The sequence below is a fragment of the Tachypleus tridentatus genome, chromosome 9 (assembly GCF_004210375.1).
Source record: "Tachypleus tridentatus isolate NWPU-2018 chromosome 9, ASM421037v1, whole genome shotgun sequence".
Lineage (NCBI taxonomy): Eukaryota > Metazoa > Arthropoda > Merostomata > Xiphosura > Limulidae > Tachypleus > Tachypleus tridentatus.
Genome location: NC_134833.1, coordinates 54416854 through 54561032, shown reverse-complemented (window position 1 = coordinate 54561032; position 144179 = coordinate 54416854). Strand labels below are relative to the sequence as shown.

The following is a 144179-nucleotide window of genomic DNA, read 5'->3' as shown; positions in this document are numbered from 1 at the left end:
TTAATTCAATTAGGTGCCCTTGCTGTAATTGATATTTTCGACTGTAAACCCAATAATATCTTTATAGGTTTGGCTAAATTAGAAAATTTAGGTTAATCATAAACCTGCAACCTTTCACTTCTGAGCGACATCTTACTTATTAAGACTCTGTTATAAATCCTTTCGTTTGTGGAAAAAAAAAAAAATTCTTCTTAACATCGTATAATACAACTAATTTCTAAGACATTACTTATTAGCACCCGCAGTGGCTCATTGATAATATTAGAGGCTGATAACGCTAAAAACTGGGAATCGATTCCCGTGTTGGGCAAAGTAGAGATAGCCTATTATGTGACTTTGAAATAAACAACAAAACAAAGAAGTCTGCTCAAATTTTTTACTAATAAAAATCAACATTTTTTAAAATAAAAACAAGAAAAATTAATACTTTCATCCTTAAATGCCAATAATAATAATAAAACTTTTAGACCTGAAACTTTTTTATGCTAGTCCTAACAAACGAAGCTTACGAATAAATTGAATATTTTTTGTGATGTGAAGGAGACTGATTTTGTTTTTTATTTTTCATTTGAAAAGCTAAACCATAAAAACGGCATTGATGTATGTCAACATTACTCTGACGAACACGGAGCTATTTTGCAGTATGAAGTTTCTTGAAGAAACGAACAATGAATTTGCAAATTATTATCTCAGTTTTTCAGCATAGCTACTTAAAGCACTACGCTCGAATTCCTTTAGTATTGACTGTAGAACACATTCATTCATAACGTGTTTTTTTTCTCAAAAAGACAAAAAACTTATAGTTCATGTTTTTTTGTAAATCAACCACCGTCAAATGACATGTCGAACAAGACCCATACATTTTGTAATAAATTGTAGTTCTAGTTACTCCATAAAAAAACTTCTAAGTTTTCAAGAAATAAAGACAATCAGCTTGTCTCACAATAATGTGACTTCTCACTTTTCACATACTCCAAACACAAAACTACTACAAATTCTGAAGCGCGTTTCTCAAAACTAACATCATAACATTTGTTTGAAGCTTTCATCCGATAAATCACAATAATTATGTTATTTTTCAAAGAGGGTTTAAACCTTCCAACCAATATTTTTTGCTCTCACTTTCTAAATACAATTATAATAACAGTCAATCATGATTAATAGTTAGACACACAACTAACAAGTAGTAATGTATCATCTACAGAAACGTTTCTTCAATGTCTTCTTACAATTACGTATTGTTTTAAAAGATTTTTATATAATATATATAATTGATGCATATATATATATATATGTATTAACTTGAACTTCATAGGTCATTAATCACACAACAGCTTTATTTTAAGGAAAGTCAGAGAATATGTATAATATGTATGTTTATATATCTAAATGTAATGCTGTTCCATTTCTTCACCTGATTGTAACATAATCGTGTTTTCAAGGAGGAATATTTTACCTGGGAACAAAATGTTTTCAAACGAAACAAAACTATTACTTACATCAAATTGGACTGGACTTGTTGGCCTGTTAGGTTATGGATACGAAACCGATTTGTTCGTTTGTTGTTAGAGTACAAAACAATAACATAAATTATCACTTCTGTAACCGCCACAAGTATCGCTGTATACGTTTAGCTATATAGGCGAAATATCCATGATAGTTAGTCCTGTTATTCAGCTACAAATATCATGCACCATGTTTCTTTGTTTGTCTTCTAAATTTTGCTCAAAACTACACGAGGGATATGTGCGTAAGCCATCCCTAATTTAGCAGTGTAAGACTAAAGAGAAGGCAGCTAGTCATCATTACCCATCGCCATCTCATGAGCGATTCCTTTAGTAACGAATAGTGGGATTAATCGTAACGTTATAATGCACCCATGGCTAAAAAGACAGACATGTTTGGTGTGATGGGAATTCGAACCCGCGACCCTCAGATTACAAGTCGAGCGTCTTAACCCACCTGGCCATATCGGGCCATCCCTCTTTCTGATGAGCAGTTTGAATTGTTCATTAAAAACCCCAAACCATCATAAAATGTTTGATTTATTTGTACTACCAAAGGACATTTTTTTTAATCTAAAGATCTTCAACTCACTATATTTAAATTTTACCATTTGGATTATATATGTTGGCAACAGTGACAGCAAAAATTGTAAAGAACAGCATAACAGAAATATATTGGAAATTAGTTAATAGTAGAAGGTTCTATTCAAACGGTGTGTTAAAATTATAAATGACTTATTGCGTGGAAACAGCGACTTTTATTTGCTGTTCAGCTTTTGTTAAGATTGATCAATAGCGTCCAAGAAAAAACATATAAGTTACGAAGGTTTGCGAGAAACATAAACAGAAATTTTCTTTTCGTAAGTGAAAAATATAAGACAAGGAAAGGAAAATAATAAGCTTCAGTACCATATGCCAATTGATAAAGGAACAGAAAACGGCTTTTTTCGAGACAGATTTAAACTAGAAATGCATTAACGTTCCTTCAGAAGAGACGAAATCATTTATAACTGCCTCCTAGTTTTGATAGTTTCGTTTTGTTTTTTGTCAAACTAGTATTATTTTCGTATTATATCTTCATCATAAAAAAGAAGAGCGCTTTTTTAATTGAAGAGAAGAAGAAACGTTTTCTGTGGATATCAGATGTACTTCCAAAAACTGTATCAAAATAATGATGACATATCAGTCATTGTTTGTTACATTGGTTTGACATTAACATGTGCTTAACAATGTAAAGTCCACTCTAGTCCTACTGTTAGAGAAGAGGACTACTTTTTTTAAAATTAAATATCTCAACAAGCATATATCAAGTAAATAACACATATTGCTTAACAACAAATATATGTGTGTGTGGTGGTCAAGTAAACAGAAACTTCATGTCATTTGACACCACTGAAAACAACATGTTTGTCTTACAAATTTACTTGAAATGGTAACTACGATTTTTTTTTTCTGAGGGGATCAAGGTAAATACTATTTTAAAGAAATTAAACATTGTTTGGTTCAGTTCTGTGGTGTACGAGCTTTAAATAGCTATGTGCAAGTTTCTATTTCAATTTTTACGGTATAATACGGTATCAATTTCTTTTTCAGACATGTAACGTTGCTGTATTAAAAGTAGAAAAAGAAAAACAATAGCCTTAATGGTGGTAACTGTATTATCGAAGTTTGTCAGCTGTATCTAATAATAAATATTTTGCTTTTTAATTTGCCAAAATTGTCCATTTACATGGTGTTTTTTTTACTTTTAATGTAACACCGTGCTCTCCAAAGAAAACCAAAGCAAAACGTACATCAGCATTCAAACAATTGCGTATTATATCAAACATAGATGTTTACTTAGATTTTCTTAATAAAAAATAATATATATATATATATATTATTTTAACTCTAAAACAAGCCGTAAAAATAAATTTAAAAACTCGCTGCATCAACTGAAAATATCCCAGGGTACAAGCTATACTGTGGGATTATAAAATGTACCCTAGGTTTTGGAGGCGACAGTGGAAATAGGACCCACATTATGGTGGGATACATCGTCTATTAGTCTTAACCTCCATTGCCAATTTCACATAAGAAATAAGAGTAGCAATAACTATAGAAATAGAAATTAGGAGAGCGAGAACTGGGTGCTCAAGCTCATAATATCCCACATTTATATCGCCCTTCACTGCTTGCAGACGGTTGTGACTATTCTCCCAAGTAAAGAATTAATTGAAATAAAAAATAAAGAAATAAAGTAATACCATTTGAAGGTAAGTATGAAAAATTATCACTCGATGCAAGCACTCCAGCCCCCAAAAATGTAATTATTTTCGCTAAAATATATTTATTCTATTGATTCTAAAAGAAAATGATAGCTTTCTTTACCGAATCATGTGTGTATGACATACATACATATATAGATTACTTCATATACATACGTGTGTATGTAAACGAACGTAATCGAGTTTAAGCAAATCAATCTTCATATTCATCAGGATTTGATCCATATTTTGGAACAAGGAGGGTCAAGCTCAGCGCAGAGATTATTAAACAAACGTTCTGAGTTTGGAAATAATTTCAGTTTTACCTCCTTAATGGGCCTGGCATGGCCAAGCGCGTAAGGCGTGCGACTCGTAATCCGAGGGTCGCGGGTTCGCGCCCGAGTCGCGCTAAACATGCTCGCCCTCCCAGCCGTGGGGGCGTATAATGTGACGGTCAATCCCACTATTCGTTGGTAAAAGAGTAGCCCAAGAGTTGGCGGTGGGTGGTGATGACTAGCTGCCTTCCCTCTAGTCTTACACTGCTAAATTAGGGATGGCTAGCACAGATAGCCCTCGAGTAGCTTTGTGCGAAATTCCAAAAAAAAAAAAAACCTCCTTAATGTCACGAATGACGTCACAAATGAAGATGGTTGTAGAGATATAAGAACTCGACACCAAAGAAAAGTAATAAGCTACAGCTAAAAATGATGGTGGTGCAGATTCCCATTACAACATTCCTCTCATCAGATAATTCTGTAAGTTGATAACCATATAACAAAGTAATTCCTCATGTTAAAAAAAAAACTACTGTTCTTATAAAAAGCCCTCGGCCCGGCATGGCCAAGCGTGTTAAGGCGTGTGACTCGTAATCTGAGGGTCATGGGTTCGCATCCCCGTCGCGCCAAACATGCTCGCCCTTTGAGCCGTGAGGGCGTTATAATGTGACGGTCAATCCCATTATTCGTTGGTATAAGAGTAGCCCAAGAGTTGGCGATGGGTGGTGATGACTAACTGCCTTCCCTCTAGTTTTACACTGCTAAATTAGGGACGGCTAGCAAAGATAGCCCTCGAGTAGCTTTGTGAGAAATTAAAAAAACAAACAAACAAGCCGCCACATGTATCAAAATCCAGTTTTTAGTATTACTATACTTCAGGCCTACCGATGGGTCAATGAGGCATCTACTATAAAAAAAAAAAAAAGTAAAAGGAGACGTCAAAAATTCTTTGTAATTTATGACAGTGTCAAATCCACAGTTTGTAGGAGAAAGATGGCGTCTTCATTCGGTACTTCATGATATCTCTCATAAGTATTTAAACAACACAAATTGAAGATAAGCAGATATAGAGGTAATAAAGGTGAAAAAAGCCGTGTTGTCTTTTTGTTGTTTCTCTTTGTTCGGTACTAGATAATATGAGACAAATCTACTCACCGACGTTGTTAATGACAAAGATATAAAAAAAGAACACTTATACTTTCTTATTTATTTAAAACAAAACTAGTTCCAAACTAGTTTCAGTAGTAATAAATAGAAATTCATTTATGTGTATTAGTAGTGGTGATATAATACGCAACATGATGAACCAAAAATATTAAAATTGATGTTACAGATGGTATATGAAATCAAAACCCTCACCAACACGGTTTTGTGTAATAAGTGTATCTGATTACTTTTAGCGTCGATTAGTTTTAGTGCAAATATACACTAAACTTGTGTTCTATGTTAACTTTCTCTAACAAATTAATTAAAATGCGGAGTTTATGCAGATAGAGAACGAATTAGCTTCGCTGCTATTCTGTTAAGTAGTATTGTACACCATATACAACACTTTGAAACAACCTGTACGAGATATTGCTCATATTCAACCTATTATTAAAGTATCAGATCAGCTGGAGTAGATACTAGTACTTGAATGGCTTAAAAATGATCATCAGTGACGTCGAGAAAACCCACTTGTAGAGAAATATATATGTAAAATGGCTCGTTTGGGTTGAGAACATATTTTACGCAGATGAGCGAACAACGTTTCGACCTTCTTCGGTCATCGTCAGGTTCACAAAAAAAGAGTCGAAGAAGGTCGAAACGTTGTTCGCTCCTCTACGTAAAAAAATATGTTTTTCAACCCAAACGAGCCGATTTTACATATATATTAAAAATGATCACTTACTTACAATCAGGGCAAGAATTTTCAGAATAGCAAGTAACGCATTATAAAAATGAGGCTTTGATATAAACTAGGCAATTTATATACATCATGTTTTCATTTTCGTTTTCGTTTTTCTGCCAAGCTTAGCTTATATAAGTATATTCCTGAATTTTAAAACTGGTACAAGATTTTCATTGTGGCGAAATATTTCAGCAAAAAAATGATTTGTGTGTGTATTAGTGTGTATAAGAAAAACGAATGAAACTAACATTGAGCATAAGTAAATTTATCAAAATAAAAAAAAAAACATGGGTATTTTCACATAACACGTTTAAAAATTTGTGCATACATATATAACAAAATACCGTTTTTGAAGAGAACCAAAATAATAATAATACAAACTTCCAAAACATTAAGCCTTGTTTAGATCTAATGTTATATACGATTAAGTTCTGTTCCCCGCTTGAACAGCTGTAGGCCCGGCATGGCCAGGTGGTTAAGGCACTCGACTCGTAATTCGAGGGTCACGGATTTGAATCCCCGTCACACCAAACATTCTCGCCCTTTCAGCCTTGGGGGCGTTATAATGTTATGGTCTATCCCACTATTCGTTGGTAAAAGAGTAGCCCAAGAGCCCCAGTGGATGGTGATGACTAGCTTCCTTCATACTAGTCTTACACCGCTAAATTAGGGACAGATAGTGCAGATAACCCTCGAGTAGCTTTGTGCGAAATTCAAAACAAACAAACAAAACTGCGGTAAGTCTTCTGATTCACAGTGCTGAAATCAGGAGTTCGATTGACCTAGGTGAACACAGCATATAGCCTAATTAGCTTTACTGTAAGAAAACCCGCACATGCTCAATAAGTATTGTTTAGATCTAAAACCCTACATGAATAAGTGATCAAAAGTCCTAAACAAATAAGTATTGTTTAGATCTAAAGCCCTGTAGTAATATGTATTGTTTAAATGGAAACTCCTATACCAATAAGTGTTCATCAGATTCAAAGTCTTGTACCATTAAGTGTTTTACTTGTTTGTTTCGGTACTCAGGAACATATACAAAAAAGGGATATTTGTTCTCACCATTTTTATTTGATATACAAGCTGACTGATTGTTTGGAATTAATCACAAAGCTACACAATGGGCCGTCTGTTCTCTGCCCACTATAGATATCGATACCCGGTTTCTATTAGTGTGAATCCGCTGTGCCACTATGGACAAATTATAACTTAATACAGTTTGTTTGTTTTTGAATTTCTTGAAAAGTTATACGAGGACTATCTGCGCTAGCCGTTCCTAATTTATCAATATAAGACTAGAGGGAAGGCAAATAGTCACTACCATCCACCGCTAACTTAATGGCTATTCTTTTACCAACGAGTAGATAGTAGGATTGGCCATAATATAATAACGCTTCCGCGGCTGAAAGGGCTAACATGTTTGGTGTGAGGGATAATCGAACCCGCGAACCTCAGATTACAAGTCAAACGTCCCTACCATCTGCCCAAGATACAGAAGAGAGAAGAGATTTACCTAACAGCATCCACCAGTCACTATTAGTTTACTCTAATTGTATAGTAAGATTTTACTGTCATCTTTACAATGTATCCAGGACTTCAAATTGTGTAACACGATTTTACAACAACTGAACGCAAAGCAGGAACTCTCGTATTCACATTCAGGCAAACTGGCCAGATACAACGCTCGAACATCAGTAAAACAAATGTTTCAATGCGCATTTAAAAGAAAAGTTCTATAAGCCTTTGACCATTTTTGTATGAATTTCCATTCTAGACTTATTAAAATAAAGAAACTAAATTAACGTATATTACACTTCACGATTTACTTCACGATTCAAAACTGAATTTGACGAGAATAAATTTTATACAGAAGGTTACTATAAACTGTAAATCAAGGTTAAAATCAAATGTTACTGCAAATGAATGAATTATTTTTTTAATTTTTATGATATCTAAGTAGTCGGTTTTGATTATTTTCTTTTGTATTAATAAATGAACGGATGTCATTATTATTTTATTTTTAAGCTTATTTTTGATGTAATTGCTAACATAATTTTACTTTCTTATATCTGTTGCTAAATTTATTTATTTATATTTTTGTTTTTGTTTTTTTTTATTTTAATATCCATTTTGTAGTTTTAAACATAAGATTAGTTATTACAAAACTAACGGACACGGTGGATAAGGTACTCGACTCCTAATCTGAGGGTCGAGGGTTCCAATTCCCCTCACACCAAACAAGCTCGCCCTTTTAGCCGTGGGGTTGTTATAATATGACGGTAAATCCCGCTATTCATTGGTAAAAGAGTAGTCCAAGTGGCATTCGGTGGTGATAATTAGTTGCCTTCCATCTAATCTTACAATTACAAATTCGGGACGGCTAGCGCAGATAGCCCTCATGTAGCATTGCATGAAATTCAAAAACAAACCAAACTAAACGAACTTGCGAGTATAAATATTTATACATTTTTTCCTACACTGTGTTATTTGTTTGTTTATATATATATATATAAACATAATCAAGAGAGAGAGAGGCAATCCGTTATTAAGGAAGTTGTTGGGTTTGGCAGTCATATCAAGTGGTTCAAGAACATAACCTCACATAACTGAACGTACTACATAATAGACATTTATATATCGATTACCTTCAACCACTCCACCACATTTTTGCTAAGAAGAATCATAAAACGGATTTTAACGTGAAATTCTAGAAGTTTTAATGGGACATTAGCTGTAAGCTAATTCAAGAAATTTTAATGCAACTTGATAATAAAAATCTAAAAATAGCTTGTATTTGTACATAAAACGATAATAGCAATACTTCCTGAGACGTGCCTCTTTATCTCTTCGGAATATTAAAGTCTGTTAAGAATTTTTAACTATAAAACTGATTTCGAGACTTAGTGTTTTAACTGCTAAGCATAATTTCGCCAAATTACCATTTCACTAAATGCGCCTTACTAACAATTCGATAAACATAAAAGAACTTGTTACTTTTTCCATATAATTTGAGTTATCTAAGTTTTCCTTGTTTTGCACCTTTTATTAAATAGAAAATTGGACTTGGAAAACCCAAAGGTTATTTTTTTCATCAGTTAAAATTTATCACTAAAAGTGATTCAATTCCAGTGAAGGACTTTTAGGAATTCTGCATAATGGGAAAATGAAACAAATGAGTTGAAAAATTTCGTTATCCATTGTAACTTCCGTTACTAGATTCCTTCTGTATATTCACTTTTGAAAGAAAGAGAGCCGATTCAAATAAATGCTGGCGGTTCCCACAACGTTGTAACAAAGGTTAATGCTCTAATATGTATAACACAGCCTACCAGCTTGAAGAAGAATGCCGGTCTGCTATAAGAACCAATATTCTCATGGTTACCTTCTAATGAGAGGGAGGTGCTCGAAAGACGGCAATTTCTAAGTTTGAAGGCTTTGTCAGAACCAATGAAACGAGAACTGAAATGATTGAAATGGAGAATCCTATTGCTGTGTTTGGTATCGTCGAGTTCGATAAAAGAAATCCCATTGTCACAAGCTTAGAAAAAAAAAAAAAAAACTTTCAATTTGCTTGGCGGAAGTGTCTCCAGCCATTGATCTAAACTACCTGAAGAAGTAATCACAGTGCAGTGTATTCAAACTTGTATCAGTACTTCATTTAAGGACATGTAAAACAACATATTTTTAATGTAACGTAAAACTTTGAGTCGAAACACTTTAACACCAAATATGGTACTGGCAATAAAAAGTAAAAAATAATAATTAATTATCTCGAAATCAATCCCTGAGTATGTTACACGATAATGTAATTTGGGAAGACGGATGTTTATCCTTTCAAGTTGCAATTATCTGAGCCATTTCTTTTTTTCTTGGTCAGCATTACGACTATTTAATCGGTCAGAAAATTATGTCCTCGAAGATGCAACTGTTGGGTATACTTACAAATGTTCCTTGTATTGATCGATTATTTGAAATTAAGCACAAAGCTACACAATGAGCTGTCTGTGCTCTGTTAACCACAGGTATCGAAGCTCGGTTTCTACCGCTGTGATACTGGGGAGGGACGATATTCCTTGTAAACAGCTTTTCAAAAATTAATTCAATATATTTCTAAATTTCAAACAGCGGATTAAGATAGAACAAACGTATATATATATATGTATGTGTGTGTGTGTGCTTGTGCTTATTGTTGTTTTTTTCTCAAATATCGACATCTTCCGCCAGCAGAATAACATATTTTAAGAAAACTAATGTTGTTCCGTCCTCTACATATAAATAAAAAAGAAGAAAATAAAAAAGAAATACGTGAAAAACGATGATATATATGTAGGTGTAAGGCTTACTAATGGCGACTCTTATAAATGCATGTTAATTTCTGTGGGTATTCGTTGTTAAAAAGTAATAAAAACCCTTCGCTTACTGCACCATTTTAAAGTAATAATTTTCACTAGGTCAATTTTTAAAAGCCAGATTCAGAGTATTGTATATGTAGTTTTATACTACGCTTATATCGTAAAGAAAACTTTAGCGCAATAAGCATGTTTAAACATGTTCTGTTTTCATTTGAGTTTCGAACAGGTTTGCTGTGTAATTTTTTGATTTTTTCAATTCAATTGTTTTGATATGTTCTGAGAATTTTTCTTAAGAAGTACAGAAACATAGATAACTAAATCAAACTTTTGAAAGAGACATGAGCATCACATTAGTAACAGAGAACTTTTGGAAAAAATCATATATTAATGGTCAAGTATACGATTTTGTGTGGTCAAACAAAAGCGATAATTCAATAAGGTACCACAACTCTATAAATGTATTAAATTTTGACAGCTTATATTAGTATTCGGAAAATTCATTGTGTTTGTGACCACGTGCCTGGTATTGCATTTGGCAGTATCAACCCCAATGGTACCTTATGCAATGTATGGACTAAACAGCCAGATTTAAATACCCCTAATGTTCACACAAATCTATCCGCAATTTGGATCTCAAACAACCAGACGGAGAGCAGCTAATCATTAATACCCAAACTTTTAATCTTACAAGAAATTGACTGAAAACGTTGTAACGTTCTACTACATGAAACACGTTGGGAATCTTACTGTAGCTCGAGTTTTGCCAGGTGATTAGGGCTCTTGACTCCCAGTCTGAGTGACAGTCGCGGATTTGAATCCCCGTCATACCAAACATGCTTGGCCTTTCAGTCGTGGAAGCGTTATAATGTGACGGTTAGTCTCACTTTTCGTTTGTAAAAGAGTAGCCCAAGAGTTAGAGGCGCATGATGATGACCAGCTGCCTTCTTTCTAGTCTTACACTGCTGAATTAGGGACGGCTAGCGCAGATAGCCGTCATGTAGCTTCACGCGATATTCAAAACTAACCAATAATACTACAGCTGGAGCCTTGAATATTTTTATCTACAGCACGGCATGCTAACACCTAAACCATGTCAGGCTGTCACATTTCTGAAATTCAAAGGCAAATTAATCAAAAAACACTTCTAACATAGTAAATGTACTAAACTATGTTTGTGCTCTTCTGTATAATAGTAGACTTTACGATTCAGAAGAACACAGTTTGTAAGAGCCATTATGTAGTAAATGAAAACGATTATACAAGAATATTTGTATTTTAAATATACCTTATCCTTTTATCTCTTCTACTTATCATGTTCTACCCACTCTTTCTTGATTAAGAGTATATCTATTTTTCAAGCGTCTTCCTTACGTAACATGGGGGATAAGGATTGAAATTCCCACTATTCCTGTTGAAATCAACACCAAATTCAATTAGAGGAGTAATATAACAAAATTAATAAAAGCTACTTGCTTATGATGCTTTTGTAGTCTCCTAAACTACTATTATATAAATGACCAATGGCATTACGATCACTTGCTGAATCTTACAAACGTGTGGCAATACTACGCTCCCTATCAGCTTAATGTACTCAATTGCATGTATAACAAATCACGGGTCGCTTGTACAGATATTATGATCATTAAAAGGGCTAGTAAAATTGCATTACGTATATTATATGTGTTAAACAAGTAACTACAATCTGGCCGCCACCATCTTTTTGTGATTTAATCTGATTTAATATTCTTGTTTTCTCTCTTTCTTGCTTGGTTTGGTTTGTTTTGAATTTCGTTCAAAGCTACACCAGAGGTATCTACGCTAGCCGTCCCTAATTTATCAGTGTAAGATTAGAAGGAAGGCAGCTAGTCATCACCACTCACCGCTAACTTTTAGGTACCTCTTTTACCAACAAATAGTGGGATTGACCGAAACATTATAACTCCCCCACGGTTGAAAGGGCGAGCATGTTTGGTGCAACGGGGATTCCAACCCGCGACCCTCAGATTAAGAGTCCAGTTCCTTAACCACCTGGCCATGCCGAGCCTTCTTGCTTGGATGTTCTAAAACTAGGTTTCATTTCCAATTTATTTATTATTATTATTTTTTAATTTCGCACAAAACTACATGAGGGCTATCTGTGCTAGCCGTTCCTAATTTAGCAGTGTAAGACTAGAGGGAAGGCAGCTAGTCATCACCACCCACCGCCAACTCTTGGGCTACTCTTTTACCAACGAATAGTGGGATTGACCAGCACATTATAATGCCCCCACGGCTGAAAGAGCGAGCATGTTTGGCGCGACCGGGATGCGAACCCGCGACCCTCAGATTACGAGTCGCACGCCTTAACGCGCTTGGCCATGCCGGACCTTCATTCCCGAAACAAAACCACGCTTGTACACGAAATCTTTGTGCTTTACTAAAAAATTAAAAAACAAAAACAAACAGTTACAATTAATGAATATAGTTGCACATAAAAAGGATAATCTTATATGTAACAATATCTAATGTGTTTCATTAGTACTTATATTATATTTTCTTTCGATTATAATTTATGTTTTGAAACATAAAATTTCACACACACAAATTCACAAATTTTGCTGTTGTTTTTACACAAAAAGTTGTACAATATTTTCGATGGTCATTGATAACTGAAACTGATGAGATATTTTCAGAGCGTACTTTTGTTATTTAGCAAAAATTTGGCAAAAACTGCGCATCATAATTCAGTCCAATTTTAGTTTGCTTAATGTTTTTACAGCGAAACCACACTGGGGTACCTGCTGTGTCCACAGCGGGGAATCGAGCGCTGAATTTTACGTTATGAGTCCGTAGACTTACGACTGTCCCATCATGAAAACGCAATATTGAGGTAAAACTCGAAACTATATATTTATTTCGATTTAAAAACCACAAAAATGGCAAAAGAAAAATGGTTTAACAATCATTTTTTAACCTCGAAAGACCATCACTTACTATTATTTATCTTTAGTTGTGTAACAGATGAGAAACACTGCATTTACCTATTACCATGAGTGCCCGCTGTTACGTCAAGTTGAGGCCCAACATTTCTGATTTCAACAAGGGCTTTTGGTTTGTTTTTCCTTAACGTGAGCTAAAACTACAAAATTCTCAAGTCTTGTTTCACTAAACATAATAAAAATAACTTGTTTATTTGTTTCTGAAAAGTGATTAGTTTAAATGTATACTTCTCCTAAGGAATAAAAAGGATATATCCTTAAAGCTATTGAACTAACCACACTACAGATCATCTACCATGGACTCCTACCTTTTTCCTGATCTTCAAATTTGGCATGTTTTTTTTGTTTTCTTTTTACACATCTGCAATTGGAAAAGCATTGTATATTCTTATAAGCAAGTCTGGCATGACCAACTGATTAGGGCGTAATTTGAGGGTCACGGGTTCAAATCCCCGTCGCACTAAACATGCTTGCTCTTTCAGCCGTGGAGACGTTATAATAAGACAATCAATCCAATTATTCGTTGGTAAAAGAATAGCCCAAGAGTTTGTGATGGGTGGTGATGACTAGCTGCCTTCCCTCTAATCTTACACTTGCTAAATTAGGGACAGCTAACGCAGATAGCCTTCATGTAGCTTTGCACGAAATTAAAAAAAACAAAGAATCAAACAAACATGGTTAAATTAGGGACAGCTAGTACAAATAACCCTGGTGTAGCTTTGCACGAAATTCATAAAACAGAAAAATATATATATTATAACCATATAATGTAATTTGTTCTATTGTCCGTGGATTAGGTGACTGTTTGACAATATTACGGTTTTCTTATTTCGGATATACTTAAAAACGTGAAGTTAAGGATCAAAATGGTTGTATTATGAACATTTTTATAAGATGTTCTATGAAGATTTACCCTACCTTAATCAACAGTCTCATGATTTGCATTCGTGACAAGCTAAGTAATGTGACTGCTAAATTTTTGGAATCAACTTTGACGAACAAGAAGTAAATTCCAAGTTCAATTACATTGAATTCACAATCATTTAGTTTAAGTGACCCCTTGATAACTGTATCGGACCATTCTGTAAACGTTTTTTTCTTTCTTATTTGTCCTTAAAACTAACCTTTAATATTTTTCCTGGATGAGAAAGCATTCGATCTGTTTCTTTTTTGTTCCTTTGTCTCTAGTATCAGCGAGATAAACATTTCCCTCAAATCGTCTCTATTCAGTAAACAACCTTAAACACAATTATATACAAACAAATGGCCTAAGCATGGGCAACCCAGTATCAACAGTTCTAGCCAATATTTTTATGACACAAGGTGAAACATAAACAATTAACACAGCATTACATCCACCACTATACTGGTACAGATATGTGAACAACACGATTGCGGATTTTACATATACAGAACATACACTTAATTTTTTTTCAATCACATTAACGCTATACTTCCCAATATTAACTTCACATGTAACAGGAAGTAAGCAATTAAATATCATTTCTTAACCTCAAAATTACAAGAACTAATATAAAATTTAAGACAGAAATCCACCGAAAACTCACCCATACTGGACTATACATTCCTTGAGACTCAGCACATGAAACAAAACAAAAACTCAACATACTAAGAAACACAGCTTTAAAACTATGCTCCCCAGATAAACGTAATGGCAAATTAGATAAAATAAAACAATACTTTATCAACATCAATAAGTTTTCTCCACAAACCGTAGAAAACATTATACGCACACACCTAGACATAAAGCAAAATCAACTAACAAAAGTAAATATATCCCACGAATTAAATAATCACGAAACCATATACTACTGCATACCATATATTCCCGACATCAACAGAAAAATAACTAACATTTGGCAAAAACTAGTAACAAAATATGACATTCCAGTTAATACTAAATTTATTCAAAAACAGGCACAATACTAAGGCCTATACTATGTAAAAAATACACTGGCAAACACCACACCAACATTATTTATAAAATACAATGTGATAACTGCCACGAATTTTATGTTGGAGAAACAAGTAGAAAAATGTAAACCAGATTCAAAGAACACAAAAAGTCACCTTCACACGTTTTCGAACACTGCAACTCAAATAAACACAACATAACCATAGAAAACACCCAAATACTAAATAAAGAAACAAACATAAACAAACGCAAAATTAAACAAGCCTTGCTTATACAACAACTCAAGCCCAAAATAACCCAATACAAAGGAACACCTTTATACCTATATTAATAAATATAATCAAACATCTAAGAACGTCTTCTACACTCCTACACTCAGTTACACAACCCCCTTCAAACATGTGGTCAGCTATCGGTCAGTTACCTTTTTCTTTCTTTGTGAACCTAACGATGACCGAAGAAGGTTGAAACGTTGTTCTCTCCTCTACAAAAAAAAAAAATTTCATAACCCAAACCAGCCGCTTTTACATATATAAGTAATACATTTTGTATTAAAGATTGTATATTATACAGTGGCAGAGAGGAAGTAATATCCTTTGTGTTAAGGACTGTATGTTAGACAATGACAGAAAGGGACTAATACCTTCTCTGTTGAGGACTGTATGTTAGACAGTGGATAAGAAAAAGTAATATCCTTTGTGTTAAGAACTGTATATTAGACAATGGTAGATACCAAGTAATAACTTCTCTGTTAAGGACTGTATATTAGACAATGATAGATAGCAAGTAATAACTTCTCTGTTAAGGACTGTATATTAGACAATGATAGATAGCAAGTAATAACTTCTCTGTTAAGTACTGTATATTAGACAATGATAGATAGCAAGTAATAACTTCTCTGTTAAGTACTGTATATTAGACAATGGTAGATACCAAGTAATAACTTCTCTGTTAAGTACTGTATATTAGACAATGGTAGATAGCAAGTAATAACTTCTCTGTTAAGGACTGTATATTAGACAATGATAGATAGCAAGTAATAACTTCTCTGTTAAGGACTGTATGTTAGATAATGACAGATTCCTTAATTGTCAAATTTTGAAGTTTTTAGTCACCTTAACACAATATGCATTCAGAAAAATATACATCTATTTTTTACTCTTTTCTACCAGTTTTATACAATAAACTCAGAAGAATAAATCAATTCCTCAATATTCAAACATATTCGCAAATACTGTATAATATGTGAGATGAAGAGAAGCCAAGAGCACCCTTGTGCTGAAGCAAACATTAAAGCAGATTCATTTGTAGTAATTCCTGTACCGCTAACCAGCTCAGACTTTACTAAACAATTCAGTATGTAACTTAATCTAGTTGATTATGGCAAACAGTAGCAAAGAGTGTCCTAGTGAAAAATACAACACTGTAGTAGGCCGTCACAAGGGATACCCCTAAGCCACTGGCCTGCATTGACATATCATTTATAATTATATAGTGTACGCCTCCAACAAATCCAACAGCTTTCACTGAATCCTTGTAAAATATTTAAGTAATATTGGCAATAATTTATAAATGCGCTTTAAACCTTGAAAACTGCAAAAGGTTTGTTCAAACTGCCTTGATTTATTCATAAACAAATGTTTTGCAAAGCAAATGTTCTAATATGTTTGGGACATTTGACGGACATATGCTACTGATATTTTGTCGTAGACCTGTCACTTAATTCTCTGTGTTTTACATAAAAACTCATATTAACACCTTCTCTGGTAATGATATGGTAACGCGTCAATCATTTATACTGGCCAGGTGCTGGTACCGTCGTGTTAACATGTCAATTTGCAAAAAGACTATAACAACGTGTGAACGTACAGATAAACAGTGTTGTGAACGTACAGATAAACAGTGCTTTAGCGATGCACAATAATTATCTGTGTACGACAATTTTTGTTTTCGCTGAAGTCACTTGACCTAAGATTTTTGCATGGTTTGTTTCGTTACCCCTAAAGCTACAAGGCGGCTGAATGAAACTGCGAGTGTATTACAAGGTTCTGATAAGGAGTCATTTGAGAATGACGATGTAGATAGTGGTGGTAATTATGAGTTCAGTGATTTTGCACCCTGTTGATGAAATAGGCCTGTATTCTACTGACTAAGTAAACATTCAAGTTGATTTGTCCATAGCTAACACTGATATACTGTAATACCAGCATCAGTTGATGGATGGCAGTCTATCGAGGCTTTATATGTCAATCCATTTAATATTTATTTTTACTGCAAAACCTCAATTGTTGCAGCTTTGCTTCAGAAAGTCATTCCAGTTGACATTTACAAACTGTTTTTAACAGATGGTGATGTGAATATGATAGCCGCTGAAACGAATCGGGCTTAGACTGAACCACCTAAAGCCTGAAAGCAGAATGTGTCGGTACTCTGCAAGTGATTTATCTGAAATGAGAAATTTTCTTTTCATCACAAGCATTATAAGAAAAAAATTGATAGAAAAATTAATGGCCAACTAATCCAGTTCTGCCTACTCCACTTGTCAATACCGTTATGCCAGGTGATCGTTTCAAACTGTCGCTGAAGGTTTGGCACTTTAGCAATAATAAATGAGCACCAGATGCCTTTCTGATACAAGTAAACATCATTAGCTTAACGCATTAATTAGAATTGGTGCAGCAACGAATGTGTTATAATTGTAATACTTTTGTTAACTATTAGGTCCACAATCATAGCTCTTACAAATTGTTGACAAAACTGCGGAAATGTATTTTTCCCGCTCTAAACTCTGCTTCAGAGAAATGAAAAGTTAGGCTTCTACATCTTCCCTCAGGTTATTTACGTACTCTGTCATTAAGATACTATCAATATATATGTAATCTGTTAGAAGATTTTTCTGAGCTTTCTCAGAGACAGTAAAATAAAATTAATGCAGTATTATTAACTGTGTACATGATTAAAATTAAAAACTTAGTTTATCTGAAGTAAAAAATATGTGTTGTGTGGGTGTCAAGTGCACAACTACAGATAATCCTGTAAGAGTTTTCTTTAATTCCTGAACTGGAATATTTAAGTGAAAGATTATTTCTGGAAACCTCTGAAACGTAAAATTGGGATACAAGTGATAGTTGTGGTATTAAAAAATCGTTACGTTGAGGCGAAACCTTTAATTAAACATACAGTGATAGTGAAACACGTGAGGGGGAGGGAGGTAAGACATTGTAAAAAGTCATCGGTAAAAGAAACTGATAATATAAAGAAAATGTGATGGTTGTTTTCTATCAGAAAGTGTTTCCTTCCCTTAAGCGTTTCTTTCCGAATAAACTCAGAAACTTTTTCAAGACGTTCTTGTTAATGAATTCACTCAATTTTGCTTTTCGTTCTTTTGTGAGAGTGCATAAGAGATAATTACTAAGAACTCACTAACATATAGATTCATGTTGGTCAAGAAAACAAGTGATTTTGGTTTTGGAGAAGTTTAATCGGTTTTTTGAACACTCACAATAGATTCATAACAAAATCTCAATAACTTGTTTCAGGTGTTTTTAGTTAAGTAAAAGATAAAAAGATATTATTTTGTATTTAATTGCTACATGAAGTGTTTCTTTTAAATTCTAATCATTATTATTGTTTGTTTGTTTCTGAATTTCGCACAAAGCTACTCGAGGGCTATCTGTGCAAGCCAACCCTAATTTAGCAGTGTAAGACTAGAGGGAAGACAGCTAGTCATCACCACCCACCGCCAACTCTTGGGCTACTCTTTTACCAACGAATAGTGGAATTGACCGTGACATTATAATACCCCCACGGCTGGGAGGGCGAGCATGTTCGGCGCGACGGGGATGGAAACCCGTGACCCTCAGATTACGAGTCGCACGCCTTAACACGCTTGGCCATGCCGGGCCCATTATTATTGTAATGAATAAATCAATAATCCTGTTATATCAGAAGTTTCATGTACATTTTGCATTAAAAAATGACGATTTCGCCGAGTTTTTTAATTATCGTAACAGGCAAAATATAAAGTCACGTCCCCTGCTGGTATAGCGGTAAGTTTACGGATTTACAACGCTAAAATCAGATGTTCGATTCCACTCGGTGGACTCAGCAGATAGCCAAATATGTCTTTGCTATAAGAAAATACATACACACACGTAAAATCACTCAATATGATACCATCTGTGTACTCAACCAGTAAGTAAAAGATATGTAAACAAGTTGGTAATTTTCGGTTATTTCACATTAGTTGTCTTCCTAATACGTTTTGAGGTTATGACGTATATAACTCACTCTTTTATTTTAATTAATAGTAGATCAACTTTATTTTAAGAATATTAAGTCAGCATAGCTTCTGAAAGTTAGTCTTGAATAACGCTATAGGAATGTCAATTTTTCCGAAAATATTTCTTAGTAGTTAGGCGTAAACTACAACATATAACGCGGCAGTTATTTATGTTAAAGTCTGGCGCTTTACTTTCCCAAATTACCATGATCGAGCGATGATATTACTTTTGTTGAATAAGGATATTACAGTAAGTCGGAAAAAACTGTAAAGAATTGCGAATAATAACTTGATTAGATGGTTTCTTGACTGCAGGAAAAAGATGAACCGTCGTAGAGGGGTGAGAAAAAGTAGGCTTGTCCATCCCTGTTTTAGAATGAAAGCGTGTGTTTTTCTTATAGCAAAGCCACAAAGGGCTATCTGCTCAGCCCACCGAGGGGAATCGAACCCCTGATTTTAGCGTTGTAAATCCGGAGACATACCGCTGCACTAGCGGGGGGCTATAATGAAAGCAATCTTGTTCCAGTTGGTAAGAAAATATTTTTACCTTTGACAATTATTGCTTTTACGATTATCATTAGTACGTTAAACAAGTTAAACATAAGTTAAAACGGGTCTTTTCAGGGCTGGGATCATTGGATCCTAATTTGAACAGAAACTTTCTGTTAAGCCTATCTAACAGAAATAGTTGGTGTTGAATAGTAAATTCATGCTCATTCTCTATGTAACTTCACATATAATTTAGATTTAAAACCAACAATATTTATCAGTACTGTCTGTTCTCAGTATGTAAGGCGTCTCTTTATAAAGATTTAGTAATTTACCTTTGTTAAAAGTTTTTGTTTCAATTTGATTTTTGTAGTGATCAAATGATTCTCAGTCCCTTAATAAAACACTAGAATAATTTAGCTGATATCTTGATTTTAATAAGATTTAAAATATTTTTTTTAAAATAAACAGTACCCTTCAAGTAGGAAAGTTGTTATAAATATTCTCACAGAATTTTAACTTTCAAGTACAACTACCTTTTACCTTAACTTGTATGTTTCAACTTACAGACTTTTAAGTTTTGTACTGACATCTATCAACATAATTAGAAACTATCACAATTCAAGTTTAAAGTTTAGTTGTTTTTGGATCTTTAGAATGAAATGCCACGATGTTGTAACATTTATGGCCTCAGTATAAATTATAAAAATATTCTCACACAATTTGGAAAAATGGGTGAATGTACAAAACATAATCTACGTTCATACACCAAAGTTTATAATGGTTGTGCCAACTCCGCTGAAATGACAGTTCATAACTCTAGAAGTAACAGGTTGTTCAGAAATAAACCTCGTTTTTGAGCTGCGAAATTTGAAAACGCATAAACCAGTATTGTAAAACATGCTTTAATCAAAGTAAGTACCATTTGCTTCAACACACTTTTGCCAACGTGTAACGATGCTGTAGAAACCAGAGTTTCTATGGTCAGTGAACTCCCCGAAAGCTTCTTCTGAAGCTGCCTGGTTTGGAAATCTTTTAATGTTCAAAAAGTTGTTAAAACGCTTGAAAAATGAAAACATGTAGGGGAAAGGTCTGTGGAATAAGGTGGATGAAATAGAACCTCGATTACTAATTCGTTTAATTTTTGGAGCGTCATCCTTGACACGCGGGGACAAGCATTGTCAAGAAAAAGAATAGGGCTTCTTCGATTGACCAGAGCTGGTTGTTTCTCGCGCAACATTTGATACATTTCGGCCAATTCTTGCCAGTATTTGTCCGCTGTGATTGTTTCCCCTGGAATAAAAGAGTTGTAATAAATGATGTCAGCCGCAGTCCATCATATAGTCACCATGACCATTATTTGATGAAACTTGAGTTTTGGGAAATGGTTTGATGTTGTTTTGCAATTGAGTCATTGTGCAAATCGAATCCGATAGTCATAAAGAATCCACTTTTCATCGCATGTCACTATCCGTTCAAGAAATGGATCATTTCGGTTCCGCAATAGCAATGTAGTGCAAGTCTCATAACGCCGATTTTGTTTGTCTTCAGTCAACTCATGCGGAACCCACTTAATCAACTTTTTCGTCTTTCCAATCGCACTCAGGTGGTTGGCAATGCTAGATTTGCTAGTGCTGTTGTGCGAGAAACTGCCTCAACTGCTTTCCTTAATGTGTAGTAATCTAAAATGGCTTCCTTCCACGACCTTCGTAGTCTTCAAGAATTTCATCTCCACGTCGAAACCTTTGGAACCAACGCTAAACTGTACATTCAGTAAGAGATCCATGGTCCAATGTCTGGTTGGTGTTCCGTCTAGTTTTGGTAGCTTTTCGTCCAAGTTTGAAGTCGTAGAAGAAATCCAGACGAAAGTCATTCTTGTCCATGCTGCCTTGGGGGTTACGAAACTTTCCCCGAGTAGAGTTGAAACAACAGACAATTAAGACACCTTGTAAGCGACAATCATCCATGGACAATCTAATAGTTCTTGATGATGAGAAACCCCCTGAAGCAAAAATGCATCTCAGAACGACTACTACTGATACTAACACTTTTACTAACGAAGTAAAGTATAACTTTTCGACCTTCTAGAAGTAGTTATTGCAAGTCAACAGAAATATATTTTTTCAATAATAATGACAAATCGGGAGATTTATTAAAACATAATTATGAAAATTAGAATGCAAAAACGCTGGGTCTATTGAGTGAATTCTATTTTAGAAACCGTACACAGAAATTTAGGCATACCTACTTTTTTTTTCTCTCTTAGCCCCAGGCTTATTATTTGACTATTCTCGTTGGAAAATTGCCTGAAGTAATAGGCATTTCACACTTTTATAAATGCGTAAACTTTACATCATAAACCCATGCACTACGAATCAGTAGTTCCCCTAACTACAACTGATACAAGTAAAAAGAGGATAAATTAACCTCTAGCAATTCACAAAACGATGACGTGTATTTTTTAAATTATGTTCTACAGACACAAACATATTTTCATATACACGTTTGTTTCTCAAAATTGCATTTTATTATGTTAAAACTATTTGTTGCATGCAAAACTTTTTTTTTTTTTTTACATTTACAGAATAACAATAATAAAAACACAAAATCTCAGTTGTATTCTTAGAATTTATAACTATATAACAAAGCCAAACTCATTTCTTGCTTGTACTTTTGATCGTCATAAAGATACACATTCGTTTTGAGCTCGAATAAAATTTCATACGTGTTCGGGGAACTAGCCAGAAAGCAGAGATCGAGATCTCAAGTTTAATTTTCATACGCTTATCTCTCCTATTTATAATGCACTCTCGCTTCTCCAAATACCACAAAATACCTAGATTATTACATCATTGTGAACTTTCTAGGCACTTTTACGAAACACCGTCATCATAATTAACCGCTCCTTGTTTAGAAGATTGAAAATGTGGCTGATAACAACATAGAAACTTTACCACCGAAGGCTTAAAACCGAATTTATTTATACTCTATTTTTCATTAACTTTTTTCTTTGGGCTTCACAAACAAGCAAGAATACCATGTTTTAACATTATTATTTATTGCTTTACACTTCGTTCAATGAAAAATATTTTACGTAGTGCAACAAATTTTGGGTGGACTTATTAACAGCATTCACATTAACAAAATCTTACTTTCCACTGTCAAAATGAAAATGCATTTCTGAGTTAAAACGTGGCTTTGTAGATTTTGTAGTCCTCTTGATACGAGTTTGAATGCTAGTTATAAAGACTTCCGGATAAGAATACGGGTTTGAATATCGTTTCACAGGCCTCTGGATATGAATGTGGGTTTGAATACTAGATATATAAATCTGTAAATAGCAATGTTGCTTTAAATGAACTTGCGGATAAAAATATAAGATATACCTCTAGATTGCCCCCCGCTAGTACAGCGGTATGTCTCCGGATTTACAACGCTAAAATCAGGGGTTCGATTCCCCTCGGTGGGCTGAGCAGATAGCCCTATGTGGCTTTGATATAAGAAAAACACACACAAAAACACATATACCTCTAGATAAGAAAATAATTTTAAATAATAGTTATATAGACCTCCATACATTTGAAATGTATTTTATTTAACATTCAAGCAGCACAAATTACAGATTTAAAATACAACTCTGCCGTTTTTGTTTTAACCAGTAAAACAAATGTATACATACATTAAATCTGGATTACTATAAAGGCCGAACGCACGTAAACAGTGACAAAGCATAGTGAAATACATTACATGAATATGAATATATATGAAGCAATAACAAAATTGAGAAGATATTTCCACAGGTTGTTGCGAACATTTAATGTGATGATGAAGATCGTAGTAAAGAAAAACTAGCTGTCCTTTGATTGATACGCTAATCTTTTGTGTATTGTGTACAAAACAACGAACAGGGACACGCTGTAAAAATACAACTCGCTGATTAGGTGTATTTAAGAATAAGAAGATAAAATATTTCAAAATAAAGGCGGACATATTCATCACACAACAAAAATTACACCGTTATTAATATACAAAAAATTCTATAACGTGGCACGCAACAATAATTGCAAAGGAAATATAAAAATGATTTAACTTATGAAAATATTAAAAACTGATGAAAATAAAGTGAATACATTTTTCCACAAATTGAAAAATAATACCAAAGCTACAAATAGCCAGGAGATGACTAGATCCATTTACAATGTGACACATAGTTTCAAGAAACATTGTATTTCTATGTAGATAACTAGACATATTCAACTACCAAGGTTATTCAGAATTTAAGTCTATTTATTTTAGCAATCAAGAAGCATACGACACCTAGCGATAAGTGTGTGAGGTTTTGACACTGAACGAGGTAGAAAAAAACAAATGATCCACGTCGTCTATCTCAACTAAGCTACTATGTGTGAGACACGGAATCAGTATCAGTCTCCATTTCATCAATAACTGCAGTCTCCTTTTTCATATCGTTAAACGTTAGTGTGTATCGACTGTTTTTACAATGCAACAAAAATTATAAATAATGATAAAAGGTTAGTAATTTCTTATTCTTGCAACGTCCTAACATGATTTTGTTTAACACACAATTTTTAACAGTTTCATTTTTATCAGAAATTGCTAATAAATACAATGAAAAAACTGCCATAACCATTTCTTTTGATATCCATTATGCAGTTTATAAAAGCAGTGAGTTAAGATATCTTTCTTCAGTGACAAAACATGGATATATACTTACCGATACTCCAATTATTGTGAGTTCAGAAACTAAACAAAATTAGACGCAGATAAAAAATCTCAATAAAAACACTTATCATATGAACAACATTATGTTAACACACACATTACCTTCCACCATCACAATCTATACTCGTCTTTCTTATTAGCTTTCACTACAGTTAAAATAATTTAAGTTCAAAGTAACAGCTGCCCTATGTACAGAAACTAAGCAAATACAGTGAAAAAAAATGAACCTGTTCTTTTTTTAATATGTTTGTTAAACGCATATAAAAGATATCTTACTACAAATTTGTCTTTCATAGATACTCCAATTTATCAAAACTTCAAACCGAATCTGTACAGAGATAACCACCATAATGTCAACTTTAATCCAATAAATAGTCTCATATCTGTGCGAACGTCATTTTCCAGATCACAATTTCTTAAACTAACATACATATTTCAGCTGAAACTAACTTAAGGCCAAGGTTTAACAGCTATTTAAAATTGTTTCATACACTTAAAGAAACGGACGGAGCTTTGCAAAAGTTTTTATTACTAACTGTAAATAAAATTAAAACACCTTTTAAATTAAACACAACACAAGGTGATCACAAGGAATATTTCATATTTGAAATGATTATATTTTAAAAAATTACTTATCATAGTTAAACTTTGCTAAAGGCACATTGTGAGTCATAAATTAGATATAATTATAAATGATACAGTAACTTATATTTGCAGTATAATATGGTTTTGAAACACTATTAATATCAAGGTTTCCTAAATAAAACTAAATTTTTATGTGCTCTTTGTGAAATTTTACTCTAATAAATTAAGTACTTTTTAAGATATAATCACTTCAAATGTTTTATTTTCAGGTAATAGTCTTAGGTATATTCATTTCAAATATCTTCCTTAGATTATGATGAGTTCTTTACATCCATCACTTCAAACCTTTCACGAGGTTCAATTCCACAAAACTGAACAAATCTCAAGATAGAACCAAAGTGAAACAACAAATGTACAATAAGTTAATAAAATACATTAACAAGAACGAATTAGAAAGATCTTTGCACATAATATTTTCTCCTCTAAACCATCACCTTAAAACTGATTCTATTTTACATCATAAATTATTGTATCCTTTTACTTAGGTCTTCCTGTATATAACACTCTTCAACTAAGACTTCACATTTTATAACACTGCACAAGAAATATTTAAGAAATTAAAAGGTGTCTATTCCTTATAATAAAACTTTAGTAATAGGTTTAAACACACTCACTACAGTTATCAACTGTCAAATTGTGAGTACATTCTTTCATGCAGAAAAGCTTTCAAGTCATCAATAATGGTTCACAATATCCTTACTGTGACTAATTTCTACAGAAAAGCACAACAATATATAAATAAGTTTGCTCACACTTCACAAAAACACTCAGCTCTTGGGTAACAACATTTGACGTAATAAGTCAATTCTTAGTATTGGTTTGAAGTTACCATTTCATCAAGGATCATTTGGCCAAAATTTTGACCACATAATTATTTTTTCCTTTCAAAAGCTTTAATCATTTCTTTGTATTTCTAAATGAATAATGTCATTTTATTATACTTAAATGCATGATATATTAATGCAAGATATTCAATACATAATTTAAGCTTGGATTGATTCAATAAGTAATCCACATATTATTAGTCACAATTTCTTGATTTTCTTTTTTAAATAACAAACAAGTTCAGCTTAATAAGACTTAAAAGTGAATCTAGCATGAATAAATATTCATAAAGCTTTTATTTTTACATGAGTTAAAGACAGTATGCCTTTCCTTTAGAATTCTTGAATATATTTCCCCAAAAAAAACATTAATCTGGTCATGTTTAAACAAATCCATTCCCAATTTAACATAAATGTCATAAAAGAAATTTATGTAACTAAAAGTTGCCGAAATATCTATACCAAAGTCACTGTATGGATTTTTAAATCATTTTTTTCATGATATTTGCACATTTAGTTCACAAACCACATGGAAATAAGAGTTTGGTCCAATAAAATTAATGAATGTCTTTGTGCACAAGTAAGATCAAAATAGTCAATATTAACTCTTACATATACCATCAAATGCATCAGGTAGGTTTTGTTTTTTCTTGGCAATGTGATCATTACACAGTTGATTACATCATTGCTAACATATTTTAATTAAAAAAAATATTGTAGAAAACTACAGAAACGTAATACGAGAATCCTTTTTTTCATTTTGAAGGTATATTATTTTAAGGTTGCAAAAACACACACTTTGACTATATTTATTCTAAGTATTTATATTAAATTTTCTGAATAGCACTTGGGCTACAGGTACCATTCCAAGCACAAGCTCATTTAAAAGTCATAGTATTATCTACTTACCTAAAACACATTCATATTCAACATACTAGTTTAGTATTTAATTTTAGAGATTAACTGACTACTTCCATTTCAGTTTTTCTCCTAATACATAATATCAAGAAAAATCTAGATAAGGGATAAAACAATACAGCTCAATGCTTCTTTTAAGACAGTAATCCAGTAAGAGTAACCAATGATTTGTATGAAACTTTTAAACTTACACAAGTTATGTATTATTACTTGTAACTAGCATTACTATACAATGCTCACAGTTTAATTCAGGTTTAATCTTAATATAAATTAATTCACTTAAAGAAACAGATTAAAAAAATGGAATCAAACTTAAATACTTAACACTGAGAATAATCTGAATTAAAAACTTACAAACTTGAAAATACACTATTTATTAAAAGCTTACTCAGTACAAAATGTTTCTAGTCTGTTAAAACTAGATATCACTATTTTTAAACTATGTTTGTATTTTTTCAATAGAAAAAATTATATGTGCTTGAACAAAGCTTTCAGTTGTAAAGGCAACATCAAATATCTTTTAAACATAAACTGCAGTTTCAGGCAAGCATTACTAGTTAATATTTCAGAAATGTTTGTATCAAATTTTCTACGTTAATTTAACAAACTAAAGCAATCTAGTCATTAATTCAAAAACTAAGACACTCAAAGAAATTTGGACTTTGAATTTCCAACATAACTATTACATAAAAAGGGAGAGTATGTATTAGCACTACAACTGGTCTGTGGTTCAGTAATCAGCTACTTTTGGACTTCGCCCTACGATCTCGTACATACTCCCTGACAGAAAAAAGAAAACTGTATGAAGAATAGTTTCTTTTATGCAGCTTCTATGAATGCTAATTGTGACAAAAATAATGTATAACGATTTTCTTTTTACTTGTTTCCAGTACTTAACACAAAATTTGACAAGATTCATCTGAGTTGATGAAGGCAGTTATAGTCCCCATCACCAACTCTTGGACTATTCTATTCAAATAGCAAATTTTTTACCATAACTCTTATAATCTACTCTTTTAAAAAGTAGAAAACAATTTTGCAGAACAGTGACACAAACCATGAATCTTCAGCTTCATGGCATGCTATACCAAACCCTTTCCAATAATACAGAAAATAAATATCAACAGTTATCATCACATTTATTCTGAAGCTTTTAATAATTAATAATGTATACATAAAATATGTTATGATAAACTTGGACACAGTGCTGTTGTTTAAGTCTTCAAGTCTCATTCAGTTGAGAATTACTTATTATATTCTAAACTCCATATTTATTTATGTAAAGGTTTCATCACTAATTTGAACAAATGTACATTTAAAATACATTTTTGAATTATGGATCTTTCTGAAATCTGAACTTCATTTTGATTTTTTTTTTTTTTTTTTTTTTACTTGCAGCAGAAAGCTACATTAACTGATGGGAACTGATTTTATCAGTAGGATATTTGTTACATTAAAATAGTACATTTATCATGTACAATAAATCATTTTTCCAAATTCTTTATAAACATTTCAAAGAAAAAATAAAACATATTCATAAAAATAATACATTTTAAATAAGCATATGTAAGGGTCCTCAAATATATATATATAATATTTATGTTTACTTTTTGATAACAATGTCTAAAACCCATTTATACTTTGTATTTTTCAGTACCTTCAAGCCAACCATTAAGTCTTCATGAGTTAATGTACTTTAAATATTAAAATCATGAGAGTAAACTGCTAATGTAAAGTGACATTTCTGTAACCACTGTAATGTATTTTCTAGGAGACAGAATTTTACATGAAAGATGTACTATAAACTTTAAAGTTAATATAGTTATGTATGTATGTATTAAAAGCTTGGAACTCGCTATTTTGTGGATACCATTAATAGAAACATTATACATTTTTTTATTTATATCAACAATATAAATACTACACTTTGTTTATTTATATTTTCAGGAACAACTTATTTTAAGATAGTTGTGTCACAAGCAATTAGTTTTACATAATGAATGAACCTGCACAAAAGTAAAAACATTTAAAAGTTATACAGGAATGATTAGTCTATGAAACTAGTTTCACTCAATGAATGGATCTTCATGATACTAGTTACACAGCAATGAGTGGACCATGAAACTCCTTGCACTTAACAATTAATACAGGAATAGACAGACAATAAAACTTCTTGCATTTACCACTTAACACAGGAAGAAATAGACCATGAAATTAACTGTATTTACCAGATCAATAAATTACTTTCAATGAAAACAACCAACTTTAGATAAATTCTTATTTATTATACATGATTCCTTGGCTTATGCATTTCACAAGGATCTGTGAATATCAAAGGTTCAAAACTGATTTTAAATACCAAATAGCAATAGTACTTATAGGGGACAGGAATTCTATCTGTTAATGGAAGGGCATTTGAACTGAACCACAAGAAATTATTTAAATTTACTAAAGTTGCCACTAACTTAAATTTATGATCCAGTAGTAAGGTGTCTCGTTAATTAAGTTGTGTATATTGAAGTAATGTTTAGTGGTGGGTTTTTGTCAAAATTTACAGTGACACAATTATGTTCTTTCAATCAATCACATATTGTATGATGGAATTCACCTGTGTATTTGGTTGAACACTGTGTACATATCGTTTCTTAGGTGGTGTTCCTTATTGTGTAATGTTTTTATAAGACATTGAACTCAGCAAAGCATGATTTGGATTGACATGGATTGTTGTTAAGGCTAAATTAATTTTAGTTTTTACCAGGCATTTTGTATGATATAAATATCCAAACCAGATCTTCTAAGTACCTGCTGAAGGGCACAATCTGTGGAACAATATTTTGAGGTGATGGTTTCTTTTTTTGCAGTTGTTTGTTAAAATCTTGTATGTCAAATTGTTGAATGGACAACAGTAGATTTTGAAGTTTTGTACAGATTTACATCTTACCATCCATCTGTTAAAGTGTGAATTATGAGTTTAACATATGGTTTGGAACATTCATTAGTAATAAGTTTGCTGTTTTCAGTAATGGCCATGGCATGAAAAAGGGTATAGACTTAGACATTATTGGATCAAAATATCAACTATTAATGAAAATTTCTTGACAGTAAATTTAAAGAATATATTTTAAATCATTTTAAATACCCTTCTATTAACAGATACAATCTTTGGCCCCTGTTTAACATTTAATTTTATGATCTGTGACTAGCATGTTCAACGGTACTTTCAGTATACTTCACTATGCACCATCTCATTATATTGATGTAGTTATATATTTTTTTGATTGCTATTATTTAAAACAAGTTTTGTAACCTGTGAAGTTCATTGACCATGGAAATATATGCAAGACAAAGCATCAGGTATAATAAACAAACATTAATCTGAAGTTGTTTATTGTCTCACTTAAAATGGTTTCATCCTTTTGTCAATACTGAAAGTTTTCAAAAATTATAAAAAGCTCATGAAACATTTTACATTTACCAATTATAAACAAATGAACAGACTGTGAGATAACTTGTATTTACCAATTATAAAGAAATGAAGAGATCATGAATCTTCTTGTTTTTAACAATTTTACAGACATGTATTGACTAAAAAAATATTTATATTGCTAATTATATAACTATATAAGCTAATTATATAAAGGATTTTATAACTGCTTATTCAAATGAATTAATTATACACATACGAATAAACTGTTCATTAAAATGAATTAATCATACAGGTATGAATGAACAACTGTTCATTTAAATTAATTAATCATACAGGTATGAATGAACAACTGTTCATTTAAATTAATTAATTATACAGGTGTGGATGAACAATTGTGTATTCAAATGAATTAGTTGTTCAGGTATAAATAAACTGGTTATTTAAAAATATTTACTATAACTATGAAACTATTTGTACTTGTTCAAGAATACTGGATATTTCACTTTACTTACATATCCATGGTGTTGATGGTTGAATGAGGGCAGTAACTATCCACTCTAACATGGCAACTTTTATGACACACTAGATTGCAATCTGTAACAATAAAATATACATACATCAATCAGGAAGAAATTTTTTTAAAAAAATAGCTTGCAAATAAATACCACAAGAAAATCGAAGCTTACAAATGCATTCAATACATGGAGGTAAAAAAAAAATGTTCATCACTAAGGATGTGTCACATGAGAAATAATTTCTATAATATCTTAACACTGTAGCATAATAGTGTAGGATTTTCATCAGTGTTGTAAATATTATATATCAACTAAAAACTAGAGGAAAAAATGCCATTTTTCATTTCTAGCGATTTTGAGTAATATATAGATATATGAATATATTTTACAAATCTTAAAAAATATTTAATGACTGTGTCTATGTGGCACTTAAAAAAGAAGTTGATTTATGCTGTAATAACAAACGTGCATACTATACACTAACATGCATGCTAAACAAAGTCTTTACAAATAAATTTATTTGGTACAGTTGGAAATGACATAATTCAGCAGAAAATATGTGATAATGCAGAAGAACAGGAGAAAGAGGAGTACAGGAAGATCTAACTTTCTCTTTAAAACCTTTTCTTCTCTAGCTTGTGTGGTTATTATTTTGCTTTTTAAACTTTATATTCCAATACTTGCATATAAGAAATCATCAAAACTCCAAAAAGAAATAATGTAGCGGCTTCCAACATACTGTGGAGATACATGGTTCACCATTATGTCTAATGAGAAAGCCAAGAAATTACATTATAATGCTGTGCAACACTGAAGACCCCTGCACTATCAAAACTAATGGATAAAACAAAACACTAAAGGTTCTGTTATGTCTGGTAAATAAATTAAGACAATAGACTGTTATGTCTAATAAAAAAAGAGCTAACTAGTATGACACCAGCTGATATATGGGACTGCTGTATCTTGGTTAAAACAGGATGGCCATTAATGTTATACACTACCAGGACCACTCCATCAACTGAAATATAGAGTTGTTACACCCACCTAAATAAGAGGGCCACCAGTGCTACATTACACATTACTGGACTGACTGAAATAGAGGGTGGTTGTTTATGGTTAAAAGGTAGTGTCACTAGTGTTATACATAAAGACTACAAAAAACTTTTGTTTATTGTAATGATCAGTGAACCAAGTCAAACTCACAATAACTATGACTTTATAGTGGTAGATCTTTGACATTATAAAGACAAATAGACTTGTAGATTTTTAGAGCCCAGCATTTTAAATGAAACAATATGTTTAGTCCTGTTTCAGATTGTTTGTTTTTCAATTTCATGCCAAGCTACACAAGGGCTCTCTGCACTAGCTGTCCCTAATTTAGCAGTGTAAGACTACAGGGAGGGCACCTAGTCATGACCTCCTCCCCTGCCAGCTCTTGGTCTACTCTTTTACCAATAAATAATGGGATTGACCATTATATTATAATGCCCCCATGGCTGAAAAAGCGAGCATGTTTGTTGTGATGGGGAATTGAACTCACAATCTTCAGTCAAGCGCCCGGGCCAGATTCAGAGAGACCACTAGCCATATTACTATATTTGTCGAGCTGTTATATGGATCTAGTTACACTTTGTTCTCCATTTCCTATGTTTTGTTGATGTGAATCTTTAATTACAAGATATAATTAATAAATGTCTTCTCTTTAGTAAAGATCACTTCATTTGAAACTAGAAGCACTCAAAGTTGACAATCTAAAAACTAATTAGTATGTTGTACATGAATGATTAACTGTAGTAGTGTGGATTTATATCTTTTTTTGGAAGAATGTTTTCATAGTTGTAGCATACCTACCTCTACACTCATAACCCTGTTTACCAAGATGACGAGAAAGGTTCCTCCCACAAATTTGACAAACAGTTGATCTAATTGTAAAATAAATAAAAAGTATATTTTTCAGCACTATACAAAACTTAAATACAATCAAATACTTATACAGTCTCATAACTTGATAGGTGTCAAATTTTTAATGTTTCAGCACATGAAGCAAGCATCCTGTTTATTCTCCAGCAGTTTATAAAACTAATATAAATATATACATCTGTGTTTCATGAGAAACATAGTCATTTACAAATTAATCCTAACTTTCTTATAGTCATAGTTTATATAGCACAACAAGGTTCATAGAATACTGTGAATAATTTTAGGTATAAAGAACATTTTCTCTTATCCTAACTACATAAAACAAATTCTTCATGAACAAAAGATGGATGAAAGCACAGTACACAACAGCTTTTTTATTTTGATGTTTCAGAAAAAACAAAATCTGATATTCATTAGATATGAACCAACCTTAAATTTAAAACCACTTGTTACTTAACATAGTACATATTTTAATCTGAGTGTAAAAAGTTCAGGCAAAAACAAAGCAATAAAATACAAAGGTAAATCAACATTAATGAGCATACAGCCATTATGAACATTCTATGTTTAAACTGAGAAATGTGTTATCTTAACTACAATTTATTAGTTAAGTTGTTATTAAATCTTTACTGCTGTGTCCAAAACTATTACACAAAAGTGTTATGATAAACAAGTGAATAATTAGACACTTAGAGAAAAAATATAAAGGTAAAGCAAAAACAGTTCATATACAAGTATTTTTCTATTTAAGTAAGAACAAAAAAAATGAAAAACTAATGAAAGTGATTTAAACAAAAGTCAGGAAACATTGTAATATTCCACATGATAGGCAATTTTAATATATTCAACACTAGCATTGAAAGTTTACTGCAATATATAACCCTAAACTTCATTTTGATATTATGCTTTTAGCAAATAAAAAACATGCATTAGGATACAACAACCAATCATTTTTTCCACTGGATTACAGTGCCACTGTTACACAAAAGATTTTCCTAACTTATACTAAAAAGAATTATCAAATGCATGCTCATTGTACCCAGAAGACATAATTAAGAACTTCACCACCAAGATAATTTGTTTTATTTTGATTTTCTGACAAATCTTTTCTAATGGAGAATACGACTGAACATAGAAAATTTACTTTCCATGGCCAATTTTATGTCCATTTCCCTTACCTCTGTATACCTGATCTGGCATTTATACTCTGGTAAAAAATACATAATTGTTATGCATTTAAAAATATGTATAACCTATAGCAAAAACTATCATACACAGATACAAAGGACAACAAACTGTGCATACATAAAACACTATATTGTACAAATTTCTCATTCTTTATTTACTGTGATTCCATTTTCAGTAAAATCCTTTAAAGAAACTCAGTAAATGAAAAGTTATCTTGGACTTGGTTTTTAGATCCTTTACTGATAACTACCACTGACTAAGTAAAATGTACAGATAATTAAAAAGTACAAAATATTTTAAAGCCCTAACCCACACTTGAGGAATTAAACATATGTTAGTTTAAGTTCTAAACAGTATTGAATATAGTAGAGGCAAAGTTCTATTATAAATAGCATACCCAGGTAGATGCTTGGCAACAAAGATGTGGTCATTGTATATATGAAGCTTGACACCTATCTTTCTCCATTTGGTATGATTAGCAAGAGATGATGGAAGCAGATAGTGCCTATTAAATGTCATTCAAAAAACAATATCGTAGATAGACGTACGTATAAATTTGTCTTAAACATTTTTCTTTCAACACAAAAATTCATTAATCTCTAGATAATTGAAATGTAAGTAAATGATACATCATAATCACATTTGCAAAATAAAAATCTAATATAAATATATTCTATACATAGAATATCAAGTTTTAATCCCACTTTATAAGAGCAACAAGCTGAGGTACACATTGTTTGTCCAGGTTATGAACTTAAAAAAATATGGAGTGAATGGTATGATAAATAACACAAAAATCGTAACTTCCCACAATTTATTTGTAACATAACATTATTACGGTATTCATTATTACCTCACAAAAGTTTTGTATCAGCTTTATGAACTCACTATGTGCATAGTTAAAGCATGGTATATATGGTGCAATGGTAAGGGTGACTTTGTAGGAAGAGGAAGTGGCAGTAGAGGATACTTTCTGTTACCCACTTTCAACACCCAGCTCTTTGGCTGAAGGTAACAGATCAAAGTAAAAAGTAGGTATGACTCACAAAACAACTCTTCATATCAGCCTTATGGTGAATACTGCAATAGAAACGTCTTTTGTGTGTTGTACCAAGAGTTGCAGTCCTTTTATTCATTGTATTCCTCCATATAGAATGCAAGTACACACACTGAGATACATAAGATGTTGGGAGTAAACAATATTGTAAAGTTTCTACTATTTTATTTTCATTTCAAAACAATCCACTGTTATACTTGTGACTAAGACAGAAGTTTCTTTGTTCATCTTTCTCAAACAGCATGCATTTTAGAAATCAGCTGAACCTAAATAGAATTTTGAGTGATTTTACTCACTTAATCACTCCATTCTCATTAGTTTCAACAACCAGGGTAGACTTCTCATGTATGTAAGTACGAGTAGAGGATGAACTGACACCAGAACCATCACTAATGCTGCTACGAGCACTACTGTCCTCCTCGTGATCTGTAAAGAAAAATTAAACTCTCTTATGATGATAAGAAAGCCAACTTGAAGTAAAAAATAATATTCTAAAGATGGCTAGTATGAGTATTAAAACTTTAAAATAAAGTACAGAACAATGTTTCAAACTGTTTGGTTATGGTCATATTAACAAATTAAACTTTCTCTTCAAATCATCAAGTTGTATTTGAATCACAAATAAATACTAAATTGAAAATGTTTTAATTAATGCTGTACTTATTTTCATAATGTGTTTGTTCTGTTTTATGCAAAATACAGAATGTATCAGTTTATGCAAAAAGACCTCTGTCAGCTTACTATAGGCTATGATTCTTGTTGGTATTACAGTGATTAATTCAATCAAACAACTAAGCTACTGGACATACAGAATGAGCTGTAAGTGTCATTATGCAATATTTTAGCTTATAACTTATCTGAAACAAATTCAACACAATTGTTACATCTCTTTTAAGAATTTGAAATCAACTCCTACGACTAAAGACTTATATGGTTATAGACAATCATAATAGTTCTTTGAACAGAAAATCAAAAAGGGTACATGAAAAAAAAGGTTGGCTGAAAATGTAAAAATTAACAGTACAAACTTCTTCAAATACATTAAAGATAAACAAAAGTTTAGGATGGGAGTAAACAACTGAGCGATGATAAAGGAAAGCTTACGTTTAAAGAAAATGACTGGGAAGTTTAATGAATGATGAGCTCCTGGGCCGAACAATATTTCACCAAAGGTTTTGAAGGAAGTTAATGATTGGATAGGTGGAGTCAGTCACTTGGTATTGCTTTTTTTGAAAGTTCTAGAATAGCATGCAGATGCCAAAGAATTCGAAGTTAGCTAATGTTACTCCTTTATTTCAAGGGAGGTTATAAACAAAAATCCAGTAATTATAGGTATATTTTTAGTCTTATATTAATGGAGGGAAAAGTTTTTGAAAGTCTAAGAATCAGTTCTTAGCAAATTATTTAACAATGTATACAATTTTGTTAGGTGGTCAACACTGTTTCATGAGGCAAAAATCTTGCTTCAATAATCCTTTGACACTCTTTGAAGTTACTGCTTATGTAGATGAAGGTAAGATGTGGATTTTGTGTACTTGGATTTGCATAAAGCATTTGACAAGGTTCTATGTAAAAGAATTGTTAAACTATTATCTTTACAGGTGTGGGGAATAAGATGGTTCATTAGATTTAAAAAAAGAAAAAGTGATTAGAAAGAAAACACAGGGTTGTTATAAATCAAGTTCAATCAAACTGGACTAATGTCATAAGAAAGGTAATGCAGGGCTCACCATTAGGACCTTTGTTCTTTATTTAGATCAGCAATATAGACAGAGGAATGAGCAATAAGTTACTTAAATTTGATGGTAATTTTAAGATGTTGGTATTCAGATACATGACAAACACAGTTATTTCTACATTAATATCAGAAGGTAAATAAAGAAAATATCAATACTTGATCTGGTCTTTAGGCTTAGTAAATTATTAAATAACTCATCACCTACCGATTCCCGGCACACCTAACAGAGCATTACCAGCTGGAAAAAAAAAAAAAAAATATTAACTGTAGAAGTAAAAAAAAAACTTTCAATTTTATTTTAAATGTTTACACATAAACTATAAAGATAGATAAGAAAGTTTATGTACTTAACTATTGTAGTATTATTACCATCTGACTTCTCCAAATCAAAATGAAAAATTCATTGTTTCTTTTACCTTGTTCTCTCTATTTACTTTTATAGTTATTATTAAAATTTATCAATTTATCCTAATTATTACAGAAACAAGTGCAAGGTCATGAAATAGATGAGACCTTATATGTAAAGTACAGAGTGGACATAAAAACCTATAGATTTTGTAGTTACATTAAAGTACAGTGTGGACATAAAAATCCTACTGATTTTGTAGTTGTATTGTTATATTAAAGTACAGAGTGGGCACAAAAACAAACTTAAGGTTTTATAGTTTAATAACAAGGTAGCCACAATATTTGAAAAACAAATTCAGTCTTTCCCAACAAAATCCAGATTTTTTTAAACCTTCCCATGTACAAGTATGATATTTAAATTTCTCTTCATGGAACAACTTAACACTACTTTAGTTTGTAAGCTACTTATAATGGACTACAAAACCTTCAGAATATATTCATATAAGACTGGGACTACAGGAAAAGATCTGACAAAGACATTGAAACCTGATTGTAAACAATAAAATGCTACAATTTTATTTACAAAGGAATATTTGATCTAATCTGTTCTCAAGCAAAATGCATAGAGCATGTATGCAGTGTATGTCATAGAAAATGGGTGTGATCCACTATTTATTTATGTTCCACATTTGGAAATATATTTTTTAAAATTTTCCTGACTTTTATTTGTCCCTTTTCCAGGTGTTCCAGGTTTGTATCTAACCAGATTAATGAAATATTTGTGGAATGCAAATACTAAGTATATGTATAGATTTAAAAGTTTTCAAGAATTACATTTTATTTTATTAATGTATATAATGTATAGAATGGAGAAAGTAGCAGATCAAAATATTATTAGAAAAAAAAAACATGGATACTAGTGAACCACAATATCAAATAAGAAAGATAAGACAAAGTCTATTGTAGAAGTTAGTCTGGGACAATTTCTGTGTCTTGACTGAGAAGCAAGAAAATTTGCAACTGCAGACTAGTGCAGGGGTTCCCAACCGGTGGGTCGCGAAGCCTTGGCAGGGGGGTCGCGAAGCTTTGGCAGGGGAGTCGCGAAGCCTTGTTAGAAGTAGCTTGGGATAACATTAATTTTATTTCATCAATTACATTTTCATGCTCTTACATTTTTTTTTGTTTCGGTGCAAAACAAAACGTGTGCTACGTTAGTTCAATGTCATTAGGTGATATTATGGGTGTATGTATGCGTGCCTGTGAGTGAATGTGCCTGTGTGAATGTGTATACTAGTGAGTAACGAGTATGTGAGTGCACGCGCATGTACGTATGCTTGTGTGTCTGTTTAGCTGTGATTAAGTGTGTGTGTGCTCGCTGTCGACACGTGAGTCACATGTCCGTTGCTAACTGGTGGATGACGAATCGTGCGACTGGCCACGCTCCCTTCCCTCCCAATACTTACCCCATCATTACTTTACCTGCACCCCCCCACAAGTAGTCAGTGTAAGATCTACAGTTGCCAAAGCATTCATTATTCAACATTTTTATTTTATTTTAACAAGGAGATAAGTAAGCAGTAGAGGTGAGTTGTGTCCATGACTAAACGGCGCAGATACTCAGAATGCAACCTCAACATTGGCTTCACCACTGTGCTCGCCAACGACGGCATCGAGAAACCACAGTGTGTTTTGTGCCATGCTGTCCTGAGTGCAGAGTCAATGAAACCATCAAAACTCAAGCGTCATCTCGAGACAAAACATCCAGAACACGCAAAGAAGGGTTTGGATTTCTTCAAATGGCATGAACGGTGTTTTAAAAGCCAAAGAATCGATAGAAGTGGGTCGTTTCAGCAGCAGAGTGCAGCCGTAATGGAAGCTTCATATGAGATTGCATTCGAAATTGCTAAACAAAAAAAGCCTCTCACGATTGGAGAAACACTTCTTAAACCCTGCATGATGAAAGCAGTAAATCTTGTTCTTGGAGAAGCCAGTGCAAAGAAGATGCAGCAAGCATCCCTGTCAAATAATACTATACAGAGGCGCATTTCTAAAATGTCTATGGATGTGAAGGAACAGGTTTTGACTGAAATCAAGGGTTCCCCTTTGTTCTTCTTTCAGCTTGACGAGTCAACAGATGTAAGTTCATGTTCTCAGTTGCTTGTCTTTGTGAGATACATTAATTCAGGTGACATCAAAGACGAATTCTTATTCTGCAGTGCACTTGAAACCACAACAAAAGCTGATGATGTCATGGAAAAGGTTTCAACTTTTTTTTTTTTCAAGATGAAGATCTTCAATGGGAAAACGTGTGTGGGGTTTGTACGGATGGGGCACCGGCTATGCTGGGATCGAAATCAGGATTCCAGCCGAGAGTGAAGAAGCTAGCACTTCAAGCAAAGGACATCCACTGCATGATTCACCAATATTCTCTTGCCAGTAAGACTCTCCCTGCCTCTCTGCAGGAAGTGCTTGAATGTGTAATCAAGCACTCAAGCACTCGCCTATTCAAAGAACTATGCAAAGACATGAATGCTGACCACGAAGTCCTTCTCTTCTACACAGCAGTACGTTGGTTGTCGAAAGGAAACGTTATTAATCGTGTCTTTGAAATGAAAGATGAAATAAAGCTATTCCTGGAGACTCAAGAAAGGAAAGATCTTGTAGCTCACTTCGAAGATGAAGCATGGAATTAAAGGGTTGCGTACCTAGCCAACATTTTTGACCAGCTGAGCAAGCTCAATTTGAAGCTTCAAGGAAGGGAAACACATGTTCTCCTTTTTCAAGATAGTCTTCGGGCCTTTGTTTCCAAACTGCAGACCTGGCGTCGGAAAACCAATCATGGAAACATCGCTATGTTTGAAAAACTTTGTGGAGTGACGGATGAGTCTCAGATCCAACTGGATCAGTTCCTCAAGGATGAGATTACCGAACATCTTCAGTCTCTAGAAAAGGAAGTCGAGCGTTACTTCTCTGAGCTATCACAGGAACAGGAGGCCCTGGTAAGGAACCCATTTTGTACTGAACTTGATGTATCCAGCATCCCAGATGATATCCAAGATGAATTTCTGGATCTAAGGAATGACTCTTCAGCTCGTGATCTCTTCAAGGTGAAATTCGTGACACAGTTCTGGTGCGCTATGTATCAGTCATACTCCAAAGTCAGCATGATAGCTTTACGTGTCCTTGTTCCATTTGCTTCTGCCTACTTGTGTGAGGCAGGATTTTTCACTCTTGTCAATATAAAAACAAAGAATAGGAACAGACTGGATGTTGGAGATGACATGAGACTGGCTCTAACAAATGCTTGGCCACGAATTTCAAAGCTTGCTGCTGAAATGCAACATCAGGCATCTCACTAGCTGGGTTGGATAGCTGTTCAAACCTATGTTAATATTATTTTAAGAAATATATGTTCTTTTTGGTGAATTCAGGTTGGACCAATGTGATTTAATTTGCTAATAAATAATTACAGAATTTTTAAATATTTTTTTAGATGTTTCTTTCCCTCTCCACAGAAAATAAAAGAAAAATTAAGCTGCTGATAGTAAGCCCTAAGTAGGGGGTCACATGGGTTTCAAACTTTTAGGTAAGGGGTTGCGAGTGCCAAAAGGTTGGGAACCCTTGGACTGGTGCCAGACAAACATGGTAAATTGAAATAAAACCCCAACTATTCAGAGAAAGCTCCAGATGAAATTAACAACTTCACCAAAAATAGTTAACAGGATAGCAAGCAAAATCAATGAGTGAATTGATCTTAGTGAAGAGACATGAATTACTTGGTTTTTCACTATTGGGTGATTTTGTCAAAAGATATTAGATAAGGGAGTAAGGGATAGAAATAAGTTCTGTTAGGACTAAAAACAAATTGAATGAAAAGAACTACTTTTAAAAGCAGATATGCTAAACTTCTTCAATATAGTTTTTTTTTTTATATCTGATATTGCTCCCAGGAACTGTTCTCAGTTCAGAAGACTGAAGATGGCAGTATTCCAGAATTTAAAAGAAACTTACCATGTGAACTCTTTGTAAGTATGCTGTTTGTGATCTAGTCTAATAATATTTCACTTAAGGTTCAATAAAGAAAACAGTGAAGAACATTAACTGTACTAAAGAAATAGTAGATTTGAAAATGCTTAAAGTGGAATTACTTAAAGATATCTTAGAAGAATTGTTAATAAATGTTATGCAGATTATCACTGGGAGGACTTCTCATTTTAATTTAGGTGACAATTAATGTTGTGTTTATGAAATATAACAGAAAATTAATAGAAGGTTTTACTAATTAGCACTTAGATATTTGGAACAAAACATTTAATGATTTAGTTATTGTTGTTTCAAGATAACATTGAGAGTTTCAATATAAATAAAAATAAAAAGACTATTTGATTTATATTCAGTTTTCTCTGGGTGATTTCCTTATTCTACATATAAAAATTCCTTGAGTTGGTTGCTTAAGTGCTCTGCTCATGAAAGTACAACCTGAAATCAAAATATATTTCTTTATAATGAGTATTAGTCAAATCCAGTGACAACACCCAAAGGCTGCTCATACATGCATTATATTAAGCTTTTTTACAATGAAGTACAAAGATACACAATGGTCTATGTGATATTAAACCATAGTTTTTATCATATAAGCTCTCAAGCTTATAGATGAGCTGCTGGAGGCCATGATCAAGGAATGATATATTTGTTTATTTACACCAGTAAATATGTTCTGAATTGTTATTGCAGACTTTTGTTATTCATATCAAACTTTCATGTGGAGTGAGTTTAAATGGACATTAGATGAATATTTATTTTTTGAAAAAAACATTCAAACCAAATCACAGCAACTTTCAATCCACACAGTTATTATCAGCTTTAGTGGGTTGTAATGAACACATCTAACAGCACAGTAACAGACATGAAATATAAGATGCACATCACCTGCGTACTAAGCCAACTTAAAAGAAAAAAGTGGCAAATCAATTATTTTTGAAAGCTTAAATTTATTAATATGACGATGAATGTACAAAAAAAAAATTGTAGCCAAAGATGTATAATCAAGCTAACTCCACATTACTTAATTAGAGGTTGTATGAATCATATTAAAAATTTTAATCAAATGATTTTTTAACAGACAGAGTTTTTGATATGTGATCATTTCCTCTTTTGTAAAGATCAATGAATTTGTTTAGTGCTTTAAGTATTTACAAACAATCATACTAAGACTTTTATAAAGGCTAGGTTATTAAAGTAGTCATACGTAAATCTTCTAACTTTGTTTTAAAATATTACAGAAGTAATTCTGGGCACTAATGAAAATGTGTGTGTGTGTGTGTGTGTGTGTGACCATATTTATATATATACACATACACAACCATGCAAACCAATTAAAGAGAAGCAACTAATGTGAACAAAATTTACAAAAACCATACATTACACATTGAATGTGTAAAACAAAATATATCAAACTAAAGAAACAAACAATCTATTCATGACATCCAGTTATTTTACATGCATTACTTAAATGTTCTTAACTGAAACATTCTCAACGTAAAGAACTCGTGCACCCTTTTCCCAAAATTTGATATCTCACATACATGTATATTTGGTATAACTGGTAGGTCACATATAAAACATTATGAACCAGAGGGGTACTCAAAAAAGTGCATACCTCTACATACAGCATTGATCATATTTGACTTTCGATAAATAAGAAAATATGTCCTTATTTCTGTCCTTATTAATGGACACAAACCATTTTTGGCAGGATAATGATGAATAATACTCTACAGCAGTTTAATATGTTTCACCAAATTCTGACCAGTTTTTATTGTGTTACAGAGCAAAGATAGTGTGAAAAATTGGCCTCCATATTAATGTAGGGATTTTTTTTGTTTTTCATAACAATGACCCTCCAAAAACTAATCACTTCTAAGTTGGGTCATAGTATACCAACTATCATCCCAATCCATTCAAACATTTTCAAGAAATCTTGCTGACAAACACACACACACAGGGGTGAAAGCATAACCTTTTCCCACCTTCAGTGTTAGAAGTAAAATGTAATTGCACATGCACATACATATAGATACCAGTTCATTTAACATTACTGCTATGTCCCATATAAAACAGTATAACAAATGTAGGTGTATATAAAGAAAGTGGTGTAAGAATACATGTTCATTTTGTGTCAAAATGTAGTTATGAAATTTCAAAGTACTTACCTTGTTATGTAAAGGGTTTTGATGGCTCAAAATGCAGACAGATTGAAAATCAACAACACAAAAAATAAGTTAGTTTTTACATACATCAGATCAAATTAATTTAAATTATTGAATATGATCAATTTTTTTTTTAATTTTCATGCAAAAACAGGCAAGAATCATATGTATCTATACATGTAAAGACAATCTGTATGTATCTTTGTACTGTACCTCCTCTGAATCGATTACGTAAATCTTAACCAAAATTTGTATATAAATACTATGAACTATGGGGAACCTCCTAAGGGGATCAAAATTGAGCTTAACCTATTTCTATTGTATAAGCCCTGTTGGTTAATTAATCCTGGCCTATTGAGTCAATCTCAAACAATTTCAGCAGATTGACACTTCAGATAATGTCAAATATTCTAAAGGAATTCAAGAACAAAGTATGAATGTTGCTGGAAAGCTACTCAAACATCCATGTTTTTCTCATGGTCAATGAGATGTAGAATATTCAAAAGTGGGATGACTTTAAAATCTTGGTTGATGAAAAGCAAACTAAATTTTGCTTATGAAGAAACTCTGTTATAATTTTAAAATTTTGACAGTTTATGTTCAAGTCATTAATTTGAAATGTATTATTTCTGTTAAACTTACATTGTTTTAATTAAGTTTAAACATTCACCATCAGTTGATGAGCGTTTCAGCTTGAATGTGTGTGTTTATATATGAATAACTAGATGTGGGTTTTATATATGTATAATACACAAGCTATAGATATAGGCATTAAATATTAACATCTAGAAAATGTAGAATAAGCTAGAAAATAATTGGCATAAACTATTGAACTTTTATTTACAATACAAGAACTTCAAACTTTTAGAAGTATTAGAATGCCTAACACTTTCTCAAAATGTAATGATTTGAAATATTGTAACTGAGGATTTCTTTAGAAAATTAATATGTAAATATTCATATGAAAACTCCATATTATGGATAATCCTGTAAAACTATACAAATGCTAGTTATCTCAAATTTAAAACTCATAAACTAGAAAGAAGCCAACCAGGCATTGTTACTCTGATGAAATCATGGCCAGCACACTAACTGGTCAGATTCATCCAACTCTTGAAATTTGTGGTGTTTATTACTTCCAAGACTATAGATATGAAAATGTAATCTAACTTATACAAATTATAAATCCATTATTGTAAGATAAAACAATGACTGGGAGTACCAACCAAGGATGTTTCATAGATATCAAAAGTGACAAAATTCACCTTAAACACAGGAAATATACTTTGTCGTTTTACCACTTTCTTTAAAAATTCTTTCATTAGGACATATTTTTGGTAAGTTCTTAGTTTGTGTTGACAAAAAAACTTACAAACTTACTTTCTTCATCCTACCAGGGAAAGAATTAAAAGAAACTTCATTTTCTTGACTGATCATCAAGAAACTATTTTGAGGTTCTATGTGAACCAGGCACTACAGTAAAAATATAATGAACAACTCAAGACAAGATTAGTGCCTATAGTTAAAGTGTTTAGGTTATAGGTATTTATTCTTGGCCAGTAGAGCCTAAAAGTTTCTTTAATTTGATAATTAAATGGAAGAATTTTTTCTCGGAACTACAGTTAATGATGCCTTCAATAAGAAATATGTCAGTAGACAATACAAGTTTCCATAGAAAATTATACAATTATCAATAATTAGTAACTACAAAGCATTACTTTTGTTTTTGTATCACTGACCTGATGTTCGATCAGTTGATATCATTTGTGACCGAGGAACAGACCTGGAGCGGTCAGAAGAGAAACTTCTACTGCTATCTCTACTTATACTTTCTCCTGCTTCAGCCTTCTGGTCAACTGACTTTGATCGGTTATTCCGCAAGCTTAACCTTTTTCTTAAGGTTCCCATGAAAGACCTTCGGTCTCTCATTCTTCCTCTTTCAGATGAAGTAAAGAATACTATGCAAAGACATATCATTTTAAAAGCTTGAACCAAACACTTCTAATAAATAAAATACTAGAAGAAAAACATAATGAATCATGTAAATATTTCAGTTTAATTTCATTCATCTGTACAAATGAGCTTTAAAACTGACCTAAAGTTTATTATACCCTTAATAAACATATTCCAAACTATCAAAACAAACATAATACAGTGGTGTAACTTAAATTGTGTTAATTTTTTTTTTTTAATTCTAGAATAAATGAGTGGAATTGTAAAAATTCCTGTACTTCATTTTTATTAAATATGTTTTTTTTTTTAAATAAAGAACAAGATACAGTGTTGAAAATAATTCTGAAAACATGCAGTGATATGCTTACAAGAGTCATACACAATGAGTATATGCAATGAAATGGTTAACATTGCTGGTACAATACATATAAAAAAATATATATAAAAATAAGCTGTAGAATACACTAGGTATTTTGTACTTGCTTCAAACAAGCATAATTTCATACATATTTTAAAATATTTGTAACTAGACCCTGACAAATTTAAGAGATGGTTGTGACTATGTAGCATTGTCACATGTTTATAAACACATGCCAACCATGACAGTTGTCTCATCTCTCTTCCACTGAACAAAATATCACTCTTCTAACTTTTCATAAAGCTCCTATGGTAGCACAAAATTTCACCTAAGTCTATAACATATAATTCTTTTCATCAGCATTTGATTTTTATACATTTTATAATTTTTATATGTTGGATACCATGAGTGCATTCACTACACTACTAATGGGTAAAATATAATTTTTCTATACTTTTATAGGTATCATGCTGATGTGGCACTGTCCGATTAGTTGTCATTCAACTAATCAATGTGTAACATAAAAACAAATAAAAAGCAAATATAGCAGTCACACCTTTTTTCAAGGTCGGTTTTCAAGGCCGCCGTCAAGCAGAGCAGGTGTGTAAGTCAAGAGCTGCGAGACACGTACATTGAAGACTAGGTATTTGTTGAAGTGCATAAATCCCAAGTTTTACTCAAAAAGGTTAGCCCTTAGTCCTTATCAGGACTAGTAAAACAAGATGAAGCAAAGAAGATCGCAACGCGATCCAACAGAAAAGCCCTTTCAAACGAAGAGATAATGGAAAAGCTGAACAAGGTGATCGAAGGACCAGCCTCAGAATCTCTGAGTAGTTCAACAGAGAGTTCTGAAAGCGAACACTCAGGAGCTGAAGAATCACCGAGACGAGAATTTCAAGAAACAAACGTGACATCAAACAAGAGGAGGCTGAAGAAGAAAAAAAACATGGTAAGTATAGTTTCTGACAATTCGACTAACCTCAACCTTAACGACGCTACTAACAATACTAAAATCAAAGTGTTAACAACGTAACCCATGTTAATGACGACAAAGCCACTTGTACTAACGAAACTAACCTGAATACTAACAACACCACCATCGCCACTAATTCTAAGAACACCACCACTGTCACACAAACACACGATTCTCCTTACTACAGAATCCCAACTCTGTTCATCGAAGGAGTAAATAACACAACACGCATCCCACAGATTGTCAAACAACTGAGGACCTATTACCCGGGCATTCAGTTTAAAGACATCAAACGTCTTCCTAATGGAAGAATCATGCTTAAATGTTCTGAACCACAAGAGTTTTCACATATTTTGGCCCACTGGCCCAAGGATGCCTTTGGGGTTCAAGCCACTATTACTACACCAAAAACCAACACACCAAAACTAACTGTCATTATTGAGCAGATATGAACCAGATCAAATCAAACGGCACGATTCGGGTCTGGCAAAGAGATGCCTGGGCTGGGATCTAGAAATCCAATGCCTAAAGATTTTGATGTGGGGGGAAACGGGTGTGCCCCGAGAAAACCCACTTTGACAGGACAGGCGCCGAAAGTTTTGCCTGTCGTGTGCCCTGTACCTGAAAAAAAGGAATTCATGTTGGTAACATGGATTTTATTTATTTAGATTCTTTGTTGAGTGGATTGTGATTCTTGAAATATGTTGTAAGATGTTATATATTTTGTTGGTGCACTTGATAATATTTGAGAGAAAGTTCTGTTATTCTATCTCTTATAGTTGGTAAATTACTAATTTGGTGTAGATAATTTGTTGGCGTAAATGATGGTAGGCTGAATGCAGATTTTAATATTCTGTTTTGTTGCACTTGGATTTTCTGGGTGTGTTGTTTGACATATTGTATGTTACTTGACATCCGTACTGTATTAGTGGGCGGATGTAAGCGTTGTATATTTTGTAAAATGGTGTTGATGCATTTGATTGTTTACCAGTTATAGTCTTTAGATATGAAATCCTTTTTCTGATTGATGAGTGTATATTGTTTATGTGTTTTTTCCATGTTAGGTTGTACTTGGATTTTCTGGAGTGTGTTGTTTGACATATTGTATGTTACTTGACATCCGTACTGTATTAGTGGACGGATGTAGCGTTATATTTGTAAAATGGTGTTGGTCGCATTTCGATTGTTTACCAGTTATAGTCTTTAGATATGAAATCCTTTTCTGATTGATGAGTGTATATTGTTTATGTGTTTATTCCATGTTAGTTTTGTGTGAAAGTGGCCCAAGGAATGTGATGTTTTGCTCATGTTAATGGTTGTGTTTCCAAGTGATAGTTTTATTTTTCTAGATTTTTTCTTTGCTGCTTTAGTTTTCTATAGAAGGTGATTGCTTGTGTTTTTGTTGGATTTAACACGACTCTCCACTTGTTGCTCCATGTTGAGACGTTGTTTAGTGGTTCTTGTATGCGAGACATGGCCATTACTGGGTTTCTGGAGGTGCTCCAGATTGCAATGTCGTCTGCGTATTGTGAATTGTGTGTGTATGTTAGATTTGGAAAAGGTATGTCACTGACGAAAATTATGTATAGAAGTGGAGAGAGGACTGATCCTTGGGGCACTCCTGCCGTTATATTAAATAATTTGGATATAGTTTTATTGACTTTTACTTGTGCTGTTCTATTGGTTAAGAAATTTGAAATCCATTTGACTATCGTGGGATTTATTTGTAGGTGATTTAGTTTGTATATGATGGCGTTGTGCCAAAGCGCTGTCGAATGCTTTTGACATCTAGGAATACCCGATGGTTACTTGATTGTTGTTGTAAGCTTTGTAGATTGATTGGTGAGTGTGAGGTGATCTGTTGTTTGTCTATTTTTTCTGGAGGCATTTTGAGATTCTAGAAGGATGTTGTTCGATTTGCAAAAATGGAGGAGACGGTTGGAGATAATTCTCTCCATCAGTTTGCCAAGGCAGCTTAACAGACTGATGGGGTGGAAATTATCTGTATTTGTTCTATTAGTTTGTTTCTTGGGATCGTTGTTATGATGGCTTTTTCCACGTGTCAGGGTAATACCGGCTCGCTAGTGAAATGTTCATGATGTTTGTGAGGTGTTGTAGTAGGAGAGTGGAACTTTTTCAGAATAATATTTGGTATTTGCTCATGTTGGGGAAGTGTTCTTCAAGTTTTGATATTAATTTTTAGTTCACTTATGGTTATTTTTCTATAATATTTGAGAGAAAGTTCTGTTATTCTATCTCTTAAAACACAAATCACATGCTACAACATATCACACACAACAATAAAATCGCAAGGACGGACGAAGAGAACACACTACGTCACCGATGACTCATTAGCTGACTCATTAGCTTATTACAAATCCTCTTTTAGCAATTTAAACTCAGTAGATTTCGACACACAACACCAACACCATGTCAACAACTTCATAAATACAAACCAAGCTTCATTCTCACCAGGATTCCCTGGCGATACACTAGAAGCATACTCAAGTTCAATCAATAGAAAAATAACCATAACTGAACTAAAAATTAATATCAAAAACTTGAAGAACACTTCCCCCGAACATGACCAAATACCAAATATTATTCTGAAAAAAAGTTCCACTCTCCTACTACAACACCTCACAAACATCATGAACATTTCACTAGCGACCGGGTATTACCATGACACGTGGAAAAAAGCCATCATAACAACGATCCCCAAGAAACAAACTGATAGAACAAATACAGATAATTTCTGCCCCATCAGCCTGTTAAGCTGCCTTGGCAAACTGATGGAGAGAATTATCTCCAACCGTCTCCTCCATTTTTGCAAATCAAACAACATCCTTCTAGAATCTCAAAATGCCTCCAGAAAAAAAGACAAACAACAGATCACCTCACACGACTCACCGAATCAATCTACAAAGCTTACAACAACAATCAAGTAACCATCGGGGTATTCTTAGATGTCAAAAAAGCATTCGACAGCGTTTGGCACAACGCCATCATATACAAACTAAATCACCTACAAATAAATCCCACGATAGTCAAATGGATTTCAAATTTCTTAACCAATAGAACAGCACAAGTAAAAGTCAATAAAACTATATCCAAATTATTTAATATAACGGCAGGAGTGCCCCAAGGATCAGTCCTCTCTCCACTTCTATACATAATTTTCGTCAGTGACATACCTTTTCCATATCTACCATACACACACAATTCACAATACATGAGCGACATTGCAATCTGGAGCACCTCCAGAAACCCAGTAATGGCCATGTCTCGCGTACAAGAATCACTAAACAACGTCTCAACATGGAGCAACAAGTGGAGAGTCGTGTTAAATCCAACAAAAACACAAGCAATCACCTTCTATAGAAAACTAAAGCACCAAAGAAAAAATCTAGAAAAAATAAAACTATCACTTGGAAACACAACCATTAACATGAGCAAAAACATCACATTCCTTGGCGTCACTTTCGACACAAAACTAACATGGAAAAAACATATAAACAATATACACTCATCAATCAGAAAAAGGATTTCATATCTAAAGACTATAACTGGTAAACAATCGAAATGCGCACCGAACACCATTATACAAATATACAAGGCTTACATCCATCCACTAATAGAGTATGGATGTCAAGTAACATACAATATGTCAAACAACACACTCCAGAAAATCCAAGTGCAACAAAACAGAATATTAAAATCTGCATTCAGCCTACCATCATTTACGCCAACAAATTATCTACACCAAATTAGCAATTTACCAACTATAAGTGATAGAATAACAGAACTTTCTCTCAAATATTATCTAAAAGCAGAAAATAGAAACAAACTAACGGCATCACTACACAAATTATCAAGTGCACCAACAAAATACATATCACCTTACAACATATTTCAAGAATCACAATCCACTCAACAAAGAATCTAAATAAGTAAAATCCATGTCATTAACATGAATTCCTTTTTTTTTTTTCAGACACAGGGCACACGACAGGCAAAACTTTCGGCGCCTGTCCTGTGAAAGTGGTTTTTCTCGGGGCACTCCCGTTTCCCCCCACATCAAAATCTTTAGGCATTGGATTTCTAGATCCCAGCCCAGGCAACTCTTTTGCCAGACCCTGAATCATGCCGTTTGATTTGATCTGGATTTGAATTATATTCATGTTCACATCTGCTCAACTTCTTCCTTTCGGGACAGGTCCCGGCCTTTCTTTCCGCTGCTGCCTTTGCCTCCACCCAAGACAACATTTAGAGACATCCTCCACCCAAAAAGTCAAGAATAATAACAATAATTAATTTATTAAAAAAAAACAAAAAAACCACCACTTAATCTTAATAACAATCCACGAAAGGGGACGAAGAGGAACCACAACATTCCTGAATACCCCGGGTGGTGAGAGAACTCTTCTGATTTCTCTCTCTCTAAAGTGAACCCCTGCCAAGTTAGTTTAGTTTAGTTACACCTTTTTTTTTAATTCACTGTTTCCATAAACATTTCAAATAAAGTAACACGAAGAATATTAACAAAATCCTATGTGAATTCATGTTTCTGAAATATCTCATTTACAGATAAAATCAAATAATTTTTTCATCAGGTGTAATTTTTTTATATTACTGAAAGAAATGAAGGAAATTTCTTTGCACACCAAACTGACACTTGTATTTCATGCAGGTATTAAAAAACATTCAATACCAATATTGAGAAAATACAATTTTACTTTTTTCTGTACATAAGAAACACCCACATGCTTCAAATATTTATTATATCCACACTGCTCCTGCATCACTACATTTATCTTGGTTAAAATTACTCGTTATATTATTGTAGTTTGCAAAGCTTATACAAACTCTTTAATATGAATACTGTTTCTATTACAAAGAAGAATTCAGAATTTATTTTAAGAAAGAGTCAGAATGCTTTCTCATAAAATCAGTATATATATGATCACCATTAATTAATTTATTTGTGTGCTATACTGTAAACTAATGAGGGTGAGACAAATGGGTTAGCTAGGATACATGTTCAAGTTTTTACTCTGTTATCATTACAAATGTTGTTTGATTGGCTTTTATGAGACACTGAAGAACATTCTTATATTCTAAATTAACTATAACAAAAATATCTGTATTCGCTACAACTGGACTTATTTATCTAATTCATAAAAGAAAAAAAACATTGAAGCTAAAGATAACAACTCATTTCTCTTCTCATATATACTTCTCTGGATGTCCAAATACATTTTTAATATTACTACCACTGCATAGCAGGGATAATATTCTTCCACAGCTTTTTTAGCAGTTCATAGTCCATACATGAATATTATGGTTAAAACTGTTTTGAAAGAATAGTCAATCAATTTGTCTGTTGACACAAAAATAATTTAAAAAACATTAAATAACAAATATCCTAAACTAAATATTTAAATAAATAAATGTTAGACGATAAACACCCTGAACAACTAACCATCATACAAGTGTTCTAAAGTACTTCATCTAGACAAAAAAAAAAAGTATAATTTCCCATGGATTATAAAATTCTTTCAAAATTAAGTAAAAACGTATTCTGTACCTTCTTCTTTCTCACTTGCAGAGGATGATACACTCTCACCTGTTGCAGTATGCTCACTTTTCGACAAAGGGCTGGAAGGTGATGTTGTGCTGCTATCCACAGTTCCTTCAGACTGAAGAAAAATTCACATGAACAAAATACACTATGAACAAAACAACACATTCAGTAATGCATTCATCAGTTACATTCTTCAAATTATGAGAAATTGAAATCATATTAAATCATAATTAAAATCAGATATAAAACTTATGAAATTAAACAATTGCAGCTTGCAGTTATATCAGTTTGTAAATAGTTAATAATTTTACAGTAAGGTGAATATGCATACAGTCAGAGATAATTATTATGATATTAAACAAGAACAGCAAAATACATGGTGGCAAAACATGTTTATAGTTTCATTTGAGTATTGGCACTAAATGTTTCGAGAATCATGGGGAAGATAAACTGTTTGTTAGCAAGAGATGTACAATGCCACTTTAAGCTTATTTCCCATTATGTTAGTAGTAATTCTTCCTTTTAACAGAGAACATAATAAGAAAAATAAAAATCAAGACTCAATAGAATAGGATTTACACCAAGGTTACTGCTAAGAAGTTAAAAGCTATAATGAACAGAGCCATCCAAACAAAAATACTTCAAGCTCTGAATAATCAATAAGATTAAGTTCTGTCAATTGGTCTTTACAGCTTGGAATTATTTTATTGATTTGATGAGTTTTATCTGCTTTAATTGTTTACTGAAAGTTGTTTTGGAAAGCACCCTTCAATTCTAAGTGACAGAATAGCATCTGAACTCACAGGATCAGTGCTTCAACCAAATATAAGCACAAGTAATAAATGTTACAAAACTAAACTGGGGCTTGAAGTCATAGTAACTCAGCTAAAAAAGTTTCTCCTCAAACAGTGTGGATGTTAATTGAGTGTCAGAAACTGTGCAAAGTATATATCCATAGTACATTTCAATGTGGTGTACTTCTCTTAATCTGGATTTATTACTAAAAATGTCTTAACATCAGTATTAGTTGTTTGTTATCCAAGATAATTTCATCAAATTCAAACTGATTTTTAATGAACACCCTCATCTAAGAACAGGAGCAAAATGTGTAACTGTAAATTGATTGAAGGATGTGGCCATTGTAACTGATGTGTTTATACAGTTTTTTCCTCTGTGTGCGCATGTATGTGTGTGTCTGTACACACTTTGTTTTTCATGATAATAACCAAAAAAGACAAGTTACAACATGAAAATCTTGCTGCACAAAATTGTTTTCCACTAACAATGGTTAGCCTGCATAAAAGCTTATGTTACAAAGCAAAATAAAAGCACTGCAAGAAACATGTATTTATATAAGAAAACAATTTGTGTAGAATAAACTGTAATTAGCAAAAAAAGCAAACTTTAAAAAAAGAATCAAGAGTAAATTAATTGTTACTTTTCAAACTCAAGTCTTCATTCTGTACTATTTGTCATACTCAATGACAAACAATAGAAAGAGATTAACCCTCAAATTACCAACTTCTTTTGTATATCATTCACTACTGATGGAATTCTCAAATTATATTGTATTGAGGAATTTTGTTTTTGCTTGTTATAACACTTACTTAAAAGAAAATGACCAAAAAATGTTTGAAAACCCACAAAGATATGGATACATTGGTAATTCCAGGGCTAAGAGAGAAGCAAGTATCAAAAATAAACTACTTAAAAAAATAACTACTCATAAGGTTCTAAAACTTAAAGCTTCCATTAACCATAGAATTTGACTACATAAACTTTACATAAATTGAAATAGCATAATGCAGAAAAAAAGAACAAATAATGTATAATTGTCATTAAATCATTCATTAATGTTTAATTTGATATAACTGTATATAACACTGAACCATGACTCATGCACACAAACACACACACATGCATAACACACACTAAACAGAAATGTCAGCAAGAAATTATCATAACAACTGATATTCAAAAATGAAAGACTAAAATTTCCTTTAGCTTCCTAGTTTCTCAGATTCTGTTACTCCGTGTTTTCCAACCTATACAACATGTACCTATCCTTGTGGTAATAATCAACATTACCTTTTGTAAATCTAGTTGTTGTTTTTTATAAGAAATATTAAAAGTGGGCTATTTTAGACCCTGCAGTTTAATACTTTAGAAGCAACCATATGTCCAAACTTTATAGGTAAAAAAAAAAACAACTACAACATCTTACTATATCTGCTTCAGTTTTGAACTAAAATAGTTTTCACAAGATTAGTTTGGTCTATGACTGAAAATGTTATCCAAAGGAGTTTTATGTATTTTCATTGTGAAACATCTTGTTAAATTGATGGAACTGACAAATATTATTTTCCACTAGTAAATTTTGGAATTCTAGTAGTAAGAACAATTTCATAATTATTTCATGTCCAAAATTAATAAATATGTATATATCTTGGTTATATGTATAAATTCTGTGTATCTTGGTCTCTTTTAAAGTATTCTCAAATGTCAAAACTAATTGTAGCTGCATGTAACAACAATTTCATATTAGCTAGTTATTTGATAAAGGTTAAAATATGATTGAACTTGGACAGAAATTGGTGTATTTTATTATTAAGTTATAGTTAAAATACTGAAAGTTGAATCATTAGAAGCCAAAATGAATACATTTACAAAACATGAAAAAGAATCTGCAACTTACATTCCTAGTTTTTAAATGACATAATAGAGGAAAGGTAGCTAGTTAACATCACTCACCAGTCAACACCATTCATTACCAACTCTTGACCTACAGTTATTAGACTAAACAATAGTTATTTACAATTATTTGTACAATGCATCCACAGGCTATAGCCTCTAAAATATGAAATGCAATTTTTGTGGTAATAAAATGAAAACCATAGAACCTTAGATTTACAGCATACCACATTATCCACTGAAGCTCCACTTGGCCCAATCATAAATAGTAATAAATAGTTTAAATGCCATTATAATAGGTAACTGAAAGTTCAGTCTTGAAATGTTTATTTGCTGTTTTTCTTATTTAGTTATCCTTACATGTAAATGAACATGCTTGATAAAAAGTGAAGACAACTGATCTATTTCAAGTCAAAACAATGAGACAAAGTTTACCATAGATTTAACATTCACATGTACAGAACTTCACTTTGTACAGTTTTAGGGAAAAATGAAGGTTAATTTAGAACACATCTACATATGTGCTAAGTGTTACACATCAATATTTAGTTTGTCATTGCTTATCAATTGAAAACATTTCTTTGAACAAAGAAGTATTTGAAACATATGTCTGAAGTGTTTCTTTCACTAAATAAAGAATAGTTTGTGAATGAATTTTAGTTGATGACTACTATCAAGTCTACATAAAAATTTAACAAGTAGCACATACTCAGTTTCTTGTTTACAGATTACTAATAATTTTTCAACACAAGACAAATTCTTTATATTACTTCACTAACCTCCAAAAACAGTGACACACTTTGCAGAATTGTTTTTGCTGCACATCATTTTATCATTTGAATTAGAAAATTAAGAACATAAATGTCACATCTGAAACATTCTTAGTTCCAAGTCCCATTGTGCTAAAACAAATACAAGTTTCTGAAAGGATGAAATGATGAAACTTTGTAGAATGGATGGCAACTGCCTAAACAATCTATCAAAGAATACTTTCTGAAAGGATTTTTTTTTTAAGAAAGACTACTAACCACATGTGCAGGGGAGTGTAATTTACAACCCTTGATTTTAGTTTTACTCCGTAGAAATACTTAACTAAATTCTACAAACATTGGTAACAACCTAATAACTACTATCTAGTTTTACTTTTTAAAAAAATCAACTTGGTAAACTCTTATAATAATTCACAATGTTTGAAACTTCCAAACTTTCACTGCAAGACAAGAGACTCATTTGAAAATGTAATAAAAGTCAACATTTTTCTGCATTGAAAATGTATTTCCAACAGATACTTAACTCTTACAAATAATAGCTTTTCACATCTTGAACTTTACTCTATATGTACAATTTTTGCTCACCACTAGCCTTGATACTCTCACTTGTTATAACATAATTTCCCATGGTATAGCTGCACTGTAATATGTTCACTCTTAAAGCAGCTGACTCCCTCTATATTGTAGAGAACAATCATCACTTTGAGATTAGTGACAAAACACATGCCAGAAGTGGGAAGGACAAGTTGGAAGTGTGAGGGGAGGTATCTTTAACAAATACATTTTCTGTGTAGAAAAATATTAACATCTGATACAATACTTTACTTCTTTTCGTATAATAGACAGAATACCACACTGAAAGTGGTGCAGAATCCAGTCCAAAAGATACCTAGATGGAAAGCACCCAATGAAAATGAAAACCCATGGAGTATGATATCCTGACCAATGGGGTTTATACTCATAGGAGATTGCATCCATTGTTGATTGTCAGAATGAATCATGATCAAATGGCCTCATAACTAAAGGTAGGAACTGATCTAAGGCCCAACAAACTGCAAGAAGTTCCCAAAGGTTGATATGGAGAAAAGATTTGACAATGGTCCAATGACTTAAGATCTTCTGAAAATTCAGATACACCCTTCACCTTCTAAGAGAAGCAACTGTAAAAAAAAAAAAAAAAAAAAAATGCAAAGCAGGATAGGGAGAAGGCAAATAAACACCAATCAAGGTGTTGTCTTTACCAAACCAACAAGCAAAGTCAGCTTGTAGTAACAAAACAGAGGAGGATTATAAAGTCCAAGAGATCCCAAAAGAGGATTCAATGATTGTACAACATCCACTGAAGATAAAGGCATGTGTGCATGACCCCTAGGTATGAGGGCTTTCATGGTAGTCCAGGTTTCCAAAATGGATATAACATTGTGTATACACAGAGAAGAAAAAAAATTGGCTTTGGAAACCAAGAGTTTCATTGACCTCTAAAGAAGAGTAGAAAACTGGGCCCTGCTGGAATAGGAGTGGCAAAACACCCCCAAACGTATAAGAAACTATGTAGGGGTAAGACAGGGCTTTTTAAGCTTGACAAGCCATCCCACATGAATTTCATCTTGTAGGAAGAAATGGGTATGATTGTGAGAGACTTAGGATGAAGCTACAAGAAGCCAGTCATGTATATAAAGATGAAGTTGTAAACCCTGAGTGGAAATATAGTGGGAAAAAGACTCAGAATGAATCACAGAAGACTTGCATAAATTTAAGTCTGAAAATTTTCCATTTTTCTTTGTAAATTACAGTAAATAAATTTTACAAAATGACAAAATATTACTTCTAATATATTTTTGAGTAACAACTTGTTCAAACTGACTCCTAAAAGATGTTCATCAGTCTAGACAGGTTTATTATTTTTCCTGCCTGTACAATATCATTAGAAAAGTAGAACTGAAAATTAATGACCTTTGCATACATTCCACTATTCAAGTATGTCTTCTACACTTAAATCATAAAATTAACTTATAATATAAAGCAATTTTCTAAACAACAGGGAAATGCCTTGGCACAGTTATTTTATTGTGGATATACTGATGCGAGATAAAACCAAATGTCAAATATAAAGATACTACAGTATTGATTTTAAATAAATGGATAAGTGACCCAAGCATAAATAATTAGTTATCATTTACCAAAATCTGGGAATACAGAATGTATGTATCTTTAAGATGGTGGAATACTAATAACAATCTAAACTAATGTAGGTATCATGCTGCATTAATAATCATAATACTGACTATGTTCTTACACCTATTTTATGCATAATTCCAATGATATTAAGAATCTCATTAGAAAGTTTTTAACGTTAAGAGGTATTGATTGTTAAACCCTACAAAATTATTTCAAATAACCAAGTTCAAAAGGTAATCCATTTAAAAATCAGATAGTTACTTGTAGATTGTGTGCACCCTTCATGTACTTTAGTGGCATTAGATCAATGACAGGACTCAAACAACCAAAAAAGTATTTGTATTTTATTATAGAATGATCTTTTTTCTGCTATGCAATATATAGTGTTTCTTGTGCATCTTAAGTTTTAAGACAATTTGTGCATATATGCAGATATTCACTGATATGGTTATTCATTACATTTCATAAAATTTAAGGCACAAGATGTATTATACAAAAGTATTTATGTTTTTGTTTTTCTTAATTTTCTATTTGAGGTCACTTCAAAGACTTACAAGTATTAAATATTAAATTCAACATTCTCATTAGTTTACAATCAATCAACACATTATTTATAAAACCCAGAAACATTTCATCTGTGTACTTCATAAAATAACAGTTCTGTATAATAATTTTGAAATTAACAAATTTTATGTTTTTTAATTCATAGTCATCTGGAATTATACTTAAAAGAGCAAAAACTATACAAAAAAAATTAATAATATGCTAATATGAAAAACAGGTCAACTCTAAATAAAGATGAACTTTGACTGAATGGAATAGATTTTTCTGTTTTTAACCAGTCCAAATACATATTTCTCATGATTGTGTCTGAACCAAAACACTAATTTGCTGACATTTCTCCACCAAAAGTAATGTTTGCTAATCAATAAAAAATCTATATAACACTGATCTACTCAAGAAAGCAAAATAAAATATGAGCTGACCATTTTCTAGAAAATATTACCCCAAAGTAGTTTCTGTACTTAAATTCATCTCTAAAAGACAAAACTCTTAAGAAATTATTGCACAAATAAATCACATTTTTTTTATTTAAAATTTTTTTGGTAAGCTTTGCATGTTATAGTGTCATACTTTATGCTATTTTTATTTATGTAAAATTTTGCACATAAACATTCTTATGCTAAATTGAAATGAAAAATAATCAGCTCAATACAATGTTATAATCAATGCAGACTAAAACATCAACTACTTACAAAGTACAAACAACAATAGGAGAATATGTCAAACACCAAATATGGAAATACATAAAACATCAAATAACAAAATAGTACATCAAACATCAACAATAGGATAGTATGTCCAACACCAAATAACATGGAAATACATAAAACATTAAATAACAGAATAGCATGTTAAACACCAAATAACAGAACATGAAACATCAAATACAGTGGTAGTACATTACACAAGTAGTACAGTGTACAGTACATGCAACAGCAACACAAAAGCTCAAAGTAAAGGATACAAAAAGAAACAAAACCATTAAATGGATTTCACCACTTCTACCACCACCACCACCACCAGAAGTTAAATCATACCAACTACTTAAAATTCTGCTGAACAGTGATTCAGATCATGGTACCTGAGAAACTTCGCGCCATCTGCCGTTTTTGTCCAACTTTACCTGCACACAGATGATGAGTGGATGAGAACTATATTACACAAGAGAGACATGATGTGAAACTGACACAATGACCTACTGAGCAGTTTTGTGGCTAAGGATATGGTGTGTTATAAAAATGATACAAAAATAACCACTATTTTATGTTTTTATCTAGATATAAAAAGCACAACTATATGGTCCAAACAACAAAATGTAATTTTTTTTTACCTACAAATCTATGTGATGTTGATCTTATATAAACATTTTTTTTTCCTTTAAGAACACAATAATGTACACATCAACACATAAATAGTACATTTTGTACATATGATCTCTCTGTAGATCAGAAAACTAGAAAGACTCTGAAGAACAGTTCTATGTATATATGTAAAAATGTATATACAGTGAATGCACATATAGTAATCAATAAAGCTTCTTTATACAATCTACACTTCTCCAGATAAGACTGTTCAAGTATCCTTTCAGAAATTGATTAAAATGTTACAGCAATCCCAAAGAAAATCCATAATAATAAAGTACTAGTTTCAATACTTTTAAATTTACACATTATTTTGTTGAAGTAGGTGAAGAAATCAACTTAGAAAGAGATTTTGAGAATGATCAGAATATTAAAATTAATGTGAAAATAAGATATTTACACAATTTTACACCAAATATACTTTCAACTATTGGATTTAAACTGGGTTCAAGTATTGATAACTTATCATACACTATTATTTAAAAAACAAGTTCTGATATTTCAATGCATTCTAATCATTACAAGTTTTTTTGTGATATACTTGTATTAATTTCTGATATTATGCATTTCTAATGAATTTGTTATCCATGACTGTATTTATTCGATAAATTATATTTTAGTTCTAATCTGTATAGTTAACTTCATACTTTCTATCAGTTCTTCTTAACAATATTTATTAATCATCGTTAAAATATGATACGAAAACACAGAGCTTTGAAAGTCATATAATGTTCAAGTCCAGGTACATACACAAATGTTTCCATGTAGAACATCTTGCTACTTGTCCCACACTTTCTTTAAGATACTAGTTAAGTCTCCTTGTAATAATGTGGAATGAACCTACTTACAAATGTAACAAATTAAACATGAAAAGCAGACAAAATAATAAAACAAAATAAATTATAATACATAAATACTACTGGAAATTTCCAAAGATAAAAAACTGAAATAACTATATATAAGAATAAAAATACAAAACTTAGAAACTTCACATTTGTTTTCACGTGTGCTATATTTTCTTCACGTTAAGTGATTTTAATTCATTTTTCAAGCATTTCAGTGTTACCTTTACCAGTTATAATGTGAGATTTCAGTAGTAATTTGTGTTTGGATTATGCAATAATTACAATGCAGCATGTCAGTGTATAATATACCTACTAAATGCTACAGAATGGTGTAGTTTTTTTTACCATAGTTAATCTGAAAAAAACCAACTTTAGTTAAACAGTGGGAACTACATTATATGCATTATAAATATACAAAACAAAATCACTATTAACATGCTTGTAAAACATACTTTCACACTAATGTTCAAAGCAACATCTAAAAAATTCACTGATGTGAAGATAGTGGTTATTTTTTTAAAAAAAAACTGATCTTTCTTAACCTAATGGTCTCATAAGTTTTAAAAAAATGACACTTTGTCACTGTATTTTCCAGACATATCTTGTATGTACAAAAATCTACAAACTTAACCACATAACTGCACAGCAAACCATAAATAAACGTGTTAAACAAAAGAAAATTTTGCAAGCATCACACATACTTTTGTTTTTTTAGTTTAACAAAATTTTAATTTACTCAACAAAGTACAACATCCTTCTTTGTGTTTACCATAAATAAAAAAGGTTTATCATTTAACGCATAACATTTTGCCTGAAAATAAGGAATCTTTTGACAGGAAAAACATTTAAACTAAAATAACAGAGTGAGTTTCACTGTAACTCAGAAGCTTTGGAGCACAGGCATAAAATTTATGCATGGCATTAATACAATTTACTTTTGCAAAAGTTCTTTCATGAAATATTTTAATATTAAATAAAGCATATATTAATAATACAATAACAAGTTTAGTTTTCTTTCAAATTTAACCTCAAACATTTTTTTACCTCTACCATTTTTGATTTAATAACAAGAAAGTCACTAACAAGAATACAAATATTTGCAGTGAAGAAAAAGAGAAATATATAAGTAGTGACTTTGCAAGTGATTCATTCATCTCCAAGTTTCCAATTTTTAAATTAGGTTTGGCCAAATTGCAAACAGTTAAGCCAAACATGTGGATACTATTTGTACAAACAAATTATTAACCCTTTCACTATTCTGAGTATCAAAATTTATATTCAGATGGTTTGACTGACATGTTTGAGTATCATATGCGATACACAAAGCCAATATAATAAAAATGGATTTTATGAAATAAGGGACACCATTTCGACTCTCCAATTGTCATTAGATGTATTAAAAAAAAAAAGTATAATTCTCTCTTCAATTACAACAATCAAAATGTAGCATAAGTAAAAAATACCTTCATATGCTTGAATATCGCACATCATACTCAAGTGTTGTAAATGTCACAGTCATGAGCTTACTCTAATTAATAAATGTACAAAACTTTTTAGTCCAAATTACATAGTTCACAGGTTAGATCACAAACTTGTGTCAAACAGCAAAAGGGTTAAAGAAAAAGAAATGAGTGGAACAAATGGCTTTTTTAACATGTAATAATTAACTTAGCTACTTCATCTTTGATAAGTTTACATTTGTCAAATTTTGTTTAATTATCCTATATTATAGCAATACTGCTTATAACTGTAGATTTAGATTCAAAGGAATTATATTTTACTATAAACTCAACTTATTTATATTTTAAACAAAACCTAATTTATTATCAGATCTCTTAACCTTTCCTGACAAACAAATACTATATGTAAATTTATTTCTGTTGATTCTGTGTTTACATTTGATTTATTTTTATAAGATGGTAAAAACTGGTTACAATAAAAAGATTTAAAAAATATGAGAAAAAAAAATGTCTCATTAAGTTAATTCAGAATTCTTAGAAACTTATCAGTTTAACCTTTTTTTCTGTATAGTTAACTATCTTTAAATTATCTCAGTGTATGGGATATTTTCTATTTAAAATAAACAAAACACTTCTGTAACAAATTCTTTGCACTGAATAAATTTCCAAAAACATATCTATTTACTTTAAATAAATTTAATTACAATAAATAATTTACACGAGTAATGAAATTAAAAACAAAACTGCAGGAGTGCAGTTGCATTTAAACAGAGAATTGCTGAAGATAGAAAGCAAAAAAGAAAATACTATGATAAAGAGGTGTAAAACCTACACATTCTGGAAATATTATCTACCTGCAACATATTAACACTACAGCTTACAAATGACTTTTATGATGTTTAGAAAATATATAGTTATACATCTAATAAACTTAAAAACATCATTAAGTAATATATTTACTAAAGAACAATATGGTTATGACATATGCAATAATTGGTATATACCTTTAGCTAAATACTAAATTTTGCTTACACACTACAAGCAATGAAAGAACACAAAAGTACATACCTTCACACCTGGGTGTACACCTTCCTACACAACATCAGCATGCATAAGAAAAAATGACAATGTTAATAGTAACATCATTCTCAAAAAAAGACTAGATTTGAATGAAAAAATAACTAAGTATCATAATTATCACACAGTCTGTTAGCAGTAATTCTAAAAACCAGTTATAGCTTTACATTTATTTTATATGGTATACACACACACAATGTCTGCTAACGGTATGTAGATGGCACTTAAGTCTGCTTGCACCACAAAAAATTTAAAATAAAAAAGAATGAGAGCCATATTCAAAGTCTTGCCTCAATATAAATTTTAGAGTTCAATCAAGTGCAAATTACTGACAAAGAACACAAATGACAACAAAAATAAATATCTTTCTGCATAACAAATACAATACACAGATGATTATTCACAAATATCAAAAACAAAATTAAGAGTACAAAAATCAAAATCTAGTTACCTGGTGATACATTATCGATAAAGCCTATATGTTGTGGGTCTAAAGAAAACATTACCTAAAACTTTATCCTATGATAAACTAGTAAACTTGAGTAGAGTGTTAAGTCTTGTGCAAAAGATTAATTACAGTCAAATGTAAAGAAAAATAACATTTTACCTAGAATTTCAGAACAAATAAGTAAAAATAATTAAAGTATCATCTTTCAAAGTCATAAACTCTAGACTCCTGTCAGATTACCTTGGAATTGGAAATAAAAGATTCAGTGTTTTATAAACATAAACCATAATAATTGCTAAAGCAGAAAAATGTGGACAAATGTATGTAAACATCCACTAAACTTCAATTTGCTGTGGAAAACTCATGAAGATCAGTCAATCATAATCTGGAGGGAAGAGAAATTATTCTTATGGGTTTTTGCACAAGAAAGAAAACAGTAAAATTTATTTTATATATTAATAGATATTTTAGTTAAAAAAAGGAAAGTTGTTAAAGATATTTTGTATAACAGAAAAAAAAGAAAATATAAAAACAAATTGAACAATATAAAAACATTTGTAATCCTCTTTTCTTGGTGTTTTCTTTTATAATTTGAACTGAAATACAGTTGTTTAGGTTATTTTTTAATCTACTGAAGTAATTAGCCAAGTTTAAACAACAGAAATGTTATATGTGGTGACCTCTTGACAAAAGAAAATCAGATAAAGATCATATTATTCTGAACAGAATTCAAAAAAACTTTGAAAATGGTTTTATAAAAGATAACACAAAAGAAAATGTTTGTGAGAAAATAAAATATTTCACTGCTACAACCTGCTAGGAAATTTTACCTTCACAGAGATACAACTCAATGTTTTCAGAACTGCTTAAAAATCTTGAAATTGTTTCTAGAACAAACACAAGAAAAGTAATTCAACTGGAAAGTGGAAATTTTGTAATAATCATCCAACTAAGAATACTTTTTCTTTCTTAGATCCTTATTTATAAGATTAAAATCTGCTGTATGCTTTAATATTTTACAGTTTTTTATTTAAAAGATTTTTAATGTAAAACAAGTACTTTTAGTTGAAATGTTTTAAATGTGATTATAACATATTTGAAGACACAGATAAAATCAATAAATATTTACAAAAATTTTACTTTCATGGAAGTTTAGCTTAATGATGATCAATTATTCTTTTCAACTGCATATTTTGAAGAAATACTGAAGAAGAAAATACGAATATAATGACTGGAATAAACCACTTATTACAAGAAAAATTACTATGAGCTATACTATTCAATGCTATGAGCTAAGGAAAACTTATGTTTCTCTAACATTTTTATTTACAAAACAAAATTAATGTTTAATCAAAACCAAGTAACTCACTCTATATACACCATGAATTATCAAAGTGCTTTTCTCAGGTGAGCTAGGACTTTCAGTTTTCTCACGATTCTCCAGTTCTCGAAGTGCTGCATCAGTCAAAGTTTCTACAGAGCCTACGATAAATGAAACAGCATTAAATTAAAATTAATCACCACATTTATAAAAAGCAATTTATACATTCACTCTAAGCTAAACCTACATTAACTTAAAAATAATATTAAGAATAATTTACTGATGCAAGGTTTAGGTAAATACTAAAAAAATCCTTTAACAGCAACCATAAGACTAAAATTATTATTTATAATTATATTGCATGTATAATTACTATACAAGCATAATAAAGTCATCTCAACAATGTCATTAAAACTAATGCTAATCATATTTTGACAAAATCGTGACAGTGTGTTGACTTCCTTGTAGCAAAGATTTAGAACTTATCACCAAAAGGTAAGTCAAAGAAACCTGCTACAGATTGAAGAAGTCTGTGTTCTGAAAGGTTATATTACTCATTTTAAAAATTCTAATTTAATTATTTAGTCTCCTTAGATATCATCCACTTATAATATAAAGAATAGAGACAAATGCAAGTATTAAATGTCTCAGTATAACCCAACATTAGCACACATTTGTTATCTGTTGGCTGTACATCAAACATTAGCACACATTTATTATTTGTTCGCTGTACAACAAACATGACCACACATTTGTTATTTGTTCACTGTATATCAAACATTACCACACATTTGTTACTTCACTGTACATCAAACTCTAGCACACATTTGTTATTTATTCACTGTACATCTAATATTAGCACACTATTATTTGTTGGCTGTACATTTAACATCAGAACAAATTATTGGTTGGCTATACATCAAACATTAATGCACGTTTCTTATTTGTTCACTTTAAATCTCACATTAGCATACATTTATTATTTGTTGGCTGTACATCTAACATTAGCAGATATTTATTATTTGCTCACTATATATCTAATATTATGACTGACAACCTGTATTAATGCCTTATATTTCATTTATATTATTTCTTTTATAACACATCAGCCAGTAAATATTCTTAAACAATTTCTCTTTAAGTGGGTAAATGATTACCTACTCGCATAAAGGATGTAGGTTAAGTGACTACAGCCATGATGTAGTTGTGTTTGAAATGCTGGCTCTTTAAGAGGAAAAGGAAGAGAAGAATAAAGGGGTTATCATATACGGTGAAGCAAAAACATCACATGGAATTGTATGGGTTTTCTGTTTAGGTTCAACAATGTTATCAGATAATTACAGATATGTGTCAGCACCTTGGCTTGCTACAGATTTTGATGAGGACACGTCACTAAGGGAATCAGCTTTCATATCCAGTACTTTGGAAGTCAATGAAGCAGGAAGAAAAAGAAATGTTAAAGGAAATGTCAATAATATGCAAAATAATTATTACATGTCAGGGAACATTAAAAAAAAAACTAAGTACAACTAATTTATATCCACATGGAAAAGTGTGTGTAGAATTACTATTATTATGAAAGCAAATGCTTTAAAAGTAATGGAAAATATCTAGCTTCTGAAAGACAAAAAGCAACCAAATGTGTAAAATAAATGTGAAGTTAAGTTTCACTGTCAATTTTATTTATAATATTGTACTAAAATACTTAATCTAGAACTTCATTATTGCACATCCTTCATGAAAATGTTTTTAAAGACCACATGAACTGTATGATAGTAATATTTAAAATAATGTTTAAATTTATATATAAATGTTATGTTAGATTACACCCATAAAACCTTGTCATATAATACAAGAATATTAAAGAAACTAGTTTTCATTTTACCACACTTGAGACATTTTAACCCACAAATAACAGCAGTACAATCTCGTTTTGTTTTTTCTTTTAATAACAGAATTGAAGCTTTTATTTTTGGAATGATGCTCTTTGGATTTTATTAGGTGACAGAGAAAAAAAACTGGGGTAAAATGCAATGCATAATGGCAAAAAAAAAACTTGATTGTATGAAATGCATAATTCATACATATAAATATAAATACCTTCTAATTCTAAACCTTCTGTTTTTTTAAATGTAGTAGTAGTGATAACAGTACCAGTTGGTGTCACCCGACTGTTTGTTTCAATCAGCCCTGCCAGTTTTCCAGAGGCATCACCAATAATGGGCACTTCAGCCCCTTCCATGAATAAGAACTGAAATTATCAAATTAAGCATATCAATTCACAACTTATACTTCCTATCAATTACAATTTTGCTAAATTTCCTTCTATGGTATTTTATCATTTTTGCACAAAGCTACACAAGGGTAATCTGAGCATAACCCTCCCTAACTCTTAACTGATAAATTAAAGAAGGCAGCTAGTCAATAGCACTCACTCCCAAGTCTAATCTGATCAAATAGTGAGAGTTGACCATCACTTTTATAGCTCAAGCTTTGTTTTTTTGTTGGCAAACACCAAGTTACACAATAGGATATCACGATGGGTATCAAAACTCAAATTTTAGCATTATAAGTCCTTAGATTTACTGCTGAGGCATCAGGAGACTATGGTTTATGTGAAAACGTCTTTACAGCAATGTCACTTGGATCATGAACCCTCAGGTTCACAATTCAGACACACTAACCACTAGGCAATGCCTTGCCAATTCCCCCTTAGCAAATGTCCATTAATTATGAAACTTGGATTGATATTTATAATTAGTAATTGCATATTATGTACTGTACACAATGCCCTTCAATAATAAATCACAAGTAATCCAAAATTGAAAATTACATTCCATTTTCTAGTATTTTTAAGGAAAATAAAGCAACTATGAAAAGCCTCTACATATTCGTATAATGTGGTTAAAATGTGAACTTTACCATTTCTTTCTTTTAAATATATAATTTTTTTTCCAAAAGCTGCATTTATTAACTTTCAAAGCAGTGTTTCCTTTTACACAGTTCTAACCTTAGAAACATTACAGCTTACAACTCATCCTTTTTTTTTCCTATGTTACAACACAACAGCAAGTATTAAATAAAAGTGTAATTTAGTTTCACTTAAGATGAAAGAAAAATAGGCAAAATGCAAATACATGTAAAAAGTAATCTTTGTACTATATATAACACATACACATACCGCTTGAAATGGCTAAGAAAAAAGTGCTCATACACATAGCATTGGGATAGATGGAACCAAGAAAAAGTAGCAGTATGCATTTAGATACAAATTTCTGGTTATGATCTAAAGTGCTAGTACACAGGTCTTTGGAATACAGAAGTGTCCCAACTGCACACCAGCCCATTTCAAGCACAAAATATGTACATAGATATATGTGTAATTCATTGTCATTCACATAAAGTTGAGCTTTAAACTTATAAAGTTAAAATTATTCACTTTCTGCTTTCAATCCTTAATATTTTAATCATTAAAGATATTTCTACTGTTAAGGAACTAACATATTCACAAACATTTGAAAGAGCATTTTCTACCACCAGCAAGTGATCACTTGTGACAACTCTTGCTTTAAGTCATTTAATTGAATGGAGTTAACCATGAAGTGTGGATTGGTGATTTTATAAATAAATTAAGCTGACCTCTACTGTAAGAGAACCTGTCACAGAATCATCCTGGATGGGTTGAGACTGCAGAGGAATGACTTGTCTCTGACTTGTATTACATAACAGCTCTCCGACACCTACTATTGCAAGGCCTAAGAACTGATCTTCTGCAAAAAAAAGCAGGTGATGTACATCTGAAAATCCCCATTTAAAGCTACTCTAAATAAATTCCATTAAATCCTGTAATTTTTTTCAATGCGAAAATTATATTATAAATTAAAACCCTATGACCTTAACTACTTCATTGTAAAAGCAGTGTTTATTACTTGCATGAAAAATATTTTTTTCTGTAAGGTCACAGTTATTTTATGGTTTCAAGTAGAATTTTAAAAATGCTTTATTTTATAATACCATGTATTATACCACTCAAAACTCACCTGCACAACATTTATAGGCGTATTGCTACCATTAATATAATTCAATCACCTTAATATACATGCATGCAACACATACTTTATAGGCATCCAATATTCAAATGCTACTGAAGATAAATCTTGGGATTTCTCCAACATTCACTGCTTTGAATTTTCTGGGATGATACAGAAGGAAGTTTCTTGTACAAGAGGAAGCATACTTGACAATTTTTCTCATATTTATCATAGCTAAACAGCAACATGCAGTTAAAGAAATGAATATCAGAGAAGTCACTAGATTTATCTAAAAAATTTCTATCAAAGCACATTATCCTTCTGAAGATATGTAGCAACCTACTACCTAAAATAAAATTGGGTTACAATCTTTGTAAAAATTACCTTTTCTCAGGTACAATATTATTTTTTAATATCTATCAGACTACACATACAACTAAAATATCTAATTTCTCCTTAAATATTCTATGTATACGAGTTAAACATATCTTGTCTAAAAAAATAGGGAAGTTATAATATTTATATTAAATTATATAATATTACACAAAGTTTCAGGCCTAACTGCAAGAACACTTACTGCTTAAAGAAATAAACATCTGTAGAAAATATATGGAAAGTCACTACACAAACTTCATTAAAAAAGTCTTTAGTAATTGATACTGTAAGATAATATTTATATGTACAGCTACTAATAATGTTGACATAAAGACAACAGTGATACAGTTATTGATAAAATCAGCTACACCTAGATTTTGAACAATATTTTTAACACAGCTGCATAAGAGTGACTTCAATCCACCTTGCACAAAATCATATAACAAAAATAGCCTGAAAGATAAAATCAAACTGTATTTGTCTGCTTATTGTAGGGTTCAGTTGATAGTGAATCATAGTATAAGTCTTGTGTAATAAAAAAGGCCTAGTTATCAATGTTTGAAACTTTACAGCCTGAGTGTTGTTATTTTTGGCTTTTAATATTCCTTAAATTATATGCAATACATAAGCCACATAATCTAAAACTTGTTCATAAATTTGTGTGTCATGGAAAACAAATGCACATCATGAAGCACAGCTAAATATCACATTTTATGTAAATTACCTTTACCATCTGTTCCCCGGTCATAAATCTCAAACAGAATTTCAGCACATTTGTTCTTGACATTGCTGCAAAGAAAACATAGGAGGTTTGAAAACTTCATAATTGAGTAAGAAGACATGTTCTTGCTACAACATCAAACAGTAAATATATTATTTGTAAATAATGTTTAAACTAATTACTTTTCTTTGTTGACATTATAAGCTAAGAATGAGAAACTTCCTGTGAATTCTTTTATTCAAACTTCCTTCCACTTGAAACAAAATTAACAATTTCTAAAGTTTGAGAGAATAATGCAAAAATACATTGTCACATGATATTATGAATAGCACCTTCATGAAACCTAAGAATTGGAAAGGCTAACTGAAACGATTATTGGTAGTTGATATTATTTCCCCAAATGCATTTTTGATTGCACATATTCATTTGATATCACACTGAAGACTAAAGATAAGCTTGTCTTCTGATGATAAAGTTATTGATGAACATTTAGTACTTTATTATTAAAATCACTTAAAATTTTTCTTAAAAAAGATTCATGTACACATATGATGAAGAATTAAGACATAAGATCATTAAATATTATTCAGAAAACAAGAACATGTAAGGGATCCATTAAGAGTGTTGAAAAACATTTGAAAATTGTATTCATTAATAACTCCCAGCTCTTTACATGAAGTTTTCAAATATTTGTAAATATTATTCTTATTAATACAAATACTTTGATAAAGATTTATGTTCTATAATTTTCATGAAAAGCTACATTAAACTAGACCGAAATATCACGCGTATATTCATGAGCAAATGTATTATTTACATTAAGATTCAAGTGTCAATAATTTTATGGATTAAAAAAATATCACAGTAGATGTGCTGTTTTTCTTTTTGTACAGAAGTACTGTTTCAGTATAAAACTTTCAATTAATAAGTATTTCTAGTGTATAAACAATCTTTAAAAGTTTTTTACATAACAGACAGAAACAATGTTTTATATATGACATCCGAATGGTTAAGTTTAATTTTCCTTGGGTATTTTTTGTGATTTTCTTATAACTTCAAAAGTTATTTAATGGTGTTACACACAAACACTTTGTTTTCAATAATTAAGGAGCAGTTCATAACGTTTGGTATGGAATCTATATATTCATTCACCTTCATACTCAGTGTGAAAGCATTTCAAATAGCCAAACACTACAGAAAGGCTTAGCTCTGAACTCATTGCTACTTTTGAAAAGACAGTGCATTAGTGAATATATGCAAATAAAAAAATGTATACTAAGAGCCTTTTTACACTTCAATTGGGCTGGTGAGAGCTGATGAGTATTTAACAGCTTTCTGTTATCAAATACACAAAATAATAACTGTAATAGATTAAGCATTTAATAACACAATCCAATCATGCATTATTAAGTTATAACTGAACAAGTATATCAATAATAAAATGTAACAATTCAATAATTCTGGAGGAAAAACAATATCTCCATTTAACTATAATTGACCTGCAATGAAGTAAAGGTTTGAATTATTTCACATATTTCACACATCAGAGTTCACTCTTTATGGATTTACACACTAAATTTACCTATGAATATAAACACACAAATATATTAGGCCAGTTAAGATAATATAATACTCGCACATTACATTTAAACAGTCGTCAAGAATTATAACTGTAAACAGGCAGAGGGCTTAAACATTAAAGAATACATTTTAATGTGTTTTTAAAAATTGCACTTGTGTCACAAATTCAATAAAAGTTTAACAACACAAAACGAGTATTGTGTTGATGCTTGAGGCTCAAAGTTTAATTTAACCCTTTCATGGTGGGTCACAGGACAAAACCATGGCATCACATTTGTTAAGTTGCATTAAAACTTTGACTGAACTACTATTTTATAAATTTATGCCAATAAGTTTGAAATTGTATTGTAGATTATAATTCAAACTTTAATATTATATATGAGTTAATTTATTAATTTAAAAGTAAATATTAAAACAACACATCTGAATATATATTTTAGTGAGTCATGTTAGGGTGAGTGGATGTTGGGTTATTAATTATTACAGGTAAATGTGTTCCTTTATATTGGTTTTAGTTCTTGTATAAGTAGGGCCTCTTGGAATTTATTTTTGTTTGTTTGTTGTTGATCTACAATAAATCCCAAGATACAACAAACTACAAAATCTTATACTGATGCATACCATATGTTCCCAACATCAGTGGAAAAATAACCAGCATTTGGAGAAAAAAAACTTATAATAAAACACCATGTTTATTCAAATACCAGGTACAAAATTAAATTCCATACAATGTAAAAATTACACTGACAAATACAACACCAACATTATTTATAAAATACAAGAACTGCCACAACTTCCATATTGGAGATACAAGCAGAAAATTGGAAACAAGATTCAGAGAACATAATAAATACCTTCAAAAGTTTTTCAACACTGCAAATCAAATAAACACTACATAATCATAGAAAACACCCAGATACTATGTAGGGAAACAAGTATAAATAAATGTAAAATCATAGATGCCCTACTCATACTATAACTAAAATGAAAATCTAACCAACATAAAGGAACACATTTATACCTATACTAATTAATAACCTAACATCAAACTGCAATGCAGCCTACAATCCCAAACCCATTTATACTCTCATTCTTAAAACATGTGCCCAGCAATGATAAGTTGCAAGCTCTTTCTTTGTTAACCTAAAAATGACCTAGGAAGGTCGAAACATTGTTCTCTGCTTGTCAATAAAAGTGTTAATACCCATACTAGCCATTCTGAGATACAAAAGCTAGTCATATTACTGGATAGGTAACATGAGTACACATGCACAATATCAATGCAAATTATAATGTTAACTAAGCATGATTGGAAAGTCAATATAATAAAAAGTAATAAATATATATATAAATATATAGAGTTATAAGACTTAAGCTACACAAATTAACACCTGTACTTTCTTGTTATAATATAGTCATTTTAGCACAAAAAAAAATTTAGATTTATTTCCTAATTTTTTTTATGATGGTTTGGAGGTTGGTCAAGTGACATACCCCACAGTTATAGTATAGAAAATAACAAAATATAAAGTCTTACTGAAAATAAACATTTGTAATGTATTTAGGAAGTTTCAGAGATTATGCAAATAATATTTGAAATTTCTGGGATGAAGAAGCTTTTTTAGTCATAACACGAAATCACTTTGCACTTAGTAATGAAACAGACTATTTTCACACAAACAAATCTTTAGTAAAACTATTTCATTAAAAAAATCTGAGTTTTTTTAAATTACAATAAAAATACTTGTAATCTTCACTAAAAGTCTACAAATTTTGTAAAGACACACATGCTGTATCAAAATTTATAGTGCAAATAGTTAACATGTACAAATGTGTAGACAAACTCATGTATATTATACCAAAACCATAGTGAAAGGGTTAATTGAATAGAAAAAGGGTTAAGACCAATATTATAAAATTATCTCATCATGGCAAGCAGAAAATCTAAGAATATAAGTGAAGCTCACAAAAGAAAATTTTCATCCCAGAAAGGATTGCTTCCATCCTTTCCAAATGAAGTTTGAAATCTCTGTGACGGTTCATCCATTTCAATGACACAATAAGGCTCCTGGCAATCTGCAAAAAAAAAAGGATCTTTCACATATTCAGTGTTTTAATTAATTAAATTACACCCCTATATATATTTGTGTGTTACAGATATGAAGAGTTTAAAAACATATAACCAACTTATAGTAAGCTTCTATTCAGTCATAAACAAACACACATATGTTGCAATTAAGAATAATTCAAATTTGTAACAATAAAATTATATTTATAAATATAAATAATCACATCTTTATACAGGGACTTTCCACAAAATTATACTTCTAAATTTATTAATGTTTTATTTTATCGTTTCTAGCTAAAATATATATTTTACAATGATTAATAGCTATCAACAACCTTTTATGAATATTAATATTTCTACATCAAGAGGAATTACATATAATTTAGTCTGAAATTTCCCATGAAAGTTTAAAGTTAGTATATTTAAATTTTAGATTTGAGAAGTTTATAAAAACTTTAATTTCAGTCAAATATTATAACAAGTGTACCTACCTGATAATAATTTAAATAGATAAAAAAAATTAATGTAAAGACTCAACTATTCACAAAATGTTAAGACCAATAATTTAAAGGATATTATTTCAGGGAAGAACTTTAGATGGTCCCACATTTCTCCACAAATAATCAGCACACAGAATTTAATTTACTTCAATACTTGCTTCAAAGTGTATTATCAAGGATTAAATCATCTTTTTAATGCCATTATAGTGAAATAAAACATTAAATAGCACAATACTAGCCAGAAGATTGATCCTTTCTGGACTAAGAGGTTAGGTAGGGTCATTTGTTGATCAATTTCCACTTTATAGTGAGAAAATGTTTAACCAAATTGAATGAAACAGAAAGAAAATCACATGAGAAAAAAACATGGATAATTATATTCTTAAAATAATAGTTCCTTAGCAAGTAAAAAACTTATGTTTTGGAATGAATAGAAAATTTAAAAAAAATCAATAAATGAATTATTTACAGGCAAGACTAAGGAGCTCTGCACATTCATTAAGAACTGCACAAGTTAATGTTACAAAATGATAACTCATTAACTTCAAAGCATAACTGAGAAAAATATTGTTCAAACACAGTTAGAATTATTACTTTTAGTTAAAGTTTGAAACTTGATGTGCAGGTATATATTTGTGGTAATTTCAGTTCTTCCATTTCCCATATGGAAGGTTTAAAATCACATATCTTTCTTACATCAAATAAGTACTCTATCAAATGAGTTAAATGTAGCTTTTTAACAACTCAAAATACCATATGTTCAATACTTCAAAGATTCCCAATAGTTCTAATTGAGTACATATAAAGCTATATTAATCCCTTCTCTATTCATTACTTCATCTACAATTGTTTTCACTTATAAACATGTGTTTATTAAACAAATCACAATAAAAACTGGCCAAAGACTCAAATTTTTTGGTGGTTAAACATGGTTATAGCATGAATGTTATGCTGATGCTTCCTGGTATAAATGCTCTTCAAGTATTCTAGTGTAACATCATAATATTATATGCAGTAATGATCTGAAAGTTTTAAAATATAATTGTAATTAAGTAAACTAAATAGGATTATTTTTTGTTTCTTAGCCACTGTCAATTTTCTCCCCCTCTTGGGGAGGAAGGGTAAGTTTATCACATAAAAAAATGTTAATTTCTGAAAAGATGACTCCCTTTTATGCTCATATTAGCTAGAATCCCATATTGTACAGATAGAAAGATAGAGACTCTAAAAAAAACTCATGATTATTTTATACACAATTCTAAAACTAAGACAGTTTTCAAACTCAAAAATATAATAAAATATAAATAATTTACTCTACAGGATTAAAATCAGTAGAAACCCAATGAGACTGGAAAACAGTCTCATACCCTCTACACGTTTCACTGTACATCAATGTGTCATTCTCAAAAGTGTCATGTCCTGCATATTAAGAAATTCAAGCTATCTACTGAAAACATACGAGTCAAGCACCCTAACAGTCATTATTTTTTGTTTATCAGCCACTGACAATTATCTGTCACCAGTAGCACAACAGCATATCTGCAGACTTACACCACTAGAAACTGGGTGTTGATACCCATGTGGACAGAGCACAGATAGCTCTTGATGTAGCTTTGTGCTAAAAAACAAAGAAGGACACTTGTGATCTGAAGAAAACAGTATAGTTCTATTTTACTTGATAAAAATACAATATATAATATTACCTTTTGTACCACCTAGATTAGTAGCCTTAACCACTTTCACTAACAAACGCTGCTCATGTCTTGTTGATGGTTGTTTGCTTGGCTAAAGATAAAAATAAATTAAAACTAGATATAAGTACAGAACCTCATACACACAGCTATCACAGTCATCATAACACTAGAGCTGGGAGATTAACTTGATTAACTGATTATCAAGTAACATCAGTTACGTTAGTGTCACACAAAATAATTCATTATTCCAAATTACCATTACATCAATAAATGTCATAAGGATAATCAGCTAATTAAAACCAGTGTTTCTGATTATTTAAACTGCACAAGTAATCAAAATATTGCTATTATGATTTCTCATCATTACTTCAGATTAAATCCAAATTGTTCAGCTTAACTGACTGGCATATTTGTTTGCTTGTTTTGAATTATTCCAAACTACATGGGGACTATCTGTTCCAGATGTTCATAATTTAGCAGTGTAAGACTAGAGGGAAGGCAGCTAGGGACTACTCTTTTACCAACAAATACTGGGATTGACAACCATGGCTGGAAGGGTGAGCAGTTGTGGTGAAACGGTGATGAGTTGTGCTTTATAAGTAAATTAAATCATTCAGTAACATGACAAATCTAATAAAGTGAATTAGCAATCTTACATATCTTGATAACTTGAAAAGTAACATTTGATTCAGATGTTCATGTAAAGATGTACAAAGGAAAATTGACTAAATGGAACTAGAACATGTCAACAACTGAACTATCATCTTTGGGCTACTTTAACTGAATATTGTGACTTAGCACGTTCACATGTTCAGTTTAACTGATTAGTGTAAGAACTCGCCAAAATAATCAAAATTGGTGTTTGGATTTGTTACTACTTTCATTTATTTCAACTGTATGTCTCATTTGAAAACATTTGTTAATTAGTTGAATGTAACTGATTAATGAACCTGATAATTGATCATTTATCAAATTAAAATTTGCCAAGCTTGAAATCATACAAATCAAACTAAAAGACATGGAATTTATAAAACATTCTTATGATTAAAACTATGAAGTTTGACATTAAGATAGCATGTTTTCCAACATGCATTAGTAATTATCTGCCTAAAATACTGTAGTGGTGGTAAAAACTATCCATAAGAAATATATTAATTGATTTAAAAATCCAATTGCAAATTACATGTTTGTCATGTATCATATATAATAAAAGAACTCACTGACAAATTTAAATCTACAAGCATGTCAGAATCTTTTTCTTCCTTCTTATGTTCAAACTTGGGAAAGTCTGTCTGATCAACAAACTGAAAATCCACTGTTGCTGTTACTATGGCATTAGTTATTGTATCCACAATAACATCTTCTTCAAGAGTGAGCAAATCCTTAAATAAAAATATTTAATCAAAAAATGTCAACTTCATTAAAACTAATCCAGTTTTTAACTTCCAATAGAAAATATGACATTTTATATTTAAGCAATGTGCAAAGATGTATGTTATGTGCCAATGGCTCCAATGGTGAAAAGTTAACATTTTTCTTATCTGAAAATGTATTTCCAATAAATACTCATCTTCATATACAGTTTAGCTACTTAACTCTTGAGGTCACACCAACCTACCTTAGACTTGCTTACCACCAGCCTTGCAAAACTCCCACCTAAAATTCACGTGGAACACGTGAATTTTCACAACTGTGTGATGACGTATCATGCAGAAAAACCCTTCATCAACACATTTGAGTACAACACATTTCCTTGCACAAATGCTCTTTCTATATTTGCATCAAAAGGATTCATTCTTTGATGAGGCAAACAAGTGCACCAAGAATTGTGGAAGAAGGATGAGAATGTGTAAGGAGGGGACTATCTGTTGGAAATATGTTTTAATGTGAAAACATGTGCATTGGAAATATGTTTACAGATTAAAAAAAACTGTATATTTCTCATAAAATGACCCACCTTCATGCTCACATTAGCTAGGATCTCATTGAAATGGTTGAGGGACTGTTTGAAAAAACAACAAAAAAAAACTCATGATTATTTTATACACAAGTATAAAAAAAATACAACAAAATACCAGTAACTGACTATACAGGATTAAAATCAATAAAATTCCAGTGAGAGTGTTTCCCAGTTTCATACTCTAGTTTCATACATCAATGCATCATCATCAGGAGTGTATGCAACTGTTTTTCAGTATCATCAGGTTCTTATTTATTTTAATCTTGTACAGTAAGTTATTGGAATTTTATTGTACTTTTGAGACTGGAAACTGTCTCATTTTTAGAACTGTGTATTAAGTAATTGTTTTTTTTTAAATAATCACAAGTTTTTCAAACACTGAACATTACACAAGTGCCAACAAATTTTAAAAGGTAGAGGGACTGGTGCAGAAATTACCTAAATGAGTCACTTCTCAAGGGTGCCAAAAGGAAGCCCAATGGATGTGACACCCTGAGGCAGTGGCACCACAGAGGTATACCTATGGAAGACTGCATTCAATTTAAATCAGCCTGCACTCTTCACCCAAGTGACAGACAGGGAGAGACAAGAAACCTGAATGTGTCATAAGGATGGGTGGAATAGGTACACAACCATCTAAAGCTCGCACACAACTGCCTGAATGTCAGTATATGAGTAAGGATGGGCTACATTCAGACTGTATTAATTGTACTCACCCCCTAAACCATCAGCCTCTATGGATCAGTACCACCTGCAGGAGAAGGGTACATGTCAAAAGCATCCATGCACATCTCGAATGTCATTCACTAAGAGCTCACACCAGTTTTGGAAGGAGGGCACTGTACTGAAGAAAGAAGGATAACAATACTTATAAAACCACCACTCATTCATCAAACTTTAATGGCCCAAAACCAGCTTTTGATGTAGGAATAAGGAGCAATATATAAAAGTTGGATATTTCACAATATCAGTAACTTTAGAAGGAAATGCAGTGGGGTCGCATTCTTGCAAAAAACATTACCTTCTCAGTGACATAAGGAATAAGAAGCTATGTGTACAAGAAAGTAATGGTCAAACTACATCAAAACATTAACTGCAATGAGTAACATAAGAATTAATGAACAATTTCAAAACAATATCTCCTCTACATAATAGAATCAAATATTAATAGATATGTATACATGGCAAGGTATAATAAATTTAGAATATATATTAACCACCAAAAGTACATGTGAAGAGGTAATGAATGAGATGGAAACATTACCTTCTATTTTGATGTATTAAGGAGTAATTAACCAGAATGAAGTATCAACGACGGATTGTTACAAATGAAATAGAAACTAACTGAACTAAATATTAACGTCTATGTTTACATGGTAAGAAATAACTAAATATGGTCAACCATATTTAAGTGAAGATCTGAAAGACAGATGGATTATTATTAAATATATGTAAAGTGGTACATGTTAAGGACAAAGTAACTATGATTAAACATTATAGTTTAAGTAGTAGAAGCTAAGGAGTAATAAACTAGTTCTAAATAATATAACATATTAGGAGTGATAAACAATGGTCAAAAATTAATTCCTAAGAGTTATACATTAATAAACAAAAAACCATATCTAAACAGTCACTTTCACAGTAAGGCAGGAAGGATGAGGAGTAGATTGAAATCTGAAATGAGTGTTGAATATGGTATTAAAATGAGAATAAAAGAAATAGCCAGTAGAAGGCATACAAAAGATGGGAAAGTCAAGAGATAATTACTAGGTAAAAAAGGACTGGCTGGAAAAGTCACTCCACTATATTCTCCTCAACATCAGCTTCAATATCTGAAGGAAAATGCATGGCATGGATAGAAAAAGAAGGTCCAGGTGACATCATGAACTCCATCACACAGTGGAAAATGTTATATTACTCTTATTATTATTATTATTATTGTATTTCTCAACCTGAATGGCAACTTTTGCAATCCATGATGGCTGTCACAATCTAAAGAGGCATGAACTTAAATAGTTGGTAACTGTTGCTACTTGTACTTATATCAGCAGAAAAATAGAATTCAAATTAATATGTGAAATTGTACAAAAGGTTCAAAATACAAAGTAGCAGAAGTATTTACTGCAACAAGTCTCAGCAGAAATGTACATGTTGAAGCATTTTACTACTTGAGGGTTTTGCCGCATAATACATCATTATGCACATGTGCTTCACATGAATATTAGGTTGGAGTTTCACAAGTGTGATAGCATAAGTCTCTAAGGCAGACCAGTGCAATCTCAAGGGGAAAATGTGAACAGAGAGAGTCACTGAATCAGAGTTACATGATATCATCTTTCAAAATAAAAGCACTCACTACTTTTAAATTTATTGTATTTTTAAATAAATAGCATAAAAAACAGCTATATTTTTTTTTTTTACAAAGCTTAGTCATTAACAAAACAATTTAAAAGGTCATAAGTAAACCATTACTAGTACAGATGAATGGTCTGTATGAATAAGTAAAATAATTGTACTATATCATTCTCTGGTGGCACTTGTACTTTATAATTGTTTTAATAACATAGCTATATTGCAGCAGTTAGGTGAATGTCAAAAGGTGGGTTAACATGGCTATATTGTATCAATTAGCAAAGAGATTATATAACATAACTACACTATAGCTGTTAGAAGAATGTAAAGGAACTAGATAAGATGGTTATATTGTAGTAGATAGGTGACTGTAAAGAGACTAGATAACAATTATATTGTAACAGTTAGATGGATGTGAAGACACTAGATGAAATGACAATATTGCAACAATTAGGTGACTGTGAAGAAACTAGATAACATGAGTATATTGTAGCAGTTAACTACATGAAGAGACCAGATAATATGGCTACATTGTAGCAGTTAGCTACATGAAGAGACTAGAAAACATAGTTATATTGTAGCAAATAAGTACATGAAGAGACTAGATAGCATGGTTGCATTGTAGCAGTTATGTATCTAAAGAAACTAGGTAATGGCTGTATTGTAGCAGTTATATGACTGAAAAGAATAGATAACATGTCTCTACGACTTCCATTTCTACACTTACTATGTAAACATTTGGTATTTAACTATTATCTAATAACATTTTATTGTTTTGAGTCTTAATTTCATGTGTTAATATTTTAATTATTGTTGACTAGTCATGAACATGTGTTGTTTCTTTTTAAAATTAAAAGTCATTACAAGTTTTTAAAACTTAAAGAGTTAGATGATATTGCCTACAATGCTATACTAAAAATAATATGAATGGTTGGGTAAAACTTCATAACTAGGGCAAACCAGTTCTGTATGATTCAACAACATTATAAGATGGTACAAAGACAAAATCAGATGGGAATAGTTTACATTACTTTCTTTTTAGCTTTTAAAAACTTGGGTTAAAACATATGTAACTGAATTACCATATTCTTCTGCTACTTCATATACCCATGTATAATTTCTTACAGTTACTGTTGCTATACATTTGATCCAATGCCAGTCATTTGACAGACTGAATATAGTCTGGTATCAGTGTTTTGTTATTCTACTAAACTGACTTATCACTTTTTTTTTGTAATCTATTTTGATGTTTTGTTTACTTTACATACTCCCCAAACTTTCTGACTGGTTCAACTTATACATTATGTGACATAACTGGAACTCTTCAAATCTTAAGTAACTGATTCTTTACAGTTATGAAGTGAGATGCTTCATGTCTTGAATTTATTCAAATACTGAAGCAAACAGTTACAATATAAAAAATAAAACAATGTTAAAAATATTTATGTGAAAACGACTCATTTGGGTTGAGAAAATTTTTACGTAGAGGAGCGAACAACGTTTCGACCTTTTTTTTTATTAATTTATAACTTACTGGTGATCCATGTACGGGTTTTATATTTAGTTTCATGTCTGGTTTATCCACAAAACTCACAAAGAAATGGAGTTTTTCTGTATCACCAAATACTTTCAACTGCAAAAGAAAATGTAATTACTTACACAATTTCATTGCAAGACACTTAAAAAATGTTAATATTCTTCAGTATAATGTACCTATGACTGTGATAAAGTCTCCCACAAAATCATTGTACTCAAATTCATGTTGAACTTTTTCAAAACAGTCATCAGTGTATTTAACCCTTTTAGCACATTTGGTGACCACAGTCAGCTTGAAGGCTCAGCGCGGCAGGCGACCTTCCTTTATTCCTGTTATTCTTATGTATTGAATTTAACATGTATAGTATTGGGTACAATCACTGAATATTTCAGGGAGTTTTGTTCAGTTATTGCCGAGATATCATGCTTTTAGTACTGATACCGTAATTAGTTGAAGTATCAAACATATATATTCAGCACCATGCCAAACATTCAAAGCTGTTATTCAGTACCGAAAGGTTTAAACATTCAACCAGTACAAAGGTGTTTTTCATGTTATAGTTATCAAGCAATCACATTTTTTACTAGTTTTGTTTGGCAAGTTTTTTAATGTACCAAGACTTTCATCACCAAAGATCTACAGAAGATAAATTACAGATAATCACTAGTTGAATAATTATAACACCAAAATCAGAACTACAAGAATACTGTAAAATGTTTATCATTTCAAATAACAAACAAATACTTTTATTGTTGTCTAAACTTCTTGTTTTAATACAATTATATATGGATATATTTTAAGGATTTTTATTTATATGTGTCAATGTACTTTTGATTACAATGTGAGATATAAACAATACTCAAAGTTTATTTATTGCCTGAATTTGATTTTTCACATTTCAAGAAATCATACTTCACTACTAGTTGGTTAAATATAAATTACACACTTTTTGATATCCTCAGAAAAACAATTAAGCAATTCCACTAATATAAAGTAGAAGTTAAATATTTTTTTCCTTAATGCTTTTCCAGTCACTTAATAAAAGAAAACATGATTTGTACACTACACAAACTTGTAAATTTCTTTATAGAGAAAAAGAAAACTCAAGAAAAATGTTAAGCATGGCTACTTGACCATGCACTGGAAAACATCAAGAAGATAAAATGCGTGCAGGAAAACTGGGAAGTTACTATTTTTGGACAGTTACAAGAGTTACTCATGGAAGTGAGGATTTATGAGTAACAGTCTTGGATAAACAAAGAAGCAATTTCTAACAGCAGATTTTAAAAAAATGTACTGTATATGTGAATAAAATGAAAGTGTGAAAGAGAATGCTGAGCAAATAGGAAGTGCAGGTAATGTTAAAACTGCAGGGTAATAATCTGTGGTCAACTGAATTAAAGATAACTTTAATATAACACTGACAAACAAAAGAATGGTAAATGAAATTGTAATGTCACACTTGTGATAGTCTGACAAACTGAAATATGATAAGTTAATTATTTCTTAATTTATTTTCCAACAAAAACAAATGAAGAATTCACCAGCTTTTCCTGCAACTCTGAGAAACTTTAGTCATAGATTTTAAATTCCTTTATGTCACTTCAAAAGAAATAAAAGAAAATTAAGCACATGATAGCTTCCTTCTGAAATATATCGATGTTTGCTATTACTATGTGCATATATATTTTTTTAATAAGAAATAGAGAAAATACCGAACTTATAAATACATATCAAAATATACTGGATGAATTCATTAACAATATGAAAAGAAAATAAATGAAAATCTATAAATACACTAAAAACAACAGTGCTGTACTTGTTTGTCACATATTTTGGTAGCCATCTTTAATAAATTCTACTTTTTTGTATCATGAGGTAAACTTATGAAGTTATGAAACTGTCCAGTGTTCACAGGTAACTCAATACTTAGGTGATTTCATTGTATAATTTAGTGCATATATGTTTAAATATATACTACGTATTACAGTAAAGTTAATTTCTGTAACTATGTAATAGTTTTGTATTTACTAACTTTTCCTTCCACCTTTTCTATGTTTACATCATACTGAACAGAACTTGTATCTGGCTCATCTTGGCGAATAACAGAAACTCGGAATTTCAGTCCTTCACTCTTCACCATACAAATGGTTGTCTACAAGTAAAAAACACTTCAATTTCATAAAAAATTTAGAATAATGTACAAGTCATTTTTTAATCACTGGAGTTACTTTGACTGGTCAATACAATTTCTATTTTATACCTCAAGTAAATAAATACTGAAAACATGATACAATTAACCTAAGTTTAATTACTTCATTCTGAATTATTCTTTTGATTAATTAAAAATGAAGAATCAGTAGTCAGAAAAAAACAAAGTGATGTAAACTTTAATGATAAACAGTACTAACATAAAATCAATACATCTCTAAAACTGAATCCACTCACATACAATATTAAAAACAATGATTTCACATTATTTTAAATGTTTCAAAAGTTAATGCTTGATTTAGAATCAACTCTAAAGCATTTAGATAAAATTACTTTAAAATTCATTCACTGTTATCAGCCTACATAGGTTATATCTATTTAAGAAACTTTGTAAAATTTATTTAAAAAAAACATTGAACAAACAATTATCCATCTACTTAATAATGAATTAAGACAAGACAACTTATAATATTCATTTCATTTTTAAAAATGTGTCATCATTTCTTCTTATTTTCAATATACATGTATATTCACAGTTGTTTTACTCAAGTCAAAAGAATCAAAAGATCAAACTGAAATTATATTAAAGGTTTTACTTTGAATATAGTATTCCTCATAACCTTAACTACAAATCCCAAATTAAATATCCAATATGTAGCAAAAACACAACCTTTAAGAACTTTTGTGCTTAACTCTTATGATCTTAACATACTGCATTATTACTGGTTGTAGATCTATATTTAGAATAGATCAATAGGTACTACTAATCTTGCAAAGTTCATGTGAACAAGTCTTTATTTTACTTCTCAGCACACTAATTTTTACCAACATGTAACATTTCAAGCTGTCTTATGTGGCACAAACCATTCATGTATATAGAGTAAAAAATTTTACTTGTATCTAGCTCAGCCTCTACATTACATGTACTTGTGCTGTTTCCAGTCATTCACGAGTAGTCCATTCTGTTAATACATATGTAGTCATACACATACATGTACAGTCAAAGGTAGTGTGATTAACTAAATTCAAGATTTATAATATGACACATCATGCTTTTTAATAAAAAAAACTGCAATTCACATGTAGTGGTGCAAAATCCAGTTTACAACAGATGTATCTTTTTATAACATAGTTCAGATTGCAGCTTATACCTGTACAGTTTAAGTAAAAATTGTATAAATATTTTTAGGGTAAACTAAAAATCTGTTTGGGACATCAACTTAAACAGTTCCATTGTACAGTTATTAAATCTAATTAATTTACATACTATAAAAATGAAAAACATACAAGTTTTTATTTAATTTTGATGTTTGTACATTGCATATAAAACAATATTCCATAATTTTTATTTAAAATTACAAGAGCAGTAACCTTCAAAAATGAGAGCACCACACTATTTAACACATGTGCATCCACATGGAAACACATTTCTGGGTAAAATAAAAAATAGCATGTATTGTCGGTACGATAAAGATGCTTGTACAAGTACAGATAATTATATTTTAAGGGAGTAAACTTGTATGTGTAAGACATTTATAAATACTACTATATATAAACATAGACAAAACACAATACATGATAATTAGCAACATATTTAGTTTACTAATGAGAATTTTAGCTCTGATTGAAAATATTTTTTTTTATTTTGTTTAGCATCTATATAATTAATGTTTCTACTAGGTTAATAATAATGCCTCACACATCACAAACATTAATATTCATACTTTATTCCTGTAGGAAAGGCTTACAGTCATAAATTATATAGTTCAGTGTATTATGCATTTCACAATAACTTCCTTTGAAATACTGCTAGTACATTTCTTTATATCAAACTTGTATTCTTGATTGTTATTATTTCTGTCCTAAACCTATCAAGGTCTCATTGTCTAAATACAACTTCCTTTTTAAAGTAACTGATATGAAAATTAAACTAAACTGACAATTTGTCCTTTTCATTCTGAAATCAGTTTAGATCCAGGAAGCCAAACAGGAACAACATACAGAGCCTGATACTATAAAGAACAGATCAACAGCTCCTTTAACACAGTCAATAAAACCCAGACGTACAGGTATGTGATATAGCGGCCAAATTACATACATACTATGTTTAATAACTAAACCTACTGCAGGTCTACATCTGTAACCACTCCACTGTTTTGTATAACATTAAAAAAAATCTTGTTGACAGAAGATTAAAATCTTGTTTAATGCATTTTCATGCATTAAAATTAGTTTTGAAATAATTAAATATTTGCACTTGTTAGGTTTAAATTAACATGATGAATTCTCCTAAACCTTAGTTCTAAATGTGTATTAATATACTTGGTATATCTACTAAAACTTTAAACATTAAACACTACCCTCATCTTTTATAAACTTAGTAAATATAAGAACAATGAAGAAAAAACTCTACAACATCAAAACTCAGTAGTCCCAACTTAGTGTAACAGTACCAAACAAAGCTTTATAATGATATAAACATTTAAATGTTAAATAAGCCTAAATTCTAAAAATATTAAAAAATAGTAATATTACCATTGCAAATTTCAATGTTATGTATGACTTTGCTTTTTGTTATTTTCATTGTGTTTCATACTATCAAAACACCTCTATAATTTACAAAGGTTTCTTACAACAACTTAACAAACTCGTGTGAGTAAACTTTTCCTCACCAAGGCTACATAACAACAAATAACATGACCATTATTCACATCTTGACCTATGGGTGGACATGTTCACCAAATGGTTTAAATCTCTCTCTATAAAAAAAAAAAATTACAATATGAATAACATAATTTGAAGGACTCATTAATTTAAAACCACCTGCAAGCTTAACCAAATTGCTAGCCATGTCATAAATGCTGTCATTAATAAAAACAAGAAATAGCAAAGAACCTACTATAGCTTGTCTCTTGCCTTAACAAATGCAAATCCATGCTCAATATCTGTGATATAGAACTTATGTGAATGCTTTTGTAGAATTTCTTTAATTATAATATTACACACATATACAAAAATGGACAATTTTTGTCTTTTATGGCTGTCTTTGCACAATCATCTTTGAAGAAAGTAAAATTTAACACACACACACAACATTTTACCCTTCAGGAAATCAATTCTTCTCTTAAACTCTTATAGATCATTGGCCACCAACTTCTGCAAGTAACAACTCATTCTATAAACCAGTAAAACCTGCTATGAAAATAAAACTTTTTTAATTAGAGTCTAATCTGCCTTTTTCAAACCTTAAACCCATGTTTCTTCATTCCATTTATTTCAGAATCCAGGACAAGGAAATAAAGGGTCTTTATCCTATCAATATTCCAGTAAATTTCAATACCACCATCTCTTATCATGTTTTTCTCAAGAGGTATTATTAACCTATTCATTTTAAGACAGGTAATGGCACTGCTTTTTGCCTCTTTCATCTAAGTCATAATTCTTTTATATATGAGCTAGAACACCAAGACTGTGCATAGAATTCCAAATGAGGTCAAACTAGAGGTAATTACCTCTTTTTAATAAATACTAAATGCCTATAAAAACACCAAATATAATTTCGGCTTTCCTGATGGTTTGAATAACTTAACCGTCACTACACCAAAATCATTTTCTTTAGTCACAATATTCAGTGGATTCTTATCTCTATTAAAAGTGTAACTCAAATTATTACAATTCAGATCATTTGTCAAATATATATCCAACTTATCAATTGATCAAAGTCCTCAATCCATAACACCTCAACATTTTCAATTCAGCTGCAAATATATAGACTAATATCAACAGCAAACATTACTATTTACACCCCTATTGATACTTTTAATGTAAATATAAAAAAATCAACTAAAGGGCTACATCTGGAAGTCTGAAGCACTCCACTAGTTATAAAAGTCCAGACTGACAGTAAAACCTGTGGTTTTATCCATTCAACCACCTAACATTCTAATTAATTAAACCTTCCCCAAATCTGCTATGCAGCATCTTATAAAAAGTTTTGTTTGCTTTTTTTAAATCTAAGTACTCCAAATACAAACACTTTCTAATCCCAAATAACAGCTATGTAACATCTTTGAAATAGTAACAGATCAGCAAGGCAAAATAGCCATTGGTGAATCCATGCCAGCTTCCTTTTAAATAACTTTGTACAGTTTTTTTTATTGCATACTCTATAATTTCTACCACTACAAAAAACAAATACTGGCCTATAATTTCCAGTGCATCTTTAAAAATATTAACAATTTGAGAATCATCAGGTACATGTCACCCAATGTCTATAAATAAACCATGGTCTCTAGAATTAAAAATATTAACAATTTGAGAATCTCTCAGATACGTCATCCAATGTCTGTAAATAAACCATGGTCTCTAGAATTCACCACTTATAATGAGAAAAAGTTTTCAAGACTTAAGAGTCATATATGCTAATATCCTGAGATCCTTTTCCTCAACCACCTAATTATGATGATTCCAAGGTAAACTGTAGACAATTTATATTATGATAACCCATATACATAACCTTATGTTTAACATCATTAAATGCCATCTACTGCATACTTCTCCAACTAACCAAGCAAAAAAGTTAAGATGGAGATTGGATCCTTCAAAGGTGTTCATGTTCAGTTTTTTTGTTGAAAACTATAAGATGGCTGAGTTTTTCAATGCAAGTAAAAAATAGCAGAGACCCAAGCAATGAGCCCTAAGGTACTCCATTAAAAACAAGAATCCACTTTGACTGGAACCTCTTAATAAAAAAAAATATAAAAAACCCTTTACACATTAATAATGCAAAATTTACCCTTACTTATTGAACATGAAAAATAGAGGGCCACATATCTGATCTTTGAATTCCTTCAAAGCTTGGTGAAAACTTTGTCTGGCCCTAGTGCTTTATGTATCCACTTAATCACTATCTTTCTGCTTCCAATCAGTAATTAATATATGTAATTTGAGTCTAGTTCAATATTTCATACAAATTGCTCAAGGCAGAGAAACCTGAACCACACAAAAGATTTAAAACCTCAATCACCTCATAATCTTCAACATAACCTTGCCATTAGCATCTGTTTTGGGCCCAATCTGACATTTTTTGCTTATCTTTAACATACTTAAATATCCTTGATATTAGCTTTAGCATTGTCAGTTATCCATTTGTCCTTTTCGACATTCTAATATATTTTAACTAAATCCCTAACCTTCCCACAGTTCTGTAAATTTACCAGCTTACCTGTCATCTAAAACCTCTTAAACTTGCAATTTTATTGAAATTTACAATATTATCCATTGGAACAATACAATAAAGATCCGTGATTTTGTTTTTTCTGCATTCCAAAAATAAAAGGATGCAATTTTAAGATCTGATGAATTGCTATTAGTAATAGTGGATTCCAAAACTATAAAGAAGATTATAAGGAAAATCAAAGACTCCCTGAAAAATAAAGGGTAGGCTTAAATCTGATCTTTTCTCATAAGTATACAAGAAAAACTTTGAATAACCAAATGGTCTCTTGTCATTTATTACAATAAGTCTCTTTATAGAACCCTAACATCCTTATTAGAGCTAGACAGACCAAAATTGTTATATATCAGTAAAATTAATCTCATTACAAGATATATTTCTTGTACAGTTTAAAAGACAATTTACATAATTACTTTCACTGTTTTTTCCAATCTAACATCATGTACATACCAAAAATCTACCACTGAAAGTAAAATATACAAATTAAGAGTTTCAAAAAATTATATGTAGTAAATTACAAACATTTTCGCACTACCATCCATGACAGCTTTACTCATTTGTTTTAAAAAATTAATATTTTCAAATACACTTACTATAAACATACAACAGTACATATACAGAGGGTTGACAATGTTATATTAAAATAATTTTGAATATTCAAATCAGCAAGTTATATTATGTGACAATTACAACTGATATAAAGTTGGAGTGGAAAGGCTTGTATCAGAAGTGCTATTTGGAACAGCTTGACAATTCACAGGCATTGTGATGCCACTATTATTTAACCTATTTTGGGAAAACCATATTACAGCACTTTCCAATACAAAATGTTCATACACACAGGTAATATAGGTGTGTTCAAATCTGAGATTCAGAATTTCTAAGATGAAGATATCCTTTGTACTTAATTTAATTTGAAGACAAACAACAAAGGCACAAAATCATTCAGAAAGATTCCTATGACAAGTCCTATGCAAGCCATGATAAACAAAGAATTGCATCTTGTAAATGATAAAAATACACAAACATAAAGGTCATAAATAGCTAAAACCTTCTACATGCATCAGTATATACCAAAATCAAGAATTATTTCTCTCTAGAAACAAGACCAACAGGGTAGGAGCTCACTAAGATAAGGCTTCCAGCCATACCTCCTGTTCAACTGGCACATATCTGAAAGAGCTGGAAAATGAAATGTGTATTCATACTACTCAAAACATACACTCTTTTCAAGTTGCTATGTTCTATGCTTACTGGCTTGTGTTTTACCAAGATGTATTCACACTGGAGAACCATCAGCTTTGTAAACTAGATAGATTACGGAAACCACGCAGGGGACAATAGTAAGCTTTTAATGTGACAACTTTACAATGAAACCTTTTACAATGTAAGCTCACTGCAAGGCCTTTGTCAAAATGAATAGCCATTAAAAAAGGTGCATAACCACAAGTGATGAGGTTCAAATTCATTTTAATATAATATACTGAACTTCTCAGCCCAAGAAAAAGAAAGGCCCATCTTTTGAAAGCCTTCAGGTTATAAGGTTTTTATCATTTTGTATACTTCTTCAACCTCTATAGTGTCATGCAAATACAAGTTATTTCAGCTAGAAATATAAATTATACCTACAATATTGTTATTCACTTCTAGAGAGGTAGTGATATCAGACAGGTTGAGAGGAAGATCTTCAACTTGAACTTGCTCAAATTTCACAAGAACACCATTCTAAGAAATTTGTGAAAATAAAAGAGAAAGTAAAGTTCATAATTTATTTTCATATTTATAGTTAAATACAGTATTTGTATGTAATTATTTATTTTTAATTATTTTTTATTTGGTAACCTATCCCAGACATAGTTACTTTACATTCTCTATACACACTTATAGTATCCATGCAAAAACTAAAAATGAACTATTTGTAAAAAATACAATTAACTTACTTCAGTTTCCATATTCAGGAAATACAAATATGTTTTGTTTGTATAATGTTTTTAGCTTCTCAATTGCATACGTAAACATTTATTTTACAGAAGTTAGTGTCTAAGACTATGTCCATTCTTATTTGTAGATACTGAAGTTAATAACTTTTCGTTTCGCAGATAAACTTTATTTGTTCAGCTGATTGGTAAAGCTGGAATAAAATACAGTGTTAAGGCAAAAGCTGCTTGGCAGTCATTAAAATGTTTTATGAATTTGTTGTTTGAACTCACGTAACTCAATGTTTGGATAAAATTAAAACAGTTAAGAATTCTTTTAACAATAGTATTCGTTAACTGCAAAACACTTATTAACAGTTTCACGTGATAAAAACAATCATAGTGGCAGCTTTATTTTATTTAATTTTTGTGGCATAGTTGAATGAGTATTCCATATTTTAAAGCTTGAATGACTTAAATTTACATTTCAGAATTAATTTATAAGTTATAATAAACATTTATAATATATAACGATAAACTAATACTTTGTACTGGTGCCGAATGGTTAGTTCCGGCATTGGAGGGCGTTGACCTTACCTTAGCTGACGCTTTTTCAGCCTGATCATTCAGTGCAGATAACCAAGTTTCAATAAGAAAATTACTATCGCACTGGGTGTACAACCATATTAATATATTATTGATCCAATCCACACTGTTCGGATCGGAACCTTGAGTTATTGGGTAATCTTTTCGAGGAACACTACCGTAAACTGGACTTATATCGGTATCATACACCTTTTCTCTTTCAAGTTCGGACGCTATCAGCTTCACTTTTTCTGCATGCTGTGTTGATCCGTCAACGTGTGTGTACTTGCATCAGGAATTGGCTGCTTATGCTTCACAAGTTCATCTTTTTCATGAATTTTAGTTTGATCTGAACTCTCCGACTTTACAATTATTTTACCTTTTCGAGACGCTATGATATTTCCTAAGACGAAAAGAATTACAGCAAACAGGCACCACCAGTAAACACTAATGTTAACGATATCAAACATTTTCTTGCATTCGTCTTATGTATTTAAATGAATCAAATTGCTTCGAATATTAACATATTTCGATCAACCGGTGTATACTTGTCTTTACAGCAGTAACAACCATTTCCAGAGTATTGTGCAGTTTGACATGCGCGCGCAGAAAATGCAGACGCCACACCTACTGAACTTTATCTTGCGTCATGCGCCATAGAAATGCAGACATTTAAGTTATCCTGTGGTTTTATTACTTACCGCTTTCAAGTTTTATTATTTTTGTGCCAACCTCAAATCACATTCACAAAATATCGAATACAAACAAAATTAATATATTACGTTGCTAACATTATCTTGGCATTCTTTCATATTTATAATATTTTTTTATTATTACATCCTGTAAGCATAACACTATTTTTCCTTGTTTCCCTCGGGAAAAAAAAAATACAAATAAATGATCGCTCCTCCTAATGACACAGCAGCATGTCTGTGAACTCATACTGCTAGAAACGGGGATTCGATACTCATGATGACAAAGCACAGATAGCACATTGTATAGCTTTATGCTTAACATAAAACTAACCAACTAAAACTAAAGGATCGGCAAAAATCCTCAACGTCATTTATATAAAATTTAAAAATCGAAATGTATATAAAAAAAACATGAAAATACGTTCAGTGATTACTCGAAGTTTGCAATTATTGTTTTTGTTTTGAAGATTAGCTCTTCAATTCGTTCTAATTACATATTCACAGAAAATCTTCACGAAGACCTCAAATTTTTCCTGCAATATAATTGTTTTTGCTGCATGCAAAGAATTATTGGAACGCCTACAGCATGATGTACTCACATACTGATTGACTTAATCGTATATTCCACAATTTATTATAATACATTATAAAATACTAACCAATTTTAAAATTTACATTGGATATGAATTAATAAAATGGCGCTTCCGATTACAGTTTAGTTTTGAAATGTTTATAACTTTCTAGGTCCGCAGTCATGAATAAAAGCATGCCTCTGAATGAGCAAGGTCATTTTATTCAAAGCATAATAATAGCAGACTCTCAAATTGGACACAAGTGCATTAAAAATATATCAGATACGCGTTAAGGCGTGCGTGCGACTCATAATCTGAGGGGCGCGGGTTCGAATCCGCGTCGCGCTAAACGTGCTCGACCTTCCAGCCGTGGGGGGTGTTATATGTGACGGTCAATCCCACTATTCGTTGGTAAAAGAGTAGCCCAAGAGTTGGCGGTGGGTGGTGATGACTAACTGCCTTCCCTCTAGTCTAACACTGCTAAATTAGAGACGGCTATCACAGATAGCCCTCGAGCAGCTTTGTGCGAAATTCCAAAACAAACATTATAATTATTTTTTTCGTTTGATATTTAATAACCATGTTACTGGTATAGCGCCATCTGTCGTGAAAGGTAATACTTATGGAAAAACGGAAAATTTTAAAGGTCGTGTGTCAGTTGTGACTCTCTGTGTTAAGTAAGACAAGGACCTTTCAAAATAAAATAGGTTACTCCTTTCCGATTTATCTGTCGCGCCTAATGAAATTATAATACAACTTATATATACGTATTTTTTTCTCAAAAACCTACTGACAACAAAGGACTGTTAACTTTTTCAGACTCTCCTCAAATAATCATCTTCCAGAAAAAGAAAAGTAAAAATTTAAAACAACTCATTTATTTTTCAGCAATTTACCGATCCCTCTTTCAACTGCTAATAACGACCCTTCCGTAAACTAATCACCCAGTTGAAATTAAACTTTTAATTACAGACTAGCTTCTTTTCCAAACACTTAAACTTCTATCTTTTTGTCCAGTTTTCTTCACAATACAGCACACATAATTAAGTGGCCTTTATCCTGTAGATCCCAGAAATATTCTTGTAAACTTCAAAAAGGCCACATTTTCTTCACTTTTCAAGAGAAAATAAGGTAAAAGATCTTAACTCTTAATCTATAGTAGTAAGATAACCCATGTATTCTCAGAACCCTTTCCAATAAGTCAACATCCTTTCTAAGGCAGAAAAACAAAACCTATACCTAATGTTCCAAGTGAGATTCAATGACTTGTATAAAATTACCTCTTTTGACTAGTAATAAATATATATGTAAATGTACTCTAAAATTCCTTTAGCTTTACTACTGGCTGATTGATTCACCTCTCACTATGGCAAGATTATTTTCTTTATTCACGCGATTAGGTGATAACCCAATGCATTACCTTACATTTACTATAATTAACGGTCATTTGTCAAATGTTTGTATAATTTAACAATCGATGTAAAAAGTAAAAACTCGAGCATTACAACCATTGTTCAGCTTCACTTTGTTTTTGAATTTCGCACAAAGGTACTCGAGGGCTATCTGTGCTAGCCGTCCCTAATTTAACAGTGTAAGAGTAGAAGGAAGGCAGCTAGTCATCACCACCTACCGCCAACTCTTGGGCTACTCTTTTACCAACGAATAGTGGAATTGACCGTAACATTATAACACCCCACGGCTGAAATGGCGAGCATGTTTGGCACGACGGGGATGCGAACACGCGACCCTAAGATTACGAGTCGCACGCCTTAACACGCTTGGCTATGCCAGGCCTGTTCACTTTGACTGGACTCAAGAATTAAACTGAGATTCAACAGGTTTCCGCCTCTTTAATGTTCTTAGATATTCCAAATGGAATGTTGAATTACATCAGAAAAGGAAATACCAGATCTTTCAAAATCTTAATTTAACAATTGACTGGATTCCATTAGTAACATTCTTTGGTCTTCCATTAACCAATCTTCCTACATTCAAATTAACAAATTTTTTTTCTGTTATCTCCACTGAAGGGATATTCTTCACCAATCTTCGACGTGTAACCTTATCAAAAGCTTTCTGAAAAATCTAAATACATCGAAGTTATATCTTTTTCTTCGTGAAACAAACAAGCGGCATTCTATAAAAGAAAGAAAAAGTCAACATCTCATTAATTTAAAAAAAAATTCCTTCAGCGAATGTACTCCAGCTCGCTTTTACGATGTCATATCTATCTCAACAATTTCTGCAAACCTTCTTTGAGTTAGATCTGTACAATCTTTTCCTCTACAGAATCTGACTTGTAATTTCCAGAACAACACGGGTCAACCCTCTATAAAACCAGAAATTATATGGTAACTGTGATGCTCATAATACATATTCAAAAAGTGTTACCCCATACATCTCACAATATATTGTTCGCCCTTTAAGCCGAGGGAGAGTTATAATGTGATGGTCAGTTCCGCTATTCATGGATAAAAGAGTAACCCAAGAGTTGGAGGTGGATGATTATGGCTACCTGCTTCCTCTCTAGTCTTCCATTACTAAATTAGGGAGAGCTAGCGCAGATAGCCTTAGTATAGTTTTGTGCGAAACATAAAATAAACTAAACCATCTCAGCATACAAAACACATTAAATCACGTTTAACTAGCCAACATTGAATGTTACCTTTCAATTTAAAAATTTATAAGAGAAGAAAACAACAAAAACATATTAAACTAATAACACAGGATTTTTATGTTCACATGACTGCCAAGGTAAAAACTGTATATTAAACATTTTTATATTAACCACATTGTTTAGACATTGATGGAATTTTTCAAGAACTTTTGTGTGTTTGTGTTTTTTTATAGCAAAGTCACATCGGGCCGCCTGCTGAGTCCACCGAGGAGAATCAAACTTCTGATTTTAGCGTTGTAAATCCGTAGACTTACCGCTGAACCAGCGGGGACTTTTCAAGAACGTTTCAAGTATCTGTTTACGATTTACAAGAGTATCTTGTTATAAACTTTTCTTCCCATAAACCTTATACATCCATATAAATAGTAGATGTTTTTGTTTTTTTTTTAAATGTGAAATTGTTTGTACTTCTTCTAATGAAAGTCAAAAATAAAGTGCATAATAACAGGTTTGTTTTAGGCCCAACTTCATAAGCTGCAGACCAAATCATTTCACGTTTTAGAGTAACTGACTTCCATATATTTTACGTACGTTCTTCTAAAGTGGCCCTGCACGGCCAGATGGATCAAGCTCTCACCTCATAATCTGAGGGTCGCGGGTTCGCATCCACATCTCCCCAAACTTGCTCGCCTTTTCACCCGCGGGGTTATTATAAAGTCCCAATCAATCCCACTATTTGTTGGTAAAAGAGTAGCCTAAGAGTTGGCGGAGAGTGGTGATGACTAGCTGCCTTCCCTCTAGTCTTACACTGCTAAATTAGGGACGGCTATCACAGAGAGCCCTCGTGTAGCTTTGCGCGAAATTCAAAAACAAACATATCTTCTAAAGTACCCAGAGTTGGCCTTTGATTATTGTACTGAGAGCTTGGCTTTGCTATGAGACAATCGCGTATCATTTTTCAGTGGTCAATGATATAATCTTCGAGTATATTTCTTTGTTGAATTTCACTCAACTCTGTTTGGAAGCTTTTTAGGAAACTAATCAATACCGCTCACCGCCACTTGATGGGCTACTTTTTTTACCAACAAGTAGCAGAATTTACTGTCAAGTTTTAATGCTTTCATGCCAGGATTCGATTCCGCAATAGGTAAAATGTGAGTCAAGTACTCTAACCATCAGATCTTACTACACCCTTAATTATTGTTATAATAACGCAAAGATAAATAGGCTTTAACCAACATGGAGAACCGAACATTACCGAAGCACTAAAGTACGTACACTTATCACAGACTCATCGAAGGATGGATATAACGTTAAACTGTTTCAGCTACACAATAGGTTGTCTGTGTTTTGTCTACAATGAGAAATGTAATTCCATATTTTAACATCTCAAATCTATAAACATACCACTGACCTTGTGGTGGTCGAGTAACAAGAAACATCTAGCCTGTCATCCAGTTATTTTTATTTCAATACCATTAAATGTATATGGGTCAGAGTACATCCTTATAATTTTAGCGTATGAACATTTTGAGTCGGAAAATTCTGCTATATACCCTTTCCAAAAGCCATCCCTTTCAGGTATAACGCCAAACAATGTTGGGATGTGGTTTTGATACATACATGGAACTTCAGTATTAAAATGTAAATCTTTAAAGGATATTTCCATAACACATGTTTCAAATATTTATGAATTTTACTATCAAAAGTATTCGTTTTCAATTTTACAATATTTAATATAATCAAGTTCTGGTGATTATATGGAACTATATTAACCCCACCACTCGTTAACTTGTTCCAGTGTCGCCATAAAATCCGTCATCTTCGCTAATGTCTTTCTTTATTTAAATGAAAATATTATAAAATGAGTATTTTTTATCTTTAAAGAGAGTAAATATGTAGGAAGTTTTCTGAAACCCTCTAGTGGCTCAGCGATAACTCTGTGAGCTTAAACCATTAAAAATTGGGCTACGATACTTGCGATTGGCAATACATAAAAATTATTATTAGTTTTGTGCTTAATAACAAATACAAGTGTTTTTCTGAATTATATAATAATGAAAATTTTAATGTTAAGTTAATAATTGAAGATAAACATAACCGTCATCTTTATCCTCATATATATTAAGGATGGTAAATTTTTGTAAAATAATATTGTATTTTAAATTCGATACCTTTCTACCAGTTTACAACAGTAAAATTATCTTTAAAATCAATTAATTAAACATATAAATAAACTGATACGTATGAATTTTCAAAAACGAACAAGAAAATATCAGAAGGGTTCTTATTAGAAAATAAATTTACAAAATGCTTTGTAAATCTCATCATCTGTGAGTATGTGTTTGTGTGTGTGTGTGTTTCCTTTTAGCAAAGCCACATTGGCTGAGTCCACTGATATCACCTGTGAGTATTTAAAATAATTTAATGGTCTGTACACAGTTAAACTAGTGTTTTGGACTCACAGTCCGAAGATTACAAGTTTGAGGGTTGCTAAATTGTTGTAATATCCTCGAGCAAGATAACTGGCCCTAATTCTTTCCATCTACACAGTTGTATAATGGGTATCAACGATAGACTGACATTTTATCCAATTGTAATGTACTATCACTACCTTACGCATGTTAGTTTAAACCACAGTTTCGCATTACCTTCAATCTGTTGTTGAAGCTAGAGATGAATATAACTTACTACAGCCAAACTAGTATGGTGCTTAACAAATTTTATTTGTTGTTTAGGCAAGGTATGGATTTAATTTAACACAGCAAAACTGGGATGATACTCAAAAAATCCTGTGTGTTGTTTAGGCAAGGGATAAGTTTAACTTAACACAGTCAAACTAGGATGTTGCGCAACAAATTCTGAGTTGTTTAAGCAAGGAGAAATTTAACTTAGCACTGCCAAACTACAATGTTGCTCAACAAAACATTACACAATGTAACACAAATTTTGTTCCTGGATAGCATGTTTTACAGTCATGTAAAAAAGTTAGGACACTCTATGAAAGCCTGTGTATTTTTGTAACATTTTTAGATATATAGATATTTAATCTCAATTTTAACAATACTGAGAAATTATAGGAATATAACTAAACAATTAAAACTGAAGAAAAAACTTTTCAAGATCTTCTGTAAATGTAATTCTACAAAAATGCATATTCTAACTGAGGAAAAAGTTAGGACACCCCCACATATATTCCTACTTAAAATGGCTCAACTCACACACAGGTGTATCACACCAGGTGCAGATGATTAGAAGATCGTTACTCAGCATTTTGAATAAGGCTTGAAAAGTGTTTTCTTCAGTTTTAATTGTTTAGTTATATTCCTATAATCTCTCAGTATTGTTAAAATTGAGATTAAATATCTATATATCCAAAAATGTTACACAAATACACAGGCTTTCATAGGATGTCCTAACTTTTTCACATGACTGTACAAATATAACTTAACGCAGCCAACTTAAGATGTTGCTCAATAAATCTTATGTATTAGTTTTTCCAAGTGTTGGTTATTTTCAGAAGAAAAACAACCAACATTTGGCAAAACCTCGTAACAAAATATACCATTCCAGTTAATCCTATTTATTGTTCAGACAATGGGTGGATTTAACTTAACACAACGAAACTAGGATGTTGCTCAACAAATCCTATATGTCATTTAAGCAATATATAAAACAAATGTATTTAAAACACTTCTAATTTTTATTTAGGAAGTTTAAAGTTTGTTAAATGTTTCATTTTATAGTGCATGCACTTATCACGAGATGGCGGTAATAAATAAGTGAATTTTGCTTAGGTTGCTCAATAATTAAGAATTTGGCCCGGCATGGCCAAGAGTGTTAAGGCGTGCGACTCGTAATCTAAGGGTCGCGGGTTCGCATCACCGTTGCGCCAAATATGCTCGCCCTTTTAGCCGTGGGGGCGCTATAATGTGACGGTCAATGCCACTATTCGTCGGTAAAAGAGTAGCCAAAAAGTTGGCGGTGGGTGGTGATGACTAGCTGCCTTCCCTCTAGTCTTACACTGCTAAATTAGGTTGGCTAGCACAGATAGGCCTCGATTAGCTTTGTGCGAAATTCAAAAAACAAACAAGATAAGAATTTAAAACCCAGGGAGACCCATTTCTTTCAGTCAACTCCTGTTTTTTAGTTTGTACTCATATTTCTTAACAACATAATAAGAACCTCGCGTAAAATATTTTTAAAAAACTTATTCTTTATTAAAAGGCCTCCAGAAATAATATTTCATAACAAGCAATAAATTGTACATGAAGATATACCCCAACCAAAATTCAAACGTAAATATGCCTAGGATTTTAAAGATCCAAATTAAGTCTATAGTAGAGTTCTGGATTTCAGAAACGATGAGCCAAGTTCGAATCTGTGAGATACCGTTAAATATTCATCTCACTTTAAGATGTGGGTACATTATAAACATGACAGTCAATCTTTTATCTCGAATGGTGGGTGGCAGGGTGATGCCCGCTGTCAGTCTCCCCTCTTATCTGTGGTTTCAAATTAAGAACGGCAACCAATAGCAAGAGCCTACGAATAAAGATCTCGAAGAAGGTAAAATTCACGTTACATTATAGCAAAATAGAACAGTTACAAAAACTACACTTATAAATATGAGTGAAAGAAGCTATAAATCTATTTATTTGTTGATAAATGAGAAGTTGCACACACAGCTATCTCTGATGTGCCTACCACAGGTGTCGAAACCTGGTGTTTAGCAGAGTAAACTCTCTGATTTGCTGCTACAATCCCCTTTTTATTTTTGACTATTATGCCAACATTTAAGAAAATTGGGCTTATTAAGTCGAATTCCATTGAGCCCAACTAAGTAAGTAAAATATTACACGTGTTTTTTATTATGATTGGCAAAAAAATCGGGTTTATAAAGGACTCGAATTTTTATTTCATTTTAAGCTTGTGTGTTATTACGCACAAAACTACAAAATTAGATATCTGTGCTTTGCTTACCAAGGGTATTGCAATCCCAGGTTTGAGCGTTTAAGTCTTTAGTCGTTAAACTATCAGAGGACGTTTTATTTCAGGTTATACTTTATATAACATCCCTTACTTCACAATATAAGAAATTTCCATATGGGCAAAAGTACATTAAAACAAGAATGTAGAAAGATAGACAAAATTATTTCTGTATGTATTATAGCTACGTTATATATGTAACGAGCATATTAGTGTAATGTGCAACACTTCATCTGAAATGTCGTGAATAAACTTTCATTGATGTTGAGATACTTTGGCGCCAGATGACATCGATTGAACCTATAATGATATCATGTTCGTGATTCATGTAGGTCTTCACGAAGTCTACCGCAACGTAAAAGTGAAATCGATAAACTCGTTTTTGTGACTACATCGACTGTAAGAAAAAACAAAAAAGAATATTGTGTTCAGGTATAACACGCTTTACAATAACCAGAACCAGAAAAAAAAAAAAAAAACTCTTCTTTATAATTAGCTCAGCTTTTCCTTTTCTTACATTAAAGTTTATGTGAATATAAAATAATAAGATCAATTAGCTTCAATTTTATGTTTATAGTTACAGAACTATAATATAATGTAAATTTTGTTTCATGTTTTCCCGAATGTGACCATAAAACGTTTTTCTGTAATTGTTTTGGTATACACGTAAAAGAATGATCTATTAGCCATGCCTGTTTATCTAGCAAATGCTTGTTTTAACTTGTCGGAATAGAATCAAGGTAAAAAAAAATAACTACAAAAGTAAACTGTAGCATGACTTATTAGATTTACTTGATTTACAGAGGCATTGGAATAAACAATCCATTCGTGTAGCAAAGAACCATAAATTGTAATGGAAAATCCGAGAAAATATTTCTTTTATTGTAAGATTTTGTTAAAGGTTAGCGGATAACCTGATGAAGAGAAACATGATAAAATACAACCAAAACTATTGTTTAAAACCTATCAATAGGAATGTCTTTAAAAAATGCCAAACTGAATAAACTTACGTCATTTTTTGAAGAAGTAATAAAATTAAATCCTATTTTAACCACTACAGACTTAACGCGTTTTGTTTTTTTCGTGACAAGATTTAGTATGTTGGTGAGGTTGTACGTGTAGGTGATTTTACTTTCGCCTTCTTTTCATTTTATTATTGTTATCACTTTTGTCACTTTAAAAAGTAATGGTTTAAGTGCTCTAGCTATAGTAAGGTTGTAAGTGTGTGGGTGGTTTTACTTTCGCCTTCTTTTCATTTTATTGTTGTTGTCACTTTTGTCAGCTTAAAAAGTAAGTTTAAGTGCTCTAGCTGTTGAAAGTTGATTGGCCCACATACCACGTCTTATGGGACAATCAATGTCGCTGTTTTTTTGTAATTATATAATGATTTCATTGGCAGTTATTGATCCATGTTGTTATCTATATTTAATGAACAAACTGCCTGAAAAAAGTGTATTCGTTGTAAAAATTCTTTAGAATTCTGAACATTTTCTGAGAAGTTTGTCTGTTCTTTTTGTTAAGACAAAGTTACGCAATAGACTATCTGGTTTCTAGCCTTATAAACCTTAAGCCTTTCTACTGATCTACTGGGGAGGGAACTGAAACGTTTACTTATTTCATAATTCAAACGAAACGCCTCGAATTTTAATACCAGGTTTGGGTAAGTTACGTTAAAAAGTTTTATCTCCATATCATCCTGAGAGTGAGCTTTCTTCTTCATAGCATGCACGTTCACTCTAGTACATATTCATGTACAACAGAGTCTGTCCGTTTTCATTACATAACACTTACAGCTGCATTTCAATTTAAACTTTTTATTTAGTTCACGCGAAGCGAGATGATACCTTTTTGTAATTATTTATACAGCAGTTTTTTCTTTCTTTTCCGAGAACCACAAGACTGATTTATGAATTAGGTTAAACCTGGAGTTAACTTGTAAATGGTGTTTACTCACGATGTCCACTTCCGAACTTCCTGCAATTATAATGGTGAGCAAAGCGACTACGGTAGTATGAGATAATGTTGTGTCATGTTATGTTAGGTACTAAGGTGGATATGTTGTGTCAGGTTATGTTATCCAGTACCGTGGATATGTTGTGTCGTGCTGTGTTAGATACTAACGCGAATATGTTGTGATAGTTTATATTTGTCACTATCGTGAATATGTTGTGTCAGGTTATGTTATTTAGTACCATGGATATGTTGTGTCATCTTATATTAGTCCATATCGTCGTATGCTGTGTCATGTTAGTTTAGTCACTATCATGGATGTGTTGTTTCAGGTTGTGTTAGTCACTATCGTAAATATGTTGTGTTATGTTATCTTATTCACTATCAGGGATATGTTGTGTCATGCTATGTTAGTCGCTGTCGTGGATGTGTTGTGTCATGTTACGTTAGTCACTATCGTGAATATGTTGTACCATGCTACTTTTTCCACTACCAAGGTATATTGTGTCATGTTATGTTAGATACTAACGTGAATATATTCTGAAATATTATGTTAGTCACAACCATTGATATGTTCTGATATATTATATCGGTCACTACCGTGGACATGTCATGTCAAGTTATGTTAGTCACCACCATGGATATGTTGTGTCTTTTATGCTAGGTACTAAGATGGATATGCTGTGTCAGGTTATGTTATTCACTACCGTGGATATGTTGTGTCATGTTATGTTAGTCACTATCGTGAATATGTTGTACCATGCTACTTTTTCCACTACCAAGGTATATTGTGTCATGTTATGTTAGATACTAACGTGAATATATTCTGAAATGTTATGTTAGTCACAACCGTTGATATGTTCTGATATATTATATCGGTCACTACCGTGGACATGTCATGTCAAGTTATGTTAGTCACCACCATGGATATGTTGTGTCTTGTTATGCTAGGTAATAAGATGGATACGTTGTATCATGTTATTTTATTCACTACCACGGTATGTTGTGTCATGTAATGTTAGATACTAACGTGGATATATTTTGATATGTTATGTTAGTTACGACCGTGGATATGTTCTGATGTGTTATATCAGTCAATACCGTGAACATGTTACGTCAGGTTATGTTAGTCGCCACCATGGATATGTTGTGTCATGTTATATTAGTCCATATCGTTGATACGTTGTGTCATGGATTTTTAGTCACTATCAGGGGTATGTTGTGTTATGTTATGTTAGTTACTACAGTCGATATGTTATATCAGTCACTACCGTGAACATGTTGTATCAGGTTATCTTAGTCACTATCGTGGATGTGTTGTTTCAGGTTGTGTTAGTCACTATCATATATAGTATAATAGTATTTTCGTCTAAATAGTAAGTTTATTTTAATGTGAACTGTAATTGTATTTGCGTTTAAGGTATAATAGTATTTTAGTTTAAAGTGTAATTTACTTTCATGTAAAACGTAATAGTGTTCTAATTTAAAGTATAATTGTTCTTTCATGTAATAGAGTATTAGTGTGAAGTGTAGTAGTATTTTAGTCTAAAGAGTAATAGTATTTTAGTTTAAAATGTGCTAATTTTTTATTGTAAAGTGTGATAATATTGTAGTTTAAAGTGTAATATATTCGTGTAAAAATTATTAGCGTTTTTTGAAAGAATGTAATAGTATTTTCGTTTAAAGTTTCACAGTATTTTTGTGTGAAATGTATTAATAAGCTCTAAGTGACAAAATTCCTAACATAAAAATCAATGATATTTCAATAAAACAAAACCAATATCATCCTATTTGGTTAACATTTGTACTAAAGAAGTAAAAAAAAAAAACTGGCAAAAACATAATAAAAACTTTTCTGTTGCTAAGGGTTACTTACAACAACCTTACTTGGTAACTCAAGGGTACAATAAGCTAGATTCTTAACCTGTGTTAGCTTCTTACATCTTAGCAAAGACCTAGAAACAACCTCGTAACACGTGCTGGATTTTAGTACATAGAACAAAACATTATTTTGTAAAGAATGAAAACATAAATGAAGTAATTACAACAGGAACTTTCAATAACTATGATTTAGCAATTATCGAATTAAATTTTAGTTAGTATTTGAATGATAACGTTTTATCAATGTGAAGTTGACAGTTGTAAACGTTGGCCATTCAGAAACTGATCTACTAGACGTTTTTGTTGTAACAATAGAAAAACTTAGGTTATGTTGCACTAATCTTCCAGTGTTGGTATTAATATAAATCACGAAACTTATGAAATTCCGGAATTTTTGAACATACAGACTGATTTAGAAGGTAAATTTAACTGACTAAAATACCTTAACACATTAAATCTTAATACAATCTGGTTGAGTTTAACAAACAAATACAAACCATCTTAACTATTAACTTAAGGATAGGGTAGTATTTTCAAAATGATTGGCATCTTATGCAACTTAAAGGCTAAGCGACCAGATCAAATATCCTCAAGGCTCAGACTTAGCCATTTTTAACACAAATCTGATAGGCAGAAGAGAGGCAATCATTAGCAGAATTCACTGTTTTACAATTATCAGTCAGTGGTGTTTGATACTATAAACGTTTGATCTTCTGATCTATAGCTTGGAACGCTGACCATTAGGTCAAGCCTACGTCAGTTAGTTTAAGTGAAATTTTATCTTTTTAACTTTTCTCAAAGATTTGACTTTTAATATTCAAACACCGTTATGTAAGCACTAATCTAATATTTCTCATGTATCACAATTGCTTGGTAAAATTTTCTAAGTAGACATTTATTGTTCTATCTTAGATTAATAATACTTTTTCTAAAGAATGATGTATTTAAATTTCTTGACTGTTCATTCAGAAATAGAATACTTTGGTCCCTCGATGGTACAGTGATAAGTTTACGAACTTGTAGCGCTAAGCAGAAGGCTGAAAGTGGCTTTGCTCTAAAATAACCAAACAAACATACTGTAATGCTTTGTAAAATCTTACTGAATGGTATGAAAGAATTGGATTTCGTTAGTCAGTGTACATTAAACATTTACTGGACCAGTTGTTTAGTGTTATAAAATATACAACGATGTAGCATTGCTAGATTTAATTTCTTGTTTCCTCAAATTGTCGATTTGTAAGATTTGTAAGGAAAGTTACATATAACGCACAGACACTTTTGGTTGTTAATGAATACGTGGGCCTGGCATGGCCTAGCGCGTTAAGGCGTGCGCTTCGTAATCTGAGGGTCGCGGGTTCGCGCCCGAGTCGCGCCAAACATGCTCGCCCTCCCAGCCGTCGGGGCATTATAATGTGACGGTCAATCCCACTATTCGTTGGTAAAAGAGTGGCCCAAATGTTAGCGGTGGGTGGTGATGACTAGCTGCCTTCCCTTTAGTCTTACACTGCTAAATTATGGATGGCTAGCACAGATAGCCCTCGAGTAGCTTTGTGCGAAATTCCAAAACAAACAAACAATGAATACGTATCGTTTTGTTATATCATGTATAGTTTTTATTGTTGTTATTTTAAAAGTGATCAGTGAAAAATTATCGATCTATTTATTTAATTTTTCTCTTTAGCTAGAAACTGCTTTGTTGAGATGGTTTATTAAAAACGATTTCTAAAACGATTTAAATTTGCTCAATATATTTTGAAAATCATTATTTTAGGATATATGGTATATGCGTTAAAGGTAAAAAAACCCAGATGGTTAGGGTCGTGGGCTAGAATCCCCTTCCCACTAAGCATGCTCGCTTTTTCAGTCGTAAAAGTGTTGTAAAGTGACACTCAATCCCACTATTCGTTGGTAAAAGAGTAGCCAAACATGGCCAACTAGACTATTATTAATCATTTTGCAATGCAAGTCGGCCCACAAGTCTTCTCGTTGTCCGGGTCTGTCCAAACCACTCGAGTTGTTTGTGTTACACAGATTCGAACTCAATTGACCGTTATGATTGAAAGATACAAAATAAATAACACCTCTAACTTCAAATGCCAACTTTATTTAAAGTAAAGCATTACTCCAGAACTTTGTATATCAACATTTTGGAAATATAAGAATTTCTTTTTGGTCGGAACAGTTGTCCATTATAGTACTAGATTAGGAAATTAGGCTAGTGATTAGCTGCTAGAATAGCCGGTTTAATACTGATCTATATTAACTTTGTACAAAAAGAAATATACCATGATCGTGCGAAACAGTTTTTTGTTAAGTATTTTTCTATGACTTGCCGTTTCTGCCTTTAGTTTCGTAGCTGACGACCGAGTTCGAATTCGTTTGATACCACAAAATATATTCCCTGCATTTTAAGCTGTAAGTGAATTATAAAAGTGACAGTCAATCTATCAGCGTAGGTAGCAAGGTGCTGTTGGCTGGTCGTTCTTCCGCTAACCAGTAGTTCAAAAATAGGGAAGTCGGCAGATAGCCTCAGTAACTTTGCTTTATATAGAAAAAATATAAATACTGTTTGTTATAGTAATAACAAAAAACTTTAAATGAAACAGATAACTTATTGATCTGTCGATTTTGATTATATTTCGATGAAAAATATATTTGGATTTTAGTGTCAACGTTTTATGTACGTGTGTGTGTGTGTTTTGTTATAGAAAAGCCAGATTGGGCTATTTGCTGAGTCCACCAAATCAACGTGTTATTTCTGCAATACGTGTTCACCGCTCAAGGAACAAAACATTGCCTTTAACCAGAAATATTTTGTAACGAAAAAGATAACAAACCTTCATTCGCTAAAAAAGGTGACCTGCAGATATTTATCTGTGCCAGTATGTCACATTTACCATAAGACTTAAGTCGTGACATTTTCAAGATTTGAAAGCTGTGGAGAAACATTTCGATTTCCACCTACACTTTCCATTACATTTTAATCCGGCAGCTGAGCTAATGAACACGTTTTTGTATTGAACAATGCTCTATAATGGTCCACAGTTTGACTAATAATCGATATGTTTAGCAGGTGGCACTGAGTAACAGCATGTACAGTTTCCACACACAAAAAAGGCGTCAACCGAAGAAAAGGCCAAAAAAAAATCATATCTTAACTAACATCAGTAACAAATATTTTAAGTCAGTGTCTTCAGACAGAAAATATATTGGAATGTGGGCTAGTATTTTTGTATCCCAGGAATAATGTTTAAACCATGAGAACAAAGCCAAAAAAATATATATATACTCTAAAATTTAAGTTGGGAGTCTGTGCTAATACGTGTATATTATAATTTATATTTTACTCTTCAAATAAATAACAGTAAATTATTTTGTTTTACATTTATTGTTTTAAGATATTTCATGTTTGTGTAAATGAACTAGAATAAATTATATGTAATGTTATATTTTTGTTCTTAAAATTCATTTGTTTGTTGCTATTTAAAAATTATTTTGTAAGCAAAAACGAATTTTCGTTTAATGGGAAACCTGAAATGTTAAACGATCTAATATCCATGTGCTATTTGTTAATAAATCAAAACGTCCATACAATTTGTTTGAAAGTGGAGGATTGTAAAAAATATAAAAGAAGCTAAGTCAATCTAACATATCTGTAAATAATAATCTATGGACATTAACTGAAAAAACCAGGGGAGCTCATCTACCATCTGTTTGTAATTTTGTTTATATACTAACTTCAGTGTGAACAGGACCTCATCATCATAATTTAAATTTTTACGGGAAGACGAATAACTGGTTATTTAAAATGAAAGTTGATTGTTTTGGAATTAAGCACAAAGAGCTATCTATGATCTTACCACCACGGGTTTAGAAAACCCGTATTATAGCGGTGGGAATCGGCCGACATACCTCTGTGTCAATGAAAGGTTGAAAGGAAAGTACAACTTAGAGTTAACATTAACTCATTGCTCTATTTAAATGAATATGTTAAGGATTGTTCTTAATAATTAATTCGAGAAAAAGGCTTAAGGAAAGTGATGATAGATTTTTGCGTATGAATAACCTTTATATCAAGTGTTTCTTATATACACACTATTTTTAAGTTCTAATTTGCAAACTAAGTTACTTGCTAAAAAAAGATCACGGCTTGAAAATTGTTAATTATCAACTGACTTTCAAGTAATTTCTAGTTAATAAAATATCATTTTTGAGCGTAATATAAAATTTGGATATAATATAGTGTATAATGTTAATAAAAAGTTATTTTGGAAAAAAAAAAAACCGTCTCTCTATATATATATTTTGTATAACCGGATTATGCTACCTTGGTAGGACAGAGGTAAGTCTTCGGATTCAGGGGGTCTATGCCCATTGGTGGACATAGCAAATGGCCCGATGTGTAATTGCTATAAAAAAAACACAATTTTCATTATTATATTTTGTCATAAACAAAAGACGTGTGGTACATGAAAGCACTTGAAAATAAGACTCTGGAAGAAGTCACTTAGAGGCCATGGACACTCTTCTCGCTCCCAAAGGGGCTCAGGAAAGGGAAAAAAATGAAAGGTGCAAGACAGGAACTACTTAATAGAAAGATTATATCAGATTCCGCCAATTCACAGTACATTTTGGTGAATTTTTAGAATAACTTTAAATGAAAGGAAACTCATTAATCGTTTCTTGAGGCTGCAATGTTTATTAAGGACAACTTCCTTCCAGCTGTTGAAACAATTATGTTTTGTTTTTTTTTCTTTATCCTTCTTTTAGATAACAAGTTGTGTATGGTCTGGTCGATACACATAGTTTTAAACAAAACAGGTTTAGGTCTCTTTCGTTTTTGTTTTTTTGTGTGTGTGTTTTCAGAGTAATTAAAATCAAGGACATGCATTAGTTGTTACATCACCTCTCCAAACCACCTCTGTTCACTGGACTGGATACCTGGCCTTGTGGTTCGAGCTGCTTTTCGTGGCTTCAAAATGAACCTTGTAGTTTCTTATGTCCTTTACCAGCTATATACGTGAATGAAATAAAAATATTTCACAACTAACTTTCTTACATACTATTAGAATCTTAAACGTTATTCTAGGTTAATTCTGTTATGCCGTATTAGTTAAATATGTCTGATTAACAGCAGTAGGTTTATTACAATAAAGTAAACCTGTAGAAGTGTACATAAGTGTCTTCTACATCCATTTCGTTTAAAGTGTCATGGAAAATAAGAGAATTTAAAAATAATCAGTATGTGCACTCTTATAGCCCGTTACTCATAAAATGTGAGCTTGTGGTCACTATTTATTCAGGCTATTAAATTATATACATCGTATGTAACTTAAGAAACAATCAAATGTATTGTTTCGACGAACATATAACAATTTTGTTAATTTACGCATTACAGAGAAGGTTAGACTTGGTATAATTATGATGTTGAGACAACATGAACAACAATGTTTAATTATTTTCGACTTTATCACGAACTGAAAATATTATCTCTCCCTGTAAAGGCGAGAATTATTCTGTATTTCATAAAAGACATCAATAAAAAAAAGGTTTTATGTTTTTCACCACTCAAACTGTTTTGTACCGCTGTTTAGAAAGACTTCAGAACATTCTTTATGTACATTTATGAAAACTGTCGATATAAGTGTTTTTTGTATATATCTTCCCCAAAGCTCTGTCTTTCTTTCAGTCAGGCTACAAATAACAATCACTCATGTAAACCTATGGAAACTAGAGGTATATGGATGTCACTCTTGTGTCTCTTCCCGCATTTCCGTCACTGTTTAAAAATGTATGGATGTCATTCTTACGTCTTTTCTCGCATTCACAAATCTATTTACAGCGACATTAAAAACAACCACTTTTTTGTTGTTGTTGGTTTGAATTTCGCCCAAAGCTACACGAAGGCTATCTGCGCTAGCCTTCCCTAATTAAGTAGTGTAAAACTAGAGGGAAGGCAGCTAGTCACCACCACCACCTCCAACTCTTAGACTGCTATTTTACCAACAAATAGTGGGTTTGACCGTCACATTATAACGCTTCCACCGCTGAAAAGACGAGTATGTTTGGTGCGACGGGAATTAGAACCCCCGAATCACAGATTACGAGTCGAATGCCTTAACCAACTTCGCCATGCCAAACCCAATCACTTGTGTAAACGTATGGAAACTAGAGACGTATCGATGTCATTCTTACTATTCTGGCCCTTCGTGGTCGGCGCTCGACTCGTACTCTATGGGTCACTGATTCGAATCCTTGTCATACCAAACATGCTCATCCTTTCAGCTATGGGAACGTTTATTGTAACGATTAATCATTGGTAAGAAAGTAGTCCAAGATTTGGCGGTGGATAGTAATGACTAGCTGTCTTCCCTCTAATCTTACACTGCTAAATTAGAGACGACTAGCGCAGATAGCCCTCGTGTAGCTGTGCGCGAAATTAAAAATCAAACAAATAATTTTACGTCTCTTCTCGCATTTATGTGACTGTATGAGAATATTTTAAGAAACAATCATTAACAAGCTTATGTAACACCATTTTCCCTGCTGAGGAGTACATACATGACAAGTTAATTGTCTCGCTTTTGAATACTGTAAAACTATTTTATAATTGTGTTTTATAGTTTATTATTATCAAAATATTTTTATCGACAGGAATGCAATTAATATTTACAAAAGTGAGGAGAGCCTTTAAACATGAACCCCAGTCAGTTAATTTATAATTTCTGTGTTTTCGCGAAAAGGTGAATTCCGGATATTAACATGGTGAGTCTGAAAAACTTACCAGTGAATCAATGTATACGAAATTATCAACTCTTTTCACTAATTGATAAAATTTTATATACTTATGTACACAGTGTTCTGTTCTTCAGAATAAAAATTAAATAACAGATTTTCCTAAGTTTAGTTGGTTATCTTAGAGTAAAGCCGTATTGGCCAATCTGCTGTGTCCATTGGATTTTAGCGATGTTAGTCCGTAAATATACCATTCCACTGGAGGGCTATGTTCTGAAAATACACAGTACTTTGAACGATACAGTTTAGTATATTCAGGTACACAGTACTTTGTTTCATGCTATAACACTGAATTACATCATTTAGTATATTGAAGTACACAATACATTGTTTTATGTTATGACATTTTGTATATTGAAGTATTCAGTGTTCTTTCAGTATATGTTGAATATAAGATCGTCCTGAATGTGTATATGAAAATAATAGAAAATGTAAAATAAAGTCAAAACTTTCCAAACTTGACATAAATGATTGTATAAGACGAAGAATCGTAACGCGCTCAGTATAAAGTTATTCCTCAAACAGATCTAAGGAAAAGGCCGTTATACTACATACATTATATTTCCCACACACAGTAAAAAGTCAAATTGCAAATTCTGTTGTGCCGATGAAGTAATTTAACACTTGGAAAAACCGTGTTGGTTGTTGTACTTATTTTAGCTATTCATGAAACCTGTCTCATCCAGCCATAAGCAGCTTACCACGAAGTACGTGACCTTAGTAATAACCCAATCTTTACTTAGCAAATCACATCTTTGATCATAATAATAAAATAAAAAAGACTGTTGGTTCAGGGAGAGAAAAAAAATGACGCTTCTGCACGCCGAGTTGAAGCTCGTTCATTGGATGATGGACTTCAGTCTCATTCTGGGCTCCTATGGGTAAAATGTATAAAAGAGGAACTGCTGATGAGAGAAACTTTATCTCCAACTCCACACATCAACGAACTGTTGGTAAGCAGCTGTAAGGTATGAAACTTTAAAATTGTTTTAAAGCTTTTAAATTCTATCATTACCATAATGTGGGCTACAAAGCCTTCATATGAAATTCCCATTATTAAATAAGTGCCTATTTTTTGTTCAAGACAATGATAATTTGCTGATTTACGTTATTTTTTTATTTATTATGATATTTCCTAAAGAATATGAGGAGTGGAATGTTTTACAGTTGTTTTTAATTTTATATCTTTAATGTTCTGAGGGAAAAAATATTGTTTATATAAAGAAATAATGTTAAGTACTTCGAATATTTATTATCATCGTTTGTTCGTAATTTAAGCACAAAGCTACCTAATGGGTTATCGGATATCGAAACCCAGTGTCTAGCATTGTAAATATGCGAACATACTGTTGTGCTAGTGTTGAGGACATTATTGTTATTAAAACAGGAAAATACAACACCTATAGCTACAGGTAGTTATTTTACGTGGTTGGTTGATAATATTTTTAACACGACTAATTTTTGTTTAAATATAGCGGTTAAAATTTATAAGACTATCGCCTCTACTCTACTTTCTTTTATAAAAAAAAAAAAAACTTTGTTTCTGTCTGTTGATATTAGGTTTGTTAACCTATAAAAATGAAGAAAGCTCTAGCGGTATTTCTCATCGTCTCTTTCGCAATAATCTGTATCAAAAGTGATGATGAAAACGCCGATGGAAGTATTCAAGGTCGTTATGGCGCTGGAAATGATCCTTACTCCGGGGGTTTAGGCTATAATGGAGGAGTAGGAAACAGACCTCAACCTGATTTCCACCATGGAGGTCATGGCGGTTTCGGCCAACGATGCACCTATATCTGTAGATTGAGAAACTGCTATGCAGGCCAATGCTATTTTACGTGCAGTCCAGGATATTACTGCCACTCAAAAGGACCAATTGACATTTTTGGACGCAAAAGTAAGAACAATGGTGTTCGTATTTGAGTATGAACGTTTCACATATCAATATGAAGAAAAATATTTTATGTTAAAAAGTAACAATTTAATACAAAACTATTAAGCTACTGGACAGGATATACTATTTTTTAAGTTTTTTTTTAATTTTAAATCGTAAAATATACTGAAGTCAATTTGAAAAAATGTCACAAAACACAAACAAACACTTTTAACAGAATTATTGCATTGTGTTTTTCAGAAGGGGAAACTATTGAAATAACCAAACCAGAGAGTGAGAAGGTTGACGAATTTGAATACGTGCCTAAAGATTCTTCGTCAAATGATGGAGGTAACTCGTTTCAATATTTACGATAGCAAAAATGTATTACCTTAACCAGCCTTTTTAAGTGTGTCCACCATTTTTGTATGCTTGTATTTAGTAACAGCCGAAATATTTTATATTTCTCACAGCAATTACGTTCCAAGAAGACTGAGCAAGATACGAAGTGTGTGTGTACGTCTTCACAGAAACGTACAGATGTCTCCAACACAGACATCAATGATATCACCCATTCATTCCATATTGAGTTATTGTATTGTATGTAACTAGTAACTAAATGCATTGTGATTTAAAACAAGACTTTGATTCCTTTTTACTGTTAACTTCTATAGATATCCGTATTACCTTTGATATATTTGAGTTTTCATAACAGATTTTCCATGTGTCTTGAAGCCTAACAAACATTATCGCATTGTTTGTTATTATGTATGAAGCTGCGCAGTCTGTGTTGTATCCATCATCCAGTCATAGGCAGCTCACCACGAGGTACGAGATCTTAGTAATAACCCAATCTTTACTTAGCAAATCACATTTTTCAGTCTAATTATAATTTAAAAAAGTAATTTTAAACACAATTAGAAAAATAAAGAGTTATAACTCATAACATTTGCTCTTATCTGGAATATCATTAATTGATTGGTCAGGAAGTGAAAAGTCAACTTCGTTGTAAGAAACTCTAAACAGAAAATATATACAAGATTAAGTTGTCTAACAAAAATTAAAAATTAAATAATCTGATCGACCCTTTCCCAGTGGCACAGCGGAATGTCTTCAGACTTGCAACGCTAGAAAACTGTTTTTGATACCTGTGGTAAGTAAAGCACAGGTAGCCCATTGTGTAGCTTTGTGCTTAACTACAAATAAAACAACTTGATCAAAATTTGTCACAAATATGTCTCAAAATGTTAAAACAGGTTGCTTTACCAGAAGGTTCGTACATGTGAAAAAAAAAATCGCTTTTTCAATCTTTCTAATGGCCAGCAGTCTCGGCTTACATTAAAATTAATTGTACGGGTAAGTACCATACCATTACAAACATTGTAAAGTCACTTTCTGGACAGGATAACTTATACGTATCTGCGAATTTAAACTTCATAAAAGTTGTTTTGGTTTTAATAGCGGATTTTCCATAAATCAGCCACGCAGATTTCGAAAATAATTTTATTTTATTTTTCTAATACGTAAAGGTTGTTTTAAACAAATCAGGAAAAAAAAAATTAGCTTAGATAAAATTATTATTTCGGTTACCACATTGAACATTTATTGTGTTTGTTAACGAAACAACAACCAAACTAAAGGAAAAGGAAGAACGTTCATGTCAAACAAATATGCATCATCATTTAACCAGATGTTTTGTAAAATCTACATCTTTTAGTTTCAAAACTACATGTTATGGTCTTTATTTTATATATTGTATCTGGAACATCTCGTTTCAATGGCCAGCAGTATTCAGCCATCATGTATGTGTTCCACTATCCTTGATGAAACCTTTCTCTTTGTTCTTCGCTGACGACACCGAGATTTTCAGATAAATAGTCAATAAGTGAAAGTAACAAATGAACTTTTAAGCTCATATTACACTGTGTTATTAATATTTCCGTTTGTGATAGAGTAACTAAATACGTTTCAGAAAGCCGTAGTGGCTTAGCTTGTCCAGGTAGTGAAGACGCTCGACTCGTCACCCAACAATGTCGCGGGTTTGAATCCCCGTCACACCAACATGCTCGCCCTTTCAGCCGTTGAGGCGTTATAATGTACGGTTAATCCCACTATTCGTTAGTGAAAGAGTAGTCTAAGAGTTGGCGATTGGTGGTGATGACTAGCTGCCTCCCCTCTAGTCTTGCACTGCTAAATTAGAACGGCTAGCACAGATAACTCTTCTGAAGCTTTGCGCGAAATTCAAAACCAAACAAATAAACAAAAGCGTGGCTGTTTACATCTTCAGATTCCTAAACAGTGATGTTCCTTAAGAGTACGAATTCAAATAATAGGATGTCTGTTTTGCATTAAATAATAAGGTTAAATGGTTATGAAAGTAGGATATATCTATGTTTGATTGTGACATACACATAAACTCAATTACATAACTTTAACCTCAGATCAGAAAAAGCTATCTCCTTAGATCAAAATAAAAACAATCTTGCTAATAAGCATAGCTAATTAATTATCCTATTCTGCATTCTTACTTCCAAATATTAGAATGAATTGTTTCACCAGCTGGGTACCCTCGTTGTTAATGTTATTTATAGACAATAGATATAAAGGGAGTCAACTATCTGACTGAACTTTACAGATCTGAGATTTTGGGTTTACCATGAAATTTCCCTTTCATACTTGCACGGTCTACTGACACAGACTGAGAATCTCTAACCTCAACTATAAGATGTATATTATTTATAAAAACAAAAACTGAAAAGACACAATGTTCCGTCACCTTAGTAGATTTGAATTATAGAGCAGTGGTAAATTATAATGTTGTATTAATTTTCTGTGGGAGGTGTAGTTTTAATAAAATCAAGTATAAAAAAGACGAAGAGTTCTACTTTGAGGTACATTTCCATTTTGAGTAAAAATACTGACTCTACACACTCAAACTATTGTGAGTCTGTTACGTAGGTTTGTTTTTGAATTTCGCGCAAAGCTTTTTTTTTTTGGAATTTCGCACAAAGCTACACGAGGGCTATCTGTGCTAGCCGTCCCTAATTTAGCAGTGTAAGACTAGAGGGAAGGCAGCTAATCATCACCACCCACCGCCGACTCATGGGCTACTCTTTTACTAACAGATAATGGGATTTACCGTAACACTATAACATCCCCACAGCTGAAAAGGCGAGCATGTTTGGTGCGACTGGGATGCGAACCCACGACCCTCAGATTACGAGTCGTACGCCTTAACCCACCTGGCCATGCCGGGCCCTATTACGTAGGAAACACAGTATCCATCAATATTAAACAACTAAGTAAACTGCATCTAATAGGGCCAAATTATCGAAAGTTGTTGTGGTTGATTTCAAGATGAAAGAGACAATGGTAAATACTGGCAGCAACTGCCCTGTTCATGGCAACAATTGTATAACCTCTCGCAGTGCGTACCAAGCTGACTTGAAAACAAGAATGCTTTCAAAAATTCACCTAATCTATTGATGTCATCTTTGTAGAATATTACTGCTCTAATACGAACTCTGCATTTTCTTTTCATTTCCTTTCTAATTTTCTTTACAAGAATCAGTTAATATTAGATTTAATTCCTGAATCTCTTGTTGTTTTCTTTATGTTATGTCGTAAATTTAAGTTGTTTGTAGAATTTAATGTCTGTGCGATGGTCAGAGCACAGCTAGTTTTTTGTATAGTTTTCTGCTTAACAGTAAACAAACAAAAACAATAAAAGCAAAACCTTTAAAATCTACCCCTAACAACTTGCGACCAATGAAAATCGTTTAATGACTGAAAGTGTAATTTTAAAGTAGCTTGACACGCGAGATAAATGACTACGACACTGTTTAGCTACAGTTTCGAATGCGGACAGTATAGATAGCACAGTAAAATTAATGTTTAGTGAAGATAAAAAATAGTACTAAATAAATATATTAACAGTAATGCATGTGAAATCTCACAATTTAAATTATGAATATAATTTTGATGGGGATAACCTTGATAGTGTTATAGAACAAAAAGATCTTGATAATCTAATTGATGAATCTCTTAAGCCATCAAAGCAACGTGCCATTGCTAGTGGCAAAACAAATAAGATGTTAGGTAATATCTTTGGGGGACCTCCGAAAGAGCATTAAATTGTTGAAAACCGTTATTACGAAGGCTATTGAGATAATACCTTGAATGGAAAGATTATTAAACGATCCAGAATGTTACGATCCATAAAACGGTTTTCTCTTGTATAAAAAAAAACTTAGATGCGATTTTACTGAGGTGTATAGAATTGTTTTTATCACACTTAATGGTGACAATAGTCCCTAGAGGACATATATATAAATTCTGGCAGGGTAATTTCATTAGGAAAGAACAGCTTTAAAATGTGATTGATACAGTTAATTTAAGGACAATTAAGGAAATGGTTAATAACAATTTCAATGATGAGAGCTGGCTTTGAACATTTTAGTGCTGAGTTTAATTTAGTGGATGAGACAGACTACATGGACCTATAGGTCCTTTGTTGTCATTCAGTATTATGTTATAGAATGAATATTGGTATTCTAATTAACATGAGCTAAGTTTAATAAAAAAAAAAAGAGACATAACATACTAGACATAGTGCAAGATGTGTCTAAAATAACTAATCCGATTTTAAATGATAAATATGATAATAAAAGTAAGAAACGTCAAATATTTTAAATAAAGTAATGACGTAATGACATACTGTACAGAGATCCATTGTTCAGCTTGTATTAAGCATATTAAAAGCTTAAACTACCTGTAGATAAAAACTAAAGGGGGTCATTAAACTGTGTTGACGTGAAAGTTTCGAAACGATTGTGATTTTGTGTAAAACCTTCGAACCCATAATTAGTAACAAGAATAATATTGAATTCCCCACAAAATGAATTAATTTCTTGTTTAAAATGCGGTAGAATAAATTAGTTTGCAAAGGATCATACTAAGTTTATGAGCTGTTTTCATAAATTCACGTAATTCTTAAAAATTGCCATCGTAATCGTAAACGTTGTAACTCAACGTATATGGGGTATTTGTATTTGGCAATAGAAAACGTACAACTCGAGAAAAAATGACCTTAACGATACTTGTATATAAACTAGGTAACATTACTTATTTTTAATGAAGAACACTTCTTCCATGGTGAGTTTTGGTGGATAAGTTTGTTTGACTGTGTATAGGAAACCTTGATAATAAAAATACCTATATATATATATATATATCTACAGGCGTGACTGACGTGACGTGTGCAACTTTGCTATACTTCATTGGTACTAAGACTTATAACGTATCAGTGGCGGCACCAAGAGGGGCTTGGGGACTTGAGGCCCCCAAATGAGCCCCCCTCAGCCCCCCAAATACTGTTACCTACATATATTCATAAAATATGGAAAACACTATCGTCGTTGTTGCTTAACAATTAACATCAAAGAGACATAGATCTGTAGAACTCAAAGACATTAAGACGGAAGTATGTGCCATGGATCCCATAGCAATGAACTGAATGCACTGAAACTCATGCGCTGTATTGCCACTCCCTGTGTAATGCCATTATATCTTGAACTTTGATGAAGATTAGACAACCACGTTGATTTCAAGATATAACAGATCATCAGGGATTTTACTTGATAAACCAAAGGTTTCACAGGTATTTACCAGTTAATTTCATTTATCTTTTATTGAAAAGTAAATCATAGCATGCATGTATAAGTATATTGTGTACAGGTCAAAACTATGAAGCATTTAGCCAGTGTTGTGTCCTTTGTGAGATCATTTTGCATTGTGTATCAGCCATCCAAAATTGTGCTGATGATTGTGGCATACACTTAAAATTGTGACTTACAATCCAATTAATGTTATACTTATGATTAGATAATAACCTTACATGTTAACTGACCAAATAATATTTCTAAAAAATTCTAGAATGAATTTTGAAATTGTCATTGGGCTACTTAGAAGTGCCTAATTTAATGTAATGTAGTAGTTGCATTATTGTAACAGGTGCTTGTCACACTTATGATAATAAGAACAATATCATAATCACAGTTTGACCTGTATGAATAATGTGAACTTATGGAGAAACCAGCCTTTCTGTGAAGGTCAACCGCAATTTAGACATTTTGTTTTGGTGCTACTATGACCATTCAATATCCAGGCCACGGGTTTGCATTGTTCGAGCGCGCGATTCCCGCCTCGAACGCCTTAAGCGTGTGATCACCGAGCTGCTGACCATGGCGTACGCTCTGCGTACGGTTAACGATCGGCTCAGGCCGATCGAGATCCAGATGCCAGCCGCACGCCCCCACTCACTCTCATTAGCTGCCCACAGGTTTACATGCCCTATCAAAGCTGTGTTTGTGTTCCCTAATTAATCCTGTAATTTTACACTATCACTACCCTCTATTAAGTACTTGTGCTATATGTTTAAAGATAAACACTTTCTCTAACAGTATTTCACGGATTTGTTCTGATGCCATGAGACACACCTTCTATGCCATCACAGACAGGATGCTCAACGAGCTGAATAGAAGATTCTCCTCTGATGCCTGCAGTGTTCTGATGGGTGCAACTGCATTGAACCCAAACACTCCACATTTCTGGACAAGCAAGCACTCTTAGGAATGACAGCAAACTATGGTGTGGCAGAGGATGACCTCTTAGTGGAGGTCCACCAGTTGAACCAGCTAATTGCCAGGAAAAAAGACAAGAGGCGGGAAATATCCACACCATTGGAGCTTGCAACCATGCTGAAGCCATACAAGGATGCCTTCATGGATCTCCACAAACGTGTATGCATCTCTGTGACCCTGCCTGTCACTTCAGCTGCCTGTGAGAGAAGTTTCTCATGTCTGAAGCTTCTCAAGACATACTTGCACAACAGCAGTGGTAACAACCGCACTAGCAACCTTGGTGTCATATCAGTAAACTCCAGGAGGACAAAACAACTCGATATTGATACTGTTATAGACACATTTGCTGCCAATCACCAGAACAGGCGCATTGTTTTGAAGTAATATTGACTATAAAAATTGTTATGAAAGATTGTTCACCTGATAATTCGTTTCTGCTATGTAAACTATGTTTTTATGTTATATTTCTTTTGATTTGTCGCTTTACTCTTAATGGTATATTAAATGTTCAATCTAAGCTAATCTTGATTTTCCTTACTATTATGTATTACCTTAGGTGGAATTTAGGTGAGCTTCCTCTTTTACATATACGCATATTTTCATAAACATATTATTTCTAATTTGTAATAATGAATTATTAATCAGAGTATGAGTTTCCAATGAAAACTGCATTGAAAACGCAGTTCAAAATAGCACATCTTTCTGAAATATACCTTGGTATTTACATTATTATAATTTACCATCTATACTTCATATTGATGTCATTTTTGGAAGCCCCTCCACACTTTACCTCAGCCCTTCCCCCCCCCCAGCAAAAATATCCTGGCGCCGCCACTGTAACGTATTAACATTCTTGTTTGTTTGTTTGTTTTGAATTTCGCACAAAGCTACTCGAGGGCTATCTGTGCTAGTCGTCCCTAATTTAGCAGTGTAAGACTAGAGGGAAAGCAGCTAGTCATCACCACCCACCGCCAACTCTTGGGCTACTCTTTTACCAACGAATTGACCGTCACTTTATAACGCCCCCACGGCTAAAAGGGCGAGCATGTTTGGCGCAAGGGGGATGCGAACCCGCGACCCTCAGATTACGAGTCGCACTCCTTAACAAGCTTGGCCATGCCGGGCCATTAACATTCTAGTTAAAATAAATGTAAATCTACAACTTGTGGGATGAAAGCTGTCCCAGTGATTTTCCTTGCATATGGGATAATGTATACGTACAAGTTGACCGAATTGCACTGATACTTTCAAAGGAATTACTGCTGATAACAAATGGGCTATTTATGTTTGAATTTCTTTAATATATTTCATATAATTACCTATTATAGCTATAAAGCTGTATGTTTAGGAGGTTTGACATAGTTCGAGTGTTACGTGATAGAATTTGATCAAAGTCTAATAAGATATTAATATGTTTATGTATGGTACTTTATTAAAATGTGTTTATATACCTCATTACCAGAAGATTTTGGTTTTTAAGTCAAATCCTAGTTCTCCACATGAAATTGTAGCAAACATTTTGCAAAAGAAATCAAAGTTGGTATTTTTCACATCGGAAATAACGATGACTTATTAGTGATTAGTTACGCTAGGGCCCGGCATGGCCAAGCGCGTAAGGCGTGCGACTCGTAATCCGAGGGTCGCGGGTTCGCGCCCGCGTCGCGCCAAACATGCTCGCCCTCCCAGCCGTGGGGGCGTTATTTGTGACCGTCAATCCCACTTTTCGTTGGTAAAAGAGTAGCCCAAGAGTTGGCGGTGGGTGGTGATGACTAGTTACCTTCCCTCTAGTCTTACACTGCTAAATTAGGGACGGCTAGCACAGATAGCCCTCGAGTAGCTTTGTGCGAAATTCCAAAACAAACAAAAAGTTACGCTAGAGACGCGATAGTAACGCGTATTATGGAACAAACTAACACAATGGTTAACCTTGGTCGAGTAAAATCGTTTAGCGATTAGCATGGTTGATAAGAGCACAGCCGGAAGCGAAAACTTTCCATTTAACCATTGCACAACATAAACAACAATCTACCCCGACAGACATTTAACAAGGTCATATACACGTGCCTTTCTTATTGTATGAAGCCGTGTACCATTTGGTTGGATCTCTGTTAGAAAGTCAGCTGTACGCCTACATACAGCTTTTATAATATAATTTTGATATAATAAATTTACACACACATGTATATTTACACATACACACATTTGTGCACAATAAACTCATTCTTCACAATGTGAAGAACAGAATAAAATAACAAATTTTAAACATTCTAAGGCCAAGATGCAAACCACACTCATAGTGCATAAAGTTAAAAAAAAAAAGTTACTTTGTCAAAATTAATGAAGGGCTCGAACTCTAATTTCGTAACGAGGAGACGCGAAAATAAACAGAAATATGAACTGCTGAAACTTGGAAAATGCTCTGTTGCTGTAAGATATAACCAACAATTTCTAGGAGTTATAACGTTTCAACAGGAGTCTTAGCCCATTGTTATCGTGCTATGTCTGAAAGGAAAATTAAAAGTTGACTTTTCGGATGATTGATCAAGTTACATAGTGTTTATTTCAATGGCCTATTGTTCTAAGATTCCCTCACAACTACATGTTCTAAAAATAATATAAGCCTTTTACATATGCATTTGTAGTAATGAGAGAAATTAGGAGACGACGTTTCGGATAGCTGACTTCCTTACATACTGCTTACTTCAACAGCCTATTGCTCTTCAAATGAACTAAACATTTCCTTTACAGTTAGAGGTTTTCAAACAGACAGCTTGAGTTTCTCGTTACTGTCTCCATATTGTTTTATCTTATAACATCCGTAGTCTAATTTAGAACATTAAGTCATATGTAAAATTAAATAGAAGAATATTTATTTATCAGCTTGTATGTAAAGTTGAATTTACTGTAACATTCATTTAAGAAACTGATTTATCAAAATGTCCTGAAGTTTCAATTTTTCTATACATTTTCTTCTACAGTTAAGATATATGAGTTGTATCCTGAGATTTACTATGCATATCTAAATACACACATTAAGTACGCGCCTGCTCAGCCCTTGTTTAAGAATTCTGTTTGCCGTCTCTGTGTTATTTCATGGGAGTACACGTCAGTTTGTTGTTGGTGTGTAATTAAAAACTGTACCGTATGTCTAGAAAATCCACATTCTTTGATTGCTAGGTTATTATGTAGCAATGGTGTTACTTAGAAGGTTAAGCGTAGTTGGAAAACTGTCAAGAATAATAAACAAATAGAAAAAAAAAGAGAGTACAGTATAAATTATTCCTAAGGTTCTGCTTCATGTACTAGACTCAAGCACGCGTCAAAGTGAAACAGGTAAAGATCTACTTTCTATATATCACCGTAATTCAAGTTATAATGATAGAAAACTCAGAATAATAATTATCTAAATTATGTATTTGGTTAAGTTAAATGTCGCATAAGTGGTTCATTGAATCGTTGAAGGAAGCTCATGAAGTTAGTATCAGATGATTACCCCGGGATTTCTTTTAATTAATTTTATCTACCTATTTGAAACTGTGATTTATAAATGATTTTGTTCTTTTATAATTACTGTTACGATGCATTATTTTTGTAAAAACTTACTTGTTAGGCGCTGCTCATGTATAGCCTGATCAGTGACATACAACTAACGGTTTTTGTCAAGCTCGTATTCTGTAACGGTTTTTTGGGACTCTATATAAATGGTCTCAAGTTTCCGTTAAGAGAGAAAAAAGGATGCTTTTTTATTTTTTTAGAAGTTTGGTTCAGTTGAGTTTGAGTCGCCATTTCATACAGAAATTCTGTGCATTGAACTCAAAAAAGTTTTTGAACCTATATTTTAATCGTAGGTTTCTGTTGTAACCTATTATTATCTTTTTGTTTACGACTCTAAATAGTTAGTTGGTATAAGGCTAAGAACTAACTTTGAAAGATTAACTGTGTTGAACTCTAGGTTTCACTCAGAGCCAAAGCTCTGAACTACTTATACCGCCCACTATGAAAACTAATAATTGAACACTTCAGCCATGTTAAGAGCCGCTGAACAATAACATTTTGAAATGTGAATGGTAGTGTGGGTAATTCCTAACAGTTTAGTGTGGAATATCCTGTTTGAGAAATACAGTTTGACATCAACATTATTCACGCATGTTCTATCGTCATTTTAAAAGTGAATGTTGAACTTTGCCTGCGTGCACAGCTTTTCAAATAGGAGAAAGACGAACCCTCAAACAGGCAGTTCGCAATATATATAAGATAATCATAATATTGAACCCATCTTCAAATGAGCAAATTATACCTAAAGTACATATTTGCAAAATACCTACTGTAAACATAAAGCTACATGATGGACTAGTTGTGCTCTGCCCACTGCAGGTATCGAAACTCAACTTTAGCGTTATAAGACCATCAAGAGCAATGTAAGTCATGTTAATGTATAAACTATACAGTTTACAGTGTTTACTTAATTTTACTTAACCCTCTTAACAACAATTTAATATGTCATCTATTTTATAGAAATATTCAAACAATGATTCTCAACCCACGGGCTACAACCCAAATGTGGGTTGTCAGAATATTTGAAAAGGTCGCAAACAGACTGTGTAACTAGACAACAATTCATTTATTTATTTAGTAAGTGTTTAATAAGACAGGTGTTCTTCGCGTTAAAGCTATTTACTGGGTAGCAAACAGTCATCATTGTTTACTCCTAAGCCAAAGAAAGGCTGAGAACTATTTTTCTAAAGTGTAATAATTTATTGAAACAATAAGCTGTACGTGAAGAAACCCTTGGACATTTAAATGTTAAAATATCTATTATTATAGATCTTTCATTTTATTACAAAAAAATTTTCGTCAGACAAAATGTTTCGTCGCAATCTTTTTCTCTTTATTGGAACCTTCATCAGGCAAAATGTTAAAATGTTATCAAACTGGAACTAAACATTTTGATATCAGAAATGTTCGAGTTATAAGTTTTATTATTTTTGGGCCGAGTGTCCCCTGGTGTGGTGGTTAGTGTTCCTAACGGTGGATACGAGGATCACTGATTTGTATCCTGTAGACGCCATAAAAATAAAATAGTGTTCTGCGTTTTGGGGCTATAAGCGCATTATAAAAGTGATTGCAAAATCCTTCTACTTGATTAGATTAGCCCAAGGATTGACAGTTGGTGTTACTAGCTAATTGGTTTCCTATAATATACTCTGGCCTAGTATGGTCAGATGGTTTGGGCGCTTGACTCGTAATTTGAGGGTGGCGGATTCGAATCCCCGTCACACCAAAAAGCTCGCCCTTTCAGCTGTAGAGGGGTATAATGTCATGGTCAATCTCGTTATTCATTGATAAAAGAGTAGCCCAAGTCTTCCACTGCTAAATTAGAGACGGCTAACGCAGACTTCCCCCATGTAGCTTTGTTCGAAATCCAAAATCCAAACACACATACACACAATCTAATCTATTAACTCACAGTTAGTTAAGGTTAGCGTATATTAGTTTGTATAATGTTGCGAGAATATCCGCACAAACAAACAATTTCTTAAGTTATATCTTCTGTCACATTACGAGGAGAAATTTAAACGGTATAACTATAACTGACGTATTAAAGAAGCGATTCTGAGGCTTTAGTAACCCGAGGCTTCCTAGTAATTTACACTTTTTCGCGGTAAACAAAAATTATATTTTTTTATCGATGTTTTTTGTTTTGAAAAAAATCCATGTATATAAAATGCCGTATTTCAAATTTAAATTTAATTTCAAGAAATATTTTTGTTCTTTAAATTGTATTTTTAAATGTTTTTATAAAATTTTAGACATAGCTAGCGAACCGTAGCTTGGAAACGCTGCACCACAGTAAAAATTCCTAGTGAGACAGCGATGGGTTTACGAACTTACAGCAAAATCCAGGATTAAATTTCCTATGGTGGACAGAGTGCAACCAGCCAGGTCTGAAGCTTTACAGTAACTAAGAAAACAACAATTACAACAGCATTCTGTAAACAGTATATTCAAAATATCATACTGTTACACATGAATTCTCTTTTATTGAGATGAGTTTTAATTTGTATGTTTCAGGTGTAATTATACATCTACGATATTAGAGGACCAATCAGCCTTTAGAACGTCTCGCACATTTGAAAGTTCTCACATTTTCCGCTGATTTATTATCATTAGAGACGGTGTTAACCCTCTGTAGCCCTACGCAGGAATATTTTTGGAGCCCTTAATCACCCCTAAAAATAATAATACAATATTTCCTTAAATCATAAATACTATTTAAACACAAACACCTCTTCCCTGATATCTTTCTCAAATTATGTACTCTGTGTACGTATTTTACTTGGCAAAGAAACAATGCACGTGCACAGCATGTGTGCTGGACTGAGAAGTGTTGCTATTTTAAATTTTAATTGTTCGTTCTCTACCGATTTGGGGACAATTTCGTTAAAAAAAACTTTTTTTGTATTGAGTATAATACCAAAACTCAAAAAAAAACTCAAAGTTCCGGGAACCTTCTGAGATTTTCCTAAAGGTGTCACATAATTATAATGGTCTGGATAATCCAATGATTATATTTCCTTTTTTGCCATAATTTATATAAATTTGTGAATAATATTGATTTCAAATTATTACAGATTGTATATGTATATAAATTTATGTATTGGGTCAATTTGAGTTGGAATTACTTTTTGACAAATCAGTAAAAATGAGAGAGGTTCTTTTCCAATTGCAAAGAGTTTCGCCACCTATGAATAAAATAAAGAGTTAACCCTCTAGCTACTGCTAATAAGGCATTTTCTCAGCTATTTTAACTACCACCTAATTTATGGCGCTCACGAGATATTCTTCTTTCACCTCTATCCGTTAGAGCTCTACAACAAATGACATCATGAAAAAGTTGCCAGTTTCAGTCATAGTGGTTCTGGTATTAGGATCTGCCTTAGAAACTAATGGTTATTGCTTTTGGTTTTGTGCCAAAAGCGAATGCAGTGTGGAACAGAGAATGTGTTTTTACAAATGCACTCGAATATTTTGTGGACAAGATCCTAACGGTAAGTTTCATTGCCTTGTCTGGTAGAACTCTAAACTATAATTTTGTTTAAGTCTCTGTTTATTGACTAAATTCAGATGACGTTTCAACAGTTGTAGAAGTGATAATAGTAATTACTATATTTTTTACAGTTATAACTAATAGGTGTTAGGAAATAGTATGTCCATGTAATATTGGTGTGCAAATACCTTGAAACTTCATTGCATCCACGATCCACTGTCCTTGAAAACAGTTATAGTTCACGCAGGTGGTCGTTTGCATTGATTATATCAAGTTTGTGGTATTCGTATAAGATGAAATATTGCACAAACATTTTAGACAACTCTATACTTTCCATTACTGAGCGTAACCATTTTGACAGAAGAACAATAGCAGATTTCAATAATAGTTTCATTGAAAGTCCTTCAATAAAAAAAAAAAAAAACGTGACTTAGGCTTAAGCGTTGAATCATTCTTCACTAGCAAAATTATTTAATGGTAAACCAGAAGCAAATTCTTCCTTAAACCGAAAGCCTGAAGATAAAATGGTAGTTTACGTAATATATCGAAAATCAAAAGAATTTCAGCACGTGGTACATTTAGAAAAAATATTGTTTTTTAACACAAATGACAACAACTTAAGGTTTCTTGACACCTAACGCTAATGATAACACCTAATGGTAGCCTTGATACCCGTACATATATTCTTTACACCTGTTACACATCACAATACTTCTAACACTTGTTGACAATGGCAATTTTCACACCTCACGTTTCCAGTCATGTGTTTTATGTTATCTTTATACAGTAAATTGTTGAATAAAGGTTATTATATATTTTTAGTCTGTTATTAAACACAGGTTTTTCTTTTGAGATCTATATTATTTAAAACCTAACAAGAGTCGTATTATTTTAAAGAACATAACCACACGTAAAATGAGAACAACAGTAAACAATCCTGCTTGGCAAGTGTGTCCCCTTTATGAAGATGATGATAATGTGTTTACAGAAACAAGATCATCCTTGATTCGAAGATTTCCCAGCGGGGGACAACGGTAAGTCTACGGATTTAAAACGCTAAAAATAGAGGTTTGATTCCTTCGGTGGACTCAGCAGATAGCCCGATGTGGCTTTGCTATAAAAAACACAAAAAAAATTTCATTTCATATCCAGCTGTAATCTTCCTGCTGCTACTTCCAGTTCTAATAATTTGTATATTTTATTTACTATGACAACGAACATTGTTTATCACGCCCTCAAACTTGTAGCGAACAGTTTATCTTGTTTTGTTACTGTTTTCATATACCATTGTTTGAAGTTTAAAGTGCATTTATTCACAAAATGAAAAACTTCAACAGTTTCTTGACGCCGTGTTAACCATGAGAGAAACCTACTGAAACAAAAGTTTATATATGTAATCGCTTTCAGTGTCTGTTTGGTTTCAGTGCACAATGCATTGCGTAATAAAATGTAATTCGATTTTCCATTGTTTATATGCATAACTGACAATTTCACAAATCTTACACAGAAAAATTTCTACAAACTTTCACGGAAGTAAAAGAAGTCTTTAAAATTTGGAGGCGAATATTGAATTTCCTGTAAGTGTGATCGTAATAACATGCGTTTGTTAATTTTCTTTTGACCATCTTCTTGGATAATCACTCATTACAGATCTGAATCATGCGGTTAATGTCAAATTTCAGCAGTCTTATCTTTATTTAATTCTATTATTGTACCATACATTATAAACCCTTGTATCTGATTCTATGTTAGGTATGAATTCGAATTGTGAAAGAAAGACTTTTAATTTCAACATTTTATCACCAATAGATTTTGTTTTGTGTTTCTTGTTTAAGCTTGCATCACTGTATTTTATATACACTGATTACCTTGAATGTTTGTATTTTATATACAATGATTATCTCGAATGTTTGTATTTTATGTACACTAATTACCTTGAATGTTTGTATTTTATATAATTTGATTTTTTTTAAAGATTTAAATACTCTTTTTGTCTTACTTTGTTTTGTTGGAAGATAGAATAACTAATTGTAATTCTATCAGTTATGTTACTAATCAACGAATATTTATGTTTACATCATAAAAGTAACAGAGACTACTTGAAAATAGTCTTACGACACAGTTTTGTGAAGTGTTTTGTAAACTAATTATATAGTGTTTTATGTATAGTTGATTGTCAATACAAATTGCATGAACCATCTAAAATCAAGAGAATAAATGTTATGTGTCCGAAACATTTATAAAATATAGAAGCTATACTATTTTTAAAATATTGTTATAGTAAATATATTTGTTTTTAAGCACTAAACAAATAGCTATTTGTTTTGTGCCCATATTTGTTTTATTTCTTTTTATTTAATTGTTCGACTGAATTTTGCCAAAAGATTTAGTGTTAATAAAAGAAAAACAATTTTATTTGAATGTATTCTAGTTCACAACATATATGACGTGCAATAAGAACGGTTTGTTTGTTTTTGAATTTCGCACAAAGCTACTCGAGGGCTATCTGTGCTAGCCGTCCCAAATTTAGCAGTGTAAGACTAGAGGGTAGGCAGCTAGTCATCACCACCCACCGCCAACGCTTGGGCTATTCTTTTACCAACGAATAGTGGGATTGACCCTCACATTATAACGCCCCCACGACTGGGAGGGCGAGCATGTTTGGCGCGACCGGGATGCGAACCCGCGACCCTCAGATTAGGAGTCGCACGCCTTAACACGCTTGGCCATGCCGGCCCTCAATAAGAACGGTCAAGTTCACTTGGATGTTTTCTAATTAACAACAAAAACTATGTTTTATGGTAAAGGTCAAGTTCACTTGGATACTTCCTAAATATCAATATAAACATTTTTTATAGTAAAGGTTAAATTTATTTGAATGTCTACTAGGTAACAACAAAATCATGTTTTAACACCAAATGTGAAAAGAGCTTCTGGTAGTTAATTTGAACAATTTTGATAAAATATTATTTTTCCATTGAAATTCAGCGAGAGACAAATAGAAAATTGAAATAAAGCTGTCTTGACAAAACTCATTTTTTTGCTAATTTCTCAGGAAACAGAGTTTTTAATAAACACGAAATAATTTCTGAGGAAGCATCCTCAGTTAAGTAATTAAGAAACAGAGTTAACATTACAATAATAAACACTAATATGTATAATTATCTGTAATCAACTTAATATTACATCAATTCGTCTTTCTTTAAAGCTATGTCAGTAATACCTTATCAAAAATCATTACATTTTTGTTGTTAAAATACAGTTATCTATATACTTTCCATTTTACTTATTTCTGCAATTCAAAAATTTTTTTTCTCTCCGGTAAAACCAGATAAAGTTAACATTACACTATTTCGTCCAAATTAAACTAAACTTTAGAATAAAAATTCAAAACTTAAAGTGTGTGTTTCCATTGCTTGTATTTCTAATATGTATAATTATCTGTAATCAACTTAATATTACATCAATTCCGTCTATTAAACATCTCAATCAGGTCCCCTCTAACTATTATTGTGTCAAGATGAAACAGTTTCAGAGACCTCACTAATGACAACCTTTCTATCAAAAATTTTAGTGGCTTCCTCTGAACTCTTTTCTAAGATAACGAACCCAAAGACTGAACGAAATACACAAAATGTGGTCTAATCAACGACATTTACAATTAAATTATAACCTTTTTAGACTCATATTCAATATTTCTGAAGATACAGTCAAACATCCTATTTTCCCTGCCATTAGCAACATCACACATGTTAAGGTTATTCACAACCACATTATATTTGTAATTCTAATCATGATAATCCACGTACATACTCTTGCATTTATTATAATTAGAAGTCTTTTTACCATTTTTTCGCTCAACTCGTCAAATAGTCTAAATTCTTGTACATGTATAAGGTTCGCACCATCCTCCTCACGGTCAGCAACACCAAAGACCTTAATATTACCTGCAAGTTTAAATTATTTATTGACCATTCCTTCATCTTTATACATATCAAAAAAGAAAGGGTTCAAAAACTGAACCTTGAGACTCCAAACTTGTGACAGTAATCCAATTTTGGTGAACTCAATTCAAATAACCCTTTGTTTCCTTCCTTCTAGCCAGTTTTCTATCCAGTGATTCGATTTATCTCCTACACTTACAGAGATATATTTTAACAAGCTCTTTATATGGCATCTTGTCAGAAACTTTCTGAAAATTCAGGTAACGCAAATTCACTCCCATATCTTTATCTACATAAACAGTAACTTCTACAAAATAAATCAAAAGAAGAGTAAGGCAAGATCTATCCCTTAGTGAACTATCGGACTTTCCAATAATTTGTTTTTTTAAATTTTGTTTAATAATTGTACAAAAATATCTTTTATCAGACATTCAAATAATTTCTCCACCAAAAACGAACAAAGTTTAAATTATTATTAAAAAACAAATAAATAAACAGTAAATTATATATAAAAAGTTTGCATCAAAGACACCAACTTTAAATATAATAATTTCAATTACAGATAAATTTGCTTTTAATTTTAAAGTTCAGAACTTCAAAACGTGTTGTAAGAATATACTAGGACAATATTAATTCAGTTTTTGCACAGAGAAATTCAGCAAAATACACACACACGCACATAGTTTTTGTGCTACTTTTTAAAAGTAGCTAAATGCTTATATTTAATGTTTTCACTTTAAACAAGTGAACGGTTATTTAAATTTACTATATTTTACATTCTCATTGTCTGTTTTTGAATTTTGCGCAAAGTTATATTATGGCTATGTGCGTTAGTCGACCCTAATATAGGAGTAAAAGACAAGAAGGAAGGCAACTAGTAAACATTATTTGTACCGTCAATTTTGTGGCTACTGTTTTACCAACGAATAGTGGGAATGACAACACATTATAATGCCCCCACGGCTGAAAGGGCGAGCATGATTGGCAGGACGGGATTTGAGCCCATGATCAGGAGTCATACGTCCTAACTACCTGGTCTTGCAGGGCTTACTTCCTCATCACTATAAAATATCTTATTGCTAGTTATTTATGAAGACTGGAATAACATTGTTATTTTTAATGAAACACACGCTAAATAGCTTTATTACATCAAAGATCCACATTTTACTGGAATTTAAATTTCTTGTCGTAAAAATACGTTGAAATGCTGGTTAAGTTCTGCTTAAGATCAATTGTACTATGGCCAATCGTGTTAAGACTTTCGACTCATAATCTGAGGGTCGCGGGTTCGAATCCCGGTCGCACCAAAACATGCTCGTCGTTTTAGCCGTGGGGGCGTTATAATGTGACGGTCAATCCCACTATTCTTTGGTAAAAGAGTAGCCCAAAAGTTAGCGGTGGGTGGTGATGACTAGCTGCCTTCCCTCTAGTCTTACACTGCTAAATTAGGGACGGCTAGCGCAGATAGCCCTCGAGTAGCTTTGCGCGAAATTCAAACAAACAATCAATTGTACTATAAAATATGCGATAGGTATCTTTCTACATATCCATCACACACATTTTTAGCGTAATGGTAAATTACTTTTAGCCTTCATTGGTGAAATTTCTTTCACGAAAAATAAATAATTCCGTTTTTAAAAAATCCTACTTTAATTCAAGTTTTTGTACACTAGGGGTCAGTGGTGAGGTCTTACATCAACTACATACAGAGTTCGATTTCTTCTAGTGAATATAGCACATATAGCTCACTGTGTAGCTTGCGTTAAAAAACAATTCTGATATTTTAGACTAGCCGAATTACCGGCTCTCGACACAAATGTCTAAAAGACTCGAAATAAGTATTTAAAAACAATGAAATTTCTTTTCATAACACTTAGTTAAAAAACAAACAATTTTCATAATTTTTTTTAAGCTATTCATTTTCAAAACAAAAAAAAATTCACCAGCTAAACTAAAGCTTCTTGGTATACCACATTGAAAATTGTAGTAGTAACCTGAAAAATATAATCTATGTCTACTACGTCTTTCTCCCTCGGTTTCTCTCAAACTTCTTTCTGTCAGGTCTTTCTTTTCTTATTTCATCACATTCTTGTGCACATATTTCAGATTTTTAACTATTTCCGCTTCAAACTTCACTTTTCTATCACCTTTTAGCGTTTCCACTCTTTACACCTATGATTCATTTCTCTTGTTATTTCAGCCTCTGAACTATTTTTTGAAAGAATCTTTGATGTGGCTCTACTTGGAATTATTAATGTTAAAACATACATTAGTTTTCTTCTAAATGATTAAAAATCAAACGAGAGCTTAACACACTCGCTTTCCAGGTCACATTTGTGGAACTTCGTTTTGGCCCAACTTCATTTTTTTATATACTGAATATTTAGGGTTATTAAGTATAAATAAGGTTTCTGTTAATGTTAAAAAATGAGTGACATGGATCTCTATGAAAATGCGTTTACTGCCAGGACCATTCCGCTCACATCGTCTTTTTTCTAACAAGGGGTATATTTTATTTTTGTAATAAATAACACAGTTGAGAAATAAAAGTTATTTTCGATAAGGATTTATATTTCAAATATTTTTATAACATATATATATATATATACAAGTTAGTGTTTTTCTGCCTAAACATTATTTTAAAACCATAACAAAAGTTTAAGAATAATTCTTATGAACCACACTCAAACAGCCCCTTGCAAATTTAAAGTACTATGAATCACATTTGTGTGGCATGGATTGAACAACATACTGGGCGTCAATGTGACGCCCGTACATTACTGTAAAACCACATGGACACAAGAGCGATAGTATTAAAGTGACTTACGTTGGATTTTATATTTAAGGAAGTGATCAGTTTTTTATGTCAGTTCTCTGCTAGATAAATGATCAGTATTAATTATATATGAAGTATAAGTTTATCATCTACCCTTGCTTAAAACAAATAATGGGTACTTTTTTAAGTACACCATGTTTATTACGCTTACACTTTTAGAAATAGCCCAATAGTGTCACACTGGATTCCATTTCGAGTGAAAATTTTTGATGACCAAAGGTTCATTGATTTCGAAACAGTCATTTTCGAAAGTTAAATAATTTTGAACTTTGCGATTTTTATCAGAATGTCACTGAAATTTAAAACGTACTAAACACACAGTTTACCTAACACAAAATTAACGTGAAACAAGTTTGATGCAAATTGGTGAAATAGTGTACGAAAAGTTAGCGGACAGACAAACAACATATTTCGCTTTTATATGTACAGGCTTAATAACCTGAACGTTAAGTACACGAGCAAAGTGCCTAATATCCAATATCTTCAATCGTGAGTACCCAAGCAAGCAACTCAATATTTACTAACCTGTGTATTAAGTTCACGAGCCTAGTACCTAATATTTATTAACCAGTGTGTTAAGTTCATGAACATATACTTAATATTCACTAACCTGTGTATTAAGTACAAGAGCACACTACTTATATTCACTAGCCTGTTTGTTAAGTACATGAGCAAAATACCTGATATTTATTTCCTGTGTGTTAAGCCCAAGAGTATACTACCTAATATTTACTAACCTTCGTATTAAGTTGACGAACATACTACCTTATATTTATAAACCTAAGTGTTAAGTTCACGAGCATACAACTTAATATTTAATAACCTGTGTGTAAGTGAGTGCATTACTTAATATTCAATAACCGTCGGGTTAAATAATTTTTTCTCACTAATCAGTCTCCCGTTTTGATTTATGTGAATTGTGTGCCCTATAATAGATAACCGACGTAAATAAATTTTTATTATGAAACAGGAATTTCATTTGTAAAAAAAATGTGATTCGCTATTCAGATGTAATCAAGATTTTATTTCAAATTGTTTTGTTTTTAATCCAATAGCAACTACCAATTCTTACATACATAATTTTTTTTTACATCTAGTAACGTGTTTGTTTGCTGACCTCTCTTTGATAATTGTATCGATAAGTAATGTAAAGAGTTTGCCTTTAACTCCAGTGAAGTAGGAAACTTGGGTCTAAAAAAATAATGTCTTTTGTTTAATAGTATACCCATTTCTATCTAAAGTAGTTATGTGTTACTTTAATAGATCTGGCTTAGTACAGTGGTTCCAACTTAAAACACAGTATTGAACACGCGCTTTCAGTTGGGTCTGCCATGAAAAGAACAGTCAATTCTGTTATTTAGTTAAACGTAACAGATAAAAAATTATGGTTATGTCGGATTATTGACCTGGCTTTTAGGTCAAATGTTAAGTAAAATACTGTTCAGAATTAAATACACCAGACTCTGCATATTCATCTTGCTGGTCCATGTTAATAAGAAATAGGTCTCAAAAGTAGCTCTGTACTTTTTTTTCCCTATTTTCGCAATAGTTTCGTGAAAATCAATATCAACAACAACGTAAAATCCTAAAAAAATATTGATTGAAATTGCACTGCAACCTGAAGTTTTACGACGTGCTCGACGTAACTGCCATCTAACGTTTGCAGTAATAACTAAACCAGTATCACTTTTTGACTATTTTTCTCCTCTGTGGCAGAAATTGTTATACGATAAAACGCAAGAAAATTTAATTAATGATTAACGAAAAAAGATTAAAAACTATGAAAAACAATTAAATATTTTACAAATAAATCGGAATTAGCTTAGACAAGTCATCTTAACCTCGGTGAAAAACCTGATAACTGGAATTCTTCTGCTTCAATAATTGAATTTAAAATTTGACAAATTCATAAAACTTACTGTTCTAAAACAAAACTTTGGATTTCTTATTTGACTTCGCAAAAGTTTCGCACCACTCATTTATCATGACATTAAAATAACTTTTCAATTCCCAAGTTTCCCGCTGGTAGAGCGGTAAGTCTACGGATTTACAACTCAACAGTTAGAGTTTTGATTCCTCTCGGTAGACTAAGCATATAGCTGGATATGGCTTTACTATAACAAAACACCACCATTTTTAATTCCATCATTTGAACTGACTAGTCAACATGATGTAAGGATATATAAGGAGGATCTTCCATTAAAGGTTTGTATTTCTATACCTAAAGATTAAATAAAAACTTTTGTATGTTCGTATAATTAAAAATAAACAAAAATTTATAATAACGGTTGGATAATAACTACTATATTTCTCAGTTCTCAGTAAGTTTATATTATAATAGGTCTTCACCTTCATGGAACACTGCAACTAAACACACAGTAAGAAACTCATTCATTCTGAACTAGTTTGGTCCACAGTATACTAACAAGTTTGTTATACATTTATTTCATTACATAGAAACAACACAACTAAATACACTGTATAAAACTCATTTAAATACGTACATTGTTTTCTGATTAGAATTGTTTGTCACTTTAAAATTTTAGATTTGAAAATGGCACAACATTTCTTCCGAAGTTTTCAATCCTGATAAATCAAGATTGCGTATTTATTTAGGTTAGGTTAAGTGTACATTTTTAAGTGTTTTCATTTGCAGTTGAACAGGTTAAGAATGTGTGATTCTCAGTCGTTAACCGTTCTCTTCTACCATCTTGGATGTTTTCCAGCTTTGTTTGTCCGCCATCTTTCAGTTATCTTACACTCTTTCATCGTTATTAACATGGAAGTGGTCTTTCTGTTTCTCTACCTCACGATGAAGGTGATTTGGTCAAATCGTTGACAAACGTAATTATTTTTTCCTGATGATCATTAACATATTTTAATTTGGATAAATATTTCGCCTCCCGCTATTACAGTGGTAAGTCTGAGAATTTACAACGCGAAAATCAGGCGTTCGTTTCCCATTGGTGGGGGCAGCAGATATCATCATATGGCTTTGGTATAAGAAAAACACACATAAATATTTTATTAACACTATGAAAAACAAATTGTTTTATATTGAACAATGCTTCAAGAAAACTACGGAATACATTTATCATTCCTTTAAGTACAATATTGTTGATTAAAATAAACTGTGATTGGATATTTTTCATTTCTAGGTAAATGAGTATCGTTACATTATAGCGTCTCTGCGTTTCTAGAAAGTTCTATGCCTCAGTTGGGCATTGCATATATATATATATGGAGAGAGAGACCCAAATAAGTGCAAGTAAAGTTCAGTAAGAAAAAGTTAGTTAGTGAAAGAAAATGTGAAGTTAGCCAACGCGTGAATGATTAACCTTAAGGGGTGGTTTCTGTATTGTGTTTTATACCTGTATTGTAAAAACAGAGGGAGGAAAAATAGTTTGTTTTGTAATTTGGGTTCTGAAGTAACCGAACCACTTTATGTGGGCTTTTAGCGAAAAACACCAAAAAGAGACACTTGCTTAAAGATCTGGGTACAACTTCGGTAGTCCTTGAGGTAATGCAAAGGAAATAATCGTAGATTGTGCGGTAAAAAACACATTAGAGACAAATAACTTGTCTTCTTAATTAGGTTCTGAAGTTACCAAACCAGCATATGTGAGCTTTTGCAATGAAAGAGAATTACTCAGATTTTTAGACATAACTGTTGTATCCTACAGTGTAAAGACTGTATATACATACTTTTAAGTTGTTTTGAATTTATTGCCAATAAGTTATAGACACCTACTGTAAAAATTCCCAACCCGTATACAAAAATATCAATAATTTATTTATTGTTTTCTATTTATTTGAAATGTAACTCGATTTTGCAGTCGATTAACCATTTAGAAAAATATGTTTTATTTTGTCATATAGGGGTTAGAGCACTAAACCTGCAGTCTGGGAGTCGTGGGTTTAAATCCTGTTGTCGAACATGCTCGTCTTCTCAGCCGTGTGTGTATGCAGGGGGAGTTACAATGTAATAATGTGACTGTTAATTCCACTATTCGGTAGTAAAGAGTAGTATATGAATTGGAACTGAGAAGTTTTAGTTAGCTGTGTTCCCGTTAATTTGTCACTTCAGATAGGCCTTGAAGTAGTTTTCGTGAAATTCAATTGCAAACAATCAAGGAATTTTGACATAAATGTTTTTAGCGAGAAATTTCAAAATCAACTGGTAGGAACTGGTTCGATAAACTGACTTGTTTAAATAAATTTTGATTATAAAACATTACATACTAGTTATAACAATATCACATTTTGTTGTACCCACCACAAGTATTGAACGCTTGTTTTTAGGGTTATGAGCTTTCGGACTTACTGCTGTGACTCTGGGGAGCTGTAACATTTTGGTTGTGTTGAGAACTGTTTTTCATTGAACCTTTCTGAGTAAAAGCTTCTACTTACAACCTGTATATTATCAAACGAATCAGAAACAATTTACGTATTCATGATCTGATTTTGCTGTTCTTTCATACTATATATCGTATTGTATCGATTTAAAATTTTCGTAACATTTTTGTCTTTTTCAGCACTGGCATATATTTAATGACGTGCTATTTTTTGATGACGACAAAACTAATTTCAAAAGTAAAATCGTGGTTTTTCTATTTTTCACAAAACTGACAAGTGCCTTTTATTGTAGTTATTTCTTAGCATATAGCCTCATTTCTGAAGGAGGATGACCTAGGAAGGTCGATATGTTGTTCTCTCCTTATGAGTTAAAGTGTAAATACCATACCAGCCATTCTGAGGTACAAAATTATATTCATATAATTGTTCCAACTAGATAAGTACAGCTTTCATTAAAGTAGAATAAATTGTTTTTAATACATATGCGTAACGACCTGAAGTAATCCGAAACTGATTTTTATCTCTTGTTTAGTTTTTATGAAACCTAGATGTTACTTTGAGTTGACCTAATAGCATAAATATTACATACATAGATATGAGTTATTAAGAATAATGTTACACAATTTCTTATAATTCGTGGTAACTTTGTAATGTTTTGTAGAGAGAAAACATATTGCAGAGAGAATGGTTAAACATGTTTTTATGCAGCTGTGTTCTTTAATTACAGAATTTGGTTATTTTAGTATTCTATATTCAGAAATTGTGGCGAAAGTTCATAATTCAATCTGTTATAGGTAGCTAGTAATTATAATAAATATTCTAAAAAGCTTAATATTTATTATAGTCATCAGTAAATTACAATCGAGAAGAGGAACAGCCTTGTTTTGGCGCCAAACTTGATGTCTTAGAATTTTTGAACTTAGAAAATCTCAGCTGTAAAGAAGTGAAAACTATTGCATTTTTAGCCGAAGATAATTGGTTTTTAATTTAATTTAAACCAATAATTATTAGTTGTTTTTCTAATTTTAAAAATTGATAAAAATAGTTTTACATTTTGGTAAATACTTAGAGAAAAGGATGACTCGTTCATTAAGAAAAAAAAATTATTACTTAGATCAATAAATAAAATCATTTTTTAAAAATAAACTTTATTTCTGTAAATTACAGAATTACGAAGTAAAGCCTTTTTCTGGTCTTATTTTAACATTGTATTTTATTGAGTAATCAGTGTAACCAATACTGGAAACTCTGTTATTACAGAATTGATAAAAACATATACTCTTTTTTAGGTTTCAGAATTTTCTCATTCTATTATGGTTTCGCCAGTAGAGGCTTTTTCAGTTACACCGTGGTAATAAATATTAGTGATACGATCAACTGCCTGTTTCCTTAATTCTGAAATAATCATTTTTTATATTGAAAAGTATTCCCAATAGATGGCGAGCAACCATCACCTGGGAGTGAAAAACACGATATTTGCTTCCTATATATTTTTTTTCCAAAGCTTTTCATTAAGTCAATCGTTACTTAACATGTAACGACAAAATAATTCAGGTAATTTATTGCTACTTATACCTCATATCTTGAGAATTACTTGTGATTTTATAACTTGGGTGTGATTAGAACTTCTTTTTGTACTGAAGGATAGTCATTAAGTTGAAGTTTATAACATGTTTTATTTTTATTTTTTTAATTACTGTTTTGTTAGAACTACGACAGTGATATGTTGTAATAGCTCTTTATTGAAATAAAAATTGCAAACACATCTGTTCTTCGATATATGTTATTTATCCCTTTTCTTTCGTCATTATTTAGATTTATAAAATGTTATACTGTTAATTTAAAATGTATTTATGTGTTTATGTATACATGTATTTGTTTTTTATTGCAAAACAGTTGTAGAACACTAAAATAAAGTAAAGTTGTATTGACAGGCTCGATATTACATTATTTTATTCTTAAAACTGTGTAAAATTTGTTAATTTTTATTTACTATTTGTATCAACATATGATTCTCACGATATTCTTAATAAGGTATTATTAAGTTTGCTTTAGTATTTTTTTTTCTATTTACCAAGTGCAGATAGCCCTCGAGTAGCTTTGCGCGAAATTCAAACCAACAAACCTATTTAACAGAAACGTACATTGTTACAAGATAATTATAGCTGTTATTTGTATGTAATACATATTATTGAAAATATATTTGTAAATGTTTAATAGATGGCGCTAAATAATAGTATTTCTTTGTTCACCTGAGGATGACTGAGAAGCTCCAAACGTTGTTCTGTACTTTATTTTAATCAAAGTTTTAAAATTCATACCACTGGTGACAGTCTCCACTATATCATAGATCAACCCTCGATAGTCAGTGATGAGAATAGCAGCAGTTTAAAATATTGTAAAGTACAGAATGGTCCAAAACTATATTTTTATTTTTAAAATAATAATTAAATAAATAAAGACATATAATTATGCAGTTTTCTACATTTTGTATTCCAACTCAAACAGTTTTTACAGACATATCAGTAGACTTCTATGTGCACACTATTACTTGTTTTCAGCAGGTCTAACCGATATTCTATTAAAAGCCATGTCCACAATTACAGTAGTTACATCCATTATAATTGAGTTTAGTTTCGTAAGTGTGCGGTTTACGATATCCTTAACATACCCCCATGTTTCATTCCTGTACTAGCGTCTATAATTATGTTAAACCTGAGTCATTGATTTAGTCTCTGCAAACCAAATCATTTCGTTTGCCAATTTACGAGTAATATTGTTCAATAAAAAGTCTAATGTGTCGTTTACGATTGTCTTCTGTCATTCCGTATATTACTTCAATCAGGAAAATTGCAATGTGTTTACTTTTAAACAAATGAGAGTGGGTCTAAACTCAGTGTTGGTAAAAAATGTTTTGTTTCGATGCAATGGATGCACCCGGTACAACAGAACGCTAAAATTCGCCTAGTTGTGATTGGGATTTTTTTCGGCTGTATGTCACCGTTCCATGATGTGTTGTATGTCGTTTTACTGAGCACAAGAAAAGACTGCTACCAAAGTAATAACTTTTTGGTAGTTGTTGTTTCTATAAAAACTGTCAAAGGAGAGACACTCAATTCAAATTAATTTTTCAGCATGTTAAAATAAAATCACGCATCTAAACAATACTGATAATAATATATATAAACCAAACAACAACAAATATATATTCAAACACGTTCTTAGTTCTATCTTCGTAACACTTCTTTCAATCAGTCGACAGAAATAGCCCGTTTTTCTTCGTGCAATCCCCTCAACAAAAGAAAAATATATAGATATATAAATCAGTTTTCCCTCAGATTGACCTTTCAGAAAATACAAAAAACTGAACAGATCGATGTTCATATATCGATATGAAATTTTGAGAATTGCAAAAAAAAAAAATAATTTTCTTGTAATGTACTCTTAAAGAGAAGCATTTTGATACCCAATTGTTTTCTACAATTAACTCTTAGAGGACGCAAAGCTTGACAGACAGATATTTGTTTAGTACATATATATATATATATAGAGAGAGAGAGATAACTTAAAGATGTTTACATTATATAATACAGTATCGATTCCTCATGTAGCACAATAGTTCCGACAAAGAATTTAATATTCGAAATTTAAAGAACACGAATTTTTTAATCAGCACTTTCTAGCTTTTAAACTCTGAAATGCTCTCCCTTTGAGCCATGAGGGCATTATTATGTTGCGGTCAGTCCCACTATTCATTGGTAAAAGAGTATTCTGAGAGTTGGCGGTGGGTGGTGATGACTAGCTGCATTCCCTCTAATCTTATACTGCTAAATTAGGGACGACTAGCGCAGATAGTCCTCTCGTAATCTTGCGAGAAATCTAGAAAACAAATAAAAAACATCGCATAAAATGTAACATCAAGTATTAAATCAGAAAATCAAACTTTTCTACTGTAAAATATGTTAGTCTGTATACGCAACCAAACACATCTTAGTTTAGCTTTTAAGCTGTTTCTTTTAGTTAATGAAGCGACATGTTGATTTAGGTTTTGTGAACTGGAAAACCATCTAAACGTGATGATACTGGGTACTTTTGCCAATGAAGACTGCTAAATTTGTTTGGAAACTGCCACGGACAAATCATAGTTTATTTTGTCACTCAGTATTATTTATATATAAAAGTTGTTTTTATAAACACATTTCTGCCATTGAAGATCATTTATACATTAACAGTCTTAGTTACGAGAGTATTCTGTCGTAAAATACATATAAGAAAAGTGTGTTAATAATGTGGTTCACACCAGTAAATCATATCCACAAGCCATGCATCAACTGAAGACAAAAAATGTACCTTTTCCAAGAGATAAAAATAACGTTTTATAGATGATTTAAGAAGAAGCGTCGATGTCGTCAGCATCTGAAGATGGATTTCAATTGGTTATTTTAAAGCTATTTGAGCTTTGCCAACCAGGGGTATCGATTTTCAGCATTGTAAGCCTGCAGGTTTACTACTGAGCCACTGAAGAGTTCTGGAAACGGAAGGTTTTCAAAATGTCATCTCTACATGAGCCACTTTGCAAATTATTCCTTCAATATTTTATCTACAAGTGTCTGAATCAAACCGTTACTCTCCACCTCACCTTTCTTTGGTTGTTTTAATGAATCTTTATTGTTCGCATTATCAGCACAACAAATCATTATGATCAACCACGTGTTTTACATTAAGAAACTGATGAGTTGTACAAAAGGTATAATTCTATAGATCCACTGGTAAAATGAAATAAAACGGTTTAAACTAGTATAGTTTGAAAACCAGTGTCTCAACTCTTCTTTGCTGCTATCATAACGTGCTGGGATTGGCTCACGCAAAGCCATCATGGCAAGTACGAAAGTTCGCCTAGAAGACGCTGTTTATTTAGGAGGGGCATATTTGTAAGCAACATTTAGCTTGGTGAAATTGAAATAGTTCCCTAAACCTGGCTTATCAGGAACTATATCATACATTCTATTGACAGTATCTATCTCTGTTGTTATTGTTTTTGTTTGTTATTAAGCGCATGGTGTGTGATTTCTAGCAGTATATGTTCGAAGACATACCGCTATGCCACTGTTGGGGCCAAGAACTCTGAAAGTGCAAAACTTACCTTTATATTTTATATGAAATTAGACAGCTGATAAGCTGTTTGTTATTCGGGGTTTTTCAATTTTTTTTCCCTAAAAATAGTAAAACGTTATACGAATGAAAAAACAGCAAAAAATATACTAAGGTAAAATATTACTGTAGCAAAACGCATATTCAAACCTACAAATGTAATTAGTAGTAATTCTGTTTTAAAACTGGTGTATTTAAACTACTTGGTGGTAAGTCTGTAAAGTTTTGGCCCACCGACTTTGCTCCAGAAATGTAAATAACCAACAGGTTTAACAGCTTGGATATCCCTGGTTTATACCCTTTAGCGAATATGTCAGTAGCTATTAGAGATAAATGTATAATGTGCTGCATAATAAACAAATACGCAACAGACGTCGCATACATATTTAACTAGTACATCACCCAACCTGCTTTATATCACTATTAATCCACGGTAGGTCAGCAACACGTTTGAGAACTTGTAAACCTAAATATCGGGTTTTATATCACAGTCGGAAGAACATAAACAGTCCTTTGTATAGTTCTGCACTTAATAACAAACAATGTATTACCACTAAAACATTTTAAAAGTTGTATGAGTTATTTATTAAGAATTAACGTCTTTGTAGAAATACAAAACTGTTTAAAAGCGTGTCAGGTATTCACCTAAACGTAATTCAAATTAAGACTAACTATTACGTTTAAATAAAGATGGAATTAGACGAGAAAACTGGAAGAAAATTTCTTTTTAAAATGGCAAATTGTCTGTCATTAATTTTAAAAGTTTTCTTCCTCATGTCACCGATCAGTCAGTGGTAAGTTTACAGATGTTCTTAAATCTGGGGTCCCACTGCTCCCTGTAGAGAGAACGATAATAATTCGTTCTGGAGCTTTTTATTAAAAATCAATAAAGTATTTTTCATTATAAAACGCCCTTTAGTGGCACAGCGGTATGTCTGCGGACTCGCACTGCTATAAACCGGGTTTCGATACCCGTTGTGGACAGAGTACCG

The 144179-nt window shown here is 32.0% G+C and overlaps 3 protein-coding genes across 20 annotated transcripts; 2 read left to right on the top strand and 1 right to left on the bottom strand.

Moving 5' to 3' along the window:
* Positions 1 to 23532: 23532 nt before the first annotated feature.
* On the bottom strand, positions 23533 to 92453 carry LOC143225271 (phospholipid transfer protein C2CD2L-like). Of its 6 annotated transcripts, none has more exons than XM_076454365.1 (22): positions 91852 to 92453; positions 90968 to 91063; positions 83927 to 84046; positions 81889 to 81987; positions 77263 to 77424; positions 76052 to 76133; positions 73748 to 73856; positions 70203 to 70267; positions 68712 to 68842; positions 67173 to 67323; positions 66430 to 66492; positions 65121 to 65233; positions 63295 to 63318; positions 59642 to 59683; positions 52361 to 52472; positions 45229 to 45447; positions 37138 to 37152; positions 35491 to 35620; positions 34535 to 34642; positions 32881 to 32951; positions 31027 to 31108; positions 23533 to 27867 (listed from the first exon to the last, which is right to left on the bottom strand). In XM_076454365.1, the coding sequence occupies exons 3-22, from the start codon at positions 84032 to 84034 to the stop codon at positions 27825 to 27827; spliced, it is 1929 nt and encodes a 642-aa protein (XP_076310480.1). In that variant the 5' UTR covers positions 84035 to 84046; positions 90968 to 91063; positions 91852 to 92453; the 3' UTR covers positions 23533 to 27824. The 6 variants fall into 6 exon arrangements, with proteins under 6 accessions (XP_076310480.1, XP_076310479.1, XP_076310481.1 ...); XM_076454364.1 differs by having other exon boundaries at positions 37138 to 37170; positions 91852 to 92452; XM_076454366.1 differs by lacking the exon at positions 37138 to 37152.
* A 19705-nt stretch (positions 92454 to 112158) lies between these two features.
* On the top strand, positions 112159 to 113851 carry LOC143225269 (uncharacterized). 2 transcript variants are annotated; one of them, XM_076454352.1, is made up of 4 exons: positions 112159 to 112306; positions 112899 to 113235; positions 113473 to 113562; positions 113685 to 113851. In XM_076454352.1, exons 2-4 carry the CDS (start codon positions 112917 to 112919, stop codon positions 113705 to 113707), a joined length of 432 nt encoding a protein of 143 aa, XP_076310467.1. In that variant the 5' UTR covers positions 112159 to 112306; positions 112899 to 112916; the 3' UTR covers positions 113708 to 113851. The 2 variants fall into 2 exon arrangements, with proteins under 2 accessions (XP_076310467.1, XP_076310468.1); XM_076454353.1 differs by having other exon boundaries at positions 112271 to 112291.
* Positions 113852 to 113993: 142 nt separating this feature from the next.
* Positions 113994 to 139800, top strand: LOC143225270 (uncharacterized). 12 transcript variants are annotated; one of them, XM_076454361.1, is made up of 5 exons: positions 121635 to 123185; positions 125663 to 125795; positions 126718 to 126901; positions 127798 to 127934; positions 138881 to 139800. In XM_076454361.1, the coding sequence occupies exons 3-5, from the start codon at positions 126800 to 126802 to the stop codon at positions 138888 to 138890; spliced, it is 249 nt and encodes an 82-aa protein (XP_076310476.1). In that variant the 5' UTR covers positions 121635 to 123185; positions 125663 to 125795; positions 126718 to 126799; the 3' UTR covers positions 138891 to 139800. The 12 variants fall into 12 exon arrangements, 10 of the variants coding, with proteins under 10 accessions (XP_076310476.1, XP_076310473.1, XP_076310474.1 ...); XM_076454358.1 differs by lacking the exon at positions 125663 to 125795 and having other exon boundaries at positions 121637 to 123185; XR_013013762.1 differs by lacking the exons at positions 121635 to 123185; positions 125663 to 125795; positions 127798 to 127934 and adding exons at positions 123192 to 123326; positions 138329 to 138437.
* Positions 139801 to 144179: the final 4379 nt, after the last annotated feature.

Bases quoted from the DNA above. Each gene is read 5' to 3' on its own strand.
- LOC143225271 (XM_076454364.1), bottom strand. From the start codon at position 84,034: ATGGTGAAGAGTGAAGGACTGAAATTCCGAGTTTCTGTTATTCGCCAA. The intron at 52,473-59,641 runs GTACCATGATCT...ATTTTTCTTCAG, and splicing joins GATGGCGCGAAGTTTCTCAG to TCTGAAGGAACTGTGGATAG. The intron at 45,448-52,360 runs GTACAGAATACG...GTCTTTGCATAG, and splicing joins TGCAAGTGAGAAAGAAGAAG to TATTCTTTACTTCATCTGAA.
- LOC143225269 (XM_076454352.1), top strand. From the start codon at position 112,917: ATGAAGAAAGCTCTAGCGGTATTTCTCATCGTCTCTTTCGCAATAATC. The intron at 113,236-113,472 runs GTAAGAACAATG...TGTGTTTTTCAG, and splicing joins TGACATTTTTGGACGCAAAA to AAGGGGAAACTATTGAAATA. The intron at 113,563-113,684 runs GTAACTCGTTTC...TATTTCTCACAG, and splicing joins TTCTTCGTCAAATGATGGAG to CAATTACGTTCCAAGAAGAC.
- LOC143225270 (XM_076454354.1), top strand. From the start codon at position 123,282: ATGTCGCATAAGTGGTTCATTGAATCGTTGAAGGAAGCTCATGAA. The intron at 123,327-126,717 runs GTTAGTATCAGA...TCTATCCGTTAG, and splicing joins CGTTGAAGGAAGCTCATGAA to AGCTCTACAACAAATGACAT. The intron at 126,902-136,406 runs GTAAGTTTCATT...GATGTTTTCCAG, and splicing joins TTGTGGACAAGATCCTAACG to CTTTGTTTGTCCGCCATCTT.